Raw genomic sequence first — 144,179 nt, forward strand, 5'->3', positions numbered from 1 at the left:
TTTTTTTGGTGGTGGTGCTAGGGATTGAACCCAGGGCCTTGTACATTCGAGGCAAGCACCAAGTACTCTACTAACTGAACTATATCCCCAGCCTTTTCCTAGAGATTTTAAATTATGCTTTTAACCTTCCTACACAGATAATGAATATGTACTGCAATATTTTAAATATTAAGTATCATTTAGCAGAGATAATATTTGTTGATCCAGTTGATAAACAGATTTGGAGAAAAAAATCAGGGAAAATAATTCTCAAGTTGGGGGGCTGCAGTTGTAGCTCAGTGGCAGAACACTTGCCTAGAATGTGCAAGGCACTGGGTTTGATCCTTGGCATCGCATAAAAATAAATAAATAAAATAAAGGTATTGTGTCCATCTAAAACTAAAAAAAAATTATATTAAAAAAAGATGCTATTTTGGGGCATGGTCATTGTAATTGGAAAATTCAAGGGCTAGAACTTGGTCACTAATGTGCCATTCTGATTGTATGGAAGATCACAATTTGTACTGTCAGTTGGGATGTGAATAATGAACAAGAAAGTGAGCAAATCCTAGGCTACCCTGCCTCTGAAAGATTGCTGACAGGTGTATGGATGATGAGAGTCAAAAGAAATCTTAGTCCAAATGCCTTTTTTAATTAGGCTCTCAGAAAACTACTTGCCTTTCCTGAAGTTATCAGGTACTAGAACCAGGAGTACAAAACAGGGCTTCTAATTTCTTCTTTTTTTGGGGGAGGGGGGGGAGCTGGGGATTGTACCCAGGGCCTTAAGCATGCTAGGGAAGCTGTACCACTGAGCCGCAACCCTAGGCCAGAGCTTCCAGTTTCTAAGCAGGTTTCATGTAATCCAGGATACTGCTTTTTCTTTTCTTTTCTTTTCTTTTCTTTTTTTTCGTACCAGGGATTGAACTGAGGGGTGTTTAGCCACGGAGCCAAATCCCCAGGCCTTTTAGTTTTTCATTTTGAGACAAGGTCTTGCTAAGTTGCTTAGGAACTTGCTAAGTCCTTGAGGCCATGTAACCAAAAGCTTGTCCCTGTCCCCAATGCCAATCAATGCCAATTTAATAATGAGGACTTGGTTTTGAGAAAAAGGAAAAGAAAGGTTTATTGCTTTGCTAGCAAAGGAAAAACACAGGAGACTCCTATCCCAAAGGTTGACTCTCAGGAGGACAGGGGAGTTTTAAAGGAACTTCAAAGGTTACATTCCAGGAGTGCTCTGGTAGGGGGTTTCAGGGTGCCCTGGTGGTATGTTAGGATTCTCTTGTTAATTTGGGAGATATTCACTTCCCTGACCCTCAGCAGGCATCTCCTGCCTGTAGTATTCACAGGCAGTTAACTAGGGGAAGAAAAGATAACTCTGTCTCCCCAATCTTGTTAGGGGGGAGATGGGGAAGAGAAAAATAAATAAATAAACCTTAGAGCAATGGAGGCTATATTCAGAAGGTGAAGGGCCCACTGTTACTGACTGTTGGTCTTGAAGTTGTGATCTTCTTGCCTTAGCCTCCTGAGCTGCTGGGATTACAGGCATGCACCACCATTCTCAGCTGTTTATCCTTAATAGTTTGTGCTTTATACTTCCATTTTAAGGATGTATTCCTTAAGTCAATTACTAGAAATTCTGACAAGATATATACCTCTATCTCCTATTGTTATTTATAGTAATTCTTAGAAACTTGAATGTTCAATAGATTGCTTGAATTATGTCCATATGATTGAACATTTATATACCATGAACACATATTAAAAATGCCCATGATATGTAGCATGACTGTTATTTCAATTATATTGCATAATTATGTAAGTTTTTAAAATATATATGCATAAAAATGAAGTTAAATGCTAAAATAACACAGGCTGTCTCTGAATTATGTATTATAGGTAATAATTTACTTTTCTGCTATAGAAATGTAATTGCTGGTACCTCATTGTTATACAGAATACATATATGATGTTGTGATGAAAAAAAGAAAAAAAAGTGTGTCACATTAGATTGGATAGAGAGAAAGGATGGGAGAGGAGGGGAGAAATAGGGAGGATAGGAAGGGTAACAGAACAGAATAGACAATATGATTGATGGGCTGGGGATGTGGCTCAAGCGGTAGGGCGCTCGCCTGGCATGCGTGCGACCCGGGTTCGATCCTCAGCACCACATACCAACAAAGATGTTGTGTCCGCCAAGAACTGACAAATAAATATTAAGAAAATAAATAAATAAATTTATTAAAAAAAATATGATTGATGTATGTACATTCCATTTATGTATTATATGTCAAAATTCATTCTGCTCTCATGTATGACTAAAAAAAATTAAAAATAAATTGTATGGTAAAAAAATAAAACTAAGAATTCATTAGCTATAAAAAATGTAATTGCTGGTGGAAATACAAAAAATGGCACAGTTGCCATGAAAAACAGCACTTCTTGAAAAGTTAAACATATGACTCAGCAATTCTACTCTTAGGTCTATACCCAAGAGAAATGGAAACCAAATGTCCACACCAAAAATTGTGCACCACTGTTCCAAACATCATTATTCATAATAGCCAAACACTGAAACAATTCAAATGTCCTTCAACTGATGAAGGTACAAACACAATGTACAGTGAATTATTATTTAGAAATAAAATAGAATGAAGTATTAACTCATGCTACAACCGGAATGTACCTTGAAAACATTATGCTAAGTCAAAGAAGCGAGGCACAAAGGGCCACATTTATGTAAGTGATTCCACTTCACATAAAAATGTCCATAATGGGCAAATCTCCATGGTGACAAAAAGTAGATTATTCTTATAGGGGAAAAAAAGTAAAAAGCTACTACTAATGGATACAGGGTTTCTTGGAATGATGAAAATGTTGTCAACTTGGCAGTGATAGTTGCACGAATCTGAATATACCATTGAATCAGTACACTTTATTTTTTTATTATTTTTTTTAAAGAGAGAGTGAGAGAGGGGGGGGGAGAGAGAGAGAGAGAGAGAGAGAGAGAGAGAGAGAGAGAGAGAGAGAGAGAGAGAATTTTAACATTTATTTATTTTTTTTGTTTTTGGCAGACACAACATCTTTGTTTGTATGTGGTGCTGAGGATCGAACCCGGGCCGCACGCATGCCAGGCTAGCGCGCTACCGCTTGAGCCACATCCCCAGCCCCTGAATCACTACACTTTAAATAGGTGAATTTTGTGGTATTTTACACCTCAATAAAGATGTGTAAAAATATTCCAAAGTGGGCTGTGGCTGTGGCTCAGGGGTAGTGCAGTTGCCTAGCATGTGTGAGGCACTGGGTTCGGTTCTCAGCACCACATATAAATAAATAAAACAAAGTTTTGTCTATCAACAACTGAAAAAAAGATTTAAAAAAATATTCCAAAGTGCATGTGAAGGAATGGACTTGGATTTTAGGCATTTATTTTAGTATCTGAATGTATCTAAACGTATATTATCAACTCGTCATAAACTCTGACATTCTAAGCTGTCAATCTGCTCCATCTCTGACTTTATCTGGTATAGATGTATTCCATATACACTGTAAAAACAGGGCAGAAAAAAATCAGCCTCAGGCTAATTAATTTTAATTCCAATTTTCCTGTTGTTATTACACTTTTAAAATTTATTTTTGTATTGGGGATTGAACCCAGAGGCGCTCCATTACCAAGCTACACCCCTAAGCATTTTTTTATTGAGACAGTTTTGCTAAATTGCTGAGGCTGACCTCAAACATGCAATCCTTCTGCCTCAGTCTCCTGAGTTGATGGAGTTACAGGTTTGCATCACTTAGCCAGGCAAGACCCCCATTTCTTAAAAAATATTTTGAATGAAATGGCTTATTGAGGTAGTGTAATGGATGGGACTGTGTTTTCCCCAAATTTACATGTTAAATCCTTAATCCCCAATACTTCTGAATGTGTCTGTGTCAGGAGATAGGACCTTTAAAGAGGTGATTAAACTAAAATTAAGTCATTAGGTGGACCTAATCCAATCTGATAGTGTCCTTATCAAAATGGGAGAATGGATTTACAGAGAGATACCAGGGACTCATGGCCACAAAAGGGTGGCGACATGCAAGCCAAGTAGCAAGTCTTCAGAAGAAACAGAATCTTGCCAACACTTTGTAGATTTCTAGCCAACAGAACTATTTACTAATTTCTCTTGTTTAAGCCATCCAGTCTCCGATACTTTAATGGTAGCCTTGGCAAACTAATACAGCCTATTCACTGCAACCAAGTTAAGGATCTATCAGGATTGCTTTTACAAAGGTCCCCAGCATGAGTCACTGTGATCAATGTAATCAACATTTAGTGTTCATTAAAATGGTTCTACCTTTATATATATTTTTTAATCAGAAGGGAGAGCATTCAGTTATTCAAACTAGAGAATTGATTTCATAACTTCCAATAAATTACTAATTCCTCAAGATAGCATTAAATTTTACATATTTTCAAAAGTTTGCTTTTTGCTAACTCAGAATATAGCTTGTATATAAGGAGGAATGTTTGTAAGTTGAATTAGAGAACTTGGTTTCTACTTAACCTGACTTTCTATCTCTGTATATCTATCCATCCATCTATCCACCCACATCCAATTTAGTGAATGGCATGGCACAGAAAGATAAGAAAGTGAGAGAAGACCCCTTTAATCACATAAATATATGTCTAGACAGTGTCTATTTTCCCTGTTAGATTCTCAAGGACTTGACAGAGTAAGCAAGCACTTGATATTTGCTGAAGAACTAAAACCTCAGTGCAGCAACAGGGAGGAACTATAAAACTGCTTCAGGAAAATGTTAAGTCTCTGAAAGCAAGGCAGGAAGCTGTGTGCAAAAGGATTTAGGAAGTAATGTTTACTTACTAAATAGTATGGGCATGTACATGATCAAATCCCAATAAATTTTGTCAGAGGAATAGATCATTTAAATTCAACTAATATTAAAAAAGCAATGTGGGTGGGAAGGATGGTGGAATGAGACAGACATTATTACCCTATGTCCACGTATGATTGTACAACTGGTGTGACTCTGCACCATGTACAGACAGAGGAATGAGAAGTTGTGTTCCATTTGTGTACAATTCTGCTGTCATGTATAACTAATTAGAACAAATTAAAAAAAAGCAATGTGGGTGGAGAAAAATGGTGCTGACCTATGGACCTGAAAGTTTTGAATGGAAATTATGACATCCAAGATCAAAAGAATGTACAGGAATACTATCTATACCTAGTTGGTAAAGTTGTTTCATACGGGGGTATTAAGTTAGTAACTCTGAAACCACTGAGTATGTTATGCTAGAATAGAACAAATAAATAAATGAGGGTAAATGAAGGAAGCCTGGTTTTTTCCTGTTGGAGAAAGAGGTTGCCAGTAAGCAAGGGGAGAGTGCTAGAATGATCTCTCACCTAGTCCCATGCAGGCAGTGGAATTTGGGCTTCCTCTGCTTGTAACAGACTGGCTGCAAAATAAAGCTAAGAAAGAGAAAACAGTGAAGAACTCACAGGACACAGGAAGTAATTTTAGAGAATGGGGATGGGACAGCTCCTCGACCTTAGGGGTCAAGCTTCCACACTGGAAAGAGAGAGTGAGAGCCTGTGTTTGCTTTATTTATATGGGGGGTGGACTTCAAAGGTTTTCCATGTAATGTTCTTTGCCAAATAAGGTAGGGGTGGGCTGATTAGCTCCCAGTGGGTCATGCCCAACTCCAGAGCTACAAGAGCTGTCAAGAAGAGTACAAGAAGAGTAAAGAGTAAAGAAGAGTAAAGAGTACAAGAAGAGTAAAGAGTAAAGAGCTACAAGAAGAGTAAAGGCAGAGATCTCACGCCTTGGGTAGTCTATACATGGGAATGCCAGGATCATTCACAAGGGGAGACCTAAGTCCCCCATGGCTCAGTACCGAGTAGAAGACCACTCAAGTACCTTCATGGGTGGCATCCCACAATGATCCATGTGTTAATGAATTAGAGTCAGAGAAATCAGGAAGAACTCAGAGAACATAAGAAAAACAACATTTCATTGATAATGTGCACATCTACCCCCCAGGCCTTGGTATCTAATCCTATTCTCTAGTAGAAGGAACCAGAGCTCCTTGGATAAATGGATGATTTTAGGGCTAAGGCAGGGAAGATTCTAGGGCTGGGTCAAGATGAGCCTGGAACAGTGAGAAATGACAAAGTAGAGAAGTGCTAAAAAGGAAGAAAGAGGGCATGTTGAAAGTACATAGAAGCCAACCTGAAGGATCTCCTAATGGCCAAGGCTGGAACAAAAGAATGCAGTTTTAGATTATACCTCAAAGCATCAAAACCCATACATCCATGCTGACACAAATAAATGATTAAATAAATGAATGAAGGAGGAGAGACCTAGCTCCTGTATAGAACAATTCCAAATAAGTTATATAGTTACTTGCTTCTTGAGGAGATGGGGCTTGGCTCCTTCCCACCCCTTCAGTTTGGGCTATGCTTATCCCTTCTGCAGTAGTTTGATCTGGGATGTCTCCCAAAGGCCTATGTGTTAAAGGCTTGGTCCCCGGCCCATGGAGCTCTTACGAGGCAGTGGAACCTATAAGAGGTTGGGCCTGTGGAAGGAAGTTAGGACACTGGAGGTGTGCCACTGAAGGAGATAGTGGGATACCAGCCCTTTTCTCTTTTTTTTTACCTCATGATGAGGTGAGTGGTTTCACTCCACCTCGATTGTATCATGATATGTTGCCTCACACAGGCCCCAAACAACAAAGCCAAACAATCATGGACTGAAACTTTCAAAGCTGTGAGTCAAAATAAACCTTTTTTCTTTATAAACTGATTATCTCAATTATTTGTTATAGTAATGGAAAGCTGACCAACACAACTTCTAAAGAGTTGAGTATGGAATTGGAGAAAAAAATAACTTTATTATAGAAAAACCTGAGTGCTGCCTCCACCAGGTGATAAGTTGTGTTGAGGTGCCTCTGACACAATGAAAAGAACAATTCACCTCAGTGGTCTTCTTCCTAAAAGTCTATAATCCTAGATGAACCATGAGAAAGAACTCAGACAAACCCAAATTGAGGGATGTTCAAAAAATACTTGGCTAGTACTTCTCAAAAACTTTAAAGTCATCAAAAGTATGAAAAATTCTAAAAACTGTCAGGACTCAGAGGAACCTAAGGATACATTAAGACCAAATGTAATTTTTCCTGGATGGGATCTTGGAACAGAAAAAGGTCATTAGGTAAAAACTAATGAAATCCAAAGAAGCTGTGGAGTTTGGTTTATAGTAATGTATCAGAGTTGGTTGCTTAATTGTGAAAAATATATCATAGTGATGTAAAGATGTTAACAGCAGTGGAAAATGAATGTGGGGATATGGAAACTTTTTGCAACTTCTCTGAAAAAACCTAATTTTTTTTTTTCTGTTGGTACCAGGGATTGAATCCAGGAATGCTTAACCACAGAGTCACATCCCCAGCCCTTTTTAATTTAAAATAAAAAAAAAATGGTACAGAATAGAGGACACAGTAACCAATCCACAAAACTACAACTGTCTTATATTTGATAAAGGGGCTAAAAGCATGCAATGGAGGAAGGATAGCATCTTCAACAAATGGTGCTGGGAAAACTGGAAATCCATTTGCATCAAAATGAATCTGAATCCCTATCTCTCGCCTTGCACAAAAGTTAACTCAAAATGGATCAAGGAGCTTGATATTAAATCAGAGACACGGCATCTGATAGAAGAAAAAGTTGGTTATGATCTACATACTGTGGGAGCAGGCTCCAAATTCCTCAATAGGACACCCATAGCGCAAGAGTTAACAACTAGAATCAACAAATGGGACTTACTCAAACTAAAAAGTTTTTTCTCAGCAAAAGAAACAATAAGAGAGATAAACAGGGAGCCTACATCCTGGGAACAAATCTTTACTCCACACACTTCAGATAGAGCCCTAATAACCAGAATATATAAAGAACTCAAAAAATTAGACAATAAGACAACAAGTAACCCAATCAATAAATGGGCAAAGGACCTGAACAGACACTTCTCAGAAGAGGACATACAATCAATCAATAAGTACATGAAAAAATGCTCACCATCACTAGCAGTCAGAGAAATGCAAATCAAAACTACCCTAAGATACCATCTCACTCCAGTAAGATTGGCAGCCATTAGGAAGTCAAACAACAATAAGTGCTGGAGAGGATGTGGGGAAAAGGGCACTCTTGTTCATTGCTGGTGGGACTGCAAATTGGTGCAGCCAATTTGGAAAGCAGTATGGAGATTTCTTGGAAAGCTGGGAATGGAACCACCATTTGACCCAGCTATTCCCCTTCTCGGTCTATTCCCTAAAGACCTAATAAGAGCATGCTACAGGGACACTGCTACATCGATGTTCATAGCAGCTCAATTCACGATAGCAAGACTGTGGAACCAGCCTAGATGCCCTTCAATAGATGAATGGATAAAAAAAATGTGGCATTTATACACTATGGAGTATTACTCTGCATTAAAAAATGACAAAATCATAGAATTTGGAGGGAAATGGATGGCATTAGAGCAGATTATGCTAAGTGAAGCTAGTCAATCTTTAAAAAACAAATACCAAATGTCTCCTCTGATATAAGGGGAGGAAACAAGGACAGGGTAGGGACGAAGAGCTTGAGACGAAGATTTTCATTAACAGGGTTGAGAGGTGGGAGGGAAAGGAAACGAGAAGGGGAATCGCATGGAAATGGAAGGCGATCCTCAGGGTTATACAAAATGACATATAAGAGGAAAGGAGGGGTAAGACAAGATAATTCAAATGGAAGAAGTGATTTACAGTAGAAGGGGTAGAGAGAGAAAAGGGGAGGGGAGGGGAGGGGAAGGGGGATAGTAGAGAATAATACAGACAGCAGAATACATCAGACACTAGAAAGGCAATATGTCAATCAATGGAAGGGTAACTGATGTGATACAGCAATCTGTATACGGGATAAAATTGGGAGTTCATAACTCATTTGAATCAAACTGTGAAATATGATGTATGAGGAACTATGTAATGTTTTGAACGACCAACAATAAAAAAAAAATAAAAAAAAAAAGAAAGATGTCAAGTAGTGAGGGTGGATTGGAATAACCCTAGGAACTTCCTGGGCAAATATTTTAATTCAGGTAGAGAATGGATGTGTCAAAGAATCTGAATGCAGACAGGAGAAAGAGAATGTAACATATTAGTTGAGTACAGACTCCTTCTAAGCTTGGTTGAAATCTCAGAATTCTACCCATTAGCATTTGTGTGTAAACAATCATCAATTAAAAGTTAGAGTAATCTGGAAATTTTCATATCTCCATAAATTTATAAAATAATGAAAATAAGGAATATTTGAATTTAAAAGATGTAAGTTCAAATTCTATTTCGTGTGAATTTGAACAAAACTATTAATGTTTATGAGCCCATTTTAATCCTCTATGTAAGAGAACAATACTTTATCATAGTTTAATTATAATAACTAAGAAAATATACAAAAAATATAAGCCACGAAGCACAGAGGAAAATAAAGCTAACCACTAAACTCAGTTATGGCTCTCTGCCTTGGTATCTTTATATCCTCAACGCCTAGCATCGTATTTCTACTTTTTTGGTAAAATTCAAACTTCTTAATATTATTTTTTAAAAAGCCATCACAATGCAGCCCTTGGTTGTCTCTGTTACTGTCTCTTGCTACTTCCCTATCATGTTGTCTAGTTGTAGGCACTCATCAGGTCTGAATTTATGCATTGATGTAATATCGTGGGGTGCCAGGAACCCTCTGTCCTCTGGGGTATATCCCATTCAACTTCCAGGCTCATTCTCTATGCCATTTCTTCCAGAAGCCATCTGTGGCACTCCACAGATGCACTTATGCTTCTCCTTTGTTCTTGTGACACCCCGTATACACTTGACATTGTGACACTCAACAGAGTGGATTGTAATTCCCCATTTCCCCCTTGGTTTACAAATTCTTTGAGAATGAAGTCTCTATCTTGTTCACTTTTCCAGTCCCTTTTCCATTCCTAGAGCATAGCAAACAGTCAAAGAATATGTGCTCAAAAGATGTAATAAAAACATCAAAAAATGAAAAAAAAATTTGAGATAGGGTCTTGCTAAATTGCTTAGTGCTTCTCTAAATTGCCCAGGCTGGTCTCAAACTTGTAATCCTCCTGCTCAGCCTCCAGCATTGCTGGGATTACAGGCATGTACCACCACACCTGGTAAAGAATCATCAATTCTAAAATGAAAAGTTTATTTAAATTAAAAAAGCAGGGGCTGGGGTTGTGACTCAGTGGTAGAATCCATGCCTTGCACGCATGAGGCCCTGGGTTCAATCCTCAGCACCATATAAAAATAAATAAAGGTATTGTGTCCATCTACAACTAAAAAAAATTAAAGCATATCAGCAGCTGGGGTGTGGCTCAGCAGTAGAGTGCTTGCCTCCCATATGTGAGGCACTGGGTTCAATCCTCAGTACCACATAAAAGTAAATAAACAAAATAGAGATATTGTGTCCATGTATAACTTAAAAAAAAAGCATAATATGGCTAAATGCAGTGTGGTATCCTGGATTGGATCTCAGAACACAAGAAGGATATAAGTGGGAAAACTGGTGCAATCTGAATAAAATCTAGTGTTTACTTAAAAATAATAATGTACCATAGATGAATATACTATGGTAAATAATATACTGATATTAGGGAAAACTGTGTAAGGAGTATATGAAAACTCTCTTCCTTCCTTCCTTCTATCCTTCCTCTCTCCCTCCCTCCCTTTTTCCTTCCCATCCTGTGTTGGAGATTGAACCCAGGGCCTTATACATTTTAGGCAAGTGCTTCTACCAGAATTTCATATTTTTGTTGCAACTTTTCTATAAACTTAAAGTGATTCTAAATTAAAAATAGAATAATGCAATGTAGGGTAGATAAATATACAAGCAAATTTGGTTTGCTTGGACCACCCTAGATAACCTGCAGAAGGGTACTGTGGGACTCTGTAGTGAATCTCCACCCTGATTTCCACACACATTCTAATGTTGGCCCTGTTGAATAAACCTGAATGCATTTCCAGTGCGTGTATCTAGAGCAGAAAAGTGGATGTGGCTGACAGGGGGAGCCTGGGTTCCCTAGGAAACTAGATGACCCAAATCTAGGGAACAAAACAAAACTAAAAAGGGCCAAGCTTTAGAACTGAAAGGAACATGAGAACAGTTGGGAGGATGGGATCTGTTAACCATCGATTTAACTGGACAGTTAAGATTTTTCAGGAAATGAGACAATGATTCTTAGTTGGGACAGGGGGAGGGGCAGAGACCAAGGAAAATATGATATAATTGGCATTCCAATTTTTCTGCTTTACCTATGACTTACAACCTCTTTTATGCATATTATCCTTGCTGCTTGTAATAATAGACTAATAAAGACTGGCCTAAGAATCAAATGGGTGCCATGAGTTACTAGGAAGGGTAGAATAGACAGGGAAAGGGAGAAAAAGGGACATATCTAGGGCCATAGCTATAATACAGTTCCAAACCTCTTAACTTGTGTCTGTGGCCATCTTCTGCACCAGACTGTGAACTCTTCCGGCATGAGGATGTTGCCTTATTCTTCTGTAGGCACAGCAGTGTTCTGTACATTGTAGGTGTTCAGTACACATCAATTTAATGAATAAGTAAGGCAGGAAGCTAGAAACCAGTGTAATTAGGAATGTTTTTCTTTTGAAAACCTAAGAGGAAATGTTCAATCACAAACATATCTTCACCTTTAGTCCTCAGAGTACTTAAGACAATTAAAATATTTGGTATTGGGGACTGAACTCAGGGGTGCTTTACCACTGAGCTACATTCCCAGCCCATTTTTTTTAAAAAAATTTAGACAGGGTGTTGCTAAGTTGCCAAGACTGGCCTTGAATTTGTAATCCTCCTGCCTCAGCCTCCCCAAGTTTCTGGGATAATTAAAAATATTTTGCTAATTCAATTTTTCACTCCAATGGGGAAATATGGTGTGTGACTCTTAAACTTATACAACTCGAAATAGAATTTGAGGGATGGATATATTATGTTAAACACATTTCACAGAATAAAAAGCCACTGCCCAGCTATATAATTTGGAAACCAGTAAAAAAATGGCATGCTAAATTATGTTGAGCCATTAATATTTTCATTCTAATTAAGGTATACAAGACAAGGGGTGGGGAGAAAGCTCAATATGAGTCTTCAAAGAGTTCTGAAAAAAAATTAAACTTGTTCATCTAGTACAGTGGCTTTTGGCCTGCCATAGCAAGTCAATGATGAGGTTTTCCCTGAAGAGGATATTAAGAAATAAGGGAATATAATCACTTTTTTTCAAAAGCTAAGTAAGTTTATTTACTTTAGTAGATTATTGCTCTAAGGTTATAAAATTATGCTTGATCTACTTTTAATATTTATTTTTTTAGTTGTAGTTAGACACAATACCTTTATTTTATTTACTTATTTTTATGTGGTGCTGAGGATCAAACCCAGGGCCTCACACATGTGAGGTGAGCACTCTAAGGCTGAGCCACAATCCCAGCCCTGTACTTATTTATTTTTTTACTATTAAAATGTTTTCCCTTTAAAAAAAACATTTATTTTTTAGTTGTAGGTGGACACAGTATTTTTATTTCATTTTTACGTGGTGCTGAGGATTGAACCCAGTGTCTAACACCTACTAGGTGAGCATTCTACCAATGAGCCACAACCCCAGCTCCAAAATGTTCTCCCTTTTATGAAGAGGTGATAATAGATGCTGGCAGTTTTAAAAACATGTATCTTGCTGGGTGTGGTGGCACACACCTGTAATCTCAACTACTAAGGAGGTAGAGGCAGTAGGATCACAAGTTTGAGGCCAGTCTGAGCAACTTAGTGAGAGCTTATCTCAAAAAAAAATTATATATATATATGAATGACAGACTAGGGATGTAGCTAAGTGGTAGAGTGATTGCTTAGCATGTGTGAACCCCTGGGTTCAATCCCTAGCACCACAAAAAACAAAAGTGTACTGAAATAAAAAAAGCCCTATATTAATGCCTAAAGTGGGGTCTGTCCATGAAATCCCTGCATCTAGAAAGTGTTTACATATACTGCTTTTTTTTGTGTGTGTGTGGGATGAGGTCTAGGAGGGCACTCAGGGATTTTAAAGAGGCAATGAGAAATGCATGTTGAATATACCTACTGGCTAGTCACCAAACTTTACATAGACATGATTTATCAGCAACTCTTTAGGATTTAGGTATTCCTACATTATATATAAGGAAACAAAGTAAACATAGGATAAATAACTTGCCCAAGGAATGTGTTAGTAGAGGGAAACTAATCCAAGTTTATCTCAGTTTGAAATCTGTGCTTTCCTATAATACCACATTACTTATTATTATGGTTTGGATGTAAGGTATCCCCCAAAAGCTCGCATGGGAGACAGTGCAAAAAGGCTTAGAGGACAAATGATTGGGCTATAAGTCTTAACCCAATCAGTGAAATAATTCCCTGATGGGATTAACTAAGTGTTAGCTGAAGGTGAGTAGGATGTGGCTGGAGGAGGTGGGTCACTGGGAACATGGCTTTGGGGTATATTTTCTATCTGGTGAGTGAAGTCTCTGTTTCCTGATTATCATATGAGCTGCTTCACCCCCCCCCACATTCTTCCACCATGATGTTCTGCCTCATCCTGATCCTCAAGGAATGGAGCCAGCTGTCTGTTAACCGAGACCTTTGAAATCGTGAGCCCCAAACAAACTTTTCCTTCCCTAAAATGGTTCTTGTCAGGTCTTTTAGTCACAGTGGTGAAAAAGCTGACTGAAACACTTATTATAGTTTCTAACACTAATTTTAGGGACAGACAGTGTTCAATTGTTCTTTGTATACCTTTTAATGTTACCTTTTCAAACTCACTTTCTGACTTGTAACTTTGCAGTGTATTTATATAGTGATAGCAAGTATCAGTATTATGCTTTAAGCTTACATCCCAACTATTTTTGTCTTTTTGTTCAAGCAGTCACATAACACCTATTAGGAAATATTCATATGGCAACATCTGATTATTTGCAGTGGAAACAACCAGCACCATGGCAGGCTACAGTGTTCAGAGAGAAGTCAGTGAAAGTCAAACTGCCTCAAAAAGTTGAAGACATTGAGTTCTGGATCAATCACACTGCCACCCAGACCTTGGGCATAAAGGAATTGTGATTAGTTAGAGAGTCAATGACAAAGCAATTCAATCTTACAGGTAAAGTATAGGAGAATCTGGGCACCAAAGTAGAGAGATGAATATAGGGGAGAAGGAAAAGGGGAGAGGAAGAAGGCAGCATAGGGGGAGAAACCAAGGCAAACAACATACAGTTAGCCAGAAATCCCAGAACACTCCAAGACCATGCTAATTAACAAGGATGAGTGTGACTCCCCAGCTTCTCACTCACATACTGAAAACAAATGGAGTAAAGAACATATAAGCATAGAGATGAACTCTTACCAGTGTTCCTTTTAGAATCAGACTTAAACATTTTTTTAATTTGTTTTTTAGTACTGGGGATTGAACCCAGGGGTACTTGACTACTGAGCCCCAGCCCTTTTTTATATTTTATTTAGAGACAGGGTCTCGCTGAGTTGTTTAGGGCCTTGCTAAGTTGCTGAGGCTGGCTTTGAATTTGCGATCCTTCTGCTTCAGCCTCCTGAGCTGCTGGGATTACAAGTGTATGCCACCACACCGGGCTAAACTTAAACATTTTTTAAAGGCATGAAGCTAATGCTTTATCATTTAGGGGTCTAAAATCTGGCCTTCTGTTTGCTAAAAATCAAAATGACTGAAACCAGAGTTTGTCTTGCATTCCTGTTTAGTGAAGTCGTCTGAAAATAAGTCATGTTCAACAAGTGTTGGCGAACAACTTTTAATAATACATATTTAATTTTCAGAAACATATGCTAACCATCAACAACATGGTCAGGGTTCCACTGTCCCAGATGTTATTTCATTGGTACATTATATTGATATTTACAAAGGCTTTCAAATTCAACAACAAAAAACAAAACAGCTTGAATTTTTAAAAACTACAATGCTTTAAAAAAAATGTAAACAGTTCAATTTTACATTATTGTAAAAAAGAAGACTCACTCCTTAATGCGGCTTATTTTTTTTTAAGTGAGCAAAGCCTGGTGCTCATGAATAAAGAATGAAAAGAATTCTTTACATAGAAACATTGTGCTCCAGTGTGGCAAAGAAAAAAATTATATATATATATATACACATATATATAAATACATATGTATATATATATATGAATATATATATATATATACAAACAAAGAAAATAATCTTAAGTCCACAATTTAGACCACAAAAAAAATCTTGTCCCCAAATTGAGAAATTTATAAAAACCATTTACCCATGGTTATTGACCTATTGAAGATCTATATAACATTTTCAAAACAATAACTCAGTCAAAAGAGACCACTTTTATTTTTTCTTTGGTACTGAGGATTGAACCAAAGGGTGCTTTACCACTGAGCCACATCCCCAGACCTTTTTATTTTTCATTTTGAGACAAGGTCTCACTAAGTTGCTAAGGCTGGCCTTGAATTGGGATCCTCCTGCCTCAGCCTCCCGAGTTGCTGGGATTATAGACGTGCACCACTGCACCCGGGGAGACCACTTTTCTTTAAAATGAAATTTTGTGCAAAAGAAATTTAAGCTAGAAACAAGACTATACCCCAGTAAGAGGCTAAAAGAGCCACTGAAATAATTTAACTTTGTTAGATTTAGTGCATGTAACCAAAAGGCACACACATGTGATTAATATATTAATATCTTTTCATGCAGAAACTTGTGCATGTTCATAATTATATAACAAAAACACAAACATAACAAAACATAAAACCTAATGTCTGGCAATGTTAATCTAGCCACATTCTTTTCTAGTCTATCAGTCTAGGATTTCCTAGATCATTAACACTGCCTCTCAAAAAATATATTATATTTGAAAAACTTTCAATAAAAATTAAAAAAGGATGTTAGCCTGAAATACTATATATTTTTTTCAGTTCTGATACATATAGAAACTTACTGATATGTTTATTTTAAATGTCAATTTAAATTAAGATACATTTTTCCTTTTGTTAATAAACACTTTGATTGCTCCAGTGAAGTCAGCAGAGAGAAGAACTTCTGTGTTATCCGTCTTCGCAGTACCTTAAAAGCAGAGAAAAAACAATTTCAGTGAATTTGAAAGGAAAATGCAGCCTGCTGCCACAATTACCATATGCCCATGACACTCCACCTTTGTGGGGGAAGATCTTTTCCCCACAGTCTTTTCTGGCTTGTTCCTGTAACCTGTTCATCCTGCTGTACCTTCCTCCTCTCTGAGGTTCACTTCCACTAACTTTATGTTAGCTCTTCTTTTCCTGGCTTGAGGATATTATTCTTCTTTGGGGCCTGGAGGCCCAGATTTACTCTCAGGAGCCTAAGCCTCTAAGTCATTTAATGTTTCCGTTTCATGAGTATAGGTTAGAGTGTTATTCAGCAGCAGGACTGGAATGCTGGCTGAATGGGACTAGCTGGGCAAGTCTATTGTTAACAGTGTCTCTAATGACAGTGACAGTAAGGTTTACTGTACTGCAGAAACATTAAAACTGCCATGAAATGAAGTAAACACCTTAGTTCTATGAATGCTGACATCACCGTTTGCCTTTACATTCCATATGAAGATCTATATAGCTATGCCGAATGGAAAAAATGCTTACCTCTAACAGTTGCCAGTTGTGTCAAAACATTTAATAAATTCAGTGTTAACTAATTCTATTATAAATAGGTAAAGATTATAGATGTAAGAAGGACTGATTAATAAGGAAAAGAATAATCTAAACTTTAATTGGAAAGTTGTATACAGGATGAGTCAGACAAAATGGTTTCACTTAGATGTACTAAGAACATATTCTATGTCTTTGAGCATTCCTCATTACCCTTCTGGTATATCCAAACTCATGCTGTGTAGCAGTAGCAAAGGACTTAGGTATCTGAGAAAGGCTACAGAAGAAAAAAATTCATCATACACAAATGCATTGAGACTATGTAATAATAAAGATGATACTGATAACATCTAATACATACCAGGCATTCTGCTAGACACTTTGCAATGTTATCTTTAATTTCTATCAAAACCCTGTAAAGCAGGTTATCGCCACCATTTTATATACTAGGATGACAGGCTCAAACTGTCAAATATGTCAGGAAGAAAGAGAGGACAATCAGATATTTTATGATCTCCATACCCTGGGATTAAGAGTTTATTCCTGCCACGTGTGATGGTGTAAATTGGGAGGCTGAGGTAGAAGGCTCACAATTTTGAGGCCAGACTCGGCAACATAGTGAGAACCTGTCTCAAAACAAACAAACATATATATATATGTGTATGTGTATATGTGAGTGTGTGTGTATAATGGGTTGGAAACGTAGCTCAGTGGTTGAGTGTTCCTGGCTTTATTTTCCAGTACTGGAATAGAAAAATCTTAGATTATACCAATATAGGTGCAAAGCAACAACAAGAAAAAAAATCTGAGAATAATCCATAGCTAGGATTTCCTGTAGAATAAGAAGGGGAAACATATATGAGTATAGAAACGTATAACTGTGTGGGTACAAAAAAAAAAAAAAAAAAAGAAAAAGAAAAAGAAAAAAAATCCCATATCACTTAAGTTAGAAGAAAGAAATGGGATTTAATTCTGAGAAGGAAAGCAAAAGAGGAAAAAACAATACAAAAAACCCTCCAAAGAACAAAAAACAGAGGTCAGTATTTCCAAATATGTATTCAAGTAAAGGTTTAATAATTCTAACTTGGTTTTGTTTTTAAATCTTGCAACTGAATGAGGTACTAGACTGAAGTTCACCTTTGTTATCAAAGAATAGTGTGTATGTAGATGGGGCTGGGGTTGTGGCTCAATGGTAGAGCGCTCGCCTAGCACGTGTGAGGCTCTGGATTCCATCCTCAGCACCACATTAAAAAAAAATAAGTAAAATAAAGGTATTGTGTCCAACTACAACTAAAAAACAAATAGTGTGTGGAGAGTGTAAATACTACTACAAGAGTAATTTCTTGAGAGTAAGAACTTTCCAGCATTCAAAATCTTTTTAAGAAGTACCCTCTTACATCCTATTGCTTTGACTTTAAGGCTTTCTAAAAAGTTGGCTTGTAGTCTGTAGAGTGAGAAAACACATTAAATAAACTCTTCTGCTACTGATTTTCATAATACAAACTGATTTCTACTAACAACTGGTTCAACTTTGCACAGTCTTACCATAATCTTAGGACTAGTAGGGACTACTTTTAAATAATTGGCTGGCATTCTTGTACTTGTTCACAGTTTCTTTTCACTTCCTATCTGAATTTTTTTATATAACTGGAATCACTACTCATTCTCAAAGTCTTACCACATGAAAGAAATTACTGGCTTGTAAATAGCTACCTATCTCAAGAAGCTGTAAATTTGTGGCAAGTAGAAAATAAGCTTGCTTTCATTTGAATTTAATTCGCTTAGTCAACAAAATATACAGGCAATCACTTTGCTAGGCACTGGCAATGAGACAATAAATATGACAGAGTCTCTTCTAGAGATTACAATCTAGTAGAAAAGACACATAATAAAGAAGCTTTGTACTTACATATACTGTTTGCATTTCTTTGAGGAAAATGGTTGCCTATAAAAACTATGAACTTTCAAATTTTTCATTAACTCCTAGATGAATTAAAAAAGCAAAATTTGGGCTGGGGATGTGGCTCAAGCGGTAGCGCGCTCGCCTGGCACGCGTGCGGCCCGGGTTTGATCCTCAGCACCACATACAAACAAAGATGTTGTGTCTGCCGAATACTAAAAAATAAATATTAAAAAATTCAAAAAAAAAAAAAGCAAAATTTGCAAAAAATTTTACTAAAATGTTCCAAAATGAATATCTGAAAACCAGTGCCAGTTATCTCACACTGGAACAAACAATGACTATTATGTTGTAAACAAATATTCTTTATACTCATTAAAATATCATCATAGTCAACACTAGGTTAGTGAGTCTCCTAAGTAGTGACAAGAAAAAAGTTTAGGGCAAATAAAATATAGGTACCTACCAGATGATGTGGTATCTAAAACTTCAGCATCTTCACCTTTATCACTCCCTTCTGATTTTTCAGATTGCATATCCAAAGATAACATCAAACTTGGATTTGGAGCAAAGATGGCTGATGTAACAACTGCATTATGTGCTGGAAAATAATTCACTTTAGGATAACTGATAAATTTGATATTAAACATCAAGACAAAAAGGCAATATGCAAAATATCTTTTAAAACTAACATACAAGCTGGGTAAGATGATGCATGCCTGTAATCCCAGCTAGTTGGGAGGCTGAAGTAGGAGGATTGCCAGTTTGAGGCCAGTGTGGGCAACTGAGCAAGACTCTGACTCAAACTAAAAATTTTAAAAAGGGCCGGGGACATAGCTCAGTGGTTAAGCACCCCTGGTTCAATCCCCAATGTGTGGGATAGGGCAAAGAAACTAACATACATATATGTTATATGCCAAACATCCTTAAAAACTAATGAAAGAGCTGGGCCCAGTGGCGCACACCTCTACTCCTAGCTACTCAGGAAACTGAGGGAGGAGGATCACAAGTTAGAGGGCAGCCTGGCCAATTTGGCAAATCCCTATCTAGATGGGCTGGTGATGTTGCTCAGTGCCCTGGGTTTAATCCCAGTATTGTCAAAAGGTAATCAATCAAACAAACAAACAGAAGTAACTAAAAGCAATTTAAAACCTAGAAGTATTTTCTAAACAAAACAAAACAAAAACCAAAAAATCGAACACATAAAAGTTCTAAGATTCTATGAATTCTTACATTTTAGACCAGGACAAATTCTTCCTTGGCATAGAAAAATCAAACAAAGCCAAATAGGATGTAAAGCAGTTATAATTGATAAACTTCTTAAATAATGCTGATACAAATTTATTCTGATAAATCTCCACTTTATTCACTTATAAGATACATGTAAGTAGGCATTTGCTTACCTTTAATACCTTCCCAGAAGTCATTACGATCTCTCCTGACTGAAGTGAACTTGCTTAAGTCATGATAAGTACTCCAGATATAAACATATTTATCTTCTGAACCACTAACGAGGTAAGTAAAATCATGGCTAAATTTTGGGAATAAAGGTAAAAAAAAATAATAAAAAGAAAAAATATTAAGGTTTCTTTCTACCAGTACTTCCTAATTTAAAATACCTAAGACACACCTGAAGGAGCTTATTGAAAACTAGACTCATTGTCTCATTCTGGAGGTTCTAAGTGGGTGGTCTAATGTGGGTGCTATATGGTGTGTGTGTGTGTGTACATGTGTACTTACTGAAGATCAAATTAGGGCCTCACACACGCTCGGCAAGTACTTTATTACTGAGCTAACCCCTCTAGTCCTGGCATCTGTATTTTCATCAAAGCTCTGGTCACTTTGATGCTAGTTAACTCACACTGGAACAAACAATGACTTAAGGAATGAGAGAAGCAGAATACTTTACCAGTTAATTATTAGCGAATTCAAGAAGAAAAGTACAACTGATAGGAAAAGAGCTGAAAAAAAGATGGCTAGGAAGAAGAAAAGGCAAGCTGGCAATCCTATTTCAAAAGGAGAGCTTGCAGATCATAAATTAAGAGTTCAAATAATGAAGCCTGTGGCCCACACCTGTAATCCCAGAGGCTCAGCAGGCTGAGGCAGGAGGATTTTGAGTTCAAAGCAGCCTGAGCAACTTAGCAGGGCCCTAAGCAACTCAGTCAGATCCTATCTCTAAATAAAATACAAAAAAGAGCTGGGATGTGGCTCAGTGGTTAAGTGCCCCTGGGATCAATCCCTCGTACAAAGGAAAAAAAAAAGAGTTGAAATAATAATAAGTAAAGGTGTAAACATAGGGCACTTTGCTTTCTGAGCTCTTGTACCTAAAAGGAAAATGACAATGGTGGGGGTGTTGGGGTAATCCTCCTATTAAAAGCTTACATAACAAATGAAAGCAAAAATTTTGAAGCTAAGAGTCTTCTAATCCTGGCTCTGCAACTGTGACTTTGACCAATCAACTTTTGGGGTTTTGGTTTCTTCATCTGTAGAATAGGGGCCATTCTATGTCTTATCAACCATACATGTAGACAAGGTAAGTATTGCATGATGATATGAGATGCCAGTTACAAAGTTCAAAGAAACTAAAACCCTCACATAAAAATAAGGCATATATCAATGAAAAAAATGGGAATAGGGAAGAAATGTTTTGATCTCTTTTGGGAATTTCTCAATGTCAATTTACCTGAAACTTGCTTTGATCTGGCTGCTGCTATTGACATAACCCTTATACTTCATGGATAGTGACAAATCTCTCAGATCATATAGTCTGATTCTAGAGTCATTTGAGGTTACCAGTATCTAAAAATAAATAAAAGGAAAAGTTAAAAATATTAACTTTTAGTCTAAGTTAAGCTGTTTTCATCAAAGCCAAAAAAGGGGCATTAAACACATATAAAACAAACACACCTCAAAGCTAGAAATAGGAGTTTCCATCAGAAAGGGAATACATTTTTTGTCCAGATATTAAAACTAACTTCAAATCTATGTGAAGTGTGAAGAAAGCTGGTTTTGAATAGTACAGTACCTTATTTTCTCCAGGTAAAGGCTCAATGCCAGTAATTTTCCTTCCAACCTTGTTGCGCCCTCTAGTAGATCGGACATGTATTTGTGTATGGTATTTCAGATGCTAAAAAGAAAGCATAAATTAAAAATATCAGAATTAGAACAAACTTCAAAGATCACTTGATCCAATTCTTAGACAGATTCTTTTTTATATGTCCTACTTTACAAGTAAGGCAGGGGATTAATGACTTGCCCCAAACCACAAAAGCGTTTTATTAAGTATTCAATTACGTTACTCTCACAAAATAATAATTTACCTCTGTATCATAGAAAATACATCTCCCATCATATGTCCCAATTACTGCATATTTGCCATTCTGACAGAAATTTGCAGCTGTGATCAATTTTGTTTGACCATCTACTTCATTCCACAAAGCCACTTTTTTGTCGGGTATGTTCCAAAGGCGAAGCTTTCCATCCAGTGACCCACTTAAAAAATATCTGTCATCCTAAAAAGGTGGCAAAAGAAAAGCTTTTTATTCTACCACGCGAAGAAAAACTTGGCAAACCAAAACATTAAGTCTATTATAAATAACGTTTTAAAATGTAGATCTCATTGTAGAAGTATTCTTCATCTTTTGTTTTGGATGTTAGGGATGGAACCCAGGGCCTCCAACATGCCAGGTAAGCTTTCTATCCTTGAGCCACACCTCCAGTCCCAAAGCACTATTCTTTAAGCTAGCATTAGTTTATGCATCAAAAACAATTAAATTAGAAACCTCAGTTTTCATTTTGGAGAAATAACATTCTAATAATTTTATCTTATCCTTGAACTGCTTTTCTTAAAGTATGTATATTAATAGAAAATGTGTTTGAGTATGTATTGCATGGAAAAAATTCTGTGATTAAATAATTCAGAGAAATTCTGGATTGCAAAATGTTAAACAGTATTCTCAACTAATCCATGATTTGAATCTCTAAAAAGAGGGTAAAGCAGGTAGTGTTTTCCAACTTATCTCACCACACACTTTTTTGGGGGCACATGGGGGAGTCAAGAAGGAACATCTAACAGGGCTAATACCTTCAAGGACCATGTTTTGGGAAACACTATACTATACCATACTCTCCCTGAGATACACATAACACAGGGATAAAAGGGTAACATGGGTCAATGGCTTACAGAACCAGTCTTTTTTGGGAACTCTAATACCTTGTCAGCAGAGAATCACTTCACGATTCAATCTCAGATCAGGAGCTCTTAGTCTGGGGCAATGTGACCCTACAGTAGGTATCTATCACTGTCTGAAGTCATTTTGGGTTGTCACAGCTTGCTGTGGGTTGGGATACTACCAACAACTAGTTGGCAGAGGCTAGGAATGCTGTTAAACATCTTACAATTCACAGGAGAGGCTTCTCTCCCCCTATAACAAAGAATGTCAGGCTGGGGTTGTGACTCAGCAGTAGAGTGCTTGCCTAGCACTTGTGAGGCCCCGGGTTTGATCCTTAGCACCACATATAAATAAATAAAATAAAGGTATTGTGTCCACCTACAATTAAAAAATATTTACAAAAAGAATGTCAATAGTATCAAGGTCAAGAAATCCTGCAGTAAACTAAATCAGTCCTACCAACAAGCTGGTCTAATCTTGGGCAACATAAGAATTAAAGATTAAATAATTGGGGCACCAAAACAAGGAGGCAATTCTCTTCTCTGCTTAAGATTATTGTTCTTACCTACTTATGATGCCTGTCAAGGACAATCAACAAATAATGGGCATTTTTATGACTATGGTTTAATCAGCCCTACTCATTATATACTAGAAGAGCTGAACAAGTAAAAATACTTTATCTTGGGGATTGGAGATGTAGCTCAGTGGTACAGCACTTGCCTAGCATGCATGAAGCCATGGGTTCAATCCCTAGTACTACAAAAACAAACCAAAAAACAAACAAAATAACTTCATCTTGGCATTCTTTTTTTTTTTTTTTTGTGGTACTGGGGATTGAACTCAGGGCCTTATGCATGCAAGGCAAGCACTCTACCAACTGAGATATATCCCCAGCCCCTTTATCTTGGCATTCTAATTCAAAATTTTACTTATGTACGTGTGTGTATCTCCAATTTGCTGTTTACAATTCTGCTACCTTCCTTCCAGTCATATTCCAAGTCATATTGTCTAAGAAAATGTCTACACCACTGCATTCTTCCCCATTTCCTCTCAAAAACCCTCCAGATCAGTAGATTTTTTTGTTTCAAAAATAAAAATATACAGAAATTACTGACTGTCAGAGGCCTTAATAATAAAAAGCTACCCAGTACTATCACAATGTAAGGTATCTTTCTACCCTGATAGCTAAAAAAGAGACAAAGGTTAAATCTATCCTGCTGCATCTTCAGGGGACCAGGATAGCAATGTTATTCAGAAAGACGCCTCTAACAACTTGATAGTCAAAACTGATAAGGTATTAACATAGATCAGACATTTTTAATTTTCATAAGTTTATGACCAAGTTCTTCTAAGAGTTCAAAATTATTATTACCTATGTCGTAAACCTGCCTAGAAAAGGCAGAAAGTATACTGAGGGGAAAAACGAGTCTTTTCTCCTAATTTGGGTGAAAAGAGAAAGAAATGGGAATATGATTGAAATGTTACATTCAAAAGACAATGGTGGGGCTGGGGCTGTAGCTCAGTGGTAGAGCGCCTGCCTTGCATGTGTGAGGCACTGGGTTCGATCTTCAGCACCACGTAAAAATAAATAATAAAGATATTGTGTCCATGTACAACTAAAAAAAATTAAAAAAGAAAGATAATGCTTTCTGGGTATGACAGCACACACTTGTAATTCTAGTAATTGGAGAAACTAAGGCAGGAAGATCTCAAGTTCAAGGCCACCGTCAGGAACTTAGTGAGACCCTGTCTCAAAATAAAACAAAAAGGGCTGGGGATGTGGCTTGGTGGTAAAGTGTCCCTGGGTTCAATCCCCAGTACAAAAAAAAAAAAAAAAAGACACTGATTGTTAAACAAATTGGGATAGGGACATGACTGGTAATGTAACCATATGTCAACATAGGGGAGGGCAAGTTAACTCAGCACAGAGTGACTAAAATTATTATAGGTCTAGGCAGTAGAATTGATACCAGCATGTGATTTCCCTTGTGCTTACAGTTGCAAAAAAACTTAAAACCAATCTAGCTTTAAGCATTTGGTGTCTCTGACCTTCAAGGGCATACAATAAGTCCATTAAAGCAGATTTTTCTCCTTTATTGAAATAATATGAAGTATTTTCTTTAAAGGGGAAAGATATTTAAAAAATTTCTATATTGAAAATGAGTAAGAAGGGATATCAAGATTAACAACATATATCAGGTAAGGTGGCAAATGCCTGTGGTTCAAGCTACTTGGGAGGCTAAAGCAGGAGGATCATTGAGCCCAGGAGTTTGAGGTCAGCCTGGGCAACAAAGCAAGACACTGTCAAAACAATAAATAACAACAATAATAAAGGATTAACAAAGTTTCCAGACATTAAATAGGAATTTTTTTGTGTGTATGTGTATTGTATGTGTGTATGTGTGTATTTTTTTGGGGGGGGGTACGAGGGATTGAATCAAGGGGTGCTCAACCACTGAGCCACATCCTCAGCCCTTTTTACGTTTTGAGACAGGGTCTTGCTAAGTTGCTAAGGCTGGCTTTGAACTTGCAATCCTCCTGCCTCAGCCTCTTGAGCTTCTGGGATTATAGGTGTCTGCCAGCACGCCTGGCAGAATTTTGTATATCTTATAATGAATTTTGGTCTTTGCTTCTTTTAGTCTTTTCCACTTTCTCTTTTTCCTCTCTAATCCTCCTACAATTCCTCTGTTTACACTTCCCTTTCTCATTTTATAAATTTGCTGATTTCTCCTTCCATCTGTAATAGCTCTCATCTTTAATGGGATACTTTATTTATACCCTACATATCTAATAAAATATTTGGAATGCTTATTTACTATTACATTAAGAATAAAATATTCCCACTTCTGATACAGAGTAACAGAGTATTTATTTCCCTTCCCATTTTTAAAGCAAAATGGAACACTAATTTAAACTGACTCAATCTATATAGCTATTAATATTTTTTCTGTAGCCCAACTGCCCTCCAAAGAAACCAAATTCCCTCAATCTTCCTTTTAGCATGACACAAAATATACAAACAATTACTTACTCTTGGATGGAAAGCTATGGCAGTGACAAAATCAATATGTTGAAAACAGCAAAGGCATTCTCTTCTAGAAATGTGCCATAACCTGACTGTTTTATCCATTGAAGAAGACAGCAGAAAGTAGTTCTATGAAGAAAATGATATTGATTATGACCATATGAAAAAAAACCTACTTGTACAACAAAAGTGAACTTTCAGTTTTATGTACCTCCATAGTGCTATTGTATGCAGCACCAGAAAGAACAAAAGATTATCTAATTCACTGGAAAGATCTAATTTCTCTCAATCACTTAAATATCAGATTTCATCAATTCATATTAGCTTTTCTGAAATTTGCATGAATCTTACAATCTATGTCCAAAGAAATCTTCCAGGCACCAGCAGAAGACTAAGGTGTACCTTAGCTGGTATAGCCTGTACACACGGAAACTTACTTAACTATAAATACAAGGCATCTACTCACTTGGTTGTCATTTCAGTTCAGTTATTTTTCACATTGATAATATTGGTGAATTTTAACTCACATGGATCCTAATTGTCATTTAAAGTCTTCAAAAATTACTTTATAATGCAGCATGGAAATGAAAAGTTATTGTGCACCTGTCACACTCTAGGCAAGAAAAATAGAGAATACAAATTGTCAAATCTTTCATAATAGATGATAGAACTTTCAAAGCTTGAAGAGGTAGTATAAATGATGAGGCACTCTGATGGCTCCATCATGAAAGAACGAAACATCTATCTGTCAAAATGATCTAGCTGGTAGAAATTCATTAACTTCTAAACAATCTATTTAGGGGTAAGAAATTTAAGTGATACTGAATAAGGAAACTCAAATGAGACCCTATTATTCTCTGGTATGCTTAAAGGTTCTAAACAAATCAAAGCAATAATAATATTTTTGAATATGTATAATTTGTCTATATTATTCTTAGTACTATATAGCAACTCTGAGGTAGAACTCATCCTTTTAGACAAATGAGAACAGTAAGGCACAGAGAGGGTAAACAATTTGGCTAAGAGATATAGCCAATCAGTGGCATAGCTAGGATTTGCGTTCAGGTGATCTGGCTTAAGGTCCAGATTCTAACCATTACACTGTTTCACAGAGTGCTTAAGTAGAAGACATGTTATGGAAAGTACCATGATAACTTTGTCATTTGCTAATACTAATTACTAATCTTTACTCTTTTGACTGTAAAAACATTAATTGCAAAGATGGATTTGGATATGTAATTATACAGAGATATAAATGTTATTTTTGACTATTTCAAAAAGTATACATTTATGTAGCAAAACCGTTTTTAGATAGATGGCATACTTGATTAGCATGCATGAGGCTCTGGGTTCAATCCCTAGTACCACAAACAAACAGAATTTGGAAGACCTACAATATCTTTGAAACATCTAATAACCATTATTTTTACTTTGCAGATCCACTCAGTTCCAGAAAAGTTTGAACGGGTATATGTAGTTTTCATTATTATTTTCTATTGACTAATAGCAACTATATGAAAACTAAACCGATGGCACACTGCTCATTAAAAGTGGCTTTATTCAGGGCCAAAGGTATGTGGTTTAGTAGTAGAGCATGTGCTTTGCATGTGCTAGGCCCTGGGTTTAATCCCCAGCAAAAACCCAAAATAAAACATTCCAAATAAAAATTGTCTTCATTTAGTTCTTACTTTAAGCTGGAAGAGGTAGTGTAACTAAAAGAGGTAGTATAAGCATATGAAATAGATATGAAGACATTCCTAAAATATTCTGTAAAGAAGACATGTTATGATTTGTTCTATATGTCAAGAAGTTTCTACTTAATAAATACTTACTGAATAGATAAAATTAAATACTTAAACTAAGCATTGATCCTGGGAGTTAAAGAAATTAGATGTAAATCAAGTTCTACCCATAGCTAGTTTTGTGATCTTAGGTGCATCACAGAGCCCAGTCCCCTCATCTATAAAATGAAAGACTGTCCATCATGTGGGGGTTGTTATTCTAACAATTAATAAGGTAATTCTTATTACCTGGCATAAAATAAGTCTTCAACAAATAGAAAACCCATCATAAATACTGATTGTTAAAGACATTAAAGAGGAACAACAGTGAAAGAAGATCAGGCCTCTAACCTTGAGGGACTTAGAATCTTGTTGCAAACAAGACCCAGAAATGTAAATAGGTAAGATTTAAGTAAAAAGAAAGTTCATGGGGCTGGGGTTGTGGCTCAGAGGCAGAGCGCTAGCACTGCATATAAATAAATAAAATAAAGGCCCATTGGCAACTAAAAAAATTTTTAAAAAAAGAAAGTTCATGGAAAAAAAGCACAAGATAGGTGTTATAAAAATTCAGTAAAACAGATCAACATTTATCTTTGTTGTCAGGGAATGCCTTACAAAGGAGATGGGATTAAAGAAAGAATATATTTTGGGGCTGGGGCTGTAGCTCAGTGTTAGAGCACTTGCCTAGCACATGTGAGGCACTGTGTTTGAGCCTTAATAAACAAAAATAAAGGCATGCTGTCCATCTACAATTACAAAAAATTTTTTCAGAAGAATGAATACATTTTTGGTTAGTGGAGAAGAAAAAGAAAGGCACTATATGTGTGCAGTTAGAACAGAATAAATTTTGTTCTTTTCCTCTGGGGTTGGGGAGTTAGGGATATGATAAGCCCTTGGAGACCATTCATCCCCAACTTTTACAATTTATTATTTGATTTTAATTGACACATAAACATTGCATGATATGTATCCATTGTGAAATGGCTACATCAAGTTAATTAACACACACATTATCTGTATACTTATTTTTTTGTGGTGAGAACATGTAAAATCTACTCTCTTACCATGTTTCAAGAATGTAACACATGAATATTCACTATAGTCACCATGTTGCACAGTAGAGCTTTTGAACTTCTTCCTCCTAACTAAAATGGTAAGTCCTCAAAGCCTGCATTTCTAAAGATGGAAAACTGCTTATGATTTTTTTTTTAAATTTTAATTTTTTTTTTCTTTTTTTTTTTTTTTTTTTTTTTTTTTAGTTTTCAGCGGACACAACATCTTTGTTTGTATGTGGTGCTGAGGATCAAACCCGGGCCGCACGCATGCCAGGTGAGCGTGCTATCGCTTGAGCCACATCCCCAGCCCTGCTTATGAGTTTTAAGAGTTATTAACTCTTAAAATATTTCAAAATATTTAAAAGTAGATACAGCAGGGACATCAACAAACCCAAGCCAATTTTGGCCATAACAACAGACACAATAGAATTGACACATGTCCTTTTAATGCTCAGCCCTGCTTTTCCCCTCTTCTCCTCACTGATGTTTAATCCTGGGATCCAGCTGCATCTTCGGTACCTGCTTACACACAGGAAACACCTGGAACATTTGATGATAATGATGATGACGATGATGATTGTGATGATAATGATTTTGCAGTACTAGGGACTGAGCCAGGGATACTGTACCACTGAGTCTCATCCCCAGTACTATTTATTTTGAGATAGTCTAAGTTGCCCATGCTGACCTCAAACGTACAATTCTCTTGCCTCAGCCTCCTCAGTCACTGGGATTGCAGGTGTGCAACACTGCATCTGGTCTCAAATGATTATTAATTTTTCCACTACCCCAATAAGGTGATCAGAAACTGGTGTTTTCTCCCCATCTTTTCCTTGTCTTAGTGACCATTCTGATATGGGTTGAAATCCCATTCAAATAACCTATCTGGACCAGCTTCTCAAAATATTTGTGGTAAACGACTGTTTTTGATTTTAATTTCCAGTGAATCACAGGCCAGAACTACTAAAAATACAGAAAACAACTACTAGAAGAATAAAAAGAAAATAAAAGAAATATAAAACACAAACCAATTTTTATTATATAAGTGGGATTGAACCCAGGGGTGCCCAACCACTAAGCCACATCCCCAACCATTTTTAAAATTTTTTGAGACAGGGTCTTGCTAATTTGCTTAAGGCCTCATTAAATTGTTGAGACTGGCTTTGAACTTCTAATCCTCCTGAATCAACCTTCTGAGCTGCTGGGATTACAGGTGTGCATCACTGCTCCTGGCTAAAAGCCCAATTTTTAAGATTAGATTCAACAATCATAAAATTACTTTGAAAAACTCACATTAACATTTCTAAATGGCTTCATCTTGGTTTTTGTATTTATCTCTTCACAGAGTGGTATTTGAACTATCAAGGACCAGGAAGAGGGGCTGGGATTGTGGCTCAGCGGTAGAGTGCTTGCCTCGCATGTGCAAGACCCTGGGTTGGATCCTCAGCACCACATACAAAAATAAACAAGTGAAATAAAGGTGTTGTGTCCAACTACAACTAAAAATAAATATTTAAAAAAAAGGACCAGAAAGATTCGGGTGCATTATTACACACCTATAATCCCAATGGCTTGGGAGGCTGAGGCAGAAGGATCTCAAGTTCAAAGCCAGCCTCAGCAACTTAGCAAGATCCTTCCCTAAAATTATAAAAAGGGGGAGCTGGGGATATGGTTTAGTGGTTAAGTGCCACTGAATTAAATCCCTAGTAGCAAAAAAAAAAAAAAAAAAAAAAAAAAAGACCAGGAAATGCCAGTTCATAAACCCGCACCAGTCCTTAAAAATGCATATTTTTCACTGGAAATAAGTAGATAGCGAGATAGATACTAAATCATGTCTGCTGCTTCCAGGGGTTTGGAAAGAACAACAGGGAAGAAAGTGTATAAGAATTTTGATTACTTAAGTCTTGTGATGTACAGAACATTTTGTTATTTTTGTAATTTTGTTTCCATGTGGTGATTAGCTGTTATTACACAGGAATGGGTTAGAGTGGAATACTCCAAAGCCATGAGAGTTGAACCCTAACTCCTTTCTTTACTCCTTGGATATATGGCTTTAGGCATGCTAGTTAACAGGCACAAATTTCAGTTTTAAAAAAATTATTGATAAGGAAACATCAATGACATCATACGATTTGAGAGTACAAATAGAGAGCATATGTATTTACATTTTGCTTGTGTCCTCAATGCTTAAACTGCTACCTGACACCTTAATAAATAATATTAATTGAGCCATTTGATTTGTATTTCCTAGGTCAATTAATTTTCCCCTGTAACTCTTTGAGGAAGCTACTTTTATTATGCTTATTTTGCAAATGAGACATGCTGAGCCTCAAGTTCCTTAAGGAACTTGTCCAAGGTTACAAAACTATAAGGGTTAGACTAGGTAGATTATAAACCCCAGGAGTCTAGCTCCAGAGTTCATATGCTGAATTAGATGGTAGATTGATAAACAGATATGTTTTGAGTGAGTGGAAAGTACTGACCTTTATATAGGTGTGTATGCATAGGTTTTAAGTAATGTTCTTTTTACTATTTCTTCCGTGAAGGAAAAAAGGGGAATGGTCAACGAGACAAGGAGGATATCAAGAAAGTATAAGTTTCCATAACCAAGAAGAGTATTAAAAAAAAGATTAATTGCATCAAATGATCAAGTTCCAGAGAAAGGCTAAGGAGAATGAATTTAAAGAAAAGGTACTAATTTTGATCAAAAGATAGCTATGATGGTTAATTCTTTAAAAATATTTTGTTGTAGATGGACACAATAGCTTCTTTTTATTTATTTATTTTTAGGTGGTGGTGAGGAAGGAACCCAGTGCCTCACAGTGATAGGCAAGTGCTCTGCCACTGAACTACACCCCCAGCCTCTATAATGGTTAACTTTATGTGTCATTCTATGTAGGGTATAGTACCCAGCTGTATAATCAAGCACCTCTCTAGTGGTTGTGAAGACATTCTGTAAACTTAGTTAACATGTACAATCAGTTCACTTTAAGGAAATAACCCTTGAGCATATGGGTGAGCCTCATCTAATCAGCTGAAGGCCCTGAGAAGAAAAACTGAGGTTTCCCAGAGGATAAAAAAATTTTGCTTTAAGACTGCAGCATAAACTTCTGCTGTTTCCTTCCACCCTATAGGGCTGTCCTATAAATTTCAAACTTGCCTTTCACCACATTGCATGAGCCAATTTCTTTCTTTTTAAAAAAATATATGACAACAGAATGCATTACAATTCATATTACACATATAGAGCACAATTCTTTTTTTTTTTTTTTTTTTTTTATTGGACGTTCATAACATTACATAGTTCTTAATACATCATATTACACGGTTGATTCATGTGGATTATGAACTCCCGCTTTTACCCCGTATACAAATTGCTGTATCACATCAGTTTCCCTTCCATTGATTGACATATTGCCTTTCTAGTGTCTGATGTATTCTGCTGTCTGTCCAATTCTCTACTATCCCCCCTCCCTTCCCCTCCCCTCCCCTCCCCTCCCCTTTTCTCTCTCTACCCCTTCTACTGTAAATCATTTCTTCCATTTGTATTATCTTGTCTTGCCCCTCCTTTCCTCTTATATGACATTTTGTATAACCCTGAGGATCGCCTTCCATTTCCATGCAATTTCCCTTCTCACTCCCTTTCCCTCCCACCTCTCATCCCTATTTAATGTAAATCTTATTCTCAAGCTCTTCGTCCCTGCCCTGTCCTTGTTTACTCCCCTTATATCAAAGGAGTCATTTGGTATTTGTTTTTTAAAGATTGACTAGCTTCACTTAGCATAATCTGCTCTAATGCCATCCATTTCCCTCCAAATTCTATGATTTTGTCATTTCTTAATGCAGAGTAATACTCCATAGTATATAAATGCCACATTTTTTTTATCCATTCATCTATTGAAGGGCATCTAGGCTGGTTCCACAGTCTTGCTATCGTGAATTGAGCTGCTATGAACATCGATGTAGCAGTGTCCCTGTAGCATGCTCTTGTTAGGGCTTTAGGGAATAGACCGAGAAGGGGAATAGCTGGGTCAAATGGTGGTTCCATTCCCAGCTTTCCAAGAAATCTCCATACTGCTTTCCAAATTGGCTGCACCAATTTGCAGTCCCACCAGCAATGAACAAGAGTGCCCTTTTCCCCGCATCCTCTCCAGCACTTATTGTTGTTTGACTTCCTAATGGCTGCCAGTCTTACCGGAGTGAGATGGTATCTTAGGGTAGTTTTGATTTGCATTTCTCTGACTGCTAGTGATGGTGAGCATTTTTTCATGTACTTATTGATTGATTGTATGTCCTCCTCTGAGAAGTGTCTGTTCAGGTCCTTTGCCCATTTATTGATTGGGTTATTTGTTATCTTATTGTCTAATTTTTTGAGTTCTTTGTATATTCTGGTTATTAGGGCTCTATCTGAAGTGTGTGGAGTAAAGATTTGTTCCCAGGATGTAGGCTCCCTGTTTATCTCTCTTATTGTTTCTTTTGCTGAGAAAAAACTTTTTAGTTTGAGTAAGTCCCATTTGTTGATTCTATTTGTTAACTCTAGCGCTATGGGTGTCCTATTGAGGAATTTGGAGCCCGATCCCACAGCGTGTAGATCATAACCAACTTTTTCTTCTATCAGATGCCATGTCTCTGATTTAATATCAAGCTCCTTGATCCATTTTGAGTTAACTTTTGTGCACGGCGAGAGATAGGGATTCAGATTCATTTTGGTGCAAATGGATTTCCAGTTTTCCCAGCACCATTTGTTGAAGATGCTATCCTTCCTCCATTGCATGCTTTTAGCCCCTTTATCAAAAATAAGATAGTTGTAGTTTTGTGGATTGGTTATTGTGTCCTCTATTCTGTACCATTGGTCCACCCGCCTGTTTTGGTACCAGTACCATGCTGTTTTTGTTACTATTGCTCTGTAGTATAGTTTGAAGTCTGGTATCTCTATACCGCCTGATTCACACTTCCTGCTTAGTATTGTTTTTGCTATTCTGGGTCTTTTATTATTCCATATGAATTTCATGATTCTTTTATCGATTTCTACAAGATATGCTGTTGGGATTTTGATTGGCATTGCATTGAACTTATATAGGACTTTTGGTAATATCGCCATTTTGATGATGTTGGTTCTGCCTATCCATGAGCAGGGTATATTTTTCCATCTTCTAAGGTCTTCTTCTATGTCTTTCTTTAGGGTTCTGTAATTTTCATTGTATAAATCTTTCACCTCTTTTGTTAGGTTGATTCCCAAGTATTTTATTTTTTGGGGGGATATTGTGAATGGAGTAGTTGTCCTCATTTCCGTTTCAGAGGATTTGTCGCTGATATACAGGAAAGCCTTTGATTTATGCGTGTTGATCTTATATCCTGCCACTTTGCTGAATTCATTTATTAGCTCTAATAGCTTCTTTGTAGACCCTTTTGGGTCTGCTAGGTATAGAATCATATCATCTGCAAATAGTGATAATTTAAGTTCTTCTTTTCCTATTTTTATGCCTTTAATTTCTTTCGTCTGCCTAATTGCTCTGGCCAGTGTTTCGAGAACTATGTTGAACAGAAGTGGTGAGAGAGGGCATCCCTGTCTTGTACCAGATCTTAGAGGGAATGCCTTCAATTTTTCTCCATTCAGAATGATGCTGGCCTGTGGCTTATCATAGATTGCTTTTACAATGTTGAGGTATGATCCAGTTATCCCTAATTTTTCTAGAGTTTTGAACATAAAGGGATGCTGTACTTTGTCGAAAGCTTTTTCTGCATCTATCGAGATGATCATATGGTTCTTATTTTTAAGTCTATTGATGTGGTGGATAACATTTATTGATTTCCGTATATTGAACCAACCTTGCATACCAGGGATGAATCCTACTTGATCATGGTGTATAATTTTTTTGATATGTATTTGAATCCGATTCGCCAGAATTTTATTGAGGATTTTTGCATCAAGGTTCATTAGAGATATTGGTCTGTAGTTTTCTTTCTTTGAAGTGTCTTTGTCTGGTTTCGGAATCAGGGTGATGTTGGCCTCGTAGAACGAATTTGGAAGTTCTCCCTCCTTTTCTATTTCCTGAAATAGCTTGAAAAGTATTGGTGTTAGTTCCTCTTTAAAGGTTTTGTAAAACTCTGCTGTATACCCATCCGGTCCTGGGCTTTTCTTAGTTGGTAGTCTTTTGATGGTTTCTTCTATTTCCTCTATTGTTATTGGTCTGTTTAGGTTGTCTACGTCTTCCTGACTCAGTCTTGGCAGATCATAAGACTTAAGGAATTTATCTATGCCTTCACTATCTTCTATTTTATTGGAGTATAAGGATTCAAAATAATTTCTGATTATCATCTGTATTTCTGAAGTGTCTGTTGTGATATTGCCTTTTTCATCCCGTATGCTAGTAATTTGGGTTCTCTCTCTTCTTCTCTTCGTTAGCATGGCTAAGGGTCTGTCAATTTTATTTATTTTTTCAAAAAACCAACTTTTAGTTTTGTCGATTTTTTCAATTGTTTCTTTTGTTTCAATTTCATTAATTTCAGCTCTGATTTTAATTATTTCTTGCCTTCTACTTCTTTTGCTGTTGTTTTGCTCTTCTTTTTCTAGGATTTTGAGATGAAGTATGAGATCATTTATTTGTTGGTTTTTTCTTTTTTTGAGGAATGAACTCCAAGCAATGAATTTTCCTCTTAGAACTGCTTTCAATGTGTCCCATAGATTCCGATAAGTTGTGTCTGTGTTTTCATTTGACTCTAGGAATTTTTTAATTTCCTCCTTAATGTCTTCTAGAACCCATTGATCATTAAGCATCCTATTGTTCATTCTCCAGGTGATGCTTGATTTTTCCTTCCTTCTTTTATCATTGATTTTCAGTTTCATTCCATTATGATCAGATAAGATGCATGGTATTATCTCCACCCCTTTATATTGTCTAAGAGTTGCCCTGTGACATAATATATGGTCTATTTTTGAGAAGGTTCCATGTGCTGCTGAGAAAAAAGTGTAATTACTTGATGTTGGGTGGTATAGTCTATATATGTCAATTAAGTCTAGGTTATTAATTATGTTATTGAGTTCTATAGTTTCCTTATTTAACTTTTGTTTGGAAGATCTGTCCAGTGGTGAGAGAGGTGTATTAAAGTCTCCCATGATTATTGTATGGTGGTCTATTAGACTCTTGAACTTGAGAAGCGTTTGCTTGATGAACATAGCAGCACCGTTGTTTGGGGCATATATATTTATGATTGTTATGTCTTGTTGGTGTATGGTTCCCTTGAGCAGTATGAAGTGTCCTTCTTTATCCCTTTTGATTAACTTTGGCTTGAAATCTATTTTATTAGATATGAGTATGGACACTCCTGCTTGTTTCCGCAGTCCATATGAGTGGTATGATTTTTCCCACCCTTTCACCTTCAGTCTATGAATATCTTTTCCTATCAGATGCGTCTCCTGTAGGCAGCATATTGTTGGGTCTTGTTTTGTGATCCATTCTGCTAGCCTGTGTCTCTTAATTGGTGAGTTTAAGCCATTAACATTTAAGGTTATTATTGAGATATGATTTGTTCTTCCAGCCATATTTGTTTATTGATGTTACTAAACCTGGTTTGTTATCCTCTTTGACTAATTTCCCCCCTTTACTGTCCTACCTCCCATTGTTGGTTTTCAATGTTATTTTCCATTTCTTCTTCCTGTAATGTTTTGCCAAGGATTTTTTGAAGAGATGGTTTTCTAGCTGCGAATTCTTTTAACTTTTGTTTATCATGGAAGGTTTTAAATTCATCTTCTATCCTAGAGCACAATTCTTCATATCTCTGGTTGTATATAAAGGCATGAGCCAATTTCTTTTCTTTTTTTTAAATAGAGAGAGAGAGAATTTAATATTTATTTATTTATTTATTTTAGTTTTCGGTGGACACAACATCTTTATTGCATGTGGTGCTGAGGATCGAACCCAGGCTGCATGGATGCCAGGCGAGTACGCTACCGCTTGAGCCACATCCCCAGCCCATGAGCCAATTTATTAAAGAGTTGTCATTAAAGGCTAGGAAGGGTGGGAGGGTAGGGGGATGAAGGAGGGTAAAGTAACAGGTACCAAAATACAAATACTGGTGTTCCATAAAACAGTATAGGGTGTCTATAATTTTCAACAATATATTACATGCTTTATAAAGAACTACAGAAGAGTTCAGAAGCACCTGACACAAAAAAAATGATAAATGTTTAAGGAGATTGAGGGGCTGGAGTTGTAGCTCAGTGGTAGAGCACTTGCCTAGCATGTGTGAGGCACTGGGTTTGATCCTCAGCACCACATTAAATAAATAAATAAATTAAATAAAGGTATTGTGTCCATCTACAAGTAAAAATATTAAAAATATTTAAGGAGATGGAAATGCTAAAATTACCCTCATTTGATCATTACATATTATTATATATATATTGAATTATCACATTGTATCCCACAAATACTTTTTAAAAAATTTAAAAGTTCTTTCCGTTAGTATCACATTTCAGAAAAAAAATATGGTTTGCTTTAAAAAAAAAAAAAGCAAGATGAAAGCAAAGATTCTAAATATTTGATTTGTACTTTTTACAGATGAATATAATTACCAGATTAAAGATACCTCAGATTTCCGTCTTCTGACAACTCAGGGTAGGAAAGAAGTGCAAAGAGACAATTAGGACTTGTTTAAAAATCAACTACCAGGTGTGACCTAAGCTTATTTTGAGAGGTTAAGAGAGATATGGGTAAAGAACACATGATTAAAGAAAAGTACCCAGAACATCTAAACAGGTATGGCAAGAACAAGGCTGGAGCTCAGAAAAAGCCTGACTTGCCAATATATACTACTGGAATCTTTGTGCCACATGAAGTTCTCCTGACATAGTTAAAATATATGGGTACCACTGGTATGCCTGATATTAGTTGGTTAACTCAGTTCATTTTCCTCAAGTCAAGGCTTTTAAATATTATTTTCTTCCCCAAATTTTTAACATATTGTAGATTCTGATTACTGACAAATTTTAATATGAAGAAAGCATAAGAGATCATGTAAAAATTCTAAGTTTTCATACTTCAAATACCTTATATAAAATTTAAAACATCTCTTTTAAATTTTCACAAGACTTTTAAGATATTTTGTGGCAAAAGAGCCTCTTTACTTTGGAAATAATTTTCCTATAAGGAAAAATATCACAAACTGTCAAACAAAAATTAATAATTTCATGAATGTTAGCCAATTAACCCCAAAACAGTTTTGATTAGATATTATGGATTTCAACTTAGTAGTCAAAATCATATTCATTTTGCTGAGGAAACTTATTTTGCAAAGTTACTGCTTATAATAAACGCAAAGGTAACTGTGCTATGGAACATGAGTATTTGTATTTTGGTACCTGTTATTTGACCCTCCCTCATCTCTCTACCCTCCCACCCTTCCCCTTTAATGACAACTCTTTAAGAAATTGGCTCATGCCTTTATATATAACAAGAGATATGAAGAATTGTGCTCTATATGTGTAATATGAATTGTAATGCATTCTGCTGTCATATATTAAAAAAGAAAGAAATTGGCTCAAAAGCTCTCTTCTTTTAAACTTAACTTGTAGATACAATTCCCACAAAGGATATATGAACATCCAAACACTTGACAGTGTGATAATGATACAAATAAAACTGTTTTTATCTTAAATTCATAGTTATATAGAATTAATATACAATTCAAATAACAATTTCTTACTTTAGACCATGAAAGATCGAGGAGATCAGCAGTGTGTCCTTTGTATTTACAGAATGGCCGTTGGCGAAAAGGTGCGTTTTTGTCATCAGAGTCTTCTTCAGTTCCACTGCATACCTATTTAAATATAAAGAGAAACTTTAAAACAGAGGTATAGAACTAGCAAAACCAAAGCTTCTTAATCTCCCCACCCCACCTGTTTTGTCATCAGTTGGTAAGGTACCTAAAATAAAATCATAAGCCACCAAAATCAAACTCCATTTTATACTGATCTACTACTTATGGCCTCTTCTTTTCATCTCCTTGCCCTACCTAATGAACTAGGATCTTTCCTTTAGACAGAAGATAGATCATTCTAGATACATCTTTCTCTAGATCGATCGATCTATCTATCTATCTATCTATCTATCTATCTATCTATCTATCTATCTATCTATCATCTCTATATATACCCTGCTATCACAATCTTCTCCCTCCCTAACAAAGTCCCTAATTTGTCCTTTCCTGAGAATCTGTTTCTTCAGGAAAGATAGGGGCCAACATCAGGCAATGGGTCATGATTGGTTTAAGTTATTAAGATGAGCTGTCCCAATGATGGCTAGTTTAGGTATGGGCACATGCTAGATGTTTTATCAATTCGACATAAGGAGAAGATTACAGTGATGGTAAGAATAAAGGGAGTCTTATCTAGAGGGATTTTCTCACTCTTAAAAAGGAGCATACTTAAGGGACCTTCCCCTTTCCTGTCTCTGAATATTGTTGTGTTCATGCAACACCTAAGACTATAGTGGCCATCTTGGGACCATGTGGGAAAAAAGTCCAAGAGAACAAAACAACAGAGTAAACAGCAGGAAGATGGTGTCCCTGATGACACTATTGAGTTGCTCAATTAACCAACCCGGGAACAGCCTTACCTCTGGTCTTGCTTCCTCATTGTTTAAGCTCTTTTCTGTTGGTTTAAGTTATCTGAAGTCAAAAGCATCCTGACAGAGCCAGGTAGAAAATAATGCCATACATGTGTGCCATGCATTTAGTTATAACATGCTTTTTGTATTCGTTATCTGAATGAGTCCTAGCAACTCCCTGAGGTAGATATTAATACAGTGAAGATGAAAAAATTAGGAAAGAAACTGAAGGTTCAAAGAGGTTAAAATAACATCAGCCAGCTGTGAACAGCAGAAGCAAAGCAGGAATATAAGTCATCTAATTTTAAGTCCAGATTTGTCCCTCAGCTGTTCTAGAGGATGTAGCATGAGCAAAACCATGGAGTGCTAGTTAAGCCTTGCATATTTATAGAATTGTGGGCAGAATGAGGATAGAAAAAGTTCATTGAGATACAGTAAGGAATTAGGGTAGAAAGCTACTTTGAGACCACATCATAAAGGGTCTTGAATTTGTGGCTTAAAAGTTTGGACATTCTAAGACAACAGAGAGCCAACACAGGGTTTTGAAAAGGAATAAATAAAATGATTTGACTGGTGCTTTAAAAAGAGAACTCTGGACAATGACAAAGACAATTTGGAGAGAACCATTGGAGCAAGAAGAACAATCAATAAGTTTAAGAATAATGAGGTTTGAACTAGGACAGGGGCCATGGGATAGACAGAAATTACCACTATTCTTTGTCTAGTTGTTTGCTTGTTTGTGGTGCAGGGGTTCAAACCCAGGGCTTCATGCATGCTAGGCAAGGGCTCTACCACTGAGCTATACACCCAGCCCCCTAGAGAACTTTACCATGTATCAAAAACATTTTCAGATCAACTATGGAAGTAGACCAGTAACACAGACTTTGGGACCTTTTACCAAGCTCTCCTAATCCTAGATAACTAAAACTTTACCTCTAATTTTGCTGCCAGATTATGACTGCTGTCAAGACATAAAACTAAATAGTCTTGCCCTATTACAAAGAGTCCACTTCTTGTTTAACTATCATTTACTTTTCATTAACTTCTTAGCATATTTTCCCTAGCAGTGATTCCAGGCCTTTCTTTCTCCTCAAATACCCATTTTCTTTTCCCTGCATTCTACCTTTTCTCAAGATATTTTTTTAAAAGATTTTTTATTATGAAATAGTACATGATCAGTATAGACAGTTTACAAAATCTAGACAGTAGAAAAGCTAAAACCACCCACAATCTTCTTACATATTGACCATCTTCAATCTTTCATTTTTTAAAACTATAACTGAAATCATATTGTATACACAATTTGATCTTTCTTTTATTGTGCCATGAGAACTTTCTTCATTTCACACTTTGGAAACACTTACAGGCCATACAACATGAATGCACCATAATTTAATCATTCACCATTTTCTGGTCACCTAGACATTTCCAATTCTTTTGCTAATACAAACAGCAATTCATGAATGCCCTGGAACATGAATGTTTATCCTAATTTGACTATTTCTTTATCCTTATACAAGAAGTAATACTGGGTCAAAAAATTTAAAGTTGAGACTTTAAATAAAAGTATCTTCTGTTTGTCTATCTTAATACAAGTAGATAAATTTATTGAGGAAATTTTAAGAAACAGACCAAATAAAAATGACCTAAAATCCTATTACCTAAAGATAATACTATTAAGAATTCAGTATATTTTCTTACATCTTATCATTTTTAGTCAAAATCAAGGTAATACTGTATATAATTTTCCACTTTATTTTATTGTGAATATTTTTAATGTCATTACACAGACTTTGAAAACATTTAGGGGCTGCATAGTATTTTACTGTATGGATTATATTATAGTTTATTTTTCAATTGTGAGAAATTTAGCTTTTTCAAATGTTAGCTATTATGAGAACACCAAGATGAATATATTTTTACTTATATCTTTGGCCATATCAAATTATTTCCTCATGATAAATTACTAGAGATAGAAATATAAAGTAAAATGTTGTAGGTTTTCTATATATATGTATATATATAATATTCCAACAAATGAAGGAGGGAAGGAGAGACTGAGATCATAAAAATTTTTGTAAAGCTTTATTATAGACATATCCAATATATAAAAAATGTGAATGAATATAAAAAAGCTTATAATCATTATGCCAGTGAATGAATAAGCCCCAAATAATAATATAATCAATCACATGCATCTGTCACCTGCTTTAACAATTATCAACATTTCAACAATCTTGTATCATCAATCCTTTTATTTTTATTCATTTTTGGTGGAATATTTAAATCAAGATCTAGACACTAATTATTTTATCAGTAAATATATATATATCTCCAATTGAAATGCCCTCTTTTAAATATAACTACCATGTCATCATCACACCTAAAAAATACCATTTATATCATCTAGTACCTAATCCATATTTAAGCATAGGTTGAATATCCCTTATCAGAAATGCTTGGGACCAGAAGTGTTTTGAACATTTGCATATATATGAGATTATCTTGGGGATGGAAAACAAATCTGAACATAAAATCAATTTGTGTGGGGCTGGGGATGTGGCTCGAGCGGTAGCGCGCTCGCCTTGCATGCCTGCGACCCGGGTTCGATCCTCAGCACCACATACCAACAAAGATGTTGTGTCCGCCGAGAACTAAGAGATAAGTATTGGAAATTCTCTCTCTGTCTCTCTCTCTCTTTCTCTCTCTCCTCTCTCACTCTCTCTTTAAAAAAAAAATCAATTTGTGTTTCACATATACCCTATTATTATATAGTCTGAAGGTAATTTTCACACCCTCCCCATATATAACATTTTTGGTGGTGCTGGTTATTGAACCCAGGACCTTGTGCATGCTTAGCATGTACTCTACCACTAAGATACAACCCCCAGCCCTTCAATATTTTTAATAATTTTGTGCATGAAATACAGTTTAATGACATGGAATTTTCCATTTGTGGCATGATGTTCATGCTAAAAATGTTTCAGATTTTAGAATATTTCAGGTTTTAGATTTTCAGGTTAGGGATGCTCAACCTGTCTCTTGATTATCTAAATAAGTCATTTTAAAGTTGGACTATTCTGCCACATGGTAGTGTTGCTAAGTGGTCTAAAGTTGGACTGTTCAGAAAAATTATAAAGCTTTTGATATTTATTAGACTTACTATATACTACATACTGTTTTGATTATTTGGGGTACCAAAATGAATAAGACATTTCTTACTCTTATGGTCTACTCTCAGTATAAAAGCCAGAATGATCCTTGCAAAACGTCAGATTATGTCATTCAATTTTTAAAAACCCTCCACTGGCTCTCACCTTTCTTAGAGCAAAAGCCAAGCCCTTTGAATGGTCTGCATGTTCTAATCCCCACCACATTTTTAATCTCTGTGACTTAATCTGTTGCTTCTCTCCCTCTTGCTCACTGACTCCAGTTACACAAACCATGCCACTGTTTATTGAATACACCAGAACTTCTGCTTTATAGCAGTCTTGTTTGTTGCCTCCTTTACCTGGAATGGTCTTCTTTTTCAGATAGCCACATGAACATTTCCTCACCTCTTTCAGGTTTTGGTCAAATGACAACCTCTGGGTGATGCTCTGTTTGCTCACCTTATTTGCCCCTTGCCACCCTACTTTATTGGCTTTACTTTTTCTCCATAAAACTTATTACTTTTTCATATCCATATGCAAAAAACTTGGACCCTTACTTTATGCCTTTCACCAAAATCAACTGAAAATGGATTAAACACTTAAATGTAAGGTCTAGAAAAAACAAGGAAAGAGCTTCTTGACATTGAGCTTGGCAATGATCTCTTGGATATGACACCAAAAGCACACAGAACAAAAGTAAAAATAGCAGAGCTACAGGAGTCTTCCCTTATTCTTAGTTTTGCTTTCAGCAGTTTCACTTAGCAGCAGTCCACTGTGGTTCAAAATATTTGTTTGACTCTTTCAAGAGAGAAATACCACATTTATATAAACTTTCTTACAATATATTATTGTAACTATTCTATTTATTATTTTTTTGTTAATCTTACTGTGCCTTATTGATTGATTGTACTGGGGATTTAATCCAGGGATGCTTTACCACTGAGCATCCTTAGCTCTTTTTGTTTTTTATTTTGAGACAGGGTCTCACCAAGTTGCTAAGGCTGGCCTTGAACCTGCCATTCTCCTATCTCTGCCTCCTGAGTTGCTGGGATTATAAGTATGTGTCAGTGTGCCTGGCCTGTGTATAATTTGTAAATTAAACTTTATCATAGGTTTGTACATACAAAAATGCTTGTAATATTCAGGATTTAAGGCACCGACTGGGGTCTTGGATGATATTCCCCATGGATAAGGGATGACTACTGCATATCAAACTAATGAGTTTTCTGCACAAAATATTAACAACCATTCAAATGAAAAGACAACTATGGAGTGGGGGGATATTTATAAACCAAATATCAGATAAAGGTTAATACCCAAAATATATAAGGAACTCCTACAAATGAAAGCAAAAAAAAAAAAAAACCCAAATCAAATAACCAAATTAAAACAGGGCATGTAGTGCATGCTGGTAATCCTAGCAACTCAGGAGGCTGAGGCAAGAGGCTCGCAAGTTGGAGGACAGCCTGTGCAACTCAGTGAGAACGGGTCTCAATATAAAAAACAAACAGAAATATGTGCAAATTCAGTACTGTGATTTAGCAGTAGAGCACCCATGGGTTCAATCCCCAATACCACAAAATAAAAAGGAAAAAGAAAACAATTAAAAAGGGCAAAGGAACTGAACTTTTTCCAAAGAAGGTATAGAAATAGTCGATAGATAGATGAAAAGGCATTCAACATCACCAGTTATCAACTGTATAATGATATTTCTCCCAACATCTGTTAGAATTCTATTATAAAAAAATAGGTGTTGGCATGAATATGGAGACAAGGTAACTCTTATATACTATTATTGGGAATGTAAATTGGTGATACTATGGAGAGTAGTACGGAAGTTCATAAAAAAATTACAAACAGAACAAACAATTGAACTAGTAATCCCACTTCCTGATATAAATACAAAGGAATTAAAGCCAGGATCTCAAAGAGATATCTGAACTCTCATATTTACTGCAGTATTATTTACAATAGCCAGATCATACACATAACCAAAATGTCCATCAATGGATGAACAGATTAAAAACTGTTGTATATACATATGATAGATTATTATTCAGTCTTAAAAAAGAAAATGCTTCCATTTTCTTTATGCTAAGTAAAATAAGTTCAATACAGAAGGACAAATACTACATGACACAGAAGCAGCGAGTAGAATGGTGGTTGCCAAGGGCTTGGGGAGGAGGAAACAGGACTATATTAGTCAAAAAGTACAAAGTTTCAGTTATACAAACTGAATAAGTCCCAGAGATCTACTGTATAGCATAATGACTATGGTTAATACTGTATTGTATATTTAAAAATTTACTGAATGTTCATACATTGATGGTGGGACTACAAATTAGTAAAACTTATACTTTAGAAAGCAGTACAGAGATTCCTCAAGAGACTAGGAAAAGAATCAACACATGACCCAGCTATCACATACTCAGTATATATCCAAAAGATCTTTATTTTATTTTTATGTAGTGCTGAGGATCGAACCCAGCGCCCTGCACATGCCAGGCGAGTGCACTACCGCTTGAGCCACATACCCAGACCTATCCAAAAGATCTAAAATCAGCATAGTATAATGATATAACCACATCAATGTTTATAACATCAATTCACAATAACCAAGTTATGGAAACAGCCCAGGTACCTAACAACTGATGGTTAGATAAAGAAAATGTGGCATTTATACACAATAGTTTTACTCATCCATAAGTAAGAATGAAATATGGCATTTGCTGATAAAAGGATGGAAATGGAGAACAGGTACTAAATGAAGTAAGTCAGACACAGAAAGTCAAGGGTCAAATGTTTTCTCTGATATGTGGAAGCTAGAGTAAAATAAAGGAAAAAAAGGTGTGTGTGTGTGTTGGGGTGGGGGGAACAGAAATCCCATGAAAATAGAAGAGAGATCAGTGCAGTAAAGAAAGGAGGTAAACAGGGAGGGAGGAAGGACAGACAAAGAAGAACTGTGGAATAAAATAGACCAAATTATGCTATGTACATATATGAATATAACACAGTGAATTTCACCTATATGTATATTTATAAAGCACCAATTTAAAAAACGACAAATAAACAGAAGGAAGACCAGTAGAGGAAGAGGACCAGAGGGAAGGAGAAGGGGAGGGAAAGAGGAAGTACTGGGAACTGAAATGGAGCAAATTATACTCCATGCATATATGATGATTTCTAGATGAACCCTGCTATTATGTATAACTATAATGCACTAATAAAAACATAAAAAATACTGAATGTTGATCTTTAGTAGTTTTAAGTGCTTTTATATTAAAAAACAGTAAATGAGAGGGTAGGGGTAAACTTTTGGAGTCAATGTGTAGGTTTACGGCATACATTTCATGGTCGTTGCACATTTATCTCTGAACTCATCAAATTGTGTTATTAAATGTGTATTGATTTTTTGAGTGTCAATCATACATGGATAAAGTGGTTTTAAAATTGTCTTGTAATGTTACAAAATTTATTTTGTCTTCTTTCAAAAGAATGTAGGCTTTATAACAACTGATAGATTTGCTTCCTTTGTTCAGTTAGATATCTCTGATTCCTAGAACAGTGGCTAATACATAGTAGGTACTCAATCAATATTTTTGGATTGATGTAATTAGTGAATTACTCAGTATTTCCAAGCCCCCTCCTCTTTTTATTTTTTCCTGTATGTGGTAGTGGAGAATAAACCCAGACCTCTGCAAATGTTAGGCAAGAGCTCTACCACTGAGCTGCACCCCTAGCTTTTTTAAAAAAATTATTATTTTATATATACATGACAGTAGAGTGTGTTTTGACATATTATATATTCATGGAGTATAACTTTCCCATTCTTGTGGTTGTACACGATGTGGATGGAGTTACACTGGTCGTGTATTCATATATGAACCTAGGAAAGTTATGTTCAATTCATTCTACTGTCTTTCCTATTACCCTTAGCTCTTTTAAGAGTTTTTTTTTTTTATCTGTAAAATAGAGTTCTTAATTAATGGTATTGGAGATATAGTCTACTACTGAGTATTAACCTTTTTAATTTTTTTTTTTTTATTTTGAGACAGGTCTTGCTAAGTTGTCAACGCCTCTTGCCTCAGCCTCCTGAGTTACTGGGATTACAGGTGTATGCCACTGTGCTTGGCTGTAAAATGAGAATTATAATAGTACCAAGGCATTTTTTTGTTTGTTTGTTTTTGGTACCAGTGATTGAACCCAGGGGCACTTAACCACTGAGCCACATACCCAGCCCTTTTTAATATTTTATTTAGAGACAGGGACTCACTGAGTTGCTTAGGGTCTTGCTAAGTTGCTGAGGCTGGGTTTGAACTCATGATCCTCCTGCCTCTACCTCTCAAGATGCTGGGATTACAGGAATGTGCTACTGTGTATGTCTCCAAGGCATTGTTTTATGAAATGTTGCAAACCTGCATTTCACGGAAATTATTTCTCATTCTCTTACAGATAACTTCCTTCACTCAAGTTCCAGATTCCTACAATCTATTCCCTCAAATTTTAAATGGCAGTTAAATGCTATTAATAGTCATATTGATATTTTATTGTAAACACACTAAATATATATTTACCCAAGCAAAGAGTTAATTTCTAGGTAAAAAGCATACTTAAAACTTGTAGTGTTAGGAATAAAATTTTATACAAAATATTCATATTTGTAATCTGGCTTAATTATGGATTCTTAGAAACCATGAGGTCAAAAGTCTAAGCTACACCTATAGCATAATACAGAGAACTAAGCATGCACCTCTTCCTTTCTTACATTTATTGAGCTACTTTACAAAATCAAGAGAAATGGAATAATAGCCAGAATTCTAGGTTTGGCACTAAAGTAAATGGTTGAGTGATCTTAAATATATCATCGTCTGCTCAATTGTATAAAAGGTATATTTATATATTCTATTTTATATGAATGACGAGAAAATGAAAGAGTGAGTTTGTATTTCAAAAAAGATATCACATGGGAAAAAAATCTCACATACATCAGGAAAATAAACTCTACTGTGCTCACTATGCTTCACTGCACCTAAAGCTAAGTCAAAAGATAATTACAAATACCAAACTCTAATGACATATGAAATGGAGGCCTTTTTTAAACTCTCCCCAAACAGAATGCAAAAATGATCTTTTCCTTGAAATAGCAGATAAAGGTTACTCAATTATTCCAGAAAAAAAATCACAGTATTCCAGGAAGGACCACTAATTTTTATGTCAAAATACATGACAGTCCTCATTTTAAAAGGCCTTGTATTCAATAAAGATTTTAGTTACTCTGGTTTGTGGGGGGCAGGAGTAGAAGGAAGTAGTTAAGAATCTCTAGGTAGGATTGTTAAAATGAGCATAATACAAGGTGGTACACATAGCCCCCAATTTTAATAATTATCAGTGCTTGGAAACTTAAAGGTAAACTAAACTTTTAAGGGCAAACTACTTTCTCTGAAGCAAAGCAGTTAGAATTTCTACCACTGTATTAGTCAGTGAAGGCTTTATGGAGGAAATAGGGCACAAAAATTAGGCAAGGTTTGAATTGAAAGAATAGAGATTGAAGGCACCCAGATAGGGGCAACAATGGGAATAAAGGCATACAGGCAGAAATTCAACACTGATGGCAGTCCTATTACAGTGACCATGGAATCAGATTCCAAGGATATTAAAATCTATTAAGTAAAGCTCTGTGGCTCAAATTAGCCACCAGCCTAGCCAGGGAGATAAGGAAGATGTATAAGCAATATCAATATAAAAGTATATTTGTACAATCAGAACACAGATAAGGAACAATTTTGCATGCTGGATTAGGTAAAATACTAAGAGAAAGTAACATATTTGAGCTGAATCTTGAAGGATGAATACAGGTTTGCACTGTTAAGAAAAGAGACAGAGAATAAAATCCAGGTGAAACAAACATGAAAAAGTGTTTAGGATACAGATTTATATCCAGCATGGTAAGTAGACTGCACAGGCACTGGGGGATTTGAAGTGAGTTCAAAGGTAAGATGAGGCAATGTTAAGACAGACCTTATTCTGGAGGATAAATCATAAAATGGCATTCATTATTATTATTTTAAAAGTATCTAACATGAATCTGAGAGAGGGAGATTTTTTTTAAAATTTAAGTTTACATGGGCTGGTGTTGTGGCTCAGCGGTAGAGCTCTTGCCTAGCACGTGTGAGTCCCTGGGTTCGATTCTCAGCACCACATAAAACAAACAAATAAAATAAAGGTTTGTGTCCAACTACAACTAAAAAATAAATATTTTTTAAAAATTTAAGTTTACATTAGTAGTTTGGTACCTTAAGTAATATTATTCATTATCTGGAAATCTTTAAATATCAAAATTTTTTATTTGTCAACTTTAATGGAAGAAACTGTTGTTTTCTTTTTTTGGATTCTACTCCTTTTATTTTCTAGGTCTTCTCATGGATAGCAAGAAAGAGAAAGAGGAGAATTCAAGATGGTGGATTAGAAGAAGGCTGTATTCCTACTTGCTCTGTGGCTAGGGATTTAAGCAACTTCTCAGCAAGGTGGGTGAAAGAGGAATTTCACTAAAATTCAATACTGGACAGTCAGAGTGTCTAAGAGACTCAGAAATTTGGACATATTAAACAAAGAAGAAAGAGTACATTAGAGCCAAGCCATTAAGGGAGCTGGTTCACCAGGGGAGAGGGATAATACAGAGAGAAACACAATGGACAGATTTGGTATGAAAAAAACCTAAGATCAGAAAAGCAGACTGAATTTAGATAATCCAGAGGTTGCACTGTGAACTAGTGTTTGAAAACTGCCCTATGTTTCCCAATTTCCCAACTGGCCATGGAGAGCTGAGGCGGAGCCATCTTGAGGCAGCCACAATGCAGCTACCGATGTGGAGCCAGGAGATCATAGCAAACACTGCCATGTTGTCTCAGCAAATGCATGCCATGTGACTTAAGGTATACATAGCAGAACGGGAAGGAAACATCACACAGAGAAAAATGTACACAGGCGGATTCAAGTCAGAAAAGCGAAGGGGAGCCCAATTTGCTTTTCCTTTGGGTAGCTCACATGACCAGCTGAAGCAAGTCAGGAATCTGAACAAGCAAGTGTAAATGCTATGGGCAGCAGAGTGTGTGGAGGATTGACTCCATTGCACCATAAGTAGAATTCTTAGGAGGCTCCTGATATCCAGACTCCCAACAGAGACTGGCAACCACCAGGCCCTAGGGGTGTGTTGGTCTAATTTCTCCAAAGCAGGTACCACCCAACAAAGCCCATAAGCACTGATTAGACCTAAGCCCCAACCAAAGGAACTCCACTTATAGAACTCTAAAGTAATCCCATCCTGAGATTGCATCCAACTGGTCTGTGCAGACAAAACTCCAACTGATAGTACTTCCCATTCCATACTACCTTATACTGGTGAGAAGGGAAGCTGAGACTTATTTCAACCAGCTTCAGTCTTAGGACATTCCAACTGGCAGCTTGGAGAACAACACAAAAAGAAGGGGTTCACTATCCCCAGCCCTTCCTTTCTCTCTCTCAGTACATAGCCTAAGAAGAAATGGAAAGAAAGACAGTTGGGCTAGAGAGTGACCATCCATTTTTGTTGATTATCTTAACCACATCAGTAGAGATGATTCCTTCATTTTCATTAAGAATATTTTTCTTTTCTTTATTTTTAAATTCTTGCTGTGTTAATTGGTTCATGAAGATATGTATATGTGTATATATATATATATATATCCTTCTATACATATATACATATTTGTCTCTCTCTTTTCTTCAGAATAGCCAAATTCTCTTCTCTCTCCTTTGTTTTTCAGATTTTTTTTCTTCTCCTTTCTTATAATCATCATGTGATACATCTCTTTTCCATTCTTTGTTCACTTTTTAAAGTCATAAACATCTTTCTCCCTTCTTATAACCTTTTCCATTAATTAACTGTAATTTTGATGATATTTTAGAACTAACTGGTTTATATAACTCCTTTACCTATCAATTAATTACTACTGCTATGGATGACATAGTTTACACCTACTGTTTGTTTTAGTGCAAGATCTAGTTTATGGTTACTTTTTTTTTTTTTTGCTGTTGGTAACTGCTGACCCCATCATTTATGTGTTTTGTGGTAATTAACCTTATAGATGTCATAGTAGGAACCAGGTATTTATTTTATTTTTATTTTGGGGGGGTTCTCGGGATTGAACTCAGGGGCACTCGACAATTGAGTCACATCCCCAGCCCTATTTTATTAGAGACAGGGTCTCACTGAGTTACTTAGTACCTCGCTAATTTTCTGAGGCTGGCTTTGAACTTGCGATCCTCCTGCCTCCACCTCCCAAGCCGCTGGGATTATAGGCGTGTGCCACTGTGACCAGCCTTTATTTTTTTAATTTATTTTTATTTAGTTTTTAGTTGTCAATGGACCTTTATTTTTATTTATTTATATGCGGTGCTAAGAATTGAACCCAGTGCCTCACACATGCTAGGCAAACCCTCTACCACTGAGCCACAACCCTAGCCCCAGGTATTTATTTTAATGCTGTGAATTGCTTGCATTGTTTTTTACTATTGTTTGTTTCTTCCTACTCTGTGAGGTTCTGGGGACCTATGGGGGATACAACAAATTCATGGAGTAGAGACTGTTGCTGAACTAAATTCAACCACAAGAGAGTGCAACTTGTTCCACAAACAAATTAACAACACCCAAACTTCAGCTATACTTTGATACAAAGAATAATGGGCTGGGGATGTGGCTCAAGCGGTAGCGCGCTTGCCTGGCATGCATGTGGCCCGGGTTCGATCCTCAGCACCACATACCAACAAAGATGTTGTGTCCGCCGAGAACTAAAAAATAAATAATAAAAATTCTCTCTCTCTCTCTCCTCTCTCACTCTCTCTTAAAAAAAAAAAAAAAAAAAAAAAGATACAAAGAATAGAAGAGACAAAAACCCAGACTAACAACCAGGCCCCAAGTACAAATGGCAAGAGGTGGGCCCTCAGGTCCCACTCATTGTCATAAACTGTTACAGCAACAAAACAACAAAACAAAACAAAACAAAACAAAACAAAAAGAATTAACACAAAGGATACCATACCTATGAGGAGGTCTCAACCTAGGTCACTCTAGGACACCCTTGGCAAGTGAAGATTGTACCCTAAAAAGAACCACATAAGAGTGGAAGAGAAATCCTTTCTAAGAGATGCATAAAATCCAACATAGGAATACAAGAAATATGGAAAAAAAAGGTAACACAACATGTAAATTTCATTATTCAACAGCAACTGACCCCAAAGATACTGAAATGGATGAAATATCAGATAAAGAATTTGAAAGAATGATTATAAAGATGATCAAAGAATTCCCAGAGAACATAGTAAGACAACTGAATGAATTAAGGAAGTCAATACAGGACATGAATGAGAAATTCAATATGAAGATAGAGACATTGAAAAAAAAAACAAATATTGTAAATGAAAGTCACAATAAATCAAATAAAATATTCAGTTTAAAGTATCTCTAATAGAGTAGGCCATACTGAAGACAGGATCTCAGAAATGGAAGACAAAATCACCAGCCTTGAACACTCAGCATTAAAGAAAATAAAATAAGTAACAATGATCAGAATATACAAGAACTCTGGGACAACATAAACGAACCAAATTTAAGAATCATTGGAACTGAGGAGAGTTGTGGGATACAGGCTAATGGAATAGATAACCTTTTTAGGGAATAACAACAGAAAATTTTCTAAACCTTGAGAATGAAATGGATATCCAGACAAGATAAAAAGAACCTCTCCACAAAAACATTATAATTAAAATGCCTCGAATACAGATCAAGGATAGAATTTTAAAGGCCTCAAGAGAAAAATGTCAGGTCACATTTAGAGGCAAGTCAATCAGAATAATTTCCAATTTCCCTGTGCAAACTCTAAAAGACAGGAGAGCTTATAATGAGGTGTTCCATGTTCCAGAAAGAAGAAGAAAAAAAAAAACTGTCAGTCAAGATTGCTATATCCAGTAAAGCTCTCCTTCCAAAATAAGTAGAAACTAAAAGAATTTACGACTACTAAACCATCATTACAGAACTTACTTAATGTAAAGACATAGGCTGGCAGAATGGATTAAAAAGCAAGACCCAACTACATGTTGTTTGCAAAAGATGCACCTTACAGGCAAATATAGCCACAGGCTGAAAATGAAAGGACAGAGATTGATATACTATGTGAATGGAGCCTGAAAATAAGCAGGAGTAGGTCTCGTATTTGAAACCAAAATTTGAACTTCTTTGTCAGAAGAGAGAAAGAAATTCACTTCATACTGGTAAAGGGAATAATCCAACAAGAAGATATAATAATAATAAATATTTATGCCTAACCATTAGTATAACCAATTCACATAAAGGAGATACCACTCAAATTGAAACCTCGACACCAGTAAAATAACACTAGGTGATTTCAACACACCTCTCTCACCATTAGATAGGTCATCCAGACTCAGTAAAGACTATTTTGACCTGAAAATTATTATAAACCAAATGATCTTAACAGACGTCTATAGAATATTTCATTCAACAACAGCTGAATACATTTTCTTCCCAGTGGCTCATGGAATCTTCTCCAAAATAGACCATATTTTAGGCCACAGAGCAACTCAAAATCAACAAACAAAACACTAAAGAAACTATGTAAACACATGGAGATTAAAAGATACAATTCTGAAAGATGAATGGGTGATAGGAGAAAACAAGAGAGAAATTTAAAAATTCTTAGACTCAAATGAGAATAGTGATATAACATACCATAACCTTTGGGACATTAGGAAGGCAGTTCTAAGAAGGAAGTTTATAGGTATGAGTGCCTAGATAATTAGTCCAACCACTAAGGAAATCTGGATGGAGGTTCCTGAAAAGACTAGGCAACTACCATACAATTCACCTATACCATATCTTGGTATTTATCCTCAAGAATTAAAATCATCATACTATAGTGATACATGCATACACGTTTATAGCAGCACAATTCACAATACACAATCTATGGAATGAGTCTAGGTGTCCACGAACAGATGAATGGATAAAAAAATATGGCATATATACACAAATGAACTTTATAAAGAAAAATGAACTTATGTCACTTGGAGGAAAATGGATGGAACTAGACACCACTATGTTAAGCAAAATAAGCCAAATTCAGAATGTCAAGGGTCAAATGTTTTCTCTTATATGTGGAATCTAGAGAGGAAAATGGAAAAAGATAGGTGGGGGTAGATCTCATGAAAATCAAAGGGAGATCAGTAGAGGAAAGGAAACAGGGGGTGGGAGATAGGGAGGAAAAGGGGAAGTGCTAGGGAGTGATATTTACCAAATTATATTGTTATATTATATGCGTATATGAATATGTAACCACAAATTCTGTCATTATGTATAACTATAATGCACCAATTAAAAGTGTAGAAAAATAATAAAATAAAGCTGGTTTAAAATAAAAAAAAGAGAGACAGAGGATATGAAAATATAAAATTTCCCAACTAAGAATTAAGGATACTTACTAATAGATAGGGTATGAATATATTTATATAAACAACAGATTTTTTAGAATATTCTCAAGAATGAGAAAATCTTGCTATAAATTCTATATAATACTTTAAGTGTCTTCAAACAACTGTAATTTCTGATTAACAAAAGGTACTTTATTGCAAACAAATCATAGATTTCACAATAGTAACCATAAAACAATGAACATACCCCTGTATCTGTATCAGATTTTGATGAATTTAGACTTTCCTGAGAAGGTGACGGGGACACACGTCCTAAAAACAGCATAATAATTGTAAAAAGGCATATATGTACACATATCCACCCAAACAAAAAATAATCATAAATAATAACACAGTAATGCCTAATAAATCATAGGATATATTCTGGAAAATATACTTTTTATACAAGTAAGTATTACCCTACTATATATATATAAGCACCAAAAGCAAATATATATATATATATATATATATATATATTTTTTTTTTTTTTTCTTTTTCTTTTTGGTACTGGGAATTGAACCCAGGGGCACTTTACTACTGAGCTACATCCTCAGTCCTTTCTATTTTCAGAAAGTATAGGCTGGCTTGGAACTTGCAAGTTCTAAGTATTCATAGTGAATACATTCTTATTAATTATAACAAATAGCAGGAGGAACAAGAAAGGGGCAAGGAAGGGTCAAGACTGTAGCTATGTCTCTGTCTCGAGGGCCACTGAAATAGACTTTTTGCTTTAGGAAGGGCAATTAAAGAAATGATAAACAACTAATACTAAAAAACCTCACTATATTGTAAAAGCAGTTTAATTTCTTGCTAAACTCATCATTACCTTCAATTATATATATTACAATATAATGCAAATAAATTCACAAAAGTTTTCTAAAAAACATGAGTCCTAGCTTGCCAGTTTAAAAAATCTCTCTAGATTTCTATATTCCTTAAATTGATGCTTTGAATGTACTCTATATTCTCATCAATGGCTACCTCTATTCTCCTTTCCCTATTCTTAACTTTTTGTTTTTAGCCTTAGGTGACTGGGAGGGAGAGGTTTATGGAGAAAATTTATTATGCCGCTAAATAATAAGAAAAGAATCCTATAAATGAAAAACCCCTATTTACATCAATTTTACATTTCCTGATAACTTACCACAAGACAAACATTTTTACATAGGTGAGTAGCTATCTATCTATATATAAACATAGGTGTTTGTATACCTAATATTCTGAGGGTTTTCTTTTCCACTTCACATTTTTTCATATAATCCTTGATATATTGACAATTTGGGCCTAATTTTCACGGATATTTCCTTAATCATTCTTTACATTTAAGGTGTTCATACTACTTTCATTCTTTTTACAGTTTAATGAGATCTTTCCTTCCTTAAACCTAGGATAAAATTGAAGGTTGCCATGGGGAATCAAATAGCTTTGTTCTCAATGGTTGATGCTTGACAAAGAATAAATCAAAAGCTTTGTGATAGTTCTTCTCATTTGGCTTTAGAGGCTTTTAGCTGCTGACTTCTGTCTTATTTTTAAGAAACCAAATGACAGACAGATAAGGAGGGCACTATAGACTGCATATCCCTTATCAGATTCTGGAGTTCTTCAGATTGTGGAATATCTGCATATACTTTATCAGTTTAGCATCCCCAATCTAAAAATCTGAAACCTGAAATGCTCTAATATTAAAAATTTGTTGAGCATGATGCCAGTGTTCAACAAGTGTAGAGAGCATTCTGGATTTTGGAGTTTGGGATTAGGGATGCTCAACCTGTACTGTATCTAAAATGTAAAAATTCCAGATTTCTGTAGATTTTTAAATAAATGAAGATACCTTCAGTATTGTATTTCATTCGCATATTGTTGAAATAATCAAAAGCATTTTTTAAAGCCCATATTCTCACTACATTATCTTGTCCAGCTGAGGCAAGTAACCGGCCACAGTGAGAAAATTTCATGGTCCAAACAGCTCCCTGCGAAAACAAAAGAAGTTTCAGGTTGTTATTTTGAAAGTTTAGAGATGCAACTTTAAGTCAAAGTTTAAAATGATGCCAAATTATACATATCTTAGATAATGTTCATGGGCTGGGGCTGTGGTAGAGAGCTTGCCTAGCACGTGTGAAGCATTGGGTACAATCCTCAACATCACATGAACAAATAAACAAACAAATAAAAAGGTACTGTGTTCATCTACAAATAAAATTGAACACAATACCTTTATTTAATTAATTTACTTTTTTATGTGGTGCTGAGGATCGAACCCAGTGTCTCACATGTGCTAGGTGAGCACTCTACCACTGAGCCACAACCCCAGCCCCAACTAAAAATATTTTTTAAGAAAGATAATGCTTACATTAACAATGACCTTCACAGTCAAAAGTCCAATGGTGCTATAATACCACAAAGGGAGACCTTCAGAGAAAAGGTGGGATAAGATAGTTGTAGTTTCCCATAATTTACAAGTTCAGTACCCCAAACTCTATCCACATATTAATGAAAATAAGCATTCTGAGGTAGCCAGAGATCTTAGAAAGTCCAAGCCCTAGTTTGGGATCTTTGTCGCCTAGCTGACATGAAGTGGGAAGAGAGAGCTCTCTCTTCCAAACAGCCTCCCTAACCAGGGCTGAGGAAAAATAAAGTCCACTTGGCCACGAATCTCATGGCATTGGGTACTTAGGAAGAAATATTGGAATACTGTGGTCTCATCCTGCTTTTTTTCCCTAGAAACAAGGTTCTGTAACATATGCGGGTGGGGTGGGCTAAAGAATATGAATCCTTAAATTGGAAGAGGCAAATACTATGACAAAAATTCTATAATGCCCATCTAGATGTATCAAAAAGATTACCCAAGTTAGAAGCAAAAGCTCATTTACTGCAATAACATTCATTTCTATGAAGTTCAAGAGCAATAAACACTTGTCATTTGGAGTCTACTACAATCGGATTTTATTTAAAATGGCAAATAACAAAGAAGTCAAAATAGTACAAGAAAATTTATCAGGTTAGGTACTTTAATCAACTCAAACATTTTATGTGCAGATTATAAGCACCTAAATTTAAGTTCCAATCTGGCTGCCATCTGTTGTTTATGGTTGCTTCCTTCTAGTTAAGCCAACTTTTATATTTAAATTTTAAATAGATTCCCTGATCAAGAACACAGCATCACTTATCCATCTCTGAGCTCTATCACTGTGTTCTTTATGTTCCTAGATTTTCAAAGATAACTGTAATGCTATTGGTGTACTTTGATCTTTGTTGATATACTTGAATTCTGATGGAATGTAAACTTCTTCCTTGTTTTAACTGAGTGTCTCACTTTAAAATATATATTGGGCTTCTGAAATATTTATTAAATTATTTAAAATATATTGGGAAATATCTTAAATTTTTCATAGTGACAGATCATACTCTAATTTAACTGCTTTAAAGTTTGATACCTTGGCATAGTTTTATTAAGGATAGAAGCTTAGAGTTTACATATTCAATACCTCTCGACCTGTAATTCAGAGATAGACTCTGTATCACTTATTCATTAAATCACACTAATATAAATGTACTTTTCTTGAGTCAGGCTAGCAAAAGTACGTATGTGTGTGCATGCATATTAATAAATAGAGATCAATTGTATAAAGCCAAAATATTTCTCTTAACAAAAACAGTATCAATCCTGAAAAATGAAAAGGTTGGTTACCATATGTTCTCCACTAAGATCTTGTACCACTTTGATCTGATCAAAATCATAAGGTCCTTTGAAACCATGTGCCGCTTTGAATTTAACTGGTCTTGTATATGGCATCCCTTCATCATCACTTGATGAAGGATCATCTTGATCAGTATGAAACACTGAAAAGAAAAGCAATAGAAGCCATTACTAGCTAATATACATATAGCTACTTTCATATCTACTGCTTATCAAGAAAATTCATTAAATAGAGAAAAAATTTAGCTATACCTATATAACATTGGTGAAGAACATGAAATCTTAGTTTCAGGTTATCTGGGTTCAAATCCAATTCTGTTATTTATTGTCTATGTGAACTTTCTATGCCTCTCACTTCTTTCAACTATGAAATGGGAATAATGATGGTATTTATCTCATAGGGTTTTATGGTATTAAATGGATGAACACAGATAAAAGTGCTTAGAAACTGGCACAGAATAATTACAATATAAGTGTTTGTTAAATTAAAAAATGAAGTAATAATAGTAAAGGCACAGGAGGTTAAGATCTTTGCAAATTTAGAAAATGTAATAAATTTTGAAAATATTTATAAAAACTAAATAACCTTACAAAATTAAGTTACAACTGATTACTGAATAATCAACCTTTCCAGGTTGTCATAATCACCAAATGTAGACATAATAATTATATAAATGCATTTACCTTTGCACTTATAAAAAATTAAGTGATATAGTAACTCATAATTTACTGAAATACAACTGATATTAGCAATAAAGGTTTAATACATTCAATAAAATAGTGTTCCTTATAAACTATAGGCTAAGATGAGATGATTACCAATTTAATGAACACTCAGTTGAAATATCTTGTATTATTTACCTTCATCTCTTACACTTTTGACTTTATTTATAGCACGTTCACCATATTCCTCAGCAAGATGCTTTGCTCTCTTTACTGATTTTCCAAGGAACTTCTTTAGTTGAGTCCTTAACAAAAATATAAAATATATTTATTAACTAATTGTTAAAGTTTAACAATTCACAGATAAACACATTAACTGAGACTGGTACATTACTTTGAAATGAATTTTTCACATAAATAGGTGTTTGAGTTTTCATGTTCCTTGGAATAAATATATTCTAGTCAATATACTACCAAGGAAATATAGGCAGTTTTGCCTAATTTATAGTATCATATATTCAAGGGTATCAGCTTTCTATGGTGAATAATTGATTAGCAGGTGTTGGGTGGGGAAGGGAATATTTAAAATCCAGGTACTCGTGCCCCACACACAGATAATGTGATCTGGAGTCTGGGGTGAAGCCATGAAGATGTAGAGAGAATCACTTTGAGAAGACTGCTTAGAAAGTAGTCCTTTTAAACATATTTTACCAATAAAAAAGGGTAAAGAGGTATTTACTTATAAAATAGAATGCTTTAGTAGCCTAAGGTGGTCCTTTGCTCATTCTCTTTCAGTCTAGGTATGTGCATATAAAATTAGACTAAGCTTTCCTGGTAGGTACTCTAAAACACAATGTTAACACAAGTATTTATTTTAAGCTTCTTCAAAGAGGATATAATTATTTCTTTTTCCATAGTCTAAGTTTCAAATTTCATGTATTAAGAAACAAATCACACTACATAATATTTAAAGCAAAATAATTTACAAATCAAGGGTAATTTTTACCAATCCATGGAAATGTATGATATTAATGATACTATTTTTAAAAATAGCTAACTTTTTGAGGAAACTAAAGAGACAAAAGGGGAAAAAGGTACCTTACAAAATCAGAAGGAAGGGCTGGGGATATATCTCAGTTGGTAGAGTGCTTGCCTTTCATGCACAAGGCCCTGGGTTCTAACAGCCAGCACCACAAACAAACAAACAAAACAAAAAACCAAAATGAACAAAAAGTTGAGCACGGTGGCGCACTGCACGCCTGTAATCCCAGAGGCTCAGGAGGCTAAGACAGGAGGATTGCAAGTTCAGAGCCAGTCTTAGCAATGGTGAGGTGCTAGGCAACTCAGTGAGACCATGTCTCTAAATAAAATACAAAATAGGGCTGGGATGTGGCTCAGTGGTCGAGTGACCCTGAGGTCAATCCCTGGTACCCAAAACAAACAAACAAGCAAACAACAACAAAAACAGAAGGGAGATCAGTACATTAGAAAGGGAAGAACCAGGGGAAGGAAGGAGGGAAGGGAAAGGGGAAGAACTGGGAAATGAAACTGACCAACTTATGCTATATTCATATGAATATACCACAATGCATCCCAAGTTTATATATAACTATAATGTATCAATTAAAAATAAATGAGTAAGCCAGTTGTGGTGGTGCACACTTGTAATCCCAGGAGGTCAGGAGGAGGATCACAAGTTCAAAGTTAGCCTCAGCAGTTTAGAGAGGACCTAAGCAACTTAGTGAGAACCTGTCTCAAAATCAATCAATCAATCAATCAATCAATAGGGCTGGGGATGTGGCTCAGTGTTTGAGTACCCTTGCATTCAATCCCTGGAACCAAAAAAAAGTAAATAGAAGGAAGTCCAAGAGAGCATAGGAAGGGGATAAGAGAGTGGGGGTGGGAGGAGTAGTACTAGAGATTAAAATAGAAAAAACTATGTAACATGCATTTATGAATATGTCAAAATGAACCCTATTATTATATATAGCTATAATGTATTAAATTTTAAAAATAAAAAGAGTTGATAACGCACAAATACACACACACACACACGATGTTCAATCTTTTGAAAAACAAAGGAAGATGAGTAGAATAGAGGAAAGGGAGCAGGGGAGGCAGGAGGGAGGGGGGAATACTGGGGAATGATATTGGTCAAACTATATATTGTTATATTATGTACATGTACAATTATGTAACTACAAATTCTACCATTATATACAACTATAACTGCACCAATAAAAATGTGGGAAATGAAGTACAGAATATAAAATTATGTATAGTACATAAGACTTAATAATGATAATAAATGCCTATATGTTACTGGTTAAAAAAAAAAGATGTTCACTGTCATGGTTTTTAGAATAAGTAAGATACAGAAATAAATTTTAATCAACAGGGGAATGGATATAAGTGCTGGTATGGAATATAATAAATGAATGAGGCAAACCTCAGTTCTTCTTTTTTTGGTACCAGGGATTGAACCCAGGGGTGCTTAATGACTCATTGAGCCACATCCCGAGACCATTTAATTTTTATTTTTTTAAATTTTGAGACACGGTCTCAGTAAGTTGCTGAGGCTGGCTTTGAACTTGTGATCCTCCTCCTGCCTAAGCCTCCTGAGCTGCTGTGATTACAGGCATGTACCCCCTTGCCCAGTGCCCAAACCTCAGTTCATTAAATGTTCCAAGCTCCCAGTCACTTCAAAACCTCTGTACTTGTGGTTGTTTCAACCTAGAAGAGTCTTCTTCTGGATAATTCCTATTCACCTTTTAGGCCTCAGATCAAATAATTCTCTCTCAAAAAGACCTTCCTTGACTTTAGGACCAGTTTTCCTATTACATACTCCCATGGCATTCCCCCCAGCCTCAGTTTTCTAACCATTAGTACATACCTAGTTAGATTTATCTGTGTAATTTCATGTTTACATCTGTCTCTTCCATTTAACTTGAAATTTTATGAGAATGGAGACTGACTGTCTTAACTGATGTATACCCAGCACTTAACTCCCATGCCTGGCTCATAGAAAGACTACAATATGTTTAATACTAGTACCGATATAAAGAGATATTTATAATATATTAGATTTTTAAAAAACCAAGTTAACTATTAAGCACAATATAAATTGCAATATTGTGAGAAAAAAATTCTGCGGAGAATACACTAAACTATTGCATTGACTATTTCTGGGGGTGAGATTATAAGAAACTTTCATTTTCTATTTTATGCATTTCTATTATTACTTTTGATAACCAGACAAAACAGAAGACAAACCACTTCTAAAACCAATATAAAGTCTCCACTACCTCTAACCCTAAAGTTATATTCTCTGGACGACAATAGGTTTACTACTTTAAAAGACAAGAAAACATTTTAACCATTTCAGATGAGAATATTTCTAAAACATATAATTTCATGCATTCTTAAAATGGCATGTAATGTTCAGTTAAGTTTTCTTTCTCTCTCTCTTTTTCTTGGTACCTGGAATGGAACCCAGGGGCACTTAAACACTGAATTACATCCCTCACCCTTTTTTTTTTTTTTTGAGAGAGAGAGAGAGAGAGAGAGAGAGAGAGAGAGAGAGAGAGAGAGGAGAGAGAAGAGAAAGAATTTTAACATTTATTTTTTAGTTTTCGGCAGACACAACATCTTTGTTTGTATGTGGTGCTGAGGATCGAACCCGGGCCACACGCATGCTAGGCGAGCGCGCTACCGCTTGAGCCACATCCCCAGCCCCTCCCTCACCCTTTTTTATATTTTATTTTGAGTCAGGGTCTCACTAAGTTGTTGAGACTGTCTTTGAACCCATGATCCTCCTGCTTCAGCCTCCCAAGCCACTGGGATTACAGGTGTGTGCCACCACTCCTGGTTCCTTCCTTGATGTGTAGTCCCACTGTTACCATTTTTACTGTTCTTTAATACACATAGAGCCTTTCCAACGGGTTGCAGTTTGGCCATACTATTGGTTTCCCTTTGAACTTCAAGGCCAATGAACATGGTCAAGGGCCAATCTCTTCTGGCCATCAGCTGCCTCATCAGTTTTAACCAGTATTCAGTGCAAATATTAATAAATTTTATGTGTGTTGTGTCATGAGGAGATGTTGAAAAGTACTGCTCTAAGGACAGTTGTGCTATGTATGAGTTCTTTTATAAATTTTCTTATCATTGCCTTACAATCAGATTACCTGATATTCTTATGTGTCAACTTACATGTTGTCACAGTTTTATTGCTTCTGTTTTGCTGTGAGCTCATTGAACACTAAATGACCAGATTTTAAAAAATGATTTATGAAACATAGTATAATTGCTTTGAATAAAACTGAGGAGCTTTTCTCTCAGAAAAACAAGCTTTAGTGCATGGACTACACAATATTTTCTTGGATGTTTATCTGTCTCCTGAAAATTCCTAATTCTTAGGTTCCTGATAACTGCCATTGCTAGACAGCCAAGTATCAGATATCTGAGGTGATACTATATACTTACCTTTTAAGTACATCTTTAAAAAAATTCTTAATGTTTTCTTTGTTACACACTAGAAAAAAATTAGACTCAGGTAGAGAATTAACTTTGGACTTTAAATCAAATTATTGCCAATTAAAGGACCTGTGTATAATCAAGCACAATCCATATGCCCACTACTGTGCGAGACATGGCAACAGGATGGTATGAACACAATCTTTTTGCAATATATGGCTTAGTTGTTTAACATGTACTTGTTTTGCTTTTTAAATCAGAAAAGAGTTTAGGATAATATATGATAAAGGGGGAAAGTAATTTATATGAATTCTAGGTATTACTGAAATTGAGAGAAAAGATATTTGCTATGAACTGGAGCAGCAAGGAAAAATCTCACAAAGTTGGATTTAGAAAGATTAATAGGATTTAAAGAGATTAAGAGAATGGGGAAAGACAAATTCAAGGACAATCATGTTTTTCTTCTAATATTTCTGGTACTTACCACCAGAAAAATAATACAGGGATGATACAAAACTTATTGGTCATTTTATCTATGTCAGGTACTTTAAAACTGACCACTACAACCTTAAGGAACTCATCACAATAAATCAGCTGGGAGCAGGGAGTAGTTGTGGTAGGTGGACATACTAAGCTGGATAGAGTGTAGATTTAAAAGACTATAGCAGTTCTCATATTTTTTTCTAATAAATGCTTGAAATAAAGAAAAGGGTTCTACTTTTAACTCACGTTTTCTGTTTTAACCTTCCACCATCAGTATCTGTTGGCTGAGATTGTAACTTTTCTTCATCATCTGACTGTGCTGCATCATTACTACAAGAAGGAGATGTCATTGTAAAAGAAACCACTTCTCTTTCATTTCTCAAAAATCTCTTTATACTTACTATATAATCAGCTCTCAGAATAAAAACTTAATGCCATTTAGTAATTTCTAAGAAACTTATTATAAATAAGTTTTTTTAACTGGGCACTGCATAGAAATGTTAAAAATAACTTGTGGATATATTCCTTCCAACTCGACAGGTACATCATATATTATATTTAATAAAAAGTTCTTGCTTTTCTAGAAATTCTTCCTAAGATCTACATATATTATATAGTAAAGTCAATCGCCTCACTCTAAAGATATTTCCCAGCCCTACCAAAACAATAAAATATTATGAAATTTATCATCCTTAAAGCAAGGTTTCAGAAGACCAAGTATTTATCCCATATAGCCTTTAAGCCTCAATGTTTTTGTATTGTCTCTAGTATAAGTTATCTTAAGAGAAACTAAAAACTATGCAATTTAAGATTTTTACTATTTTCTCCAAGTAACTATATAGTCATAAAAAAGAACAAAGTTAAGGACTATGTAAAATAATATATTTAAACTAGAAATAAAGTAGAGTGTGTGGATATATTTCCAGTTTAAATAAAGAACACTGAATGAAACCAAATTAAGGCCTGTCATGGTTCAAGAATTCTTCACTACTCTGAATATTATAAATGATAAATAACAACATTAGGTCATACCTTACATATTCTTTTGTCCTTCTCATGATGTGTAGAGTGAGAGGATTAATACCTGTTGGCAGCTTCTCTTCAGCAAGACTTAAAGGTATTTCTTCTCCAGTATCTAGGTTCTTAATCATTACACTGGCTAAAATTTCCTGAGGTTAAAATAACACCAAGATGACCTACAATTTAATTATCTTTTTGAATCTATAAAGTCCTCAAAAATTTAAGAACTTTCTAGATACATTCAATACTATGCACAATAATTTTTAAACATTTTTGTTAATATATAATTCACATACCACAAAATACACTCCTTTAAAGCATATAATTCAATGGCTTATAGAATATTCACAGAGTTAGTTGGATGTGGTGGCACATGCCTGTAATCCCAGCTACACAGGAGGCTAAGACAGGAGGACTAAAAAGTTTGAGGCTGCCCAAGGCAACTTGGTGAGACCTTGTCTCAAAATAAAAAATGAAAAGGCTAAGGATGCAGTTCAGTGATAAGAGTGCTCCTGTGTTCAATCCCCAGTACAAAAAAGAAAAAAAAAAAGAATGTTCACAGAGTTGTGCTACCATTGCCACTAAGCTAGAATATTTTCATCACCCCAAAAGAAAATTTCCTACCCATTGGCAGTCACACCTCATTTCCCTTTCTTTTCCTGCCCTTGGAAATTACTGATCTAGATTTTGTCTCTGTGGATTTACCCATTCCAGACATTTCATATAAATCCAATTATATGATATGTAGCCTTTTGTGGCTGGATTCTTTTATTTAGCAGGCTGTTTACAAGGTCCACCAATGTAGCATGTATCAGGACTTCATTCCTTTTAATTATTAAAAAACACACCATTGTATGGATATACTATATTTCATTATCCACTCATTAGTGATGTACATTTGGGTTCTTTGTATTTTTTTTCAATTTTGAACAATGCTGCTATGTACATCTGTGTATATTTTTGTGTGGACATATTTTACTTTTGCTTAGGTATATGCATAGGAATGGAATTACTGGGTCATGGCAACATCATGTTTAACATTTCAAGGAACTACTAAACTATTTTCCAAAGTATCATAATTTTAAAAAATGTGTTGTTCTAAAAAATATTTTGCTTCAAGACTGTTGAATAAATTGGGCAATAGATGTATACAAAGTTTTAATGGTAAAAACTATTCAAATGATAAAAACCACTTTATGTTTGTATAAAAACATGTATCTATAAACTTGCTTTTTATAAAATATAGATCCTACTTTGAACATGTTTATTCTAATATTTAACTGCTTAAAAGATCAAGTTTCAGTCAGGGAATGAAAGATCCAGCACACCAAAAAAAATTAAGATAATCTTCAATTTTCATTGTTTTTCAATATAACTTTATGGACTAACAGTCATTTATTCTTTTTTTAAAATGTATTTTAGTTGTAGTTGGACATATCCCTTCATTTTATTTATTTATTTTTTACTTGTACTGTGGATTGAACCCAGTGCCTCGCATGTGCTAGGTGAACACTCTACCATTGAGCCACAACCCCAGCCCCAGTCATTAATTCTATATTGATAAATGTCTGAAAGGATGGAAATGCTAACCACTATGGTACATGTACACATTATAAACATGTATTAAATCATACTGTACCTCATAAATATGTACAAATGTTAAATGTCAACAAAAAAAGTCTAACTGTGGTGACCTGTAATAACATGAAGTACATTCATACTGGTGGGCAACTATCAGGATCATCCATTTACAGAATGTTCTTATTTTCTTGTTATGATTTTTATATTCTTAATGGGAATAAAAAAGAGAATCGAATTCTACCTCATCAGTAAGCTCTCTCCCAGAGTTGGATCTAGGTCTCTGAGGGCCCATCACTTCACCTGCTATTGTCTGCCCATCAGGTGCTTTTCCATTTTCCTGAAATTATAATTTTATAAACAGAAAGTAGACTGAGTCAGTATCTATAAATTCAATTATTCATTATTATACATAGTTCTAAAGAATTCTATAATCCAGTCATTGGAGTCTACTGAAACTTTAAATGGTGTACTCCATTTCAGTCCTTTATTGTTCCCTGAATGATGAAAAACATTAGATACCAAAACTATTGCTGCCCATGATATAAAAATATATGTATTTGTTAATTTACTTGTCTTAAAATGAGTAAATGTTCTATTTGAATCTGACCCAAAAGCAGCTCTCTACTAAAATTGCTACTAATCAGGCTGTATGTGGATAACTCCAAGGCAGGAGTTAGAAAACTTTTTTCTGTAAAGATATGATAGTAAATATTTTAAGACTTTTTGTTCACATACAGTTTCTCTAACAACTCTTTAAAAATGTAAAGACCATTTTTGGCTTAAAAGAAAAAAAACATGTAATGATCATGTTTAGCCTACAAAACAAACTGCTGCTGACCTCTGCTTTAAGGTTTTAACAAGACTACAGTGTTAGACCTCTCAGTCTGCTACCCTGCCCCACCTCCACTAAAACACAGGTAACCCTGAGTCTCAGAATTTGGCTGTGGCAAAATTCATGTTATTTATTCTTTTGTATAGCCCATTGCCTAATACAAAAGATTTTTATGATTAGGAAATTATAAAAGTCCACTGATTTTGATCAATATAATTTAGGTAAATGAAGAGTATAGTTGTAATCAATAAGAAGCATCTGTCATGTTTTGAATACCTACTACCTGCCATACTTCATTTATTTATTTTTTTCTATTTTATCAATGGGGCATCTGAGACTCAGATGCCAAATAACTTACTAGGCTCACCCAGCTAGTCAGTAACAGAGCTACATAAGGGAAATAAGGGGGCTAGGTTTGGGGGACAAGAAATTATTTGGCTTGGAGGAGAAAGAGAGTTTAACAATTAACAAATTATCCAATTGCAGAAAGTCTGATAATGCCTATATCAAATATAACACTAATTCACCAACCTGGGCAGTAACTATTTTATCTCCACTGGTAGCACTTGCCAAATCAAGAGAAGGGTGAGAATCCCTGACTGTACTTTCTGAAGTCATTGTTGTAGTTAGGAGAGAATCAGACGTAATATTCTCTTTGGGTACTGCAACGATAAAAATAATAACAACTAACATTTATATAGGCCCTTACACATATCTTAAAAGTGCTTTAACCTTTATTTGATTCCTTTTTTTTTTAGTACTGAGAAATGAACCCTGGGGTGCTTAACCACTGAGCCACATCCCCAGACCTTTTTAATTTTTATTTTGAGACACAGTCTCACTAAGTTGCTTAGGGCCTCACTAAGTTGCTGAGGCTGGCTTTGAACTTTCCATCCTCCTGCCTCAACCTCCCAAGCCACTGGGATTACAGGCATGTGCCACTGCGCCCGGCACTTATTTGGTTCCTAAAACAAGCTTATGAGGAAAGTTGTTTTATTACTCTCATTTTTTATATGAAGAAACCATGGTTCAACCAAGTTATTTAACTTCCTCAACATTATTCAGTTCATACAGTAAGGAGTGAAGTATTCAAATTTAGACCTTAAGTTTCTATATCCCATGTTCACTTCACCATGACACATTATTTCTCAGCTGGTAATAGATGTGAAAGTTTGAGGTTAGATGAAATGTTCAATAATAGTAACATCACCAATGAAAATGTTTCATTTTTTATTTAGTAATAAATAAATAATTTTTATAATGTGGTCATTAGTGTGGTTTTACTGGTTTTAAATATCATGAACTGAAGCAAAAGCCGAAAGTTAAACAGTTTCAACTCCCAATTCTCCCCATTAAAACAGTTACTTTTCAATTAATACTTGCCATCTAGATCCGGTGTTTTGAGAGCCTCAAATTCCAATTCACTTTTCTTTTTTCTTGGTGGTGGAGCAGGTCGAGATGGAGGTGGGGGTCTAGGAGGTGGGAAATTAGTTGGAGGGGGTGGGCGTGCTGGAACAGGCTTCTTTGTACTAGCTACTATATCAGGTTCTGGAGTAAGGTGCCTTGGGGGTTTGGCTGGAGCAACTTCTTCCACAGCAGCAAAATCTTTAGTAGATGAAGAGTTTGAGGATGCAGGATCTACAACATCACTTTGTTTTACTTCCATTGCTTCCTTGTTCAATACTTCTATTTCCATTTCAGGCACATTCTGTTGCTCAGTTGAACTTATTTCATTTAATTTTATGGTTTCGTCTACTGACTTCTCACAGGTATCATCAGATGGAAAACATTGTTTTGATTCTAATTCAGTTTCCTCAAATGCATTCTGACTCTCTGCCTTTGTGGAATCTTCCTGTAGTACTTGTTCTATGCCTAACAGTCCAGGTACGTTACTAAGATCTGTTCCAGATACAACAGGACTGGCAGTAGCCTGATCAGAGAGTTCTTTTCCATTGGAATCCAAAGAGTCATCTTCAAGATGTACTTTCTGACTTTCCTCAATAATACTTTCAATTATCTAATGAAAGGTTAAAAAGCATTTTTTTGAAACATGAAGCTATTTATAAAAACATATTAATAGCTAATAATTTATATAGTACTTAGTTCGTATCAGGCAATGTTCTTATCACTTTATAAATTTCAATCTTTACAACAACCTTATGAGATTATGTTCCTGTTGTGATCAATGTACAAATGAGGGAACTAAGGCATATGGGGATCAAGTGATTTGCCCAAGGTCAGAGCTAATAAGTGATGAAGCTGGTGTAAACCCAGGTATTTGGGTTCTAGAATCTACACTCTTTAACATTATAACAGAGAATCTGTGTTAGCATATAGTAACAAAAGTTCAATCAAACCTGTAAAATAAAGTTCAAGCCTAAATTTATATTAAGACTCATAAGGTCATAGTTTATTTATAGAGTTGTGTCAAATTAGTTGCAATAACTGCCTGCTGGGTTTGAGGTTTTTTTTTAACAAAACCTTGAAAATAAAAACCCACCCAGGACAAGAATTCAACTTATTTAGGTCTAAACTTGAGCCTATGTTAGAAAAGCCAGCAGATGCAGGGAGATTAAAGTTCTTAAACTATACCCAATATTCCACTATTCAAACTGATGGCAGGTCTATGAAAAGAGTTCAAACACCCATCCCATCTTGCCTCACCCTGCCACATTCTTATCTGTAGCTGAAAAATATAGAAAGTCTGTCTTTACCAACATTTAGTAGAAGTATATTTTCTACCCAGTCTTATGATTACTAACACATTAAATCTCCTAACCCACTATTTTTCTACCACACCCAATCATGAATAACTTTTGATTTCTCAATTCTTTGAATCCAGCAAGTAAATGGAGTGTGTCACAGAACCATTAGCATCTGGTTGAACATAGCCAGTCATGCTAACATGAATTGGATATTACTACTACTTGATAATATTCATCTTTAATATCAACACATTCCTCATATCAGTTTTTTCCCTCAATCTTCAATTCTAGAAATTCCCTCACTATTTTTGCCAGAGGAATATTAACTAGGGTCTACCTCATTTGTCAATTAGGCGGTAAGGACCTTAGTGATAACAAAACTTAGATTACAACAGGTCTAAGGTTGAACAAGAAGTAAAGACATAGACAGCTGGTATGGTTTCTTTTCTCAAAACGCTTGATGCATGAGGCCCTGGGTTTTGATCCCCAGCACTACATGTGCGCATGTGCATGCACACACACAAAAGAGGAGGAGGAGGAGGAAGAGGAGGAGGAGGAGAGGAAGGAAGGAAGGGAAGAAAAATAAAAAGGCTTGGCTATAATTAGAACAGACTGCCAGAAAGTGACCTAGCACTTTTATAAACTGAAGGGAAGGAGCCTTGAAATGAAGATAACTGAGCAAAGTTCTGGAGAAGAAAGAAGCCCTACTGTGTACTATACCCGGTATGCACACCATCATTTAATTGTTAATTATTTTAACACAAGTCTTGTAAGATGGCTGGATTATTTTCCCTCTACAAAGGCAGGCGTCTGAGGTAAAGGCATGAAGAATTTTGTACAATGTCCCATAGCTAGCTAGCTACAAAGACAAAATTGAAATCCAGGTCTTTCTTAAAAAGCAAGTGTTCTTTAAAATATACCACACTACTCTGGATGGGGAAAAAAAATACTAAATGGGCTTAGAGCAGTGGTGCATGCCTGTAATCCCAGCGGCTTAGGAGTCTGAGGAAGAAGGATCACAAGTTCAAAGTCAGGCTCAGCAAGACCCTGTCTTGAAATAAAAAAATAAAAAGGGCTAGGGATGTGGTTCAGTGGTTAAGTGCCCTGGGTTCAATCCCTTGTGCCAGAAAACAAAACAAACAAATAAAAAAAAACCTAAATGATCAGTGATGAATGACATTAAGAAGAGGTAAGATGGCTGGGGATATAGCTCAGTTGGTAGAGTGTTAGCCTCGCATGCACAAAGCCCTGGGTTCAATCCCTAGCACTGCTCCCACTGCCCAGCAAACAAAGAAAAAAAAAAAGAAGAGGTAAGAGATTAAAACAAGTTTGCTGGGGAGGGAAGTGAGAGATGATAGAAAGAAATGGATTCAGGCTTCTTAGCCTCTCATGTCTACATGTAACATGAAACAAGATTATTTGCTGAGGGGCATGCAAGTGGGCATAGTGAGCACAAGATGAGTATATACGTTTATAAATAATCATTGTACATAATATAAAGGCACTTGACATAACAGGGATCAAAAGGAGCTTGAAAATCATGTTTTCCCTAACCCCCTGAGCACAATCTCTCTCTCCCTCTCTTCTAAACTTTAATTGTTCTTGCTGGTCATTACAGTATGAACAATAATACAAATACAGGGAGCATATGGGCATTCTGCATATTCATTTTCTCCACACTACATAATTTGTTACTGGAGAGTAAGGCCCATGTTTTCAGGCTCGTTCTCTCTCTCTCTCTCTCTCTCTCTCTCTCTATATATATATATATATAGCCTCACCCTAGATTGTAGGAGGTAATAAAAAGGGAAAGGAGAGAACAGTGAAAAACCATGACCAACACAAAGCAACAAGAGCAACATAAAGCAGTGTTTTTCTATAAAAAGCTCACTGATTTCCTAGTGGTTATAAAATAAACCCCAGATACTTAGTATGATAAAAGGCATTTCTATAATCTGGCCCTAACTAGACTAATAGTCAAACATTCTTCACATTCCCCATCTCCATGCCTTTGGTAATGTCTTTCCTCTCTCATCTCTGCCTTCCTAAATCTTATCCATTCATTAAGAACCAGTTTAGATACTACTTTCTCCATGAAGTCTTCTCCATTCCTACCAGCAAGTAGGAAGTAAAGTCTTCTTTGAGTTCTTATACTAGCTTGCAAATTTATTTGAATGCTTATTACATTTAGCTTTATGTTTATCCAATATCCCCTACAAAACAGGAAGCTATTCTCAGGGTCTTGGTCCAGGGTATAGCCCATAATCTTTATCATAAATGTTCTACATATCATTAAAAAGTGTAGAACTTAAAAAGTGACACCTCAAGTCTTAAGCTTCACTCTACTGTCTCATGGTGTTTTCTCAATACTTTTTTTTTGGTGGTGCTGGGGATTGGACCTTGGGCCTTGGGCATATGAGGCAAGCACTCTACCAATTGAACTATATCCCCAGTCCCTCACTACTTTTTCAGCTCCTAAATTCTCAATAAAGTCACCTTTTTCTTGGCTACTAACTATAGACAGGATAAATTACAAATGGGTAACTAAGAAAATATTCTCAAAAGGAAAAGAAAAGCTATAGCAAAAAAAAAATGTAAACATTTTAAATTTCAACAATCATTTCAAAAGTGGCTGGATACATTGTAATACATTTGTTTGGTGGAAACTGATACATCAAGCAAAGACTCAGTATTGAAATGGGGTAGAAATATGAGAAAAATTTAAAAAAATGATAAAAGTAAAACAGAATATAAAATTCTATCTACACTACAATCAAGTATATAAAAATATGCAAGTCATGAGAACCAGAAGGGAATCCTGACAACTAATATGTTACAGTGTAGAACTATGAAAAATTCTTTAAAAAATTGTTACATTCCTGTTTTTTTTATATTAGTTGTTGGACATTTATTTTATTTATTTATATGCTGTGCTGAGAATTGAACACGGTACTTCACACATGCTAGGCAAGCATGCTACCACTGAGCTACAACCCAGCCCCTACGTCCCTATTTTGTATGCTGGTACACAATACTACTACTTCTTCCAAAAGAAAGAAGCCCTACTGTGTACTATACCCGGTATGCACACCATCATTTAATTGTTAATTATTTTAACACAGGACTTGTAAGGTGGCTGGATTATCTTCTTCCAAAAGGGATTATTTTTTCTTTTAAAGGAAAAAGTATGACCAACATTAAACTATGTGTCCACTAAATTTGTAAATTCTGTAAGGGGAAAACAATCCACACTAGGGGTGATTTTTACCATATGCATTTCCCCACATATTTGGTGATTCTTGGAGACATTTTGGGTTGTCATGACTAGGTGGTAGGCGTGTGGATGCTACTGGCATCCTAGTAGGTAGAATAATCCTACAATACATACAACAGTTTCCCCTTCCCTCTAACACAATGAATTATCCAGCCCCCAAAGTTAATATAGCTACTACTAAAGAAACAGTTAATGTGTCATTTTGTTGGCTTTCAAAAACTCGCTTGTTATAACAGTGCCTAGGACACGGGAAAAAACTCAGAACTTGTAGAAATGAATAAACACACACATCCAGTCTTTCTGTGAGTTTTATCCTGATATTTAAAACTGTCCATTCTAAAAATATTTATCTTGTGCTCTGTCTCTTCTAAGAAACCAGCTTCTGGAGCCTCACAGCACCGATTCTTTAAACAGTATCAAAGATATTATCAGAATAAGAACTGATTTCTAAAGACATCAGAATTTGATGCACTGAGTTTTTCAATGCCTATAATGCCCAGTGGCAATTTCAAGAGGAGCTACAGATTATTCTAATAAAGTATAAGTAGAAAAAATAAAAATGTTTTATAAAATACTGCTTTAAGGATAATTATCAATTAATTAGAATGTAAAAATGACCTATAAAAAGTCCTGTGTGCCTTCAATTACAAATTCAATGGATTCGAGATATAATTTCTGAATAGTGTACTACACTAAAAAAGTAGGAAATTTTCTGTTTTAAATATACCATGTAAATATAATGTCTGCTATATACTAATATTGACATATCTTTCCAACCTTTTTAGACACATCTTGTTTCAATTCTTGTACAGGGGACTCATTTCCAACTTTGTATGCAGTGTTCTCTGTTTCCTGTTTTAAAAAGAAAAGAAATAGAGAGCAAACGATGACTTCTTTTTTAAAAAAAATCTGCTTAAAAAGGGTTCAAATGAGAAAATACAGCATCAATAAATCTAAGATCCACAAATGGTTTAGATGTCTATATACTGATAGATGCCTACAGATTTCATGCCAATCAATGTGAATTGAATAAGAAGGCTGATAATCTGCAATTTTCTATTTATCTAACATAATAGAATATTTACATTGAAATGTGAAATCCTGCCCAACTCTTTAACATTAAAAAACTGTAACTGAAGATTAATAATAATAAAATAAGAATGTGTAAGTACCTTTGTACCTGAAAATGATTAAAGATTTAAGCAAAGGGTTGAATCAGAATTATTTTTCCCAAAATATGGCTCCATAAATAAACATTAATACAAAAGCATATAATACAGAAAAACACATTCAGAGAACATATTTTAAAAAAAGTCTACATGCTTTATAAAAGGAATCAAGACTTGACCAGAAGTTAAATGAAGCCCCCAGAATAGTAACAGATGAAAAATAATAAACCCACCAAAAATACATATATATCTACGTATACATTTATATACACATACGTACATATATATATATATTTGGGAGGTTAGAGAAGGTACAAATGGATCTTCATTTCTGCTAGGAAAAAAAATCAGGGCAAAATGAGACAATTATATAGTTGCAAATTTTAACATAATGTTCTTTTCCATCTTGTTATTTTTATAACTACAGAAGTATAGCAGTTTTTTTTGGGGGGGGTACTAGGGATTGAATCCAGGGCACGCAACCACTGAGCCACATACCCAGCCCTATTTTGTATTTTATTTAAAGACAAGGTCTCACCGAGTTGCTTAGTTCCTCACAAAGTTTCTGAGGCTGGCTTTGAACTCACAATCCTCTTGCTTCAGCCTCCTGAGCCACTGGGATTACAAGAGTATACCAATGCACCCAGCAGAAGTATAGCAATTTGAATGCTACTATTGAATATTGAGAAAACATTGCATAATTCTTGGGTGTACATCCCAGAGCATGTTAGAATGTCACTATAATCATTTTTGACAGATAAGTCACTCAAGGCACATAGAGGTTGCCTATAAGGATTTACATAAGTATTAAGGTGGTACTTACATAAATACCAGGATATGATCATGATAGACTCCATGATAAAACTGCCTCAGAGATTAATTATGGATTTAATGAGGAAGTGAAATTTCCAAAGGACTTCAATAACCTTAATCTGAGAAGTTGTTACACTGAAATCCTACCCAGCATTTGGGGAATATTACTAATCTTATACAAACTCTTGTAGAGAAAAAAAAAAAATCATGGAATCTTAGGTACTAGGTAAAATCCAAACTCCACCACTGCTAATGAGAGCCTAAAATGACATGTCCCTTTAGATATCTTCTATACTTTTTCTTTTTTGGCATAAATAATTAAACTCAGGGTCTCTTTACCACTGAGCCACATCCCCAGCCTGTTTTATTTTTTACGTTGAAACATGGTCTTGATAAGTTGCTTAGTGCATCATCAAGTTGCTGAGGCTAGCTATGAACTTGTGATCCTCCTGCCTCAGCCTCCAGACATGCTGGGATTACAGGCATGTGCCATCATGCCCAGCAATCCCTATACTTCTGATATCCCTCTCCTATTTCCCCCTCAATTACACTCTGGCCAACTGGGTCATTTCTTGCCACAAAGTTGGTGATTCAAGTGTAATTTTATCAGAAAGGCCTTCAATGATCATCTTAAAATGACTTATCACCACCTGAAATGATATTTTTTTACCTGCTTGTTTTTTGTCTCTGTCCCACTAGAATGTTAGGTCCATAAAAACAGGGACCTGATTTGTTTTGTTCACTACTATTTCCCCAGTACCTATAATAGTGTCTGGCATTAAGTAGTCATTTGCCCTATGAATGGTGAATAATGCATGCTGTTTTTCAGTTAATACACATGTTAAGGTTATATATTTTTGATTCCTAGTTTCAATTAAAGAAAATCTAATCAAAACAAACTAGTAAAATAACCTTGACAAGATGATAACTTGAAAGGAGATCATCATTATAAGAGCCATTAAGGCACATTAGAGAAACACCATCAACCATTCTACCAATTAGGTATATCAATCCAATTATCCTCCAATAACTGTTCATTACTAGGAAAATGAGAGGCATTTATAATGAAATTCTGTAGATATTTTGTCTATGTCAAGCTAAGCAAAAATACATGTAAGTAATTCCTGGGCCTCAATTTAATTTGCTTTAATAAAGTACTTAACAAAGATCACAGATAAACATTCTTACACAGACCAAAATGGACAAGCAGTGATTAGACTTGTATTTTATTTGGCTTTAAAAAAACCATCTTGGACTTTGAACTCTGAAAGAAAGGGACTCATAGTAAACTGCTGCTAACCTGCCACATGACCAGATCTTCAGAAATGTGAATTAGAAGATTTCTTAGTAAAGCCCAACTTAGTATATATAGTCAACTACAGTTTGCTTTCTGTGATATATAAAGTCCAGGTCCTTTTTCCAACACCTCAATCAGGCTTTGGGGAATAAGGCAATGGAAATCAAGCATGTGCTTACCTTCCTCATGGTATCTGGCTATAAGATTTGAGTCTTCTAATTTTAGTAAGCACACCCAATAATACTTTGTGAAATCTTATTTCACAAAGAATTTGTACATAATGGCTGCACATTTTGGTGCATGCCTGCAATCCTCAGGAGGCTAAGGCAAGAGAATGGCTAGTTTGAGGCCAGACTCAGCAACTTAATGAGACACTGTCTCAAAATAAAAAAATTAAAAGGACTGGGAATGTAGCTCAGCGGTAGATCACTTGCTTAGCATGTGCAAGTCCCTCAATTCAATCTATAGTACTGTAAAAAAAAAAGTAATCTATACTCGCAGAAATCTTCATTATTATCAACTAAAAACATTAAGCTAAAAGAATTTATAAAAAATTCAAGTCACTTCTCCTTTTTAGCAGTGAGGGAAGAGGAAACTATTAACAGTGACTGAAGTGACATTTAAAAAAAATAAAAATGTGGGGCTGAGGCTGTAGCTCAGTGGTAGAGCACTTGCCTTGCACATGGGAGGCACTGGGTTCGAGACTCGGCACCACATACAAATAAATAAATAAATAAATTGTGTCCATCTACAACTAAAACAATATTCTAAAAAATTAGAAATGTGACTTCTCTTTTTTTCTGAGAAAATAAAAATGGGAAACAACACTTAAATATTTGTCATATCCATCCATTCCTTTCAATATCATTCCCTCTGTCAACGTTTCACATCTTAATGTTCTAACTACCTCTGAACGCCTTTCACTGACTTAAGTCTCTCTCCTTCAAACTGTCTTCCACCCTTACACCAGTTTTCTTTTCTCAATTTCCCAGGAAAAACCTTGGGTCACCATGACTGTAAGTCATATACAAACTGACTTTTTAAGTGCCTTACTTCAAAAATTTAATGGTTGAGTTCTTTTTTGGTACCAGGAAATAAACCCAGGGGAACTTTGCTACAGACTCACATCCCCAGCCCTTTTTTTATTCTTTGAGACAGGGTTTTGCTAAGTTGCTTAGGGCTTCCCTAAATTGCTAAGGCTGATCTCAAACTTGCAATCCTGCTTGCCTCAGCCTCCCAAATAGCTGGGATTACAGGCATGTGCCACAGTGACTGGCTAAAGGTCAAATTTCTTAACCTGCTATTTAGAGCTCATCATGATCTGGCCTCAATATATATTTTCTTTCTTTCTTTCTTTTTTTTTTTTTAAAGAGAGAGTGAGAGAGGAGAGCGAGCGAATTTTTAATATTTATTTTTTAGTTCTCGGCGGACACAACATCTTTGTTGGTACGTGGTGCTGAGGATCGAACCCGGGCCGCATGCATGCCAGGCGAGCACGCCACCGCTTGAGCCACATCCCCAGCCCCTCAATATATATTTTCAACATCCTACCACTGAAACCTTCCCTCTGGTTACACTAGTATTTCAATACTCCCAGTAAATCTCACACCTTTGCATATTAATTTGTTCATACAATTTCCTACCATACAGTGCTTTCCCAATTGTTCTCTATGTCCCCAATCTTCAAAGCCCACGTTTTACCTTCTCCCTGAAACCTTCTTTTAGCACTCAGCAACTACAAACATCAAGATCTCATATACTGTCTCTTTGAATATGTCTCTTCTATAAGACTATACAGTGACCAAAAAATCAGGACTCTTATGAAACCTTTCTTTGTATTGCTTAAGGTATCAACAGACACTGGTGCAATGGTGTGTATCTATAATCCTGGCAGCTTGTGAGGCTGAGGCAGGAGGACCCCAAGTTCAAAGCCAGCCTCAGCAACTTAGTGAGGCCCTATCTAACTCAGCAAGACCGTGTCTCTATATAAAAAAGGGCTGAGGATGTGGCTCAGTGGTTAAATGCCCCTGGGTTCACTCCTGGGTACCAAAAAAAGAAAAAGATATCAACTGATAAATTATTATACATAATATATACTGAATATGCTCAGTATATCCATAGCATAGAATATTATTTAGCAATAAAAAGGAACTGTTGATATATGCAACAACTTTGATGAATCTCAATCCTTTCAGTTAACCTCAAAACAACACATCCTATATGATTTAATTTATAAAATACTCTCAAAATGACACAATTAAAGAGATGGATAACAGATTTAGGGATGATATTGGGGAGGTGGTGGGCATGACTCTAAAGGAGTAGCACAAGGAATACTCCAAATTCTGTATCTTGGTTGTGATAGTGGTAGACACACACATGATAAATTGATAGAGAACTATGCACTCACATCATTCTGATGTTAAATTCTTGGTTTTGATATTCTACTATAATTAAGATATAATCACTGGGGAAACTGAATGAAGAATATACAGGACCTCTCTGTACTATCTGTGTAGCTTTCTGGGAATCTACAATTATTTCAACATAAAAAAGTAAAAAAGGAACAATATCCAACTTTATATTTATTTACTAAATATGTACAACTGCTATCTAATTTTATTCAAGTAAAGGATAATAAGCAATTACTAGGATAAAATAAATTTCCCAAATTATTTGTTATAACCTAAATATAACTTAGAGCTAAGTGGCTTTCAAAACCTAAAAGAATAAAGAGAAACTGCCTCTGGATATGGATACTGGGAGGTAGGGATGGAAGATAGAGGCAAAAAGTACATTTTCAATCATATACCTTTGCCTTGAGCAAATTTTAACCATGTACATATATTACTTTTAATATTACTTTTATTAAATATTGAGTAAATGTTAATTTTTTAATAAAATACAAGGAATAAGTAATTATGATATAACTTTAAGTGTTCAGTTTAAAAACAAATTCAATACTATAACCTTTCAAGTCTGTACTGTTCTCTATTTCTTTTATAGTTTCACCTCCTTAGACATGAACAAGAGCTTAAAATTTGTGTTTATTATTCTCTTTAAATTATTTGTAATTTTAGCATGCTTGTATCCCTAAACCATCTCTTTGATTTGGCATGCTTTTTAAAGTTAATATAAAGGGAATCATAGAGTCCATATTTTTCTATGGATTGCTCCCACCCAACATTCTGGGGCTAAAATTCATTCGTGTTATTGTATATAAATAATTAATTCATTTCTACTGCTGTAGAATATTCCAAATAAGTATACCACAAAACAATTTATCAAAGAGACTGGCATCCAATATGTACAAAAGAAGTATACTAGAACTGAAAAAAAGGGCATGCTTGAGATTATATGCACACACACACACACACATATATAATACATACTCTATTTGATGTAAATAGTTCTGTTTGGTGACATTCTTGTTCTTGAAATGGGTCTCTCTTAGGGGACTGGGGTATAGTTAGTGGTAGAGCACTTGACTAGCATGCGTAAGGCCCTGAGTCTGATCTCTAGCACCACAAAAGAAAAAAATTAAGGTTCTCACTGGCATAATATCTCAATACCAAACTATTCTGCTTGGATAATATAAGGCTGAGATTTATTTTAATATATAATGATGGTACAAATTCATGAGCCCACAAGAAGTATACAAATGTTTTTTGTCATACAAGTACTACTTTTTTAGTTAACATACTCACAAAGTATTACAAAGTGTTCTTTTTATTTTAAAAACCAAAGAAAAATAGTGAAAATCTAAAAAATATTTATAACCCTTTCCTTACAGCATAATATTTGGTTAGGTATTTCTAGAACACCTAATTATACTCAATAGGATATAATGACAATATTGTTGGATAAAAAAATTTAAAAAAAGCAAAATAAGGAAAATGACAAATTACATAAATAAGAAAATAAATGAAAAGTGTATATGATTTCTATAAACACATCTTTAAGAAAGCACACTGACCTTGAATGATGAAAGCCCAGCTTTTCCTGGAGACCTGTTCAGAAATAAAAACAAAAAAAAAATGAGGTGCTGAATAGAAGAGATAAGAAGATAAACTACTTTTATACACTGTTAAAGCCAAACCTGCATTTTAATAAACATATATTTTGTGACTGAAAATTCTTGCCTGCATATAGAGAATATGAAAATGTCAAAAATCAGAATAAAATTAAGATGATTTATAATCTTATGACCTAGAGATTTGAACACTATAAATATAAAATATATATGTATGTAACAATATATATATATATAAATAAACATACACACAGACACATACATATGGTGTTCATATATGTGTGTGTGTATATATATATATATAGCAAGCATATACATATATTCAAATATATATATATATATATATATATATATATATATATAGATATAGATATAGATATAGATATGGCAAGCATCCCTGTAAATAAATTTCAACTCCATGATAAATTTCCTTAAAGTAAACTTTTCTAACAGTGGAACTATAGGCCAAAAATACATGAACTTTTCAGAATTTTGAGAAATTTTCAAATTGCCATCCAAAACAGCAGTATCAATTTGTACTCCCACTGCTTTATAAATTATTGTTAGTACCTCTGTCAAAATGAATGTTTTTAAAATTTTTCACCTATTTCACAGGCAAAAGTATATCTTATCATTGTTTTAATTTGCACTTCTTTGATTTCTAGTGTTGAAAATTTTCATGTGCATTAGATAGTTACAGTTGCTTTTGAAGATAATCATTTTTCTTCTCAGCTCTTTTTTATACTGGAGTAAAATTTTATTCTTAAACATAGACTACTCTAGATATAGCAATTTTAAAAAGTAACTTTTCACCAATTATTTTCATCCCTCACATTCTTTTCCAAATAAGAACAGTCTGATATCTGCTTCAAAGCACAAGGGAGAAAGACACATATAATAAGACAATTTTAAATAATTAACATGCCATTTCATTTCTAAGTTTTTTTAAAATAAGCTACAATGATACCAGATGATACAACTTTTAGTTGAAAGGCACCTTTCAAGACCTTGAGTAAATGGTTTTATCCCTTTTACTCTATCACACAGCTCATAAAGAGCACTTTCCAGCTATTTATTCACAGAATCTGTTATTGGCCAATTCTCAACACATATAGAGATATTCCAGATTATGCAGAGAAATTACTTCCTTTTCAGAGACAAGGAACACAGTGAAAACAGGCTTTAGAGAAGATGAACCTTGCTTGAATTATCATTTCTGCCATTTATCCTATGTGTGTGATCAAATAGTTTCAGCTTCTCTAAGTCCCTGTCTCATCCTGTGTAAAAAGGGATAAAACCATTCATTCAGGACTGCTATGAGGATTCAGTGAGAATATCTGGGGCCCACACCCTAAGCAGTAATTTCTTCAGCAGCTTTGAAATGCTACATGTTTCTCAAAGGTACTTTGTCAGTCTGTCAGTACCGAGGAGCCTAAGATCAGTCAATGGAATACAGAAAAGGTACCCTACAGCCTTAACAACAGAGAGCATGAGGAAAAAGCCAGATTGTTATCATTGGGGTGTCTAGTTGGGATCCAGGTCTTTGGTGTCCCAAACAAAGAACTGAGTAAGACACACAAGTAACAGGTGAAGTACAGATTTATTGACAGTGAAGCTGAAAGTAGCATTCCGAAGATAGAATGGAGTGGGCTGAACAAGAAAGAGTGGTTTAAGGATCTATGTCTGGAAATTAGTGTCTTATATGCTGAGCTATATGGCATTCTCTTCCCTATATGGACCTGACTGAAGACCGTACTCCATTTGCTCCCATTAGTTATCTTAGAAAACCTAAATAGAATATTGTCCACTTTACCCCCATTGGTTATTTTAGAATACTGAACCTGTGGCAGGAGTTGTTACGGTAACTGGACTTATCATAAACAGGGACATGATGACTCATCTCCCTGTCCTATCCTCTAGTAGCATTTTTCTTGTACCTTGCCTCTGCCATCTTGGTGACACTGAACTTCTACCTAATAATATTATATTGAGCTAATGATTAAAATGGGATCTTGCTTGCAACTGGTGTTGTTATTAAACCAAGAACTGGTAACAAAGAAATTCACGTTTGAAGCATATTTTAAGTATTATAAAGTTGTTAAGGTTTTGGATTGTTCCAATCTATTAAACCTAGAACTTTGTTACCAGGGTAGTCTGTAAGACTAGAATTCTTTTGTGATCAAATTTTTGACCCACATATATAACATCAACACCTAGTAAAAATAAAAATATTTATAATTTTTAAAGTTGGCTAAAATGATTTGTGTCATGTGCAAAGATGAGAAAAGAATAATTTGTTTCACCACAAAAAGCACTAATTATGTAATATCCCGATTAGAAGTTTTCTTAAAAGGGGCCTTGTAAGTAATAATAAAACAATGACTATCCTTTATTAAATATGTGCCCCAAACTATGTTAACATTTTAACTGGTTTTGGTCTTCATGACCCCTATTTGGTAGTTATATTACTTTCCCCTATATCACATAACAAAAATCTGACTTAGGTCAGAAACAATCATTTAAACTGCATAGTTAGTAAATAGTAGGGCTGGAATGACCTTATGTATGTACTCCAGGGCCCACTGTTTCAATCACTTTATAATATTGCTTCCTTTCTTATCAAAAGTTTGGCACTCAAAGGAAAGTTCCATTTCTCTAGAAATTTTACATATGGAAAAATTCATTAGTTCATTTCCTGGCCTTGACAAGTCAGGCATTAACTGTAGTTGTTAAAAACAGGTCAGGATTCAAAAGCCTTTGACTTAATCAGTTTAGTCCAACTCAAATAGAAGAACATTAACAAAATTTTTATAACTAGGATCTTTGTGTTACTAGGGATTAAATCCAGGGGTACTTTACCACTGAGTTACATCCCTAATATTTTATTTCTTTTTTTGAAATAGGGTGTCAGTAAATTGCCTAGGCTGGCCTCAAACTTGCAACCCTCCTCCCTCAGCTTCCCAAGTCACTGAGATTACATGTATGCACCACCACATTCAGCTTATAACCATTACCTTTTAACTATTTTTTTAATAAATACTTTCAAAAGCAGATTATAAATAGTACATGTAGGTTTGGGGCTGTAGCTCAGTGGCAGAGCACTTACCTCACATGTGTGAGACATTGGGTTCATTCCTCAGCACCACATAAAAATAAACAAATAAAATACAGGCATGCTGTCCATCTACAAATACATTTTTTTTAAAAAAAATAAGTACATGTATATGAATAGGCTTGGTCTTACAGTTTCAATAAACTATCCCTTCAAAATATCTTCCCAAACAAAGGATATACAAATTTCCCTTTCTTTTTTAATTATTACACTCATACATAATATATTAATACAATAACGCCCTCCTGGGACTCTAAAACTCTAAAATGCAGGGAATTTATTTGTGTTCACACCAAAGTACCCCAGGCTACTATGTGTGGAATGTCTTAGAGTTTTGTGTTTCCTTCCTCAGTTTAAGTAGTCACTACTTACAATTGGCCAGGTGCCTACCTTTAAAAGCTTTCTTCCCCGTTTTAATTTTTGTTTCTAACCTGTATTGAACTGGGAGGCCATATTTAAAAAAAAAAAAAAAAAAAAAAAAAAATATATATATATATATATATATATATATATATTTAGTTGTAGTTGGTCACAATATCTTAATTTAATTTTATGTGGTGCTGAGGATCGAACCCAGTGCCCCACATGTGTGAGGCAGGCACTCTACCAATGAGCTACAGCCCCAGCCCATGAAGCCAGATTTTTAAAAATATATGGTAAAGAAAGAATAGGGATTTTGGGAGTCTCTCCAGGAGACTTTATGTACATGACCTTATTATGGGCTTTGTGGCACTTCTTTCGATCATTGAGAGGTTTTCAATATGCTTTTTATTTTTTTAAGCATTTGGCTGTATTTGAGAATTGTCATTACCAAAGAAGTGGCTGCCAGCTAAATGAGTTGTTAACCATCTTCTGTATTTCTAGACAATTCAACTTCTCTGTGGCTTGGTAACTATTTTCAAGGCAAAGATAAAATCATACTAGTTCAGAGTATTTATGTGTCTGAAGAAAACAACTATTCAGGTCAAGTTTGGTGTGGGAAGGAGAAACGAGGCACTAGACGTCAAGAAAATTAAATTCTACTCTTGGCTCTCCCACCAATTAGCTGCAAGATCTTATGCAAGGGTTTGTAGAGTTTATGTAATTTTAGGAAATTTTATCTTAAGAACCTTTGTTAGTTACGAAGTAAAGATATAATTTACACCAAGATTAATGATCTAAATTTATACTCTCTGGTTTCCCCTAAATTTGAGATGCAGTATATAAAACATGGACATAACCAGACACACAAATTCAGAAGTTTTACTTACTATCTCTAGTCAAGTTGAAAAATATTTCTTCAAATATTCTGTAGATTCTGAATAAGGCAAATTAAAAATTTCCTTTTAATATGTTAGAGTCTGTAATTTTTCCCAGAAAAGCCCATTCAAATGCCTACATAAAATAATCTTTTTTTAAAATATTTTTTTAGTTGCAGTTGGACACAATACCTTTATTTTATTTATTTTTATGTGGTGCTGAGGCTCAAACCCAGCGCCTCGCACGTGCTAGGTGAGTGCTCTACTGCTGAGCCACAATCCCAGCCCCTAAAATAACCATTTTAAACAGTACTTACAAGTGGAAAATCTTTCAGTAAACCCTAAAGTTACATGTAGACATATTAAATAAGGTTGGTGGTGGATCCCACTTCAAAATAAATCTAACAAACCAAAATGAGAACTTTGAAAGTTCATTTTTCATTTCAGAAACTTTTATCATAGGGTTCAAATATGTTTGATGCATTTGTTATCTGATTAGCTGAGTTTTTAAGTTAATGCTAAACAATAATACAACATTAAGGAACTGAATTTCCTTGCATACCTAATAGCAAAAAAAAAAAATTGAACTAAATTTCAACATTAGATTGCAAACATGGTAAATGTTTTAAAACTGAAAATATTAAATGAGATGTTCTGATATATATATATGCATCATAGATTGACTAAATCACAAGCTAACTAATATATCCATCACTTTGGATACTTATTATTTCTTGGCTTTTTTCATTTTGTGGTGCTGGGGATAGAACCCAGGGCTTTATGCATTGCAAGGCAAGCACTCTACCAATTGAGCTATAACCCTAGCCCTTATTATTTCTTTATGGTAAGAACATTTGACATTTATGCTTTTAGCAATTTTGAAACACAATATTATAAACTTCAGTCACATGCTGTAAAACAGATCTTAAAATTTGATTCCTCCTAACTGAAACTTTATACACTTTGATCTGCATCTTCCCATACCTCCCTTTCTCTCCAGCCCCTCATGACCACTTTGTATTTCTATGAATTTGTTAGATTTCAAATGTGAGATCATGAAACATTTGTTTTTCTGTGCCTTGTTTATTTCACTTAACTTAATGTATTCTAGGTTCATCTGTGTTGTCTTTTTTAAATTTTTGTTTTTTAATTATAGGTGGACATAATATCTTTATTTCGTTTTTATGTGGTGCTGATTGAATCCAGTGCCTCACGCATGCTAGGTAAGCACTCTACCACTGAGCAGAACCCCAGCCCTCATCCATGTTGTTTTAAATAAAAATTTTCTTCTTTTCATGGCTGAATATTCCATTGTGTGTGTGTGTGTGTGTGTGTATATATATATATATATATATATATATATATATATATATATATATATATATATAAAACATTTCCTTTATCCATTTATCCTTTGATGAACATTCAGCTTGAGTCTCTATCTTGGTATTATACATAATGCTGCAAGAAACATAGAAATACAGATATCTCTTTGATATACTGACTTCCTTTCTTTTGGATATATATTCAATTGTGGGATTGCTGGATCATGGGGTAGTCCTATTTTTAGTTTCTTGAGGCATTTTCATAATGTTTTCCACAATGGCTATACTAATTTACATTCCCACCAACAATGTACAAGGCTTCCCTTTTTTCCACATCCTCACCAACACTATCTTTTAGATAATAGCTATTCTAACAGGTATGGGGTGAGATCTCATTGTGATTTTAATTTGCATCACATTTATGATTAGTGATGCTGAATACTTTTTCATATACATATAGGCCATCTGTATTTCTTTTCTTTTTTTAAAATTGTCAATGGACCTTTATTTTATTTATTTATATGCAGTGCTGAGAACTGAACCCAGTGCCTCACACATGCTAGGCAAGCGCTTCACCACTAGGCACAACCCTAGCCCATCTATATTTCTTTTGATAAATGTTTCTTCAGGTATTTTTTTGGGGGGGATTATTGGGGATTGAAAACCAGAGGTGCTTTACCACTGAGTTATATCCCAAGCTTGTTTTATTTATTTTTTGAGACAAGGCCTTGCTAAATTGCTGAGGCTGGCTTAGAATTTGCAATCCTCCTGTCTCAGTCTCCCTAGACACTGGGATTAAAAGCATGCCCAATTGTGCCTGGACTTTCAGGTCTTTTAACTTTTTTCTCCCTGCTATTAAATTGTCCAAGTTCCTGATATACCTTGGATATTCCTTTTTTTCCCTCTTTATGGAACTGGGGATTAAACCCAGGGATGCTTTACCACTGAGCACCACCCCTGGTTCTTCTTATTTTTTTGTTTGAGACAGGGTCTTGCTAAATTGCTTGGGGCATAAGTTGCTAAAGCTGGCCTTGAACTAGTGCTCCTGCCTCAGCCTCCCAGGTCACTGAGATTACAGGTATGTGCCAGCTACTCCACCTAGTTATATTGTGGATATCAACCATATATAAGATAAGTGCTTTGCAAATATTTTCTCCCAACCCATAGGCTGTTTCTTTACTCTGTTAACTATTTCATTTGCTGTGCAGGAGCGTTGTCTACTGTTGCTTCTGCCGTCTATGCTTTTGGGGTTAAATACAAAAGATCATTGCTCAGATCAATGTAGAAAACAAAGTAAAATTTTAATTTTGCAGTAGCTTCCCAAATTGAAGACAGCGTCTATCAACTGTGTTATTACATTTAAACATGAAAAACAATTTCCAAAACAGTTTCAAAATAAACTCTGCTTTAAATAATATTGGTATTCTACTAAGAAGAAAACATGACTTACAAGTACTAAAAGTAGTGTGGCTTCTACTTATATATTGCATGTAAAAGTGATTTTTAGATTATTACTTCAGCAACTTTCAAAGTAGACAGAATATTTTGATTCACTATATCCTGTTTTCTATGCGTTATTTTCATATACTAACATTCAGTTTATACTAACAAATTTCATGCTTGAATATAAAATAATGTGGTAGATACTTTCTCTAGTCCCAATTCATTTAGTTTTTGTTTTGCTTTACTCTTTTTTTGGTACTGGGTATTGAACTCAGGGGCACTTTACTACTGAGATACATCTCCAGTCCTTTTTACTTTTTATCTGCAGATAGAGTCTCACTAAATTGCTGAGGCTGGCCTTGAACTTGTGATCCTTTTGTTTCAATTTCCTGAGTTGCTGGGATTATAGGCATACACCACCATGCCAGGCTCTGGTATTGTTAATTATAGTAGTTTTCCTTTTGAAGCTAGGGTACTGGTGTCCAGTAGCAATATATTTTAATATCTTCAAAATGGTCACTATTTAAAAATTTTCATGTAGTTACAAAATGTTGCTCTGGTAATATTGTAGGATAGTAGTAGTATTTTTTTGTAGATAGTATTTTTCTTTTATAAATTCTAACCTGATCCAGCCATAACCTTCAGACATATGAAGCAAAGTTTCATTAGAATAATAAGGTTATTACTCCCAAGCATAGGTACCCATTCACAAAATATATGTATCTAATGAGCAACTTACCTAAGAGTTGCTGAGATTCATAGGAAGTAAACTGTCAAATCCTTTATAATTTCTCACATAATAGTACTGCATTCAATACAACTGCAGTGAAACATGCAAATATGCAAGCAAAGAGCAATGTTTTATCAATCCTCTTATATGGCTGTACTTTGAAACTTGCTAAACCTGACTCTCTAATCTAGTATGCTTAGAAGAGTATACATTTACTTTATAGAAACAAAAATCAATCCAACAGAAAATATATACCCATGCCTAGCAAGCATAAGGCCTTGAGTTCAGTCTCTATTAAAATACACACACACACAGTATATAGCAATAGGATATTTTTTTCAGATTTGGATGCAACATATAACTACTGTTTTTTAAAATAACAAGTTATTAAAAGTGAACATGTGGGGGGCTGGGATTGTGGCTCAGTGGTAGAGCATTCGCCTAGCACGTGTGAGGCCCTGGGTTCGATCCTCAGCACCACATAAAAATAAATAAAATAAAGGTATTATGTTCAACTAGAAAATTAAAAAAAAAAAAAGTGAACATGTTGCCTACCTATTGATATTACCTAGTATTAAAGAGATTTACAGTAATTCATTAAAAATCCCCAAAGGATTTTAAAAAATGAGTTAGAAGTCAAGAATAATTTTTTCGTGTTTGAAGAAATATTAATAATTAAAGGAAAATGAGACCAAAAGAGGTTAAATTAAATTCATTTAACTTTTACTCATTTCTTATCATATACCAGGTATGGTGTTAGATGTTTGGAGTAAAGTAGTGAACAAAACAAACAATATCCCTGCCATCTTAGAAATTATGCTAAGGATAAAAGCCCTAGTTAGGCTGGGGTATATACAGCTTAGTAGTAGAACTTTACTTGGTATGTGGGTTCCATCTCCACTATCAAAAACAAAACAAAACATAAAACCAAACAAACAAACAAACAAAAAAAACTAGTTTAGACTAGATCACCAAGGAGTTCCTTTGCAGTTTCCAACAAACCATATAATACCCTATTAATTCTAATGTCCCTTCAAGTTTTTAATGGATTGGTAGCCAATTAATTAAAACTATAACAATATATTAAAGTCTTGATTTATCTAGAATTTATCCACCAATTTTCTAGGCAAAGCTTGGGGTTTCCAGACACTGAAAGAAAAATATAACATCAATATAGAAGTAGAATTGCTGGAATTTTAGCTAAACAATAAAAGAGCATGAGTTAGAATCAGGAGACCTGAGTTTCAGACTTAAATCAGACAGTAACAATTTATACAATAATAAAAAATAATTGGGGGGAGTTTTTCCAGTTTTTAAATTATGGATATTTCAAACATACACAAAGCTGGGAGAATAATATCATGAACCCATACATACAACATGATTACTGTGTTAAACAATGATCAATAAATACCCTTTTGGGCTGGGGTTGTGGCTCAGGGGTAGAGTGCTCGCCTCGCATGTGGGAGGCACTGGGTTTGATTCTCAGCACCACATAAAAAGATAAAGGTGTTATGTCCATCTACAGCATACCCTTTCCTCCAGGCCTGTCAGATTTTAAAGCAAATGTCAGAAACAATTTCATTTCCCCATAAACTTTTTTAGTATGTACCTAAAAAGAATATAAACTTCTCTTTAAAAACATAACCATAAGACCATTATAAAATTTAACCATTTCTTATTTTATATAGTCAACATTCAGATTTCCCAGTTTGCCTCAATTTTTTGTTACAGTTGGTTCATTTCAATCAAACGAGGTTCATATATTGCAATCAGATAACATGTCTATTTCAATCAGTAGGTTCCCCCTCAATCTTTTATTTTCTTGCAATTTGTATATTGAAGAAATTAGGTTGCTCATCCTGTAAAATTTCACATGATCTAAATTTTGTTGATTGCATCTCCATGGTTACATGTCACAAGCCATATTTTAAAAGAAAAACTGCAGGAGATATTGGAGAGATGGAATGGGCACATATCCAAGGAAAATCTTTCTTTCTCTCTCTCTCTCTCTCTCTCTCACATACACACACACACACACACACACACACAATTGTAATAAAAGTATCAGAAAGCTGATGCCCATGATGTGCAAAATTTCAAAAAATGCCAGAGAAAAACATTTTCTTTAATTAATATTCAACAAGAACAAAAAGTGCAGGCTGTTTATATGTGGATAAGTATACACTATTATAATATAAAAAGTGTTTAATATTTTTTCCAATTAAGATCTTTAATAGACAAACCATAAAGGGAAAAACCAATTGTAGAATGACTTATAGAATCCTGAAACATTCAAAGAGATGAAAGTACCTGACTATTCCAAATTAGTTCAGCTCTATGGTCCCAGACAAACTATTTCTTAGTATATCTGAGAATTATGATTTCAATTTCTATCAAAAACCTTTGAAAAAACTGGGAAAATGGAAGAGGAAAACACTCTAAGAGTCAACACTGAACAGGCATATCCCACAAACTATAGAGACAGATTCATTTTATGTCAATAAAACACAAATTTCTTTTCTGAGACTGAGTCTCACTATATTGGCCAGGCTGGCCTCAAACTCCGGATCCCCCTGCTTCAGTCTCCTCATACCTGGGGTTATAGCCATGTGCCACTGCACCTGACTCCAAACAAATTTCTTAAACACATTAATAAAAAGGGACTACTGTACACAGAAATATACAGATTAAAGCAGTAAGTTCCCTATCCTACTTTGATATTCTTACTAATGTCTTAGATGAGGACACTAATGGTGTATCTTCCAAATTTGCAGATGACAAAAAGTTGGGATGGGTAGGTATTATAATGGGCAAAAGGATTCAAAATATTTCAACAGACTAGAGCAATGAATCAAATCTTAACAGAATGAAATGTAGTAGGGATAAATGTAAAATGCATGGGGAAGGAAGTTGTGGCTTAACAGAAACCAGGTGAAAACATTTTAGTATTTTTGTTGATGGCTTGGATAGAGTAAAGGTCATAACATGGCTTCCAAAGAGCTAATGTGCTCTTAGACTGAACCATTAGTAGAATCATTATGTCCAGAGCAAGGGGGGTGTGAGTGTTCTGGAATTTCTCACTGAAAAGAGTACACTTAAGAATATTCTGTACTATTTGGATTATCACATCTTAAAAAAGGAACATTGATAAAATAGAATATATCCAAAAGAGAGAAATCAACTTCATAAATGCTATAAATACTAAAGTGGAATGATACAAAGAAACAAGAATGGCTAACCTGGAGAATAAGAAAGAAGAAAAGCAGCTGCTGTCTTCAAATGTTTCAGGCATCATACAGCAGAACAAGGACTAAGTGGGTATTTTGCTTAACCTAATGAGTTTAGTTATCCATTGGAGTTTAGAAACAGGAACGAGCTGCTTCCCTGATATTCAAACAGAAACGGAATAATAACCTTAATAGGGGTACTGCAGAAGTCTGGAATGGATAACCACTCTGGTCTACTTCTATTTCTTAATCTCTCTAAATTTCGGTTTCCACCTGTGAAATGAAGGAGTTAGATTTAAGTTGGTTGACCCCTTAAGTTCCTTCATTAGTCAACAAACCACTACTGGTTGTCTACCATGTGCCAGGCACTGTCAGGCACTGCCAGGCATTGGGGGCGGGGGGGGGGATGAGAACGATTGAGCCTCTGCCCACAGAGAGGTCACAATCTGGTGGGAAGGCAAATACATGAACAGATAATTTCAATACTTTCAATGAGAGACATAAGCACATAATCTCCTGGAAGCACAGAGGGGCACTCAAGTGTATATAACATGGAGAAAGGATTATATTTAGAAAGGCTTCCTGGAACAGCCCTCCAGCTATTTCTACCACAAAAAATTATACAAGGATACTGAGAACTAGAAGTGCTTTAAAACACTAAGTAAATGCACACAAAACACTTTAGCTTGCCCTAAACTGGTGCTTGCTAAAGATGAATTTTTCTATTTACTGGTGGTTGCAAACTGTCCAAATACAGTCATACATGGATTAATAATGGGGACATACTCTGAGAAATGTGTCATTAGGCAATTTTGTCATTGCGTGAACACCAGAGAATGTTCTCTTTTTTGATACTGGAGATTGAATCCAGGAGTGCTTAGCCACTGAGCCCACATCTCCAGTCCTTTTTTGTAGTTTATTTAGAGACAGGGTCTCACTAAATTGCTGAGGCTGTGCTTGAACTTGTGATTCTACTGCTCAGCCTTTGAAGCCTCTGAGATTATGGGCATGCAACATCGCACCCGGCTGAGAGAATGTTCTTACACAAACTAAGTCACTAGGCAAGATAAATCTTATGGAACCACTGCCATCTATGTAAATCTCTTGCTAACCAAAACAGTCAATATGCAGCACATGACTACAGTTCTTAGGTGAGAGGAGTTAGAAATCTAATTAAAAAAAATTAATCAAGGAGAGCAGAGTTCTTTGTGATTTTTGCTCTGCCCTACAAATCTTAATCTATACCTTGGCCATTTGATTTAATCAAATCTTTATGCATGCTGTTTCTTCTCGACACATAACACATCTGAACTATCACTTTTTCTAAGTAAAAAAACTGAAGCTTGTTACTGTAGAGGTCAAATGATAAAAATGAAAATTTTATAAACTGAGAAGTTAATTTTAGATGTATTATATGATAAGTAATCATTCTAAATTCTATTAATTACTTGATCTGATCTCTGAGAAACTAGTTAATGCCTCTTGACCTTATTTTTTGTATTTATTTTGCAAAGTATATACAGTGAAACTTAATACATGGAATAATTTTCTTATTCAAGTTTATGTTTTAACTTTTGAACTGCCATTCTATATTTGATATATACAAGAGTATATGCAGCACATACAGGTTGAGAACCTCAATCCAAACATCTGAAATCCAAAATGCTCCAACATCTGAAACATTCTGAAAGCCAATATGTCACAAGTGGAAAATTCCATAGTGGCCCTCAAGTGACAAGTGGTAATCAAAGTGCAGGCACACTAAAAATATTATGGAAGATTACCTTTAAGATATGTGTATAAAGCTGGGCATGGTGGTGCATGCCTGTAATCCCAGCAGCTTGGGAGGCTGAGACAGAAAGATCCAGAATTCAAAGTCAGCTTCAGCAACGGCGATGTGCTAAGCAACTCAGTGAGACCCTGTCTCTAAATAAAATAAAGAATAGGGCTGGGGATATGGCTCAGTGGTCAAGTGAGTTCAATCCCCAGTACCCTCCCAAAAAATGTGTATAAGAAATAGATGAATTTCATGTTTAGACCTGAGTCCTGTCCCTAAGATATCTGAGTATGTACATGTAAATATTCTAAAATCCGAAATAATATGAACTAAAACAAATCTAAAATTCAAACCACTTTCATCCCAAGTATCTTGGAGAAGAACTATTCAATCTTTACATATAATTAATTATGACACATAATAAGTAATATGAACTCCTGTGACTTACCACTTTACATTTTACCAATTAGAACAGCTGCAATAGCAGAGTAGTTTACTGTGTACTCTACCCCATTTGCCTGTCTCTCCCATAGAGGTATCCACTATCCCAGATTTTACATATGGTTCCCTTAACTTTTTCATTTTTAAAGTTTCATCAAAACATGCATGTATATATATTCATAAACAATACATGGGTAAGTTTTGTCATTTGTGAGCTCTGTTTTCACTGATGTATTTCAAAGAAAAAAATGTTGGACACTAAATATCATTGCACTGCGGAATGCGGTGGTACATGCTGGTAATCCCAACGGCTCAGGAGGCTGAGGCAGAAGGATAGCAAGTTCAAAGCCAGCTTTAGCAACTTAGTGAGGCCCTAAGCAACTTGGCGAGACCCTTTCTCAAAATAAAAAATTTAAAAAAAGGCTGGAGGAGCTGAAGTTGTAACTCTATAGTGTGCTTGCCTAGTACATGTGAGGCATTGGGCTCAATCCTCAGCACCACATGAAAATACATAAAATTAAGGTTTGTTTCCATCTACAACTAAAAATATTTTTTTAAAAAAGGGCTGGGGATGTGCCTCAGTGGTTAAGTGCACCTGGGTTCAATACCTGATACAAAAAAAAAAAAAAATCATTGCACTAAAAAAATCATCTATTCCTGTCAAGTATAAAGGCCACTCTTGGCATTGCATACACTCCAGTTGCACTTAAATCTTAAAACTGTACCCATATCCACTACTTTCCCTCTGTTTCTCCTCCACCGAGGGTTGCCAGATTTAGCAACTAAAAACAGAATGTTCAGTTAAATCCAATTTCAGAAAAATATAATATAAATGTATTTGTTGTTTATCTGAAACTGGAATTTAACAGACTGTTCTGTACATTGTCAGCAACTCTAATTCATACCCAAGCTAATTAGATGAACCAAAAAATCCTGTGTGTTTAAAAGAATTAAGAAGGAAGAATCACATGGCCAATGTCATTATATAAATATTCTTCTAAATATTTTACAACATTCACTGAATGGGGGAAAAGATCTATACATTTGCATATTCAGTCAAAGTTTTTCTGGACAGGGCATTCAGTGCATATGGGTAAATGCAAATACTATACCTCCCCCCACCTCCCACCCCCCCCCAAAAAAAAAAAAAAACTCAAGAAGGCTATTGTAACAAACTGACAAAATTTCTAGATATTTAAGTTGACTTATAGCCATTGTTTATATAGATATTTATATAAAACTATTCTCATTCTACGAGGCCAACATCACCCTGATTCCGAAACCAGACGAAGACACATCAAAGAAGGAAAACTACAGACCAATATCTCTAATGAACCTTGATGCAAAAATCCTCAATAAAATTCTGGCGAATCGGATTCAAATACATATCAAAAAAATTATACATCATGATCAAGTAGGATTCATCCCTGGGATGCAAGGCTGGTTTAATATACGGAAATCAATAAACGTTATTCACCACATCAATAGACTTAAAAATAAGAACCATATGATCATCTCAATAGATGCAGAAAAAGCATTCGACAAAGTACAGCATCCCTTTATGTTCAAAACGCTAGAAAAATTAGGGATAACAGGATCATACCTCAACATTGTAAAAGCAATCTATGATAAGCCACAGGCCAGCATCATTCTGAATGGAGAAAAATTGAAGGCATTCCCTCTAAGATCTGGTACAAGACAGGGATGCCCTCTCTCACCACTTCTGTTCAACATAGTCCTCGAAACACTGGCCAGAGCAATTAGACAGTCAAAAGAAATTAAAGGCATAAAAATAGGAAAAGAAGAACTTAAATTATCACTATTTGCAGATGATATGATTCTATACCTAGCAGACCCAAAAGGGTCTACAAAGAAGCTATTAGAGCTAATAAATGAATTCAGCAAAGTGGCAGGATATAAGATCAACACGCATAAATCAAAGGCATTCCTGTATATCAGCGACAAATCCTCTGAAACGGAAATGAGGACAACTACTCCATTCACAATATCCCCCCAAAAAATAAAATACTTGGGAATCAACCTAACAAAAGAGGTGAAAGATTTATACAATGAAAATTACAGAACCCTAAAGAAAGACATAGAAGAAGACCTTAGAAGATGGAAAAACATACCCTGCTCATGGATAGGCAGAACTAACATCATCAAAATGGCGATATTACCAAAAGTTCTCTATAAGTTCAATGCAATGCCAATCAAAATCCCAACAGCATATCTTGTAGAAATAGATAAAAGAATCATGAAATTCATATGGAATAATAAAAGACCCAGAATAGCAAAAACAATACTAAGCAGGAAGTGTGAATCAGGCGGTATAGCGATATCAGACTTCAAACTATACTACAGAGCAATAGTAACAAAAACAGCATGGTACTGGTACCAAAACAGGAGGGTGGACCAATGGTACAGAATAGAGGACACAGTAACCAATCCACAAAACTACAACTATCTTATTTTTGATAAAGGGGCTAAAAGCATGCAATGGAGGAAGGATAGCATCTTCAACAAATGGTGCTGGGAAAACTGGAAATCCATTTGCACCAAAATGAATCTGAATCCCTATCTCTCGCCGTGCACAAAAGTTAACTCAAAATGGATCAAGGAGCTTGATATTAAATCAGAGACACGGCATCTGATAGAAGAAAAAGTTGGTTATGATCTACACGCTGTGGGATCGGGCTCCAAATTCCTCAATAGGACACCCATAGCGCTAGAGTTAACAAATAGAATCAACAAATGGGACTTACTCAAACTAAAAAGTTTTTTCTCAGCAAAAGAAACAATAAGAGAGATAAATAGGGAGCCTACATCCTGGGAACAAATCTTTACTCCACACACTTCAGATAGAGCCCTAATAACCAGAATATACAAAGAACTCAAAAAATTAGACAATAAGATAACAAATAACCCAATCAATAAATGGGCCAAGGACCTAAACAGACACTTCTCAGAGGAGGACATACAATCAATCAACAAGTACATGAAAAAATGCTCACCATCGCTAGCAGTCAGAGAAATGCAAATCAAAACTACCCTAAGATACCATCTCACTCCAGTAAGACTGGCAGCCATTAGGAAGTCAAACAACAATAAGTGCTGGAGAGGATGCGGGGAAAAGGGCACTCTTGTTCATTGCTGGTGGGACTGCAAATTGGTGCAGCCAATTTGGAAAGCAGTATGGAGATTTCTCGGAAAGCTGGGAATGGAACCACCATTTGACCCAGCTATTCCCCTTCTCGGTCTATTCCCTAAAGCCCTAACAAGAGCATGCTACAGGGACACTGCTACATCGATGTTCATAGCAGCTCAATTCACGATAGCAAGACTGTGGAACCAGCCTAGATGCCCTTCAATAGATGAATGGATAAAAAAAATGTGGCATTTATACACTATGGAGTATTACTCTGCATTAAAAAATGACAAAATCATAGAATTTGGAGGGAAATGGATGGCATTAGAGCAGATTATGCTAAGTGAAGCTAGTCAATCTTTAAAAAACAAATACCAAATGACTCCTTTGATATAAGGGGTGTAAACAAGGACAGGGTAGGGACGAAGAGCTTGAGAAGAATATTTACAGTAAACAGGGATGAGAGGTGGGAGGGAAAGGGAGTGAGAAGGGAAATTGCATGGAAATGGAAGGCGATCCTCAGGGTTATACAAAATGTCATATAAGAGGTAAGGAGGGGTAAGTCAAGAGAATACAAATGGAAGACATGATTTACAGTAGAAGGGGTAGAGAGAGAAGAGGGGAGGGGAGGGGAGGGGAGGGGGGATAGTAGACAATAGGACAGACAGCAGAATACATCAGACACTAGAAAGGCAATATGTCAATCAACGGAAGGGTAACTGATGTGATACAGCAATTTGTATACGGGGTAAAAGTGGGAGTTCATAATCCACTTGAATCAAACCGTGTAATATGATGTATTAAGAACTATGTAATGTTATGAACGACCAATAAAAAAAAAAAAACTATTCTCATTCAACATGATCAAAATGAGGTTAACTGATACAGGTAAAATAAACATCAACAGCTAACTTTCTAGATTAATCAATTGAAAGTATGTTGTCATTAAAAAAGAGAATCACACACTACATATATAGTTATTTTAGGACACTTTCCTCCCTTTATAAAAAGGATACTAGAAATATTTCAGATATACTATTTTTATATCAATCAAAAAACTGATGAACCTTCTGCAACAAGAAGTAGAATTTGCTTTTCAATTCTGTCAACTCATACTCTAAACATCCTCCCACCACCTGAGGCACTAATAGAACCTAGATATGAATAGCAATAGATACAAATGTGTATTAAGAACCCATGTAGCCAGGTGTAGTGGGGCAGGCCTATAATCCCAGTGGCTCAGGAGACTGAGGCAAGAGGATTGTGAATTCAAAGCCAGCCTCAGCAACCTAGCGAGGCCCTAAGCAACTTAGTGAGACCTGTCTCTAAATAAAATATGGGGACTGGGGATGTGGCTCAGTGGCTAATCACCCCTGGTACCAAAAAAAAAAAAAAAACCATAGATTAGATTCCCTAAATAGAAGCTACTTGAACTGCCTTACTAGGCTCACTGCAAAACTCACATTTTGAAATGAGCTACTGACATGGTTGACCACAGTAGGAATATAAGTTGGTTTTTTAGAGCTTTGACCATTAGTTTCCCTGCAGGCAATTACTGGATCTTCATTACTCATGCCTTAGGGTAATTAGGACTTAAAATCATGGTATAAGTAATTAAATCTACTTTTTAAAAAGAACATTGAATTTCTATATTTTCAAAGAGCCAGACCTCATAAGCTATCCTACCTCTAGTTTCTCACCTGTTACCTATAGGCAGATTTTCTGCCTTTTGGGTTTGGTGTTTCTCCACCTATTAGAGTTATCTGAAAACAAACAAACACAACTTATAAGGCTTTTGCAAATAGGGAGAAATGAGTGTGCAGGCGAAACCTACATTTGCCATCTATTTCACATTTAACTAAACACCTAGGAATGCAAAAAACTACCTCCTATGATATAAAAATAAAATTAGTGCAATCTAATTCTTAACATCACCATTTCCAAACTTCTTATTATATTTCATGAAAGAAATATACCAAACCAATTGGGCACTGCACAGAGAAATGAACTAACTAGGTCTTTATTTTCGTGCCTAAGAGGACTTACTTCTTTTTCAGAGAATAAAAGGTGGCTGGCTATGAAGAAGCCAAGTAAAAAGCAGCAATGACATTGAAGTAGTACTAGAGTGAGTTTGGTGGAATAAAGCCTGTAGCTTGGGAAACATGTTTCTTATAGAAAGGTGACTCACTCTACAATGTAATTTTGTTTTTATCCCCCTCTTCTGCCTTTGCCATAAGAAAAACAAAACAAAACAAAAAGTAAGATGAGCTTAAGCAGTGTTTCAAGCAACTGAAATAAGCAGAACAAAGAACAGCTTGCTGGTACAAAGAAAGTACTGAGATTCTAAGGTCCTTGAGGTGAACTGGATATGAGCAAAGATAAGGGAGTAGCCACTCATTAAAGTAAACAGCTAATTAAAGGGTTCTGATTTCTAAAGCCCAGCAAGCTTGAAATAGTAAGATTTGATAGCAAACCAAGACCAACACTAAAGTGCTAAGTCTAAGCATGGAATCAGAAGGGTTCTGGTGCTCAGAAAACACTGACATGGAGTCCTATTATTGCCAGCTGAGGCCAGACAGGAAAAAAAAATGCAGCAGCAAAAATCAGAAATCAAAACCAAACAATCGATCAACAAATATATGAAAAAATATTCAACATCTCTAGCAATTAGAGGAATGCAAATTAAAACTTCACTGAGATTTCAACTCACTCCAGTCAGAATGGCAATTATCAAGAATACAGGCAACAATAAATGTTGGCGAGGATGTGAGGAAAAAGGTACACTCATATACTGCTGGTGGGACTGCAAATTGGTGCCACTATTGTGGAAAGCAGTATGGAGATTCCTCAACAAATTTGGAATGGAAACATCATTTGATCCAGCTATCCACTCCTTGGTTTATACCTGAAGGACTTAAAATCAGTCAGCTTATTATAGTGATGTAGCCACGTCAATGTTTATAGCAGTTCAATTCATAGTACATTTTAAAATGTCATGTTTTTCATGTTTTAACTACGCAGTAGAAAACAAATCACTCAAATTTCCCTGGACATAAGGCAATACTGGTTTACTAACAAGACTGACAAAAAGCTGACAAAACAGTTAAAATAATCACATAACAGGGAATACACTGAATCCTCCAGATGTGAACTATTTTTAGTTCACATATTATTATTTGAATGGTCATTTTAAATTTTAAATATGATGAAAGCCCAAAAGTAGAAATGTATCAAAAGTACCTATTTTATCAATGATATTGACAGAAATGGTGAGAAAATTCAGCACAATGGCTCTATATTTTTTGAAAGTATGTTTTATGGCAATATTTGTAAATAACCTTTAATGAAATCAAAGGAAATTTAGTGGTGAAATATAAATCTGTTCACACATAAGGTAAATTACAAACTTAAAGTAGACCCTTAAGCAACTCTCTTGTCTAAAATGACAAACTGATTTTTAAAATATTATGTATATATTATATTTCCATGTCATATTCCTATATTTTCCATATATTTCCATGTCATTTTTCAATAATGTGTTTTATTGAAAAAAATAACCAAAAAAATCGTGTTCTTTGTCCTACTCAAGAATGTTACACGAAAAGCATTCTACTCTGCACACTTAAAACCATTCAAAATACCTACATTAAAAAAATAACTCTGGAGTAAGGCAGCAATATCATAATATTCCAATTAAGTAGGTTAAAATAAAAATCAGATCTATTAATGTTTTAAAGTAATTTCTAGTAAAAAATAGACAGAAACAGATAACTAAAATTATGCCTGTCTGGAGAAGTCAATAACTATTGCAAACATGTGAAATCACCTTGTAACTTACTTTTTAAAAAGTAAACAAACAAGATGTTGGGCTGCAGGCCACATTACAGAAACTTTATCAAACTAATATGTTTATAAGATTTTGTAAGTTATCTAACACATTCAGTGTAACACTTAATTGTAAAAAGTAAATAGCAGTAACTTGTAAATAAAAATTAGGGGGCTGGGGTTGTGGCTCAGTGTTAGAGTGCTTGCCTAGCATGCATGAGGCACTGGGTTCAATCCTCAGCACCACATAAAAATAAAAAAAATAAAGATATTGTGTCCACCTTTAAACTAAAAACAAAAAAAAATAGGGCTCTAAAGTACTTGTAAAACCCCCTTTAAAAAATGCAAATGGATCACTTCTATGATCAGTGAACTTACATTTCAGACTTCAAGATTCCTGGTTGAGTTCACTGATAATCACCCAAGACAGGCAGAGGAACAAAAGTCAAATCAAACCATTTTTTTTTTAAATTAAAGAACATTTACAGGTATTATCTCTGATAAAAAAGGTCTTAAAGGAAAATAAATGGTAAACTAATGACTTAACTAAGATTCTGTTATAAAGTATAGGGTTTTTTTTGGGGGGGGACAGTACTAGGGATCCTATAAATAGGACTTCATGCATGCTAGCCAAGCACTCAATTTTTTTAAGAAAAATTGAGAAAAAGCCTCACTAAATTGCCCATGCTAGTCTTGAACTTGTGATCTTCTGCCTCCCCAGTAGCTGACATTATAGGAATGCACCACCACATCCAGTTAATGGGTAAGTTTTAATTTTCATGTTCTTCTTCACCATCACAAATGGAAAATCAAACATATTTTGATAACATTTAATATTAAGCACTATATAAATTCAATTTTTATGCTTTTTTGATTTGAAATTCTCCTTCTGCAATTTTTTATGAAAAATGTATGAAGGACTTAAATATTCTAGAAAAATCTTAAATAACCTAGAATACTTACGTACATTAAACATTTTATAGGTCAAGTTTAAGTCTTTTATGATTTATTATAAAAAAGCTTATTCAATCTTATCAGCATCTTAAATAGTAATTACTATTCATGTAATTTTCAATTACCTAGTTATCAGGAATGCATTTTTCCCATTAATTTAATAGTCAATAGAGATTTGGTTAGGTAGAAAATGTTAATAACTATCATGTATCTCATTGTGACTACTAGAAAACACATATGAAGGAGGGGAAAAAAGAAATATTGGGTAAGTGAGTTGTGGCCAAAAGTATGAGTCAGAATTATAAATAATTATCCCACCACAGTACCATGGCCTGACTAAACAACTGACAACAATTTATAAAACAATTAACAGAAAAAAAAATCTGGGGATAGAGACTTTTGAGTGGCTCACATCTGGGTTACCCTTATGAACAAAGAACATGCTGGGCATGGTGGTGAAGGCCTGTAATCCCAGCAACTCGGTAGACTGAGGCAGAAGGATTGCAAATTCAAAGCCAGCCTAAGCAACTTAGACTCTGTCTCAAAATAAAATGTAAAAAGGGCTGAGAATGTGGCTCAGTGGATACGCACCCCTGGGACCCTGGGATAGAGATAGAAAGATAGAAAGATAGAGAGTGAGCCAGAGAGAGCTAGCAAGAGAGCAAGAGCACGAGCACGCAAGAGCTTTGAAAGACAGTGAACAGTAGTCTGGGATTCCATCTTTTTCAGTAGCAAGGTCACTTCCTGATCTGGCTTACAATCAATTATGTCAAAGCTTAAAAAGAAGGGCATAAAAAAACTCTCCCTTTTATTATTTCAAAGTTACTTATTTCAAAGTTCTATATAACCCAAATGTCAGGAGTTAGCCTTGTCATTTTAATAATTTACATGTAAACTAGAACACCACAAAATGTTTATAGTTTAGAAAATGAAAGTAGGGGTGACCTAGTGTTTTAAATCTTCATTCAAAACCATTTGTTTAATTACCACAAGTTAGTAAAATTTTACCTCTTGCTGTCTTACAACAAGTCCCTAACCTACCCTAAGCTGTCAATTTTTCCACCTATCTAAAAAATTGTCCTATCACACAGAACTGCAAGACAGTCAGAAGTGACTGTGTATTAAGAAAAACTTTGAAAATGAATGTCCAACATTAGTAGGCATTATGGAGTTATTATTCTTTGCATGTAACAACACATAGAACTATATAGTACTAATTTTTTATTTTGAACACATTTACCCAGGAAAAAAGTTAATAACAAGAATTTGATATAAGGGCAGGATAACTGTCAATATTTCCCAAGGTTTCACTGTTAACATTTAATATTTATTGAGTACAGGATGTCCCCAAGTTACAAAGGTCCTATAAATACAAACCACTGTTCTTGCCTCAGTCCCTCCCCTACTTCTCTTATAGTAACTGGAATGTGTGGGAGGGGAGCTGGGATGATTAGGTAGAGATCTGAGTGTACCAGGAAGTTTGAAAGTAGAAGAAATTATGAAGGGAAGTGGAACACCACAGAACATGCATACTCATCAACTCAATTCCCATCTAAACCTTCTGCTGCTGCTACACCTCAACTGTGGATATTTCTCCATGCTGGGAAATAAGGAAAAGGCTAAAATAAAGAACAGCAGCCTAGAACTATGACCTGGGATATAACAGGGATAATAAAATTCATTTAAAGGAAAAAGTCATTTACCTTAAGCCCTTAATCCAATTCAATAAAAATAAAGTACACATTGCAAAATATCAACAGACCTACTTGCTCTCACTCATCAAGGTACTAATTTTATCAAGCTACTGAATTCAGTCTGCTTACCCATCTTTGTGTAATCCAATAACCCATACCCACCAGACACACTACTAAAAAAATTTCACTTACGAATGTATATATCCAATTTAACTGACTTTCCCCCCTACTCCTTCCCCAAAGTCCTTCCACTCTTCATATTTCCTCCATCACTGTTCCTTCTCAGTTATAAGGGACAAGAACTGTTATGCTAGGAAATCTCTGTAGTAATGTTACTAGGAAGGAGAAAGATGGCAATAAAGAGTGGATTTGGGGCTGAGGAAAATGTTCAAACTACCTGTCATTTTAGTTTGATATGGGAAAATAAGCATATTTTAAGAGTGTTTTTTTTTTGTGGGGGTGGTACTGGGGATTGAACTCATGGGAGCTTAACCACTGACCACATCCCCAGCCTGTTTTTATTTTTCATTTTATTTTGAGACGGGTCTCATTAAGTTACTTAGGGCCTCGCCAAATTGCTGAGGCTTCTAAACCATGAGGATTACAGACGTGTGCCACCACATCCAGCTAAGAGGTTTTTTTCAAAAACACTTAAATTGTTACTAGTACTGCTAATAACCAGGAAGATTACTTACCCAGTATCCTAATTTAAATAAAGGATTTCCGAGACATACTTAAAAGAGGACTATGGGTTTTAAGTTCATCCATAGCTATTCATACCAGTTCAAGAATAAGGCCAGAAACAATACTCCTATCCCTTCTCTCAAACCTACTTAGTGATCAAACGCTTGCTTTGGACAAACCAAGCTTGAATACAGCACAACATGGCTGTTTACTGGTTCTCTAGAAAGTTTGACCCGCAGTCCATCAGAACATTCAGGGTTCAATTATGGTATGGAGGGGTCAGAGTTGTGGTCCAGGGGTAGAGCACTTGCCTAGCATGTGTGAGGCACTGGGTTCCATTCTCAGCACCACATATAAATAAATAAAATAAAGGTCCATCAACAACTAAAAAAAATTGTGGTATAGAAAAAATGTTAAAAGTTTTCCATCTTGAGTTTCTAATAATTTTATGTGCCACCCTTGGATTTTAAAAAATTGATCCTCCCTCTTTTAAAATTTTAAGGATCAGTGACCCATGGAGAAAGTAAAACTTTCTGCTCTGAAGTCTATTTGTGCAATTAAAGTTCTCCTAGGGGGCATTATTAGAACTTAACTGCAGTTTTGGATAAGATGTACTAATCTTAAAATGAAACCATTCAACGTATGATTTAAATAAAAATTAAAGATAAGATTTTATCATTCAATGCTAACGGTATATACTAACAAGCTTACTATAATAATTTCTAATTCAGGAAAGTTACTTTTCGAAAAATATCACAATATCTTAAAAGTAAAATCTTAATGAAACATACAAAAATCAGTTTGTTTCCATACCAATAGCAAATTGTCTAAAAAGGAAACAAAAACGCAACACCATCTGCAATAGTTTAAAAACCCTAAGAATAAACCAAAGATATGAAAGAGCTACAATGAAAATTTAAAAACGCTGATGAGAGAAATCAAAACAGATACCAAAAAGACATCTGAAATTCATGAATTAGAAGAATCAATAGTTAAAATGTCTGTAATACTAAATCAATCTACAGATTCCATGTGTTCCCTATCAAAATATCAGTAACACTTCTCACAGATCAGAAAAAAATTACAAAATTCATATGGAACCACAAAACATCCTCAAATAGAGAAAGCCCTGAACGAAAAGAATAAAGCAGGCAAAATTACACTACCTGACTTCAAAACATACTGCAAAGCTATAATAATTAAAATTAAGTGGTACTGGCATAAAAAGACACACAGACCAGGAATAGAGCAGGAGCCTGGAAATAAATACACATATCCATCCCCAACTGATCTTTGACAAAGGTGCTCAGTACATGCACTGGATAAAGGACAATAAATTGTGCTGGGGAAATTGGATATTCACATGAAATTAATCCCCTATCACCAATTGACTTAAAAAAATTCAAAATGGATTAAAGACCTAAATGTAAGACCTGAACCATGAAACTACTAGAAGAAAACATAGATGAAATGCTTCAGGACAATGGAATGGGCAAGGATTTTTACCATAAAAGCACAAGAAATGAAAATAAAAATAGAAAAATTTGTTTATACCAAGTTAAAAAGCTCTGCACTAAAAAGCTAACAATCAACACAGCAAAGAGACGACTTACAGAATAAGAGAAAATATTTGCAAGCTATATATTTGACAAAGGATTGATAACCAGAATATATAAAGAACTCAAGCAACAGCACCCCCCCGCAATAATCCCACTTAAAATGACATTTAGTTACAAAGTTACATTTCTCAAAAGAAGACATACAAATGGCCAACAGGTACATGAAAAAAAGTACAACTTCCCTAATCATCAGGGAAACACAAATTGAAACAGAACCACAACAGAGAATCACTCCACTCCAATTAGAATGGCTATTATCAAAAAGATAAAAGATAACAGGTGCTGTCAAGGATATGGAGAGAAAGGAACCCTTGCACACTACTGATTGGAGTGTAAATTAATACATTGTGGAAAAACAGTATGGAGGTGCTTCAAAAAATTTTAAAATAGAACTACCATATGACCCAGCAATACTACTACTGGGTTTATATCCAAAATAAATGAAATCAATCCAAAGAGATATCTACAGGGTAATTACCAGGAGAGAGAAGCAACTGAAATTGTTTATCAACTGGTGAATAGATAAAGAAATGTAGAACATATATGCAATGGAATACTATTCAGCCATAAAAAGAATAAAAACTTGTTGTTTGTGACATCCTGTATAGAACTGGAGATCATTATGTTAACTGAAATAAACCAAGCACAGAAAGACAATTGCCACATGATCTCACTCACATGGAATCTAAAACAATTGATCTTATAGAAGTTGAGAGTAAAATGGTAGTTACCAGAGGCTGGGGAAATAAGAAGTGAGGGAACACAGATTACAGTTGATTAACAGGTACTAAGTTACAGTTAGGAGAAAGAAGTTCTGGTATTCTATGACATAATAGAGTGACTACAGATAATGATAATGCACTGTATAATTTTTCTTTAAATCCAAAAGAAAGATTCTGAATGTTTTCGCCATAAAACAATGATAAATAAAGAGACAGATTTACCTTGATTTAAACATTACACAAAGTATACATGCATCAAAACATCACATGGCACCTCATTAATATGTGTACTTCTTATGTATCAATTTAAAAAGTAGAATTCTACTTTGCTAAATAGAAATGACTTATATTATTGTAATGTATGGAAATGATACCAAAGCTTAAACCTTAACAGAATAACCACCTCCAATTTAGTAAATACAAAAGATCAATTGTGCACATTTAGAAGTTACTACTATACCTAGCAATACTAATAAGCATGAGCTCCAAAAACAAACATTAATGGAAGTGACTTAAATATTTGTCATAGTTCTTCAATATCCATATTTTGAGCAAAATAAATAACATATGTATAACTTTAATTATTTCAATTCTGAGTTTTTATGAGATAAAAATGTTAAGTGAACACAAAAAAACTTAAAGACCCATCCAATTATTCAGTCTTTTTCTTTCCTTTGTTTATTCAAAGGCTGTGAAACAAAGATAACATTTCCTATTAAATTTCTAAACAGTTTTCTCAAATTATAATGAACTCATCTAAAGGCCAAATATTCTTTCTACAACCCATAGAAATCATTTTTGTTAAAGTATTATTTGGGAGTTTCTGATGAATCAAGATGTTTTTAAAGCACTTCAGCTAAGCTGTGATGATACAGAGTCTAAAATCCTATTTGCAAATATATTTCCTAAAGGTCACCCTTGATCTTGAAATTTATTCTACTTGGTATTACAAAGGATGACCAATGGATGCCAGTGATTCAATGCATTCAATCTAAAAGACAATGGTTAACATTGGAACTGAGATAATTAGTATGAAGAAATTGCTGCATGAACATGTTTTTGTTAAATTCTGTATGTTTAAAATGTTTAAAAAAGTGTTTGGAGGAAAAAAAAGGTTTCATGGGCTTGAAAGCAACTGACCCTGATGGAATGCCAAATTATAAACTGCCAGACAGCTGCAGCTGGTAATAAAATGCTAAGACCTGAAGCACTTTAGCAGAACCTGATTATATGGTAATCCTAGCATCTGAGAGAAGGCAAAAGAGCTAGAAGAATAACTGATAGACTGGTTGCTATAGTAACCAAGATAAATTTGTATACTGACTGGGAAAAACATTGGGGTTGTCATCAGTTATGAGGCTCACATTTTGTCTTAGGTGCTTTCCCCTCAATTTTGAATCATGAGAGGACAGAGCACCCAATTAAAGATTTATCTGGTTAGCTGAATAATATCCAAAAGAAAAAGGGGAACAGGCTTTGTGAATGTTAGTAGAAATTACCTTAGCTCTGGATAGAAAATAGAAATGTAGGTTAATTATCAATTCAAGTCAATATCAGTAAGGCATCATCATAAGGTACCTATAATTTTTGTGACTTTATTTATTTTTTGTTGTAGATGGACAGAGTACTTTTATTTATTTTTAAAATTTTTATGGAGTGCTGCTGAGGATCAAACACAGTGCTTCATATGTGCTAGGCAAGTGCTCTGCCACTAAGCTACAGCCCTGGCTCCAATTTTGTGACTTTAAATATTATCAGAGATATTTCTTACAGGTTATTAATTTCTTGAATATAGGGTTATTTAAAGCAGACCATTTATGTGTATGTAAAACAATATTAAATGGTGGAATTTGTCTTATCTCAGTTACGCAGGACTTAGGAAGCAGCTTCATAACCTGGTCCCCTCACCCCCTCCACCTCCTTCACTACAACTTTCATGAGCTACTTTTCATACTCTCTTCCTATACCTCATTACCCCAAGATGTACTCTCCCCAAATTGTAGCCAGAGTGTGAAGAGGAAATAGTTTAAAAAAAAAAAACTGTTGACTTTATTTAACAAACAGCTTCTTTAAGGGATTTACCTGAAAAATTCATCTGTCATAACAACGAACTGAAGAGGACACACACAAGAGTGTTGTACAAAGGTTGCATGCTAAAAATTAAAAGTTTTTTTTCCCTGTCCTATAAGATAGTTAATGAACTATTTTTATCCTAAAACTGTATAGGTATTTATATTTTTTAAAATTAAATTTTGTCTACTCTATTTTATGAAGTAGGTTACCAAAAACAGAATAAAGCTTTCAACTTACAGATTCAAATTGATCCCCCCAAATTGCCATATTGCTACCAACTGTCCTACCTAAATGAGTCACCAATTGACAGTTGGAAGTCACTAAATTTAGAACTTAATTTTACTAATTAATATCTTGAAGGTTTTTCCACTTCAATATGATAAGACTGTGATAAAGCAGCATTTATAAATGAATTTCTATCAATCCACAAAATCAACAGCAATCAAATATAATCTATGATTAAATGTCAAAAACTCAGGAACGAACGGCCATAAAGGAGGTTTTGCCTCCCTAAAGTAATTCACATCATGCAAATATTGTTTAAATAAAACTGCATAAATTTTCAATTCAGAGAGAAACATTTCTGAGGGCTAAGTAAAGCAAGAAAGCTGAATTTTCAACAAAGACAGTTTTGTTTTTTAGATGTAGCAATTCTTCCAGACACTTTTATCACAGTTCCCATAAGTTAATCAATATTTTGCCATTACTCTAATCTAAACATGGTAGTTGCAAGTAACACTAACTAGACTCCTAAAAATAAACTAATATGAACTCTGTTCTACATAAGCCAGTCTGCCACCATTTTCATTCTGACTTGGAGAAAAGTAGTGAGCAATAGGATCCTAGAACAGTCAATGTCCTTTGACAAGTAAAGCATGAAGAAATAGTCATGTTAGATAGAAGTAGAACATCTTAGAAGTCTGGCAAACAGGGTATGTATCAGAAACCTATATCAGGGATAACCAGCATTATTCTCCCCAATTCCACATGGCAGCATCATACAAATGAGGAATCAAGAAACCTGGGTTCAGTGCTGGGTGCAGTGGCACAAGCCTGTAATCCCAGCAGCTCAGGAGACTGAGGCAGGAGGGTGACAAGTTCAAAGCCAGCTTCAGCAACTTAGTGAGGACCTAAGCACTAAGCGAGACCCTGTCTCTAAATAAAACACACAAAAAAGGCTGCAGATGTTGCCCAGTGGTTAAGCACCCCTGGGTTTAATCCCCGGTACCCCCCCCCAAAAAAAAAAAGAAAAAGAAAAAAGAAAAAACAAAATCAAAAAACAACTTAAGTTCTAGTTCTAGTCTACCACTAATCAGCAGTGTTACTTCCCCTCTCTGAGCCTAGGTTTCACTTTCAGTTCAATGGGAGGACTGGGTTAAATAATGGGTCCCTTCCTACTACAAAATGTATGGTTCCCTCTTCTGAGGCCTCAAATATATTTTGGCTGAATACAGTGTTCAAAATGCTACATTTATTTTTATAACATGTTCTCAGTGTCAGCCTTTAGAATGTGTAGATATAAGCTATAGGATTTAGCAGAGGCAATCAATTAATATATAATTTATCCAAAAAATAATTTCAAATCTATTGGTCTTTCTTGAATCATGTACCAAAAACATCAAGTTTGTTAAACTCAAAGTTGTGTGTGTATGATTTCCAAGAACAAAAGCTTATCAATAAAAGCACACTATCAAATCTCCATACAATGACAGGCATTTAGAGTCAGAAGGGTTCTCAAAATGTAATCTCAATTTAAAGATGAGGAAATGAAATGACTCAGTTCAGAGCTCCTTTCTACTATACCACAGTTCCTCTTTCCTTTCCTGCTAATATTAACCATGATACCAAAGAAAATGACAGACTGTGAAACTGGTCTGTGTTCTAGTCCTGGTTCTGCCATGAATTTGTCATAGCACCATGGACAATTCACTTTCCTTCTATGGGCTTCAAGTTTTCACATTTTATAAGAAATAGTTTAACTAGATGTTCCTCCTATTTAATAACAGAAAATAATCTTATAAGATTCCTTTCTGACAAAAATACATATTCCTGAAAGAAAAAGTGGGAATTTCTAGTGAAGAGAACTGAAAAGTTTGGGCTGCTGGTTTTAATTTTATTTTTGATATTGGAGATTGTACCCAGAGCACTTTAACAGTAAGCTACATCTCCAGCCCTTTTAATTATTTATTTTGAGACACTAAGTTGCTGAGGCTGGCCTTGAACTTGTGATCCTCCCAGCCTCCCAAGTCACTGTGATTACAGCAGTGTGTCACTGTAACTCTGATTTTTAATTTTTTGGGATTGAACCCATAGCTATATGGATGAGATGCATCCTGAGCTTCCCCTGCCAAACCCTGGGTTAAATTTTGAGACAAGGTCTTGCTAAATTGCATATCTTGGTCTCAAATTTGTGATCCTACTGCCTCAGACTCTCTAGCAGCTCGGATTACAGGTGTGCACCACCACACCTAGTTGGGATGCTGGTTTTCTTTTTTCACATTTTTTATTGGTTCATTACAGTTGTACCTAATGATAGGATTTTTGTTACATATTCCTACAAGCACAGAATGTAATAATATAATTTAGCCAATATCAATCCCCAGAACATCCCCCCTCCCTTCCCTCCTCCCACATGGTGGTCTCTTTCCTCTACTGATCTTCCTTTGATTTTCATGAGATTCCCACCCATTCCCCACCTTTTCCTCCCTTTTTCCTCTCTAGCTTCCACATATAAGAGAATACATATATCCTCTGACCTTCTAAGTTTGGCTTATTTTACTTAACATAAGGGTCTCTAGTTCTGGGTTGCTGGTTTTAAACTGATGCATCAGTTCAATTCAGCAAGTTGGCCCTAAAGTATTTGACCCAGAATCTATTTGGGGAGAATCTCCCTGACCCCACTCTATACATAGTATGGAGGAAGCTATGATGTACTAGAAAAAAATTCCGGACTAATGAGTTTGAAGAGCTGGTTTCAAATCCCAGCTCTGACACTTACAAGTTGTCTCTCCTAAAATAATCCACTTAACTTCTCTGAGTCTAAGGTTCCTTATTTGTAAAACCGGAGACAGGAATAAAGAAACTAGACCTAAAGTATCAGTCAAAATAAAGCATTATAAATATAGTACATTTTGCAAACCTGGGCAAGAGGAGATGATCTGCCACTGTGAAAAAGTATGTTGTACTGAACTCAAAACTCTTTCAGGAAAAAATTGCTAATTTTCAACTTTTTACATTTACTTTCAAAGAGCAGATTAACAAAACTGAAGACAATATTGGATGGGCAATGCAAGAAATACATTTTTAGGAAATGGACTGTATACTGGAATTTCACTATCAATAAAAACACATGAGATAATGCTCAACTGTCTGCTCAGTTAACTACAATTTGAAGAAAAGGTCTGTGTGTACCCAAATAGACAAAGCAAGGAGTATTTCTTAAAAGTGTCCATATCCAGTCTATTTATCTCTTAGGGTTTTTAAGATGTGTTACTCCAGTTCATATCAAGGGACAGAAGATAATTCTGATGACCACATATTGAGTGATGCCTTCTATTTCTACAAATCAAGATTTCTCACTGAGTTTCTAGGTAGGTAGTTTTCGGTCAAATGGGCTAACAGTACCTTATGCAAACAAACCTGCCACAAAGGATAGAGGAAAATGTAAATGATCCTACCCCTTTCTGTCCTCTGAATATAGCTAGTTCTTTTCAGATGTAATTCTCCAGATGAGTTTATTTTCTTCCAAATTCTTTCACTAATGCAGCAGAGCCACGAAATCCAAACAGATCCTATATTCTGTTAACAGAATTTTTTTTCAACATACTCAGATTTTAGGCAACTCTAGAGTTAAAATTAGGAAGCTGAGTCCCAAGGATATTATTATTATTATTATTATTTTTCACCTAGTATCAAAGTGTTTAAGAAGCTATATTATCCCAGAGGGAGGAAGTGACTATCAGTTCTATCAAAATGAGTCATCTAGTTTAGATGTGGGCTGGGATGTAACTCAGTTGGTAGAGTGCTTGTCTCACAATACTTCCAAGTTCTGGATACAACCTCCCAAAGCAAACACTGTAAAGATAACAAATTTGCTAATGTCCAGAAAGAAAGACAGGAATGAATATTTGAATGCTTTTCTGTACCAAGTACTGGACTAAACAGTTTACATAGGTTCTGAAATAACTGTTATTTGAGATTAAACTTATTCAATGAACTTAATATCCACATAATTCTAGATTGATAATCAAGTAAATGGATTATTTCCTTCCCCCACTCCACACACACACACACGTACTAAAGGATTCAGACTCTCATTTAACCTGAAATGATAGTTCATTACTTTGAAGGGAAAATCATGCACAAAAATTTTAAAGTAATACAAAATATTTGAAAATTCAAATTTATTTTTATTCTCTACTATGTAGCTATGAACGTGTCTCAGATATTGAACTTGAAGGAGATTCAGTGTTATCTCAAGATCTGGCATTACCATCCCCAAATCTCACAACAGTGAAGTAATATGAATGTTAGTGAGAACATAAACATGTGCAATCTGCCAACATACATTTCTTTCTGATTTTGTTGCTGTAAGTTTTTTGGTATAAGTTGTGTATAATAAAGATTTTAGAATGATTTCTAAAATGTACAGATAACTTTATTTATCAAACAGGGTATTTCTTCCACGGGGTAAGCATGAGAATTGAAGGCTGTTGAACTCCCAGAACCATATTTGTGATTTATACTAACATACAAATTTTACCAATTCTAAATTCTTACAGCATGAAAATATATTTCACTGCCACTAGTTCCACTCATGTTAGTAGAAGAGTTCAGCAAAAACGCTTTAAACACTATTTCGACTTTGAAAAGTAGAAGAGTGGAAAGTAAGTAGAAGTTCTGGTCAAGGGAAGTATTCCAACTATTGTACTTTCAACTCAGAATCACCCACATTAATCACCACTAAAACATCTTGCAAAATTAGATAAAGGGCACAATGCTGGGACTCCCGGTCCAAGCACCAGATTACTCAGCACTTGTTTGTACCTCTGTAATCTGTTGTATACATTTATGTCCGGCTCCCCTTTTAGATCACATCCTTCTCCCCAATGGTAAAGGTCTTGTCTTTGATTCCGTTTGCCTCACTGTAAGGTGCTATTTTAGTAAAACACTGTTGATTCAGAATGTCTCGGCTAGAGGACTTCCTTAAGTAAATAGCCAATCTTTCCTCTACTCCTTTTCTATGCAAGAAAAAGTGGACAGCAAGTAGGTAAGAGTTACAGCTATCTCTGACACCAATAGATAAGTTAGCGGTAAAAGAAAAAAAAAATTGGGAAGTGCAATTTCTCCTGTTACCGCTCCTTTAATCTATGGTCCCCGAGGCCAAAGCGGATGTTTGAAAGGTATGTCTGGACCCCACAAATAGAAATCTCCGGTTCTCAAGCACGTAAACAGTCCCACTCAAAGAAGGTTGAATATGACGAGACAGGGGATCCGAGCGAGCACCCGGGCTGTTCTTTAAGGAAAGGGGCGGGAGGTGCCCGAGGCGGACGATTCTTCCTTCTCCAACTTACCCTACCCTAAGGAGCCCCAGATCTGGGCTCTGAAGTGCTGAAGTGAGACTGAGAGGAACAGCAGTGGCGGACACAGCTGGACCTGGGAGGGGTGTAGGGGAAAGCACAGGAGAAGCCAGGGCACTGGGATGCCCAGCTTTTGGGCCATATAGCTTCATTACTTACCCTACAGGGTGCACATCTTCAGGGGCATCATAGAATTCCTCCGTGTCGCTTTCCGACGCCATTTATAGGACACACCCGCGGGTGAGGGGGCCGGCACGGAGGAAGGGTGACTCTCCCGTCTCCTCCTCTTCGTCCTCCACCCGGGCGAGACTATGGGGAGGTGGGTCCCAGGCGAGGTTAAGGAGGGAGCAAACGATCTGGAGTGAGAAGCCGGCTAGGGAAAGGGGGGCCGCCCTCAGTTGCCGGGCTGCGGGAATGAACCGCAGAGCGGCTGTCTGAGGAGGCGGCAGTGAGTCCAAGGACTGTTGCTGCCGCCGCTCCCGGCGATAGGTGTATAAGGAGCGCAGGAGAAGAGGCGGTGGCTCTTCTCAGTGGGGGAGGGCGGGCGTGCCGGCGACAGCAGCTCCAATTTCTCCCGCAGCAGCAATTACAGCAGCTGGGAGAGCTAGTTGTCCGCAAAATACCGACGCGCTCCTACCCTCGCGAGACTTCGGGAGGGGCCGGTAAAAGCGTGGGCGGGGCGAAGAGGTGGCGGGGGCGGTCCCAGAGAGGCAGCTCTGTGATTACTTATGCCTGGGAAGCCTATCAAAACAGCGCAAGCGCGTTAAAGGCGTTGGGTGAGGGCAGGAAGTAGCGGAGAAGGGAGGGGTGAGCCTCCTAAAGGGAGGAGTCTAGGACCTGCGCGGAAGCAGCGTGGAGCCGCAACTTTGTGGGCGCGTGCCCGACGTAGGTGGGGTCCGGCATAGCGCTTTACCCACTAACTATACCAATTCTTACAGTTCCAAAGAGAGGCATTTAAAAGGGATAATTTTGAGTCTGCTTTTTTTTTTTTTTTCTTGTGAGGGAATGCTGTCGGGAACTGTTGGTGTGGGCATTTTGATGTGTATTTACGTTGCCTTAGTAGCCAAGCCCAAAATATCCCACCCTAGGGCGTCAGCAGGTCCACCACCTCTAGAGCGTTACAGGAATAACCCGACTTATTCACAGCAAGAGCTCTTATTGAGATCCCTAGATAGATCCGGACCACTGGAGGATAGGGTCCACGAGAGATACGCAGGGAGTGTCCCAATTCCATGGAGTAATGATGGATTTATTGCTGGAACTGAGCCAGTATAAGGCCTCTGGTTACTTTTTCCTCCACATACCCCTGTTGCTGCCCCTCTTAATGTGAGCCAAATTCTTACTGCCCAAGTTGTGCGTCAGCCAAATGGTAAATATATGTTGAGCAGATACCATTGCAAGGCTAAGATAGTAACTTGATACTGATCTTCGATTGCTCAATGTCCAGTGATGAAAATAGGCACTTTTTGAAAGACCGAGATAGTCTTTCTTAAAGAACAGATCGTTGGTCATCAAAGTGATAACATTGACTTTCACTGCGATCACAAGACACATTTATTTTTCCCACTGACGTCATGATAAGCAGGCTCTTGGAGCTGTTTATGCAGCTTCAACTTATTACTCAAGATGGCAGCAGAAAAGAATGGATTGAGGCCAAAGACATTTCCTCAGAGAGGGTAGAATGGAGTTAAGGGATTCTTGTCATGCAACCATGGCAAAGTCCGGTATGGCATGGTAGATTTGTGTAAATTCTAATGCCATATACTGTATGTTCTGTAATATCCCATGGGGTTAAGAAAAACACTGCATAATCAAATATGTTAATATTTTGTACAAAACATTATTGGAGTAAATATAAGCTAGTATGTAGCCTTGTTCAGATTAGATATTACTGTCAAATAAAGTTAGGATGGATCAATTTATTACATAAGTTTCTCATAAAACAAACAAGGATAAGTTTAATGTTTAATATTTTATTTCCTTAGTGCTAAACCCTGAAACAAGAGGTCCAACAACAACAACAAAAAAAACAAAAACAAAAAAGGGGTGGGGATGTGGTTCAGTGCTAGTGCTTGCCCAGCATGTGCAAGGTTCTGGATCCAATCCCTGGCACCACCAAAAACAAAAACAAAACAACACCCTAAAAATCAAAGTTTGGTTTCTAGAACTTTTTAGATTTCAAAAGCACACGCAAGGGATTTGTGAGTCCTTTTAGTTTTTTTGTTAAAAGCTAATAATTACAATATACAAGTTGGTGACATGATAGATTTGGTAATTAGCTTGACTGACTGTTTCTATAGTGTATGTATAGATCAATGCATCACATTGTACCCCCAAAGTGTGCACAGTTATGATTAATCTATTGAAAATAAATTAATTAAAACACATTAATTGTTTCTAGGTTAAAATGCATCTCAAAATAGTAAAATGCATCTCAAAATAGTAACTTATTTGCTCAGTGGTGAAGACACTTTTTCTTTATGGATTACGGAAAATATATCTTATATTTATGAGAAGATATAACTTTATATGAAAAGATAACTACCTGAATTTTCTTCCTAGTTGTCAAGTAATGAATTTTTATTTTCATTAAAAACAGTTTTCTGGGCTGGGTTTGTGGCTGAGTGGTAAAGTGCTTGCCTAGCATGTGTGAGGCACTAGGTTCCATTCTCAGCACCGCATATAAATAAATAAAATAAAGGTCCATTGACAACTAAAAAAATAAGTTAAAAAACCAGTTTCTATATATTGTACAGGTGTTAACCCCTTTTGCATATTCAACAAAAATATTTCTAAAAAATGCCATATGTGGAAACTAGTCTTTCAATTCAGTGAACATGTGTTATTTGGTGTCATGCACTATTCTAGGTGCTGAAGACAATTCAAAGATGAAGTAGACAACTTATTTCCTGTCTTCCTAGAACAAATATGAAACAAATATGAAATCCTAGATTGGAACTTGATTTCAATATACAATACCACCTCTCTTGGGCTTTTTAAATGGGTTAAACTTTATACTTAGGAAAAGTAAAAACTGGCACAGAAATGATAAGTTGATAGCATATTTAAAGTTATTAGAGTTATCTATTTAAATGCTTTTATCAATTTTAGGAAAATTGCTGGGAATGTCAAAACTTATATGCATACTGCTCATCATCATTTGTAAAGATGTCAAAATGTGTGTTTATTTCTCTCAAAATATCTGTTCTTAAGTTTTAAAGCATCAGATTTTTAGGTTTAGTTTTAAAGGACTGGTTTTGAAGCTTTCTTCATATTAGAAATGGAGCCCATTAATTGAACCTAATTGCATGCAAAAGTTCACATATCATAAAAAATAAAAATTGCTCTATTCGAAAGATATTTCAAGTTCCTGCCTGCTTGGCCATTCCTGAGTTTCTGAAGATGGAAGTTCCATAAATCAAAACAAAACAAAAACCAAACAAAAAGAAACAACTCTAAAACTATTGGTTAAAACAGAGGTCAGCAAACTATAGGCCTGCACTAACTTTTTTTAAATGACATTTTATTAGAACATAACCATGCGTATTTGTTTGTATTGTATGTAAGCTGTTTTCATGGTAGATTTGAGTAGTTGTGACAGAAACTATATGGCTTGCAAAGCCTAAAATATTTACTATCAAGACCTTTACAGAAAAATTTTGGCAACCCCTTTGTCCATAAGACACTACCCTCAAATTGAATGGTTATTTCAATTTGTTTTACCACTGAATTATATACCACACAATCATACATATACATAAAAATTGTACAAAATCATACATATATTTAAAATTAATGATAAAACCTTTTCCCATTTGGCTTATTTCTAATGACTATAAAAGCTACACAGATCTACAGATATGATGCATTTAAGAAAATTTTTTATGCTTGGCTTTCTTATCTACATAGAAAAAACTACCCTTCAAAGTAGAGGTCATGGCCACCATATGAAACATCTTGTCTATGGAATACTTGCTTTCTCCTCTTGACAAGAATAATACAGACTATAAGTATTTTGGTGACAGTTTTGCCCCAGCCCGAAGGGTAGCCATTCAAAGAATCAGTGATTCAAAGTGCATTATAATGCCTGTAACCTTTTGTTACAAACAAGAACTAGAGGAAACTCAGGAAACTCAGGAACTCAGGAAAATTTTTATAGACTCAGTAGGTGGTCTGAAACATAACATTGACCTGAAAATTAGTAGTGCAATTTCTATGAGTTTTTATTATTTTGAAGTGTCAGAATCCATGAAAAGAATAATTTTGAAAATGGTCAAAATTTATCAGGGCCAAGATAAAATTCTATAATTATCACTCCTCAATTATCTGTTTGAAAGGTCAGTTGAGTTATATATTATAATAAATATTCAAAAGTTGTTTCTCCTTGCCTTTGGAATCTTTATATCTTTTTCAGTCAGCCAGTCTACCTTTCTGATGATTAGTTTATGTGAATATTAAAATGAATTTTCAATTCCTTAGCACACAAGAACTGCAAATAAAGTCTAGAAATATATTAAAAGACACAGAAAAGCCAGTCTGTAATTTAAAATGTGTTATTATTATGTAATGGAATATTAGGTAGCCATGTACTACATTACAGGACTCTGAAAGAGGTAACTGGAAATATCTTAAACATAAAAATGGAATTTATTAGCTTGCATAATCAAATGCAGAATCCTATTAAATTTGTTCCATTGTGATTAATAGAGAATAATTTGACCTTAAAGTGGATTTCACATTTGTTTATTCATGATTTTATCAGCCAGAAATATTAGGCAAAAGCAGAAAATTACACCCAACTGAATCAAGTCACTAGGGATACATAAAATGCAAGCCCATAAACCACAGGTATCTACCAGCTACCTCAGTACACAGTTTATTGTGTCTTTTAAGTCCCACCTATCCACATATAGTGTAACATCTTTTTGTCTGATTTGAGATAACCCTGTTGGCAATACTTCAAAATTACTCACAAACTGCAACCCTTCTGATACCCAATTCTACAAGTAAACTTCAGATCTTTTTCAAAACAAAGTGTCATATTTACTATAGTACTTGTATATATTTCTAACCATTAGCATGTGTAAAATTTTTATTGGATCATGTCTTAGTATATGGTATATATCACTGGTGAAATTTTTTAATGTAGTTCCCCTGAGCCTCATTTTCCTCATAAGCCCTGTGGTTTTTATTAAACAATTTTGCACAGTAGAGTGATTTGAGTAATTAATGTATCACCTTATAGTGCAATTGACTGTAGTCCAGATGAAGTAGCTTCAGGAATGGCTGCATTCAGGGCCCAAGGCATGTCAATATCATTTCTGTCCATTTCTCATTTGTTTTTGCTATCACTGCTTCTTTATGTGATTTGGCTTCAGTTTTCCTATTGCCAACAGCTAGCTTCTTGTAGTTAGTGAAGATGGCTGCAAGCAACTTTAGCTTATGATGGCTTAACTCTCACTCTCAAAGGAAGCAAGACACTCTCTTTTCCAGTGTTTTTCATACATTTAATCTCACAGAGGATGTGTATTGGTCTTGGGAAGCACATCTAACTAGGGGCATAGAGAAATCTCATTTGTCAGACCTGGGTCAGCTGATTCCATGCCACACACCAAGTGCGGAGAGACTACCATGATTACCTTCCTCACTGAGACTGCAGGGAGTATGCAATGAGTGGTTTTTCCAAGATAAGGATACTATCAGACAGAAACAACATGCTTACCATGGATTGTTGATGGGTAAGTCTCTATATTTATTGACTTGACAAGAACTTATGATGTGTATTAAATAAAAATATGTTGCAGAATATTGCATATATAATAATCCTGTTCATGTAAAATCATTTATTTATATATCTGTGTGTGAATATCTACATGCATAAAGAATTTTAGAAGAATTCTGGAATAATCCGAGAAGGATTGATAGTGATTGTCTTTGGTTGCTTATTAAAAGAATATTTGTGTCTTATTTATACTTTTGTGTAATGATAGAATTTTCAACAGTAATGATGTAAACAAGGGGAAAATGTTAAAAGAAAATATAAAACCAGGGGCTGGGGTTGTGGCTCAGTGGTGAGAGCGCTTGCCTAGCATGTGTGAGGCACTGGGTTCGATTCTCAGCACCACATACAAATAAATAAAATAAAGGTCCATCAACAACTAAAAAAATATTTTTTTAAAAAAGAAAATATAAAACCAATCATATATGAGGTAGACATGAGATTTGTTTCCAACATACTGCATGCCTATGAGTGCTGGGCCTATTGTAGGTTTTATACTTTAGTATTTAGAAAAGTTCAATAATTGTCACCAAGAGGCTAAAATTGAAAAAATACCCATAAGCAAATCTTGGAATGTAACTAGTCTGTGGTCATGTTTTTTGTATAACAGGCCTGACACATATATAGGATAAGGAATGGTAGTTTCTAAAGCATGGTACAATATTAAAGGTACACTTCTAATAATGTGAGCTAAGCATAAGTTTGTTTTTCAAAACAATAAGCAGCTGGGCTGGGGTTGTGGCTCAGTAGTAGAGTGCTTGCCTAGCACGTGTGAGGCTCTGGGTTCCAACCTCAACACCACATAAAAAATAAATAAACAAGTAAAAATAAAGGTTAAAAAAACAATAAGCAGCATATATGGCTTGATATAGAGATAAGCAATAACATAAGAAATTTATGTTTCAAAAAAGTACTCTGGGTCATAAACTGGGAGAGTTCCCCCTCCCCTGTGTGGCATCTATCTATATATTTTTAAATTGCTAATGGCAAGTATTTGTTTTTAGAAATGATCAACTGGCAGGCTAAAACTATATGCATATATACACATGCTCAACAGCAACAACTAGAATTGCATGGTTCTATTGACTAAATACTTGTGTCCTCTCAAAATTCATATATTGAAATCTAATCCACAATGTAATGGTATTTGGAACTGGAAAGGAACTTTAAAGGTCACTAATCCAAGCCTCATATCTAATGCATGAATTCCTTCTACAAACTTGCCTGATAAATGGTCATTCAAGGACATGGAACTATTTACCCAATCAATCTTTTTTTTGGAAAATATTTATTTTTAGTTGCAGTTGGACACAATACCATTTATTTATTTATTTATTTATTTATTTATTTATTTAATGTGGTGCTGAGGATTGAACCCAGGGCCTTGCATTTGCAAGGTGAGCACTCTACTGCTGAGCTGCAACCCCAGCCCCTACTCAATCAATCTTTAGATAACCACAAATGTTGACAAATTTCTTCTGTTTATTTAGCCCAATTCTGCATCCCTGTGATTTCTACCTACTGGTTATAATTCTGATTACTAAGTTCATATAAAATCTTTCATCTATTTAAAGATGATTGTCTTAGTGTGTTTTTTGCTGCTATCATGGAATATCTAATTAGGTAATTTAAAAAATAATAGAGATGTATTTCCTATAGGTATTCTACTCCATGATGATATTTTAAATCCATTCATGATGGCAGGGCCCTCATGACCTAATCACATCTTATTAGGCCCCACCCCCAACACTGTTGCATCTTATTAAGCCCCACCCCCAACACTGTTGCATTGTTTCCAACACATGAACTTTGGGGGATTTTCAGCCACAGCAATGATTATTAATTCTCTTTATGTTTTATCTTGGAAATACATACCAATGTGTTTATATTGAATGTGTTTGGGACAGAGTTAAATAGAAATTGCAACTGCAAAATTAAGGCAATACATTAAATATGTAGTAATCTGTATATACAATAAACATATTCAACATGTATAGAAAGAAATTGTTTCATGGTATGTTCTCTCTGTGTACCTAGTAACAATATGTTACATTAGAATACTTCTTCCTACTTTCCAAGACAGTTTTCTTTTGTCTCATTTAATGATAAGATTACTGATAAAATTAGTGCTTACTAGGTGTCAGGCAGTATATATATTTGCATATATATTTGGGCCTATTAAATGTGTTTTTATAACTTTTTGGTAAATAGAAAAACAGTTTTCAAGATTGCTTTGTTTCTGGATCTTCACTGAAAGTGAGGTTACTAAGAGTTAAAATTCTAACGGGTATAATTCTATATGCAAAGAGTATAATGGTTTCAACTGTTTTGAAATAAGTACTATGAAATTAAGTATTTTATCTTATTAAAAAGGAGTAATTTTTTAAATTCAGAAATTTCATAAGGATTGCTTCAGAATGTAAATTTAAGAAAAGTCAACAACTGGAAAAGAGAGATTAAAAAAGTTATTGGTCTGGGATTGTGGCTCAGCGGTAGCGCGCTCACCTAGCATGGGCGGGACCAGGGTTTGATCCTCAGCACCACATAAAAATAAAATAAAAATAAATGATGTTGTGTCCATCGAAAACTAAAAATAAAATATTAAAAAATTTTCTCTCTCTCTAAAAAAAGTATGGAAATATATTTTAGTATGGAAAATTAGAAGGAAAAAGAAATGTTTCTGGATGAGAAAATATTTTTATGGTACTACAAAAGGTTTATATGACTAAGTTGGCTATAATTAGTACAATTAATTAAAGTTATTTAAGTTTTATTCCTAACACCAAATATTAACATACTGATATAAACCAGAATGTAATTCTCTGTGTATTGAAGTAAAAGGTTTTCTTAGAACATTGATTTGCTCTTACCTATCAAGATAATTTCTTATGTCTGTTAGGTTTTTTAATTCAGGAGTCTAGTTTTTTTTTTTTTGTTTGTTTGTTTGTTTGTTTGTTTTAGTTCTCGGCGGACACAACATCTCTGTTTGTATGTGGTGCTGAGGATGGAAACCTGGGCCGCACGCATGCCAGGCGAGTGCGCTACCGTTTGAGCCACATCCCCAGCCCAGGGGGTCTAGTCTTAAAGGAATTAGGGTTTGTAAAAGTCTAGTTAAACAAAAACTGTTATTTTAGGTTATTGCCCTACACTATGGATTCTAAATTTTTATTTAAAGGTTATACTCGGTTAATAGAAGGACATTGGTGTAATTGTAATGCCGTTACTGGTTTATTTGTATATTTGATGTGGTCATGTCCTCCAAGTATGCAAGTGTTTTAAAATGTAAAGTGTAGGACAACACTTTACCAAGCTGATGTTCTCCAATATAAAGTTGTCGGTATCAGTAATCTCTTTCAGACTTATATAGAATTAACACTTTTAGTAGGGAATTATTTCAGTCATTTAATATTTTGTAATTGGATAAAAATAACCTGTCATCAATAAGTAATATGTAAAGAATTTTGTGTTGCTCTCTACACTGGGATGGGAATTGAAATGTATTTTTGGAAGGTAATAAGGATAGCTTGGCTTAAAGGTTGACAATTGGAACATGAAAATATTTTGCCACTTTTTCACAAAAAGAAAGTACGAGCTCTCTTAGCTTTTGTTAGATTCAATGTTTTAGATGTAATGTTATATTGTGTTGATATTCATATAGACTCAGTAAATAATATATGAGAACTTTGTAAAATGATATTTAAGAAACAGGAAAAGATCAGCTTCAGAAATAAATCACTTTACCTAAGATTTGCCAAGAGCCCCACCTCACCTGAGTTAATTTGGGGCAATAAGCCATCATCTATAGAACAGATAGTATATAAGGCTGATTTCTTGTACTAATACTGACCCCAATTCAATGGAAGGGGTAAATAACTGTAAAATTATAGACATTAAAGTTAAAACCCAGGACTTCTACTTCAAAAGTGATGAAACTGGTCTGCTGAATGTTTAAAACCAAAACCAGGAGGCCAAAGTCAAGGAAAGAAAAGAGCTAAGGAAAAAAGCAGCCAATATTTTGGCCCTTGCCCTATAAGTCAGCCAGGACTCAGGGAAGGGGACTTCTCTATGGGCCCTGTAACTCTAAGTCACCTGATATCCCAATCAGGGGAATCAAGGGGACCCTAAAGAACAGGAAGTTAACAAGTACAAAATCTGCAAAGAGAAGGGTCATTGGAAAGGGAAAAGTCCCAGATGCTTCCGAAGGAAGCCACATAAGATCAGCAAGACCCTGACTCATCCTGGCAGATGGCATGACTGGTAGAGGAAAACTAAAGGACCCAGAGGCTTCTCACAAATTCCCAAGAGTGATCCTGACAAATCTCAGCTGACTTTTATTAGTAGATAGGAACAAGGTTAATTTTTGACTAACTTGGCCTTAAATAAATGGCAGGAGAATTAACAAATGCACAGTCCTACATGGATGTTTAGAAGGAGAGACAATTTTTTTTTGTAATAAGAAAGCGTTTTACAAAAATCAGATGGCACTATAGCTCAAGGGGACACCTAACCATTATAAAAGCTAAATGTTAATGTATATGTTTCTAACAACTTTGCTAATGTTTCTAAAGTCTTAAATGGCCCTCATGAACCACTAGCACATTAGAACACACCCTAAAATTTAATAATTCACTGTCTTCATAGTTTTCGGAGACTAGTTAATAATACTGATTACTTTTGTGGTAATTGTTTTACAAAAAAAATAATGCTTTGCTGTCTTATTTATTGTCTTAACATGACCCCTGTCCTCTATTTTATTTATTTATTTTTATGTGGTGCTGAGGATTGAACCCAGTGCCTCACATGTTCTAGGCAAGAGTGCTACCCTGAGCCACAACCACAGCCCGGCCCCTGCTCTACAAATGCCTTGTCTAGTTACCTGCCAACCACCACCATAGACCTCTGGACTTACCTGATATGCAAGATCCCATGCTCCAAATAGCTATACATGCAGAATCCAAAACTAAGCTTCAATTCTACTGGGGCCCCCTTAGACAGACCCCTGTGGAAGGACCCTGACTGCTATCCCCTTTCAATGTCCCTTTTCAGCCTGAAGCAGCCAAAGTGTTTTCACTAGGAATAAAAAAACATGTATCCTTCTTGATTGGACTTTTATCCATGCCAGCTAAGCTTTGGATTTGAGCTCTGACATGTAGCTCCAATATCCTGTGCCTGGAATCTGACACATATTAAAAATGGAGTTTTGAGATGGGACTAGGTTACCCAATTTGCCAATTTCTTTCTGGATTATTGTCTTGGAAATTTGAAGAATAAGATCCATGGACAATAACAGAAGGGAAGAATAAAGGGAGTAGGATTTATTTATGTGAGAAGAGGTAGAACTCCTAAGATGTGGGAGGTAGTCAGATAGCAGGAAAAAACATTTTGGTGTGCTAACTTAGGGACTTATATGATTTGGGTATACTATGTTAGACAGCCTTGAAAATGTATTTAGCTTGAGGGTTTTTTTTGTTTTGTTTTGTTTTTTTGTTTTTGTTTTTGTAACAGGAATTAAATCCAGGGGCACTTAACCACTGAACCACATCACCAGCCCCTTTTTGTATTTTATTAGAGACAGGGTCTCTCTGAGTTGCTTAGGGCCTTGCTAAATTGCTGAGGCTGGCTTTGAACTCTCAATCTTTCTGCCTTAGCCTCCCTAGCTGCTGGGACTACAGGCGTGTTCCACTGCACCTGGCTTAGCCTGAGTTTTACTCCTTCCTGTAACTCCCATCTGTGTTTACTTCCCCTTCAATTTCTTGACTCTCTGGAACAAAGGAGTTGGCTGGTGTGAACCCACAGGTGAACCTCATGGTCTTTTATATTTGAAATAAGCTTTGATGGTGCACATTAGTATTTCTATCAGTTAGCTTCCTGGTGTGATCTCTACCTTTGACTAAGACCTTAATTGGAGCCCATTGCCTGATCATTATCTATTCCTATTCATAGCGACCCAGGGATGGGGCTTCCATTAGTCATTTTCTAGTCCCTGAAAAGAAAAATTCCTTTTCATATATTCCTTTTACATACGTTTTAAATCTCTGAGGCTTACTCTTCTGGACATCAGCCTTTTCCAGCTTGCTTTGACCAGGCTTCCCATGTTCTCTGGCTGGTACTAAGTTTTAGACTCAAAACAGCTTGCCCTATTGGATTTCTTTACCTACTTCAGTTATCCTGTCCACCTTTACTACCCTGCCCACCTGATTACATTGACTGTTGTGGCTGGGAATATCTATTCCCCTAGACTTGGCTTGCATAGCTATTTCTACTAGCAGAAGGTCCTAAAGAGGCCAGTTGCTGGAGAGTTGCAGGAGGCATATCAAATACTTCTTGCATAGAAAGTGAGAGTTTGTTTCCTGGAGAATGTGAGCATATCTAGTCTAACCTAGGAAGTATGGAGCTTCTATCTATTTGGAGTTGAGCTGCTTTAGTATCAAGGAGCCATAACCTTTGTCTAAGAAGGGGTCATTGATTTCTTTGGTTAGAATCTAAGTCTTTTCCCTTTGGGTCTGCATTTGTTATTGGACACCTATTCAGCATACATCATTTTGGTTGGGGGATTGAAGTCAATAAGACTTGTAATAGAAATCAGTTTCCCCTTGTCATATATGTCATATTTAGGAAACTTTGAATCTAAATCATATCTCAAATCAACCCTGAGAAAGATTCTGAATACTGTTGAACTCTGAAGATGCCCATTGTAAATCCAAAATCATTCAGTAGATCAAGGAATAGAAGACAAGAAGTGATTAGTAATATTCTGAGCTGATACTGCCACAAGAGTAAGGGTTGGGATGGTAGTGGAGGATGTTTATGATGTTATAGAGGATGTGTTGTGTTATGGACCTGTGTAATGAGGGAAAGGGGAGAATTTGTATTCAGTTTAATCTCTAAACCAAGGATGACTTTTCTAAGCAAAAGTTATTCAAAAGCACCTCACTTTGACTTACCTCGAAGAATGATAAATTTAAAAGTGAAAGAATGCCAGGCACAGTGCACATGCTCCAAATCCCAGCAGCTCGGGGAGGCTGAGGCAGGGGAATCACAAGTGAGGCCAGTCTTGGCAACTTAATGAGACACAGTATAAAAAATAAAACAAAGGGGCTGGGGTTATGGCTCAGTGGTAGAGCACTCACCTCACAAGTGCAAGGCCCTAGGTTCGATCCTCAGCACCACATAAAAATAAAATAGAACAAAATAAAGTTAAAAAATAAAATTAAAAGGGCTGGGGATGTAGCTCAGAGGTGGATTGTACCTCAGTTTCATCCCAAGTACAAAAAAAGGTGTTAAATATGAAAGAATCCAACAGCAGTAGAGAACACAGCTGTATGTAGAATGGTGATTAGACAAGGGTTTCTCATCCCAAACCTCCTACCCCATCCACAATCTTGCCAGAATCTCAGGTATCCTGGGCCAAAGGCACGCATCACCTGAAAAAAATCCTCAGGGAATTTTCATTTGTCCCCTTCCCTCCCAGCCAGCCCCAGTTCGGCACCATCAAGTTAGATGTTAACTGAAAGACTTGCCAATTCCTATTAACTAGCTCATCAGGTACTGAGTCATTTGCAGAAAATATTAGAAGGAAATAAACATTAACATAGAAATAAATTAATTCTCAATACTTAAAGCAAGCACACGGGGTTTGTAATAAGCATCCTGAAGCAAGCATTGGAACTGCCGGGTCAGTCAGTCAGGTAATGGTCCCTAGGATTTAGAAGTGAAATGTATATAGGGTCAGTTCCTGAGAAAGGAGGACATGGAGATGAACACCCAAACCTACCATACATACTATAGTTTGTTTTATTGAAATATATGCAGTAAGTAAATAAGCAGTATGTATATGTGTGTATATGTGTGTAAGTGCACATGTGCCAGAGTAGGTATATAGCTCTTAGTTTTAGAGTTCAATTTCAGTTATTCTCAAATAACTTTTTGCTATTTTCATAAAGTCCTGAGTTAGAGAACTTACCACAAACAGATGAATTGCTTACTGATCACAGTCAAGATTCTGATTCCTAAAGTGAACAAGCTACATAAGTGGCATCTTATTACTGCAGAGGTTTTCAAGCTATATGCACATTTAGTGAGCCTGTAAAATACAGATTCCAGAACTTCACCCCAGATCTATTGAATTTTGATCTCTTGGGAGTGCACCCAAATCATCATTTTTAAAAACATCTGCAAAATGACTGTTACACAGGAGGTCCTTAGATAATACTTCAAATAAGGCTTATTCGAGGGGGCATTTCATACACACACACACACACACACACACACACAATTTTTCTTAAGAGATGGAGTCTAACTATGTTGCCTAGGCTGGCCCTGAATTCCTGGGCTCAAGTGATCATCCTGTCCCAGGCTTCTGAGTAAGTGGGATTATGAGCATGTGCTACCACTCCCACTTCCATATTACATTTTTATATCATAAGGGTTTGCCATTTTATCATCAGACTGAGAATTACAACATCCACACTTCAAGACATCTATAGCGAAATGCCTTCCTTCCTCCAAGTGAAGGAAATTGGGGAGGCAAAGTCTAAAGTGGGAATAATCTGTAAATGCTTAATGGCAATTAGTGGTGATGAGAGTGTTTTCAAAGATTTGTTTTGCTAAATCCTGCATGGGGAGAAAAGTTAAACTGGAAGGAGGTAAGGAAATACAGCCCAACACTGCAGGTGGGAGATATCTTAGGGTAAAAAAATCCAAAATTCAAGAGTGCTTTTTGAAAAAAATGAGAAGAGACAGAAAACCTATGGAATGAACAGTATTTGGGCAGGAAGAAGCTCATAAGAGCTGGTTAAAAAATATATTATGGGGGCTGGGGATGTGGCTCAAGCAGCAGTGCATTCGCCTGGCATGCACGGGGTGCTGGGATTGAGCCTCAGGACCACATAAAAAATAAAATAAAGATGTTGTGTCCACTGAAAAGTAATATATATATATATATTTTAATATTATGGTGGCTGAAGAATGCAGGGGTCAGGGAGAGAGTCTTAAGAGAATAGGAAGAATCTGTAGCCTATTCTGTATATTATAATCCTGGTGGCAAGGACCAGTAACAGTGTGGGAATAGGCTCTTTCTCTGAAACAGGGAAGAGATAGGGAGAAACAGGACATCCTAGGAGCAGCCAGAGGGAAATTAGCCAAGTGGGTTATGGGAGGTAGTCAGGAAATTAGTGCTGTTTAAATCTGAGACCAAAATATGTGTTGAAGGCCAGATAGCAAAAAACTTTGCCCCTTGAGAGACCAAAAAGGAAGCTAAAGCCAACCTTATAATCAGGGACTGGAAAGTAGAAGTAGGAAAGATTAATTTGAAAAGCTTGGACTTCAAGCTTGGGTTCTAGGGACAATTATGACCCCTCAGTATTAAAGGAATACTTTATTAACAAGGAATACTGGAAGAGTCTACTTAGTTTCACCTGTGAAGAATACTTGCCATCATTACAAATGTAAGTAATTTGTCCCAAAATTGACCTCAGTGCTTTCAGTATGTTGTGTTCTGGCATAGACTGGGGGAGCTGGTTGGTAGAGGGAAAAATGCGGATTCAGCCAGAGGTTTTCCAGGTTCATTTTAGTGCTTCGGCAACTTCAGTAGAGTTCTCCATTAAAGAATAGGGGGCTCACCCCTTTAAGCCCTGAAAATTGAAAGAATATTTGCCATTTATATCCCAAAACAGCACTCCTTAGACTATGACTGAGGTGACATTTGGCTTCCTTGTGTTTGTAACTTTAGATCATGTTCCTGCATAAGAGTCTGTTGGTAAGTATTCCAATTTTCTTTTGTATTCTGTCTTTATTGATATGACTACACATGCACCAAGACAATTTTATTGTTGCCAGCTCATGACTCAATTAAATATTTAGGTTCCTGTTCTTTTGGAAAGGGGGAATGGTCCTAGCCTATAAATATCCTATGTGTGTCTAGGCCAATAAGGTGAAAGGAATTAGAGGGCCCTTTAACAGGACACCCCTGCTGAATTAGGATTCAAATTGGAAGATAGATATATGTTCCAGACCAAACTGAGGTTAGATTTTCTCATGTTCCTATGTCCAGAGACTTTCAAACTGTGATTAGATGTTCTCACCTAGGATAAAGGCCCAAGTTTTTTGATGTCTTCTTTGTTGTGGAATGACAACAACAGGTGTTCTCTATTTCCAGGGTCTCATAACTGACTGTCTTGTAATTCCAGAAATATCTTCAAGTTTTTTGAGCTGTGCTAGCTGAGCTATCCTCAGGACCTTTTAGCTAAGCAGCTGTTGCTAATAATGTGATGGTGTAATGAAGCCATCTAGGGAAGCTGCTCTGGGGATAAATTGTCCTTGGTCCCTAGGATCAAGTTCTATCTAAAAAAGAAAATTTTAGGTGGCTTCACTTGTACTCTAAGTCTACTGTCAGGCTCTGGAATGTTGCTACATGCCAATAGTAAAATCATCCCCAGGAAACACAACTAGGTAAAATTATAAATAGCTTCTGGAGAGATTTATTAATTCACCTATAATGGTTTTATAATAAATTATTAAAGGAAGCTAGAATTATTATAGGTATATCTCTGAGCAGGTTGAGACTGATGTTGGTGAGGACAACCTTGATCTTTTATGCTAGCAATAAAAAAATATTTAGTCTAAATTGGCAAGACAATTCTTAAATTCTTTTTTTTTCTGATTCTTTTTGTACAGGGGATTGAACCCAGGAGTTCTATACCACTGAGCTACAGACCCAGCCCTTTTTATTTTGAGGCAGGGTCTTACTAAGTTGCCACAGCTGGTCTTAAAATTGCCATCCTTCTATTTCAGCTTCCCAAGTTGCTGGGATTACATGTATGTGCCATCGTGCCTGGTTCAATTCTTATATTCTTATAAGGTAATGCTACATTACATTTTTTTTTGCAGTTCTGGGGATTGAACCCAGGGCCTTGTGCATGCAAGGCAAGCACTCTACCAACTGGGCTATGTCCCCAGCCCTACATTACATTTTTACAAAAGAGAACTATATATGGTTATGATATGACAAAAGTATTAATGGAATTTGTAATTTTATATTACTGGCAGGGATTAGGCACTCATCTATTTGTTCTTAACAGGTACTAGGATTGCAAAATTTTTTTTTTAAAGAATTTTTAATATTTATTTTTTAGTTCTCGGCGGACACAACATCTTTGTTGGTATGTGGTGCTGAGGATCGAACCCGGGCCGCACGCATGCCAGGCGAGCGCGCTACTGCTTGAGCCACATCCCCAGCCCTAGGATTGCAAAATTGAATAGGAAATGTTTTTTTTTTTTTTTTGTCCCAAAGACCTTAGAGTCTAGAAGGGAGGGCAGATACTCAGTAAACTGGTTGAAATACAGTAGAGTATTAAAGACATGTGATAGTAATGGTTCTTAAGTTTGAACACACATCAGAGGCACCTGGAGAGCTTTAGCAAATCCTAATGCCAGATAGTACCAGAGTCTTACCTAGAAAGGGAAGGGAACTCCTTAGCTGAATCTTGAGTGCTGAGTAGTTTACCAGATTAAGAAAAGAAGGAAGGACATCATACTCAGAAGAAATAGCATTGCAAAGGTACAGATGAGGGAACTGCAATTTTAGAAATGCTAGTTCTTACTATACAAGAGAAGGAAAGATATGCTTAGAGAAGTAATCAGGAGCCAGATCTTAGAGTGCCCTTGAAGAGATATTTGTATTTTAAGTATTTGTTATGGAGCCACTGAAAGGTTTTTTAAATTTTTTGTTGTTGTTGTTGATAGAACTTTATTTTATTTATTGATATGTGGTGCTGAGAATTGAACCCAGTGCCTCAAACATGCTAGGCAAGTGCTCTACCACTGAGCCACAACCCAGTCTGCCACTGAAAAGTTTTAAGAGGGGATTGCCAAGATCATGATGAGCTGTTTTTATTTAAAAAGCTCACTTTGGTGGCAGTGTTGAGGAAGGAGTGGACAACCTGAAACTGGATCAGAAAGACCTGTTGGGAGGTTATTCTTATTTGGGTGAAAAGTCTCATATGTGTGAATTAGGTTCATGGCAGTGGGGATAAAAGGAGATAAACAGATGTGAGCCAAGTGTGATGGTGATTGCCTATAATCCTAGTGACTCTGAAGGCTGAGGCAGGAGGACTGCAAGTTTGAGACCAGCTGCAGTAACTGAGTGAGACTGTAAGCAGCTTAGTGAGACTGGCTCAAAATAAAAACATAAAAAAAGTGGCTGGGGATGTAGCTCAGTGGTAAATGGCCCCTCGATTCAATCCCCAGAACCAAAACAAAAAACAGATGTGAGAAATACTTGAAAAATAAACTAAATTTGGAACATGGAGGGAGGGGAGACATAGGAAAAGAGAGGCATAGGACTGTGAAGTTTCTCATTTGGGTGACTGGGAGAGTAAAAAACATCACAGAACTCACAAAGGCACATTAGTTTGGGAGGCATGTGTTTTAGTGTTTGGTTAAATGTGAGGTAATGGACAATCAGGAAGAAATTGCTAGGATGCGCTAGGGATAGAGCCTCGAAAAGTGGATAGAGCTGGAGATAAAAAGTTTAGATTTGTATTCATCAAAGTGATAAAGTGATAGGAATGTGGAAGTAGATTGATTCCCTGAAAATTTGAAAACATCCTCCCTTTTTTCCTCTTTTGCTTACCTTACCTGACAGACAGCCCTCTAGTGACAACAAGCGCATACTACATTTCTTTATTTTTCTTTTTTTTCTTTCTTTCTTTTTTTTTTTTTTTTTTTTGGTACTGGGGACTGAACTCAGGGTTACTTGACCACTGAGCCACATCCCCAGCCCTATTTTGTATTTTATTTAGAGACAGAGTCTCACTGAGTTGCTTAGAGCCTCGCTTTTGCTGAGGCTGGCTTTGAACTTGCCTACCTCAGCCTTCTGAGCTGCTGGGATTACAGGTATGTGCCACCGCTCCCATCCACATGCTACATTTCTTAAAAGGGCCTCAACTCAGTTAATGTGACCATGAAATGAATATTCAGAACCCTGGATTTTGTCACAAAATTATTAATATTCCAATATTAGTGAGTGGTGGCACATCTGTGCACCAAAGGTCCTAGCTTGAACTTAAATTTCTTATTGATTATAATTCAGGGAGTGTCAAAACTACTTGGAATTGACCTGCCAGGAATCTATTGATATGAGGAATTAAGGAGCCTCCTGTGAAAGAATTTATTCTAAAGAAGTGGTTGACAACCACTTTAAAGAATCTCAGTGCTGGGCTGGGATTATAAAGACTGAGCTGAGCACTTGCCTAGCATGTGTGAAGCACTGGGTTCGATCCTCAGCAGCACATATAAATAAATAAATAAACAAACAAACAAACAAATAAATAAATAAAAAAAACCCCAAAGATACTGTGTTCATCTAAAACTAAAAAAATGTTTAAAAAATAAAGAATCTCAATGCCTGGGATGTACTCCTGACCAATTAATCAGAACCTCTGAGGTTGGACCTGTCTAGGCATTAATATTTTTTCCACATATTCATTTATTTATATTTTATTGGTTTATTAGAATTATACATAATGGTGTTCATTGTTACATATATTCATACATGCACAAGATATAACAATATAATTTGATCAGTATCATTTCTCAGTATTTCCCATTTCCCTCCCCTCCTTCCTCTCCTGTTCCTTTTCCCCTAATCTACTGGTTTCCCTTCCATTTCATTAGATTTCCACCCCCAGGCATAAATATTTATTAAATTTCTGCAGGCAATTCTTTGTTCAGCCAAGGTGGAGAATAGCTGCTGTAAAAGATGAGAGCCTATAGATGTACAGATTTGAGTCAAGGACACTGGCCAGTGTGGCAGGAGAAGAGCGGTACTGGGGGCAGCATGCGTCTAGCAATCAAATTGTTCCTAGACTCAGCTCTGAGGAGTCAAACTGACACCTGAATTGCCATACATGAGATGTAGGTCTAAGGTACTAAAATAAGAGTGTAAAAGCTAAAGTAAGAGTGTCCTCTATAAACTCAGAGAATAGTAAGAGCACAAGGGCAAACAGCTTTGGCATTGGCAACAACACTGGCAATATGGTGACCCTTTCATTCACCAAAATTTTGAGAGCCTAAGCTATGCACCAGACACTAGTCTAAGTGCTGAGGATATGGTGGCAAGCAGGGAAGACTGGGTTCTTTCTCTCTTGAATCATGGATTCTAGTGGGTGGAGATGGACAAAAACAACATCATGCAGTGTTAAATGTTGTGCAGTTTCAAACAGAGTGATGTAATGGAGAATGAGTAGGTACATATTTGGATTGGTAGGTCATAGACAGTTATGGAGAAGTAACACTTAAGGTAAGTTGTACTCATACTTTAAGACTCTCTTCCTAAGAAAGAGTCAACTTTATGAAGGACAGAGAAAATAACTTTCTAAGGGGAGGGGAGGGGGGATAGCAGGGGATAGGAAAGGTAGCAGAATACAACAGTCACTAATATGCCATTATGTAAAAATGTGAGTATGTAACAGATGTGATTCTGCAATCTGTATTTGGGGTAGAAATGGGAGTTCAAAACCCAATTGAGTCAAATGTATGAAAGATGATTTATCATGAGCTATGTAATGTTTTGAACAATCAATAAAAAAGAAGAAAATAACTTTCTAGGTAAAGGAATAGTAAATACAATGACCCTAAGGCAGAAGCAAGGTTGGCATGTCTAAGAAACAGAAGGGAGGCCAGTGTGGCTACAACTGGCTAATTGGGACATAAGATGACATTCTAGAGGTTGTCAGGGGCCAGGTCATATACACCCTAGGAAATTATCTTAAAGAGTCTGAACTTGAAGATGAAGAATCACTGAATGGTTTTGAGAAGGGAAATAAGACCCAATTTCTACTTTAAATTATCATTAAATGGGTTAAAATGTTGTAAGAGTGGAAACAGGAAGATCAGATAGTAGGGTATTTGTAATAGCACAAGTAAACTATGGTCATAGCTTGGTAGCAGACTACCAAGTCTTGGAAAGAAATCTTTGTTTTTGTTTGTTTGTTTGTTTGTTTTGAACCTAGGATTGAATCCAGGGGTGCTTAACCACCAAGCCAAGCCACATCCCCAGTCCTTTTTATATTTTATTTAGAGACAGGGTCTTGCTAAGTTGCTTAGTGCCTTGCTTAGTTGAGGCTGGCTTTGAACTTGTGATCCTCCTTCCTCAGCTTCCTGAGCCACTGGTATTACAGTCACATGCCACCATGACCAGCTGAATTCATAGTCTTTTAGAGATGAGGGAAAGTTAGATATTGGGATGATGGTAATGGTGGCAGCAGTATTTGTCAGGGTATTCTGGAGGGCAGTAGCTTTATTGTCAGTTGCACTGTGTTCAATATCTTTGACAGATAACATCAGTGCCTTCAGCTCAGATGTTAGTGCTTGCAATCTTTATGGAAACTGTTGACAAGCCACTCTTGGTGATGACAGGAGCAAGAGACATCATTACTGGAGGAAAATGGCAGGCACCACATGGCAGCAAAGCAGACTCATTTTCAGAACACATGTGAGATGGCCTCTGAGTACTTATTTTCAGAAATATTCAAGAAAAACTTAAGAAGGGTTATTTATAACTTCTGCAGAACAGATGGAATAGGAGTCAGAGATATATAATTTTGTAATTGTGATCCCATATTATCCATAGGCTGTTTTGATAAAAGTAATCTGGATTACTCATAAAAGAGGTTCCAATTAAATCTATACTAAATTGGACATTATCAGATAAATTTCCACTAAAGAATTTCCCACAACTATACAAACATTAACATTTTTATATTAAAATGATATAAGAAATCTTCAGATACATGCTGATAAAGATTCCAATAATATAGAAGTTAAATGTAATAATTGTTAGTCTTTTTCAGTAACATTCCCATTAGAGGTAACCAGAAAGAACATTTTAGTTTCCTTTAAAATGTTGTTATGCTTGTGTGTGTGTGTGTATACATACATTTTTCATAAGTAAAACCATACCATAAATATTAATCTGAATGTGTTACTTTTTAAAATGTAACAATAGGCTAGAGGCATCTTTCCATGCCAGTCCATCTTCTTTTTTAAAACAAGTTCCATTTGTGACTATCTTGTAACATATTTAATCAATCCTCTAATGAAGGGCTTTTAGTTTTACTTTGTGTGCCTGTACACATGATATGAAGACTAGAATTCTAGATTTGAATGACTGAAAAATGCATTTACGATTTTGTCAAATATGCAACCAGATTGACCTTTAAGAAGAATGTACACTACTTTACTCCTACCAATAATATTTGAAAGACCCTGTTTCTCTATACTCTGTCACTGGATTTCATTAATCATTTTATCGTTGCAAAAAAATGGGTGAAAATAAATTTTGTTATTGTTTAACTTGTTTCTTAAAATAGTAATGACATTGAATATTTTTGTTTTGCTATTTGCATTTTCTGTGAATGGCTATGTTGATATTCTTTAATGATTTTTCTGATTGGTTATCTTTTTCTCATTGATTTATAGGGAATTTTCATGTATTTAAAGTAATAATCTTTTTCTCATATAATAGAAAAATATTTCCCATTTTGTTATCGCTTATTTTTATTTGTTATCTTTTGTTTCACAGATATTTAACATTTTTAATGTTATCAAATCTGTTAAATTTTGGACTTGGGGTTAGGAGTCTTACTAAGGAAGGCCTTTCTAACAAAAAATGATATAAAATATATTCTATTGTATTTTATTTTAATGCATACTTTTCATTTCTTTTTAATCTTATCATTACTTATACCTTTTAAGCTATTAATATCTCACATAAAAATAGCATAGGAATAATAAAATAAATACCCATGTATTCATCATCCAGCTTAAGAAATAGAACATTTTCAATCCTTCAATCCCTGAAAAGGCCCCTTTGTGCTCCTTCTCAATTACTTACCCTTTCCTCACCACCAGAGACAATCAATATCTTACATTTGTGTTTAAATATTTCTTTGATTTTTTACAAATTAATCACATGTGTGCAATATATTGTTTAATTTTGAAAAACTGACTAGCAAGCACTTATCTCAAGAAAGGGAAATATTGGCATTATTAGAGGCTCCAAGTGGAATAGTCTTGGATCATAGCCTGTCTTTAGTTTCCCTGAGATTCTCTTCTAAGGAAGTTAGTGGGCAAAGTTGTGAGTGCTGCTGTGTCACACAGTGGCTTGCTAGAGCTGGCTTATGGTTTCAGGAAACTGATGTCATTTTAGTAGCTTGAAATTGCCCATACTGTGTGTGGGCAGGGAGAATTAGGGAGAAGTTGATCAAAAGATACAAAATTTTAGTTAAGACAGGAGTAAGAAATTCAAAAGATCTATATTACTTTGTGGTGACTATAGTTAATAACAGTGTATTGTATACTTGAAAATTGCTAAGAGTAGATTTTTACTGTTCTCACTGAAAAAATGAATATGTGAGATAATGCATGTTAATTAGCTTAATTTAGTCATTTCACAATGTGTACATATTTTTAAAAATGTTGTATACCATAAATACATATAATTATGTTTGTCAATTAAAATAAGAAAGAAATTGCCCATAATGAGAATTTTTTTTATTTCTTTGGGGTAATGGGGATTAAACTCAGGGGCACCTGAGTCATATCCCTAGCCCTATTTTGTATTTTATTTGGAGACAGGGTCTCACTGAGTTGCTTGGCATCTCGCTTTTGCTGAGGCTGGCTTTGAACTCATGATCCTCCTACCTCAGCTTCCTGAGCTGCTGGGACTACAGGCATGTGCCACCATGCCCAGTGATAATGAAAATATTTCTATCATGAACATTGGAGGACTGAGGTTGTGGCTTAGTGGTAAAGTGCTTGCCTAGTATGTATGAGGCACTGGGTTCAATTTTCAGCATTGTGTATAAATAAATGAATTTTTTTAAAAAGGGTCCATCAACAACTAAAAACAATAATAAGAAAAAGAAAGTTGAAAAACTCCAAAATCAGAGCCTTTTTTAAATTAAAAATATCAGGACTAGGGATGTAGCTCACTGGTGAGCATTTACCTAGCATATGTGAAGCCCTGGATTTGAATCAATTCTGTTAAAAAAATAAAGGAAAGAAAAGGATATTTTCAGTGAGCCAGAAAACCAGAAAATCACTTGTCCTGAGAAATATATGTTTACAATGGTCAGGATAATTGGCAAGTGGCAATATAGACCAGGATTTGAGCAGCCTGCAGAAATATGAGCTGAAGGAATGGGCTGCTGTATATTTTCTAAACTCACCATGATCAAATTCCAGCTCTCAAGAATAGGTCAAAGTATGACACTTCTTTGGGTAAAATTGGAATCTTCAGCTGGTCCAGGCATCAAGGGTTTTATGAGATCTTGCTTGTTTGAAATGTCTTTAATCTGCCCAGTTACTTGATTAATAGTCTGACTGGATATAGAAATTTTTAAAAAATATTTTTTAGTTATACATGGGCACAATATCTTTATTTTATTTATTTATTTTTATGTGGTGCTAATGATCAAACCCAGTGCCTCATATATGTGATGAGGCAAGCACTCTGCCACTAAGCCACAACCCCATCCCTGGATATAGAAATTTAGTTAGGAAATATTTTTCCTTCAGAATTTTGAGAGCAGACTCCATTGTCTCTGAGTTTCCAGTGTTATATTGAGAGGTGGTTCTGTGATGGTGATGACAAGGTTTGGGCTATGGCAGTGGAAGCAAGCAGATGAGATAGCCTGGGGAAAAACATCACTGGATGTGAGGAGGTCCAGGAACTAATTGATGAGGGGGTTGCATTGATTATGCATGAGAATACTAAAGTCACTAGAAATAAAGATAGCAGTAATTGTGGAGAACAAGCTAGAAACACTGGTAGCATAACCATAGATGACTGTGGGTTAGGTGATTTTTAGGGAGGAATAAATTAGAAATTGCTTTGAGGACAATAAGCAACAAGAAGGCATTTCACCTCTCAGGCTAATGGTGTGAATTATGTGGAGGAGCAACAGCCTCCACTGGGGAGCACCTCAGAGAAAGCAGCATATTCGGGGGCATGTGAGGTTTTGTTTAGAACAAGAAGGTGAAAGGAACATTTAGGAAGGAAGCTGAGGATATTGCAAAGTTTAATTTGATACAAACTGAGTTCCAGAAGACATAAAAAATTGGTAGGGTAAGGAGAGAGTCATTGGTTTACTTAGAAGACTAATAGAGTGGTATAATAATTAGGGTTTAAGTTATAAGAGATCAGAGATCTGATATGACTGAAGGAAATACAGAATGTGTCTTAGTCAACTCTGGCTGCTATAAAAAACATCATAGATATTATTTCTCACAGTTTTGGAGGCTGGGGAATCCAAGATTAAAGTGCTGTCAAATTCTGTTCTTGAGGAGGACCCTATTCTTGGCTTGCAGATAGCTTATTTCTTGCTGCATCCTTAAGTAGTATGGTAGGGAGAGAAAGAGAACAAGATTTCTGGTATTGCTTCTTATAAGGATACTAACCTTATAAAAAGGCATCTAAATTTCTTAATTAGCTTGCAAAAGCCTGACTTCAAAATACTATCACATTGGTGGTGAGGGTTTCAGTATATGAATTGGGGTTTGGAAGAGGCATAAACATAGTCCATATAAGTATGTAAATCACACTATGGAATTACTAGGTGATTGGGTATATATATTTTAAATTATAATATATATATTTATATATAAACATTTTTATAGATTTTAATGCAAATATGCAAATATTTAAGTCAATTATAATTCGTTTTCTGAAAAGTTTGAAATGATTTGCTCTCAATCTTACCAATACTTTGAGAGTCCATGTCTCTAATACCCTCATCATTAATCACTAGATATTAACAAGTGTTTAATCACTTAAAATTTTGTCAACCTGATAGTAAAAAAGAAAAGATTTCATTGTTTCTCCTTACACTTTTTATTACTAGTGATTCTTAACACTTAAAAATGTTAGAGTGTCCATCTACAAGTAAAAAAATTAAAATAAATAAAAATGTTTTATTAGAAAATTTTATTGGATTTTTTTTGAATTGCTTGTTTGCCTATTTTTTCCTTTGGATTTTCTTTCCTTATTGATTTAAGAGAACCCTTTTTTCTTTATGTGTATTAAATTTTTTACATTGCTAAAATATTTCCTCCCAGTTTTATTTTTTAGTTTTTTTAAAATAAAAGTTATTTTTTGTTAATTCTTTCATTTTCTGTCAATTTTAGATTTTCATATAACGAGAGGTATAAATTTTTTCACTTTATAGCCTCTGGATGTTGTGAGTTCCTTAGAAAGTTTTTCCTATTAATTAGAAGGGAGACCAGTAGAATAGAAGAAGGGAAATGGGAGGGGAGTGGAGAGGAAAGGGAAAGGAAGGTACTAGAGAATTAAATTGACCAAATTATGTCACGTTTATGTAGGAATATGTTACAATGAATTCCACTATTATGTATAATTATAATGTCCCAATAAAATTAATTAATTAAAAAAGAAAGCTTTTACTATCTTAGTACTGTCACAATGACTCTTCTGTATTTTATTTTTCTGTTTTATTTTATAAATTTAGATTTTCAACCATGTAGACTTTAAATAGTATACACTTTATACTTTATGTACTATAGAGATCCTAAGTATTTCCCAAATGAATTAAAAACTTTTCAAACTCCATTTATTAAATAATCATTTTATTTTTTAATTCTCCCCTTTATTGTGGGTTAGCTTCCACATATCAGAGAAAACATTGACATTTGTTTTTTTGGGATTGGCTTATTTCACTTAGCATGATAGTCTCTAGATCCATCCATTTATTGCCAAATGTCATAAAGTCCTTCTTCTTAATGGCTGAGTAATACTCTATTGTGTATATATATATATATACCACATTTTCTTTATCCATTCATCTGTTGAAGGGCACCTGAGTTGGCTCCATAGCTTAGATATTGTGTATTATGCTGCTATAAACATTGATGTGGCTGTGTCACTATAGTATACTGATTTTAAGTCCTTTGGATATATATCAAGGATATATTCCATGCTTTTATGATTATGTCAGAAAGTATTCTGCTGTCATGTGTAATTAAAAAGATCCAATAAATAAAAAAGAATATATGAATTAAAGTGTACATACTGAAAAAAATAATAATTTTCTTCCCCTCTGTCTTGAAACTCCAGTATTATCACATATTAACTATTCAGATACACAAAGTATATTCCTGAACTGTTTTTATGGTTACTACTTATATAATTTTATTTTCTGATAGAACAAGTCTTTTCATTGTTCTTTTTCAAAAATTTCTAAGCTGTGCTCTTACAGTTGAATTTTAGAATTAACTTTCCATATTTCTAAAAAATGTCTTTAGGTTTTTGACAAAAAATATATTTGATTTATTCATTAATTTTGGAAGAATTATTTTATTTCAGATATTGCATCATCCTATCAGGGAACTTGGTATGCTTTTCCATTTTAAAAGATGTTCTCTTAGGTGCTTCAGTAAACTTTTATGATTTTTTTTCATATAGGTTTCATACATTTTCTAAGTATTTTTATAGTTTTATTATTGTGAAGAGATTTCATTGTATTTTCTAATTAGTTTTTATACTGAAAGCAATTTATTTGGTGTATTCATCTTTTATCTTGACTCTTATGATTTTAATGGTTTTAATTTTATTCTTTTCATTTTTTAGTTAGGCTATCCTTCCATCAGCAAGTGCATTGTCTCTTCCTTGACAATATTTAATACTCACTTCTTTTACTTCTTTTAATTATTTTTACTAAGACTAATGTGATTATAGTAGTTTTTTTTTCCACTTAGTCCTGGTAGCTTCAACTACACATGGTTGCTAAACATGCATTTCTTACACTTTAATTTTAGATGACAATTTTAAATATTGGCTGGATGTTTCCTGGAACCTTAGACTCAAGATGTCCAAAATCAAATGTAAACTAATTACTACACCTGCCCGAACATGTGCTTAGCCTTCATTTCTTTATTTCTGTTCTTCAGGTTCAAATGACTCAATTATTCCAGTAATTCAGGTTCAAAACCTCAAGTCATCCTTGATTTCCTCTCTATATCTCTCCTCCCTCATACTACTTTTATTCAGAAAATTCCTGTTGGTTTAATCTTTGTCCAATTGTTACAACATATGTTTCCTCCATTCTGTTCTTATTGTAACTGCTTTCAGTCTAATTTGAAAAACTTCTATTTATGGCTTTCTTTGTGTTAGGTACAGTATATGGAGAAATAAATGTAAATAGTCAAAATTACTGTCCTTGAGGAGTTCACAAGTAGTGAGTCATGGTTCTTAAATGTAACTACCCCAGAATGAAATAGATGCTACAAGAACTATATGTATAGTCAAATATGGTAGTTCAAAGAAGTAATTCTGTTTCTGTTGAGTCAGAAAGACTTGACATTTAAGTTGAAACCTAAAGGGCAAGTATAAGTTTTTTCAGCTGAAAAAGGATGTGATAGAAAAGTATTTCTGTTAAAAGTAGCACTTTGATTGTCTACTTATCCATTCAATAAGCATTGAATGCCTTCTGTATGTCAACCATTGTGCTGGGTATGGGGCTCTAAGAAGATACTGAAACATAAACAAATAATCAAACTAAGAAATTATGTAGAATAAATGTTATTCTTTATTAGAATGGTCAGTTCAATCAATAAAGATGTTCTTTTGGACAATTATAGTATCTGGGTATGGAATTGGTAGATATACAATGTTAAAATCAGTCTTAGCCTGATTTGACAAGTTTCTTAAAATTTGTTCATGATTTAGTTTGTAGCAGATTTTTTTTCTTTCCTCAAGGCACCTCTTTTATTGTTTGATTGGGGAAGGAGAATTGGTTTAGCTATCAAATGACATGATGCACATCATGTATTTGGTTTTCTTAGGGGTTAACAGGGATTGAACTCAGGGGCACTCAACCAAGGAGTGACATCTGCAGCCCTATTTTGTATTTTATTTAGAGACAGGGTCTCACTGAGTTGCTTAGTGCCTCGCTTTTATTGAGGCTGGCTTTGAACTCATGATCCTCCTTCCTTTAACCTCCTGAGCTGCTAAGATTACAGGTGTGTGCCATCACACCCAGCTACCAGGGGTGATTTCTGGGAGATGATATTTGAACTGAGTGTTAAAGAATATATAGGAATTGGGGAGACTCTGAAGATGTCAGATTAGAGAAAGAGTGTATTCCCTGGCTGTTCCTCAGCAGGAAGATTTAAACAGAGCAAGACTGCACTTCAGTGAGGTGGGTGACTAAGGGAATTCAATGATATTCAACACTGGACAGTAAAATAATCATAGAAACACAGAAAGTCAGAAATTTGACAGAAAATAATAAATAGCACATGAGAAACATATCATCTTAACAGACAGCAACATCTCCAGTGCTACCAGTCCATTGCAGAGGGGAAGGAGAACATAGGCAGAGAAACAAGAAAGCCTGGCAAATAAAATTGACTTGGTAGAATTTGTGGAAGACAGGGAGGCCAATCTTAGCCAACCTCGAGACAGTGGGGGAAGTTGTTTAATGAAAAGCAATCAAAACCAGTGGAACCACAGCAGAGTCTCACAGGAACCATTTTTAAGCAACTATGCAACAGTGAGGAGAGATAGGATATTAGAAACATACTTTATATATAAACAGAGTTATGAAAAATTGTGGTATATATGTGTAATAAGAATTGTAATGCAAAAAACAAAGTACATGTATAAAGGCATGAATTGGCGTGAACATACTCAATATTCAAAGGTATGAAAAATTGTGCTCTATATGTGTAATAAGAATTGTAATGCATTCTGCTGTCATGTATTTTAAAAAATCAATAAAAAAGAAACTCATAAAAGATGTTGCCAGCCTGAGTCAGCAGTCACTTTTTGTGGGGTTCAGAGTGTGCAATGTACTAGTGTGATTGAAACAGGCACAGAGAGAATTGTGCCTAGGGTGATGCAGGCTGGGGACACTAAGGACAGAAAGCTACCTTTGTTTGCCAGTAACTGGCCAGACAGGAGAGTCTACTCTCTAGATCTGGGGCAATTCTCATCTATCATGGTGAACATGTGAGACCTGTGGAGGTTTAGCCTCCTCACCCTAAGAGTGGAATTTTCTGAAGGCCCCTGAGACCCATACATCCAGAAGAAACCTGCATCTGTCCAGCAACAGGGTGTTGGTTCACATCTCAAATATACACTGACAGAATTCTAAAGGTCAGCCAAGACTAAACCCCACCTGTCGGAACTTCCAATTTAGAATCTGCACAGCCCCACTATAAAAGTACACCATTTGTCAGCTCTCCCCAGTTTATCCCATCTTATACTGTGAGACTGGAAGTTGAGAGCTGTTATAAACAGCTTTGGCTCCTAGCCACAAGGACTGGTAGCATGGTGAGAATGGTGAAAAAGTGGAATTTAACAATCCCTAGCCCTTGACCTGAGATTACAGTGTCCCCACCCCCCCAAAAAATATAAATACAAAGAAAGGCACTACAATATAAGCAATGAACATCCAACCTTGCCAAGTTTTGACCACCTCAGTGGAAACAAGTTCATTATTAAGAATTTGTTTTTACTTTTCCCCTTTTCTTATCTTTAATTTTAATTTAAGTTTTTAATTTTATTTTTACATTTTTTTCAATCAGCATGAGTGTGTCTGTTTTCTTGCTGCACTGATAGATTTGGAGATCTAATAAAAATTATATTATATTACTATTACTCCCCAGTGATTTCCCCTCTCTCCCTGCCTTCCATCCCTTGATCCATTTCCTCTATTGATCTCCCTTTAATTTTCATGAGATGTGCCTCTTTCTTTTCCTTTTCCTCTCTAGCTTCTGCATATGAGAGAAAACATAAGATCCTT

The 144,179-nt window shown here is 35.5% G+C and overlaps 1 protein-coding gene across 1 annotated transcript; it reads right to left on the reverse strand.

Moving 5' to 3' along the window:
- Positions 1 to 15,288: 15,288 nt before the first annotated feature.
- Wdr44 (WD repeat domain 44) lies at positions 15,289 to 114,175 on the reverse strand. Its single transcript, XM_026409079.2, has 20 exons — positions 113,736 to 114,175; positions 79,926 to 79,959; positions 73,448 to 73,522; positions 68,075 to 68,708; positions 67,223 to 67,353; positions 66,101 to 66,196; positions 64,291 to 64,427; positions 63,505 to 63,588; positions 58,501 to 58,607; positions 57,631 to 57,782; positions 55,774 to 55,912; positions 54,148 to 54,212; positions 38,366 to 38,479; positions 25,831 to 25,953; positions 21,948 to 22,139; positions 21,653 to 21,754; positions 21,311 to 21,426; positions 20,031 to 20,158; positions 19,094 to 19,228; positions 15,289 to 16,170 (listed from the first exon to the last, which is right to left on the reverse strand). Exons 1-20 carry the CDS (start codon positions 113,795 to 113,797, stop codon positions 16,076 to 16,078), a joined length of 2,721 nt encoding a protein of 906 aa, XP_026264864.1. The 5' UTR covers positions 113,798 to 114,175; the 3' UTR covers positions 15,289 to 16,075.
- Between the last annotated feature and the right edge of the window lie 30,004 nt (positions 114,176 to 144,179).

This window comes from Urocitellus parryii, chromosome X (genome assembly GCF_045843805.1).
Source record: "Urocitellus parryii isolate mUroPar1 chromosome X, mUroPar1.hap1, whole genome shotgun sequence".
NCBI classification, from domain to species: Eukaryota; Metazoa; Chordata; class Mammalia; order Rodentia; family Sciuridae; genus Urocitellus; species Urocitellus parryii.

Excerpts from the sequence above, each read along its gene's own strand:
- Wdr44 (XM_026409079.2), bottom strand. The coding sequence starts at position 113,797 with ATGGCGTCGGAAAGCGACACGGAGGAATTCTATGATGCCCCTGAAGAT. Across the intron at positions 79,960-113,735 it reads GAAGATGTGCACCCTGTAGG|GTCTCCAGGAAAAGCTGGGC; the intron begins GTAAGTAATGAA and ends ATTTCTGAACAG. Across the intron at positions 55,913-57,630 it reads ATCTTAGTGGAGAACATATG|GGAGCTGTTTGGACCATGAA; the intron begins GTAACCAACCTT and ends TTGTTTTCGCAG.